The 144,179-nt window shown below is 42.3% G+C and overlaps 1 protein-coding gene across 2 annotated transcripts; it reads left to right on the top strand.

The window, feature by feature from the left end:
- Nucleotides 1-52,214: 52,214 nt before the first annotated feature.
- On the top strand, nt 52,215-120,995 carry NPR3 (natriuretic peptide receptor 3). 2 transcript variants are annotated; one of them, XM_072824986.1, is made up of 8 exons: nt 52,215-53,543; nt 63,088-63,210; nt 73,882-74,048; nt 105,562-105,697; nt 111,035-111,129; nt 112,756-112,891; nt 114,351-114,435; nt 115,475-120,995. In XM_072824986.1, exons 1-8 carry the CDS (start codon nt 52,781-52,783, stop codon nt 115,584-115,586), a joined length of 1,617 nt encoding a protein of 538 aa, XP_072681087.1. In that variant the 5' UTR covers nt 52,215-52,780; the 3' UTR covers nt 115,587-120,995. The 2 variants fall into 2 exon arrangements, with proteins under 2 accessions (XP_072681087.1, XP_072681086.1); XM_072824985.1 differs by having other exon boundaries at nt 114,348-114,435.
- The last annotated feature ends 23,184 nt before the right edge of the window (nt 120,996-144,179 follow it).

Here is a 144,179-nt window from a genome sequence, read left to right as displayed (position 1 = left end):
ATGAAACAAAATTGTGGAAACTCATTCTAGTCAAAGATCGTAAGATGTTCATTATTTTGCCAGAAGGTGGTAGCAAAGTTACAATCAGAACGTGAGTAAAAAATTTCAACACTCAATGAAAAGCAAACAGAACCAAATAAAAACAAAACAAAACAAAAAAACAGGAACTAGGAAAATTGTAAAATGGCACCTGCTTATTTAATACGTAATTTTTACCTTATAATCCAGTTATTAGAACTCAGTATTATTAGAAGAAAATACTCTACAAAATAAAGATAATTCTTACCTCTTAAGTCTGATGAAATGAATGTGACGAAAAAATTCTTGACGAGTCCAAAGTCTTTATCAGACTAAACTTCTATCCTCTCAACAGCATTTGCTACTGAATTAAGAGATTGGAAACGAAAGTGGTAAAGTAATAAAGTTCACAACATGCTACAAACTTTCACAGTGGTATCCCATTTGGTGTCCATTTACATTATTCAACACATTGTCCAACAGGACAATGTTGGGAAAGAAGCTAAAATCTAATAACTAACATGGTCTCTGTTGAGACGATCATGATTAATTTATGAAAATTTAAGTAAAGAAATGAGAAGAACCTAAACAGACACTTCTCTTGCTTCTTTTTTCTCTCCTGTTCAGGATACTTTCAATGCTCCTTCATTTCCTTTCCCACCTAATGAACTTCCAGTTCATTCATTCATTTGTTCATTCATTCCTTCATTCCTTATTCTTCACTGAGTCTACCATATGCCAGGCACTGTTCTAGAGGCTACAGAAATCATGGTGACCAAGACAAATAAGGACTCTGGCTATAGTCATGCTGGTATATTACTAGTTTTTAATAGACTGAAATAGCAAATGTTGTCTTTAAGATTTTCAGAGGCTAAGCCTGTTACCTAACACATTATATGACATGAACTTTGAAAAAATTTTACAAAACCTAGTCTCTTTTTGCTGTCAATCAACAAACAAGTTCCTGTTGAAGGTCTGATTGGACCTCTCTGTGCTCTAGCCATGAACACAAGACCGGCTCCACGTGGGGATCTTTCTTTCCTTCTATTTGTTAACGTTTTTCTTCAGAGCTGGCCAATTCGTCATGGGGTTTGGCGGGCAGAGTAGGGATGAGAAATGCTTTTTATCTGGGCAGAGAGAAACACAGAAGGGGAGTTGTTAAGAAAAAGTGCCCCGAAGTTTTAGAACAACCTATCTCAAAGGATGGCTTCCTGAAGTGCACTTTCCCTGCTCTGTTTCTCTAAACCATACAGGCCAACCAGTGAATACACACACCGGATCCAAGAGCCCCCTTTCTCACCTGCCTGACGGATCTGCTTTGTCTTTGAACGTTTGAAGCAAGAGTTGGTCACTGTGACTTCCTGAGGCCAACAATTCCATTTGTAGAAGTCAGGAAGTCTTCAAGGGTCTCTCCATCTATCGAGCTGTAGTTTGTTGCTCTGTAAGGTCACCCCAATTTGATACTTTGAGAGCTAAAAAAAGGAAAGATCTGCTTTTCCTTTCACAGGAGGAAATTCATATGTTGGGAAACCCATGGACACACTGGGTGAAATCCACTTGATGTTCTCCAGGGCGCTGGAGTCTCTCCGGGGCAGAAGCTGCTTCCCTGGGGGTACATTTCTCTGAGACCCCCTTACTAATGACAGCCATCATCACCTTGGCCTTAGGAGGGCCTTGACCCCAACCTATGGGTCAAGACCAAGAGCAATTACCTCCCATCGTCCCCACAATTTTTTTGGTACACAGTGATTTCCAACAATGTCTTTTGCTTGCTCTCTGGAAGTCTCCTGCCCATCAGATCCTCCCAGGAGGCCAAGGAAAGACGCATGCTCAAAGATTTGACCCCTAACGCCTTTCTCTTTGAAATTCTGTCTTGCTCTTACCTTCCTTGCAGCTTCTGGGCAAGGGCCCTGCAGTGTGAGCAATGGATCCAAAGGCAAGGGCAGTTGCTGTTGCTCCAGACCATCGTTTCCCCCTCAGGCTCGGAGGTAGCTCTCTGGGGTTCCGAGGAGATGGGAGCCAGAAGCATGAGAGGCAGCCAGGCAGCCGGGCTGGGTCCCCACCAGCCTCCCGCCCACCCACATTCTTAGTCACATCATAGGTACTTTTGCACTCACTCCTTTTCTTGATTTGGCAAGGGCAAGGTGAGGTCTACTTAGGAAACCTGTTATGGCCTAGTTACTCTTTCCGAAAGGAAAATAAATAGTACAATGAGAAGATGAAGAAGAGAATCGAGCAAAGAAAACGTTTGGGGGGTGAGAGATACGGGATGGGAAGGAGCAGCATGTTCGCAGGTGCGCGTCTATCAGAGGAGCTTGGTCTGGCCCAGCCCCTGGCAAGCATGGACTTGGGAGGTTTCCTTTAGCCTTGAGATTCTGTGATTCTATTTTCACCGAGCAAAATCCACAGACTCCTCTGGCAACTTCCAACATCTCACAAACCTTAGAGTCAGGAAATTTCATGGAAATCCTCAGGAGAGAAGTTATAATCCGTGGCACGCTTCTGAGCCTTGCACACAGCAAGGTGTCCTTAGCGTGTAGGGGTGTGGGCCGAGGCGAGACCCAGGAATTAAAGGACACTTCTCTGCATCGATGAACTTCTTCCGTGTGAATTCTCGGCCTGGAAGTGGGAATGTTTTAAGGGAAGGGAAGAACACCTCTGCCCCTGAACCTCAAGTCACTGCACGCGCTTTGCTTCACGGTGGCGGGACCTCCCTGCCGTGTGCAGAGGGGAGCCTCGATCTGCAGGGACTTAGGGCGGAGGATGGGCGCTCCCTGGGTGGCGCAGAGGCCCCGTGTGGACCTTGGTGCCTCGCACCAGCCCTGCCTTTCAAAACACTAGCATGCTCAGGACTCCGATAATCCATCCAGTAGCTTCCGTGGTGCTCACTCTCAGAAAGGGCTCCGTGGCGCACGAGAGGACGGCCGGCCTGCTTGTACAGGGCTGTCTTCCTAACGACGGCCTCACCGGCCGCGAGCTCGGCGTTTGGAGTCAGGAGACTTGGATTTCAGTCTTAGATCCTGGTTAGCAGGGGGGCCTTTATCAGGTCGCCTAACTTTGCAGAGCCACGATTTTCTCATCTGCAAAAGGGGATGGTACTAGCAATAGTGTTTGCTGTTGGAATGAAATGAATATTTCATCATCTATGATATGTCACAAATGTATCGTAGATACTGTATAAGGGACTCTTCAATGACCAGTTGGACACAGCAAGACAAGCCCGTTATGTGGTGCACCAGCCACACTCCTGGCGGTCAATGCTCGTCCTCTTAGTTCGCGGGGGTTGGAGTGTGTCTTGTAACCGCCCGGAAGGGTTGGAGAGGACAGCCTGGGTCCTATTTTAGGAGCAGAAGGAGGCGGTAGAAAAGAGCTCTGGTTCTAAGTATTTTGATGGAAGCGCAGGTGCCACCAACTTCAGGAGACCACAGCTGCTGGCTCAGGCAGAGGGTCAAGTGGTCTTGCCTTTGGTCATTCCTCCTCACTAAGCGCCCTGCCCCGGCGTCTGTCCCCTCTCCCTGAGGCTCCCTGTCTTCCACGGCGTCCAAATCAGGCCTGGACTCTCTCAGGAAAGGCTCCCAGATCACACTGTGCCCCTCGGAGGAATGCTCTTTGTTCCTTTCTTTCAAAGGTTTGCTGTGCTTTCCAAGCTGGTGAGGTGGGGCCACTGCGGCGTCTCCCAGTTCCCTTCCATGCCGTGCGACAGATGTCCTCCCTAGTCGGGGTGCCTGGGAGGCAAGAGGGCCGGCAGGCAGAGGGGGAGGCTCTGGAGACGGGGAGCCAGCCCAGGAAGGGGGCGCTGCGGACTCCTGTGTGCTGCTCAGTGGGGGCCGGAGGGACAAGCCGGGGGACTGGGCGTCGTTGGGCCTGCTTGGCTTCTCTGTTCCGAAGAGGGGAGCACTTGTGGCAGCAGCAGCGGTGAGGCAGGAGCACCCAGAATGAAGACGCTGGCTCTGGGGCACGTGGGTGGCTCAGCGGTTGAGCGTCTGCCTTCAGCCCAGAGCGTGATCCTGGGGTCCTGGGATCGAGTCCTGCATCGGGCTCCCTTCAGGGAGCCTGCTTCTCCCTCTGCTTGTGTCTCTGCCTCTCTCTCTGTGTCTCCCATGAATAAATAAATAAAATCTTTAAAAAAAAAAAAAAAAAGAAGCCTGCTCTGATCCCATGGAATGTCATAGACTGACATTTGCCAGTGGAGGACAGATTCTTTCATTCTTATTATCTCTCTTGGTCTAGACCAGCACTATCCAGTAGAACTTTATGCTGTTATTTTAAACAACTATGAAAAATTAAATAAAAAAAATTTAAAGTCTATTTTGTGGTCACATGAACCACATTTCCAGCACTCAGTACGTACGTGTAGCTACTGGCTACCATTTTGGAAGCCCAGGTCCAGACCAGCCACCCTGTGGATGTGGGATGGACATTACTGTGCTCCTTGGATCTGCTGGTCCATGTCCAGATTGAGAGAAGAGAGCATGGACTCGAAGGCCCTCAGGAGCCAGGCGGGTGAAGAAAGGGAGTGTGGTGGGTGGGTGAGCTGTGGGAGTGGGGGGCCCTGGGCCAGACAGACCCCAGAGTATGCGCCTTGTCCTAAGAGCAGCTGTTACTTGGCTTTGGCTAATTGCTGCCATTTGGAACTGTAGGTCGTGCTGGGCGGGGTTGGCGGGGGGGTGGAGCAGATCTTTCTTTTCTGACATTGATAGATGAATTTTAAAAAATTCAACACTATATAGGTTAGAGACAACAAAAACTGAAAAGCCAAAAAAAAAAAAAAAAAAAAAAAAGAAAAACCACATTGGAGCCCTGACATAGTCCAGGAGCCCCCAATTTCACATTCTGCAGATGGACTACACCACTGTACCCGAAACAGCCTCGTGGAGGGAGGACTGCGGGAATGTGGGCTGTAGGAGGCCGGAGCTTGGATGTGAGCTTCTAGAAATGGGCAGACTGAATGAAGGAGATTGTGGTAGGACTAAAAGGAACGAAGAAACAAAACACTTTTTTTTTTTTCTTTTAAAGGCCAAAAGTCGGAGAAACCTCCAATATGTACACAGGCTGATGGAGAAGAGGGCTAGGGATTGGCCTCCAGCTACAAAGAGTCTCTCATTAGGGGCAGAGGGTTTCCCTGGTGATCCCGGTTTCCCCCATGTCAGCATTTTGTAAGTGCTGTGGGCTCGTCCACGGACAAGGAGGGGAAACGTGTTTCCTTGCCCCAGGACACACAGCTGTCAGGTTTGGGCCCCCAAATCTCCCCTGTGGGGGTCCAAAGCCATAGCACAGCTCAGCATCTCAAAATGACAATACTAACGTTTCAGTGAAAGGAATGGATGGTGGGGTGGGAGTGGGGTGGGGCGAGATTTAGTTTAGAGACCCCAGTTATCTTTTTTTTTTAATTTTTTTTATTTTTTATTTTTTATTTTTTTGAGACCCCAGTTATCTTAATGGATAATTGTCTTGCTGTTCCTTGGTGAACGTTAACCATATTCAATTCATTTTTTAAAAGATTTTATTTATTTATTCATGAAAGACAGACAGAGAGAGAGAGAGAGAGAGAGGCAGAGAGAGGAGCAGAGGGAGAAGCAGAGGGAGAAGCAGGCTCCATGCAGGGAGCCCCATGTGGGACTGGGGGATCACACCCTGAGCTCAACTGCTGAGCCACCCAGGTGTCCCAACTATATTCAATCCAATCAATTCTTCTGACATATAAGGGTTAGAGACAGCTTTCAAATGATCAAAAAATAAAGTGCATCATGCTGAATGTATCTGTTCTACAAATTCAAGACTGCAAAAAAACGGCCTTTTTAAAAAAAGATGTATTTGTTTATTTCAGAGAGAAAGAGCATGAGCAGGGGGAGGAGCAGAGGGAGAGAATCTCAAGTAGGCTCCCCACTGAGCACGGAGCCTCCCTGGGGCTTGGTCTCAGGACCCTGAGATCATGACCTGAGCCAAAATCAAGAGTTGGACGCTTAATGGCCTGAGCCATCCAGGCCCCCCCACCCCGCAAAATGCTGTGTTTTAAAAGTTCCAGTCTCTTTGACCATCTGTATTGCTAGATTGCATTCACTATGTGTTTTGGTTCAGATGCTTCAAGAAAAATGATTTATCTGTGATTCAAAGTCCTGGGTTATGTTTTAGTTATGATCAGATGTTCTGCTGATTGTATTCACACTGCGGTCTTTTTTTTTTTTTTTTAAAGATTTTATTCATTTATTCATGAGAGACACAGAGGAGGGGGGGCAGAGACACAGGCAGAGGGAGAAGCAGGCTCCATGCTGGGAGCCTGACATGGGACTTGATCCTGGGGCTTCAGGACCATGACCTGAGCCAAAGGCAGATGCTCAACTGCTGAGCCACCCAGGCGTCCCTCACACTGCAGTCTTACAATGCTTTTCCCACATGATGCCAGGAGTGTTGCAAAAAGCATCTTGAGAGACGTGAGGCAAACAGAGGCAGACATGAGCAAGCGTCATCCAAATGGAACTAGGGTTGGCAGTTTTCAACCAGGTGTTTACAGTGGCTGAATTTTTATTCTGCTAAAGTTCACCGAAGGCAACGTTTATGGAGTGAATATTGTAATCTCTCCTAGGTGCCCTGGGATTGGGATATCAGGAAAAATCCAACACTTTCCTTCTTGTCCTCAGCAAGTGTGAAACCCAGGAATGCAGTCTTGGTGATTTCCTCCTGACGTTCACTGGACGAGGACAAAGGCGGGGGCGCTCTGGTGGCATGGGAAGCATTTGAAAGTCGCCAGAGGACACAGACGGGAACTTACTGGGTGATATTGTAAAATGCCACCAAGGTGTTTGCAGATCCGAGAAGTAAATTCTTCTCAGAATGTGAATGTTTTCTGGAGAAGAAAATGCTGTGCAGTGACAAAGAAGTTCTTGCCTGGGGATCGCGGAGCCCCTTTGCTGGTGGAGCCTTGGAGCTCGTACTTTACTTTATTCAAACCATCAGCAAGTTTTCCCCTTTCCCCGAGGAAACGTCCTCAGAGGACTTGAGTCCGGGAACACAATGTCTTAACAGGCGCCTCAGCAAAGGGCAAGACTCCTCGGGGAGCGAGGGGCCTGGGCCTCCGTGTTGGTGGCATGAGCTGCCAGGACGAGAGCCACAGACCCAGTGGCCTCAGCAGCAGAAAGGGATTTTTTTTTTCACAGTTTTGAAGCCTAGAAGTCCAAGGTCAAGGTGCTGTCAGGGTTGGTTTCTGGTGAGTCCTCACTCCCTGGCTTGTAGACCGCTACCTCTCTGTGGCTCACTGGAGAGAGATCTCTGGTTTCTTCCTCTTCCTTTTTTTTTTTTTTTAATGAAGATAGATAGATAGATAGATAGATAATAGATTTATTTATTTATTTATTTATTTATTTATTTATTTATTTATTTATTTTAGAGAAAGAAAGCCTGGGGGACGGCAGAGGGAGAGAGAGAAGGACAGAAGCAGACCCCTCACCGAGCATGGAGCCTGACACAGGGCTCGATCTCATGACTCTGAGATCATGACCTGAGTTGAAATCACAAGTCAGACACTTAACCCAGTCACCTCTCTTCCTCTTTTTCATCTTCTTCTTTTTTTAAAGATTTTATTTATTTATTTGAGAGAGTGCGAGAGACCAGTAGTGATGAGAGGGGCAGAGGGAGAGGGAGAAGCAGGCTCCCCGCTGACCTTGAGACTGGATCCCGGGACCCCGGGGTCATGACTGGAGTCGAAGGCAGATGTCCAACCGACTGAGCTACTCCAGCGTTCCCCTCTTCCTCCTCCTCCTCTCTCTGTCTCTCTCTCTCTCTTTTTTTTTTGTTAAAAGATTTTATTTATTTATTCATGAGAGACACACAGAGAGAGGGAGAGACACAGGCAGAGGGAGAAGCAGGCTCCCTGTAGGGAGCCCCATGTGAGACTCCGTCCCAGGACCCCGGGGTCAGGCCCTGAGCCGAAGGCACTCAACTGCTGAGCCACCCAGGCATTCCTCTTCTTCCTCTTCTTATAAGGACACCAGTCCTATAGCAGTAGGGCCCCATCTGTATGACCTCATTTGACTACGATTATCTTTTTAAAGTTCTCTCTCCAAATACAGTCAAAATGAGGATTAGGGTTTTAACACAAATTTTAGGGGGAACAAAATTCAGTCCATAAAAACTTCTTTCATTTTAGGTATCAGATCATTTCTTTTAGGAGCCAGTGGTGCCTGGCAGTCATTGCCCACCACCCCTAGTTTTATAAAAAAGACTCAAACAAACCAGGTCCTTCAAGGTTCACCCTGGAAAGAAAATCTCCTGGAGAAGAGGAACGGCTGGATCCTATAGCCCCTTTGTTTGTACCCCAAGTTCCACCATCCGGTGGGGGATCTCTTATATGCACCCCTGCTACCAACTCCATGATGACTGGGGGTAGTGGTGAGAGTGGCAACGATTGTTTCCCTTTTAACAAAACTGGCCTAAACAGGGAAGTGTGACCTTTCCACGCATGCCTACAGCACAGCGGAGCCAAGGTCACGTCAGAGAGGCCTTCCTGAGAGCTAAGAAGGGACAAAAGGCAGAGAATTACTGACTGCTACAGGAAGCCAATAGGCCCTTGGCCAAGTCTTCTCTGCTTAGGGTCCCCTGGAGCGAGCTGCCTCGCTTCCTAGTTCCTGGGCTACTAAAGATAACCTAACCTTCCAAATTCTATCCCAAGAGAGAATTCCTAAACAACTTTTTTCTATTTCCGGTGCCCCCCCTTGCTGGTTACCCCAGCAGTGACCAGCCCTCTGCAGGGGAAGTCATGGAGGCACAACCCTAACGAGACAACATCCCAGCCCTTTGCTGGGAGTTTCCCCTCTTTGTCTCCATGAATGTGGCTAAATGGCGAGTCCCCATTATCTTCCTAGTTGTTCTAGATTAAGTACCCATGTGTGCTAGGCACCCTTGGCAAGCTAAGTTGCTCACATGCCATCTTTCTGTCGGGTGCTAGATGATCTCTACTTCATTCCAACTGTTTACTCTTGCATCTTTCTTCCTTCCGGATGATACATCCAATGTTCCCCAAAGAGAAGTCAACGGGCTGAGATTCAATAATCCTACCAGACCTTGCTTGCAGAGTTTGTCATTATTACGCAACAACCTCAAATAACATGAAAACCCACCCTGAAATCCCTATAGGCTCCCCAAGCAGTTGCACAGCAATAACGAATGGACTAAAACAACATATTTACATCCACACATTCTGAGCATCTAGTCTTTGTGACAACATTTAGAAAATACTGTTTCCCATACATGCATTTTATCTTTTTTTTTTTAAAGACTTTTTTTTTTTAAAGATTTTATTCATTTATTCATGAGAGACACAGAGAGAGAGGCAGAGACTGAAGCAGGCTCCATGCAGGAAGCCCGATGTGGGACTTGATCCTGGGAACCCAGGATCATACCCCGGGCTGAAGGCAGACGTTTAACTACTAAGCCACCCAGGCGTCCCACATGCATTTTATCTACCAAATAAAAATTGATGGAGAGAGCCTTCATGAAGAAAAGGAGAATGTTAGCAGTAAAAGCCAAGGTTATTATCCTTTTTTTTTTCAAGGTTATTATCCTAAATCAATTGCGACTCTGATTCCCAGCCTTCTGCTGTCACTCTTCAAATCAGGCCCCCAGTCTAAGGTCTGGGAGGCCATACCAGTTCCTGATTCAGCTCCTGACAGTGCACAGGATTCCTCTTTGAGCATTCCTCTGGAGAACTGAAATCCACTTCCTTAAAGAGAAAATTATGGAAATTTAAGGCACTGTGTTGTGATCTTAGTGCAGACAAATGTTAAAAAGGAGTTCCTTTTTTATTTTATTTTATTTTCTAAGGATCTTATTTATTTGAGGGAGAGAGAGCATGAGTGTGTGTGTGTGTGTGTGTGTGTGTGTGTGTGTGTATGGGTGGGGGCGGGTCAGAGAGAGAGGGAGAAGCAGACTCTGTTGAGCCAGGAGCCCAACACGGAGCTCGATCCCAGGACCCTGGGATCAAGACCTGAGCCGAAGGTAGACGCTTAACTGAGCCACTCAGACCCCTGCAAGAGTTCCTTCTTTAAAAATTTATTTTAATTTTTAAAAAATAGACAACGATAGAAAAGACCAGGAAGCCAGACTCAATTTTTCCTTGAAAATATTTAATTTCCGTGTTTCCAATTTTGACTCTTTGGGCCTGACGGTAGCTAAGAGCAGAACCTTTTCAATCTACGGCTGTTCTTGAATTAAAACAGGCCTTTCCATCGTTGATTCATACAGTAAGCATTTATTAAAGGCCACCAGGTAGGTCTGAGGGATGCAGAGGTGGGAAGTGACGCTCTCCTTGCTTTCCAGGGTGTACGTTAGGACCTACAGTGGGGTGAGCAGTCCCCCGAAGCAGCCCACTCAGTAGCACGGGCAGCCTGGTGGCCTTTGCAGGAACCCCGGCGCCTGGGAGGTTTAGGGCGGCTTGGAATGAAGTGGGTCATGTGACTTTCTGTGTATAAAGTAGGACGTGAGGGGAGACTGTGGCTGCATGGCTCCCTGGGATCAGCAGATGTCAGAAAAAAGTTGTTCCCATGACTCAAAAAAAAAAAAAAGAAAAAGATAGTAACCCCAGCTTTTGATCGAATATAGCTTGTTTGCCAGGGGATGGGGCAGGGAGAGGACAAAATATGGAGAAAAGCACACAATGCTGAAGAGTCTAACAGGCAAATGCAATGGAGTGTCCAGGGGAAACCTCCAGGCACATGATGCCAGGGGCATGAGCTGAGGGACACAGAAAGGCTCTAGCGCCTAGCGCCTTTACGGCAGCTCTCCTAGAAAGGACTCAAAGGGCTTAGCCCTTTTCCTTAGTAGGAAATTAGTTTTTATTGTCTGTAACACCCTATGATACTTTTTAATATCTATGCTCTCCCTTCTCTATTAATCTCTCTCCGGACCATCCATGGGAACTCCCCCCGCCTGCATTTTGCAGTCTTCAAAGCTTAGCTGGCTCTTATTTTATCCATAAGGTGGCAGTGTCTGACACAGTCAGTAGAGTCACTGTCAAATAGTTGAAGGCGTCTACCCAACCAAGCCCTTAGGTCAGAAGCTTCAGGTTCCCTTGGATGGATTTACTCCCTACTTGGTTGGCTCCGTAGGGTCCAAAATCTGTGTAGAGTATTTACTTAAGACACTGGTGTGGCCACCTCTCCATTTCAGATGTGACGTTTGAGGCTTGGTTTGCCCGGGGTCTGTGATCACAGGCTGTCACCGGCCTCCAGCTGCAGAGCATTGCCTCATGCAGTAGGAAGCCACAGTTGCCCTTCAAGGCTGATTCAATGGCATTTAATGGTATCTAACCCTGGCCCATTGCCCTCTGGACCTAGATCTTTAAGTTGTGGCCAAAATCTTAGCTCTGAAGATGGAGACAGGATCAGATACCACATGGTCTCGCGCGTAGGAGCCAGTCTGAGGGTGTCCTGTCACTTGATAGCAGACAGACACTCTTCATCAGCTACTCAGGACTCCAGGCGCCAGGAAGTAAGTTGAGGTCAGGGAGTTTGTTTTATCTACTGATTTGGAAAAATATTTAGCCTCCCTGGAGCAGGGATGTGCATTCCGTGTGCCTGAAGCCATGAAATTTGGCAAGTTCCATATCAGATGCCTAAAACTGTTATACAACTCTGTCTAATTTAGATTGTAAGGCTGCCAGAGGCAACCGGGTCTCTCCTTTGGTCCAAAAGTCCCCTCTGACCATTCTTAGGGCCCAACAATCAAAACCAACCCACAACAATAATAATGATAATAACAATAGTATCCATTGCTTAGGTCCGATGACACAGCTCTGGATAATCAGAAGCTAGAGTTTGGTCCAGAGGGACATGTGAGAACTTGTGCAATAATTTGGCCCTCTTGCAAATGAAGACAAAGGTATCTGACGGTGTAGGTTAGAAGGAAAACATCTCCCAAGCTAGTGTTTCTTCTAAAATTGGCTCTGGCGATCCAAAAAAAGAAAAGGCATCTTTCTTATAATTTTTCAAAGAAGAGGCTGTTGCATGTCCCAGATCGTTTTTATTGAGAATTTTCTTAAGAAGGTCTAATTCTACTTGATTTTGCATGGCATAAGTGAATCTGCAAGAACAAGCGCTCAGAACTTTGTTCTCTGGCAAAGTTACACTCAAAACAGAAAAGCAAACTCAAAACCTGTATGTCTAACACTTACCTTCCGGATGGTTAGTGATACTTCTGTTGTGTTTGTGTGTATGTGTACAACTATAGAAAGGGCGTATATTTTAGATTCAAAGAGATGTGGGTTCAACCTGTCCCTCAGCATATTCTTCAGCCTTCTTGTCTTTATGCTCTGTTTATCACACCAGCGTGTATCCTGTGGAACACTCATTTTGTAGAATAGAAAACAAGGATCTCGGGAAAGAAGAAAAGAAACCGAATTAAAAATTAAGTTTGGAAAGTGCTAGGTTGAATAAAGCTCAACCGGCTTTTCGGTTGTAGGGTCACTCAGAGCCTTTACTATATTCACATCTAATGAGACTATCAAAGAGGGGAGGGATATAAATTAAAATACACAAGGAATATCTAAGAGTTGCTCAAACTTATGTATGGAAACTCTTTCTCCTAGAGCATCACATGGAATCCAGGAATTTAGAAAAATCATGACTACATCCCTCAGGATGCTTCAGGTTGCAAATAATAGAGACCCAACAGTAACTCTTTTCTTTTTTTTTTTGACCCAACACTAACTTAGACATTTGCTCGGATGACCAAACCAAAGGCAGGACATAGTGGAGCAGGTTATAATAGTTAATATTTATTGTGAGATGATCGTGTGCCAAGCACTGTTCAACATGCTTCATCTGTGTTAATTCATTCAATCCTCACAATAGCCCCACGACTGAAGTACTATTATTATCTTTTTACAAAGGTGAAACTCAGGTTCGGAGATCTTTCCCAGCGTTCCCCAGGCAGTCTGACTCCGAGCCCACTCTTGGAAGCACCGTGCATTGCACATCCCTAGGGACTTCAATCCCGTCAAAGTTTATTTTCTCAGTGTGACTCTTGTGTCCTTGGATCTGTTTCATCCTCTTCAAACAGCTTTCCCTGTGAGATTAGAGACCTCTTAGCTTGCCCTTCCCCTCTTTCCCAGGAGAGGGATCCTTCCTTAAAATGCTCTGCTGGAAACATTTTGGAGCAGGGCTACTATCAGCCGCACTGGAGGTCACCTGCCCCGTCTTGGTGGGCAGGAGGGTGAGGAGCTCTCATGAGCTCAGCTCACATACCCCTACGGTGGCTTGCAGAGCGGAGGACGTCGTTGACCACATCCACTACAGCTACATGGTCTTCGTGGTGGGGTGGTGGGGAGCGGGTCTCTGAAAGAAGGAAGGTGTGTTTTTCTAGAAGAAGGCTGGGGCCTTGGTATTCCGATATCTGACACACCCTGGGATCTTTTAGGACCCAACGGGCTGAGTATATAAAGCTGCCAGCACCGTTCCTGGCTGTGAAATAGGCCATCCGTTTGTTGTGGCTACTCTTTTTAAATTTATTTTTTATTTTTTATTTTTTTGTTGTGGCTACTCTTCCATTCAGGTTGCAGAAGAGATAGACCTTCCATTTAATGAGGATACCTAACTGAGTAGTGGCTGGGAAGTGCGCTTAGTGTAAGAGTCTCAGTCAGTCATGCCCAGCTCTAGGCCTCGGAGGTCAGACCAACCCGCAGGACAAGCAGAACCAGGTGGCAAGTCCAGGGAATGGGGCAGCAAGATCCACATTTGTCATAGAGCAGGGACATGCGGAGATGGAACAGAAGGGGTCTGTGTGCAGAGGTTTCCGTCTAAGCGAGAGGCCCAGGCAGGAGCCCCCCAGGCCAAGGTCAGGCTCAGAGCCAGGGTCCCAGTGCAGGATCCCAGGTGGGTGTCCCCAGGGGGCAGCCCCCAGACCTAGAACAGGGGGACAATGCCTCAGGTTCCAAACTCAGGGGTTGACGAGGGAGCAAGGGATGCCAGAGAGCTTCCTCCAATCCTTAGATGCGGACGATCGCACAAACAACACCCTGATTTCCCGCCACCCCCACACTCACAAATTCTAAAGGTCTTTGACTACTTGCAGGAATGGGTCGCCAAGTCCCCAATGGGGCTGGGGAGCCCTGGTGGCTGGGGCTCTGAAGGGACACTGCGAGTCCTGGGACCCACGAGGTGGGTCCTCCTCCATCCTCGCTGTTGTTCCTTCCAGGTCACTGTCATAAATCACCATAAACTCAGTGACTTAAACAGCACAGATCCACCACCCTGCAGTTCTGGAGTCCAGAAGGAAACACTGGGCCAGATCATGGGGCTAAGATCAAGATGTTGGGAAGACCGTGTTCCTTCTGGAGGCTCCGGGGGAGGATCCCTTTCCTTGCCCTTTCCAGCTTCTAGAAGCTGCCACATGCCTCCATCAGTGGACCCTCCTCTGTCTCCAAAGGCATCCTGCAGCGTCTAGCCCTGACCCCCCTGCCTTCCTCCCTAGGGACTCCTGGGATTACGCTGGGCCAGGCCCCGTCCAGGTACCGCAGGATGATCGCTTCTTCCCAAGGCCCTTTAACTTAATCGCACCTGCGCGGTCCCTTCACAGGTTTCAGGGCTTGGATGGGGAAATCTTTGGCAGGGGAGGGGCATTAATCTGCCTGTCCCAGCTGTCCTGTTCACTGGGAAACCTCCGGACGGCTTTGGCTGTTTGTCACATGCACACATCATTCCACGGTGCTGGCAGCCGTCTGTTGCAGGCTTTAGGGGCAGCGGGCGGGCACCCGCAGGGCGGAGAGCTGCAGGCCCTGGATCCCCCGTGGAGGAGGTGCGCTGGACGGTCCCTGCTGCTCCTCCAGGGAGCTGGGCTTCTGCAGGGGTCATTGCATGGTAGGGGCCCAGGTCACCCAGAGAGCCCTCCCCGACCGTGAGGTTTTCCTCCACGAAGGGAAGAAATTTCTTGGCAACCTGTCGCTAGCTGCAGCCATATAAATCTGCTACATTTAAGCAACCTTTATGGAAAAGCAAACGCGATGGATAGGTCTCTGGAACAACTCTCATGCCTGTGCTCCAAGAAAAATGCACCAGACCATCCATCACGGTCTTGTTTGTAATGATGTAAAAGTGCAAACAACCGAAATTTCCTTCAGGAACAGAATGGATATAAACGATTGATACACCCCATGGTAATCAGCACAAGTGACTTGGAAGTCTGTATAGTAATATGGAAAAAAACCAAAACTACAATATGAAGTGAAAAAAATCCCCAAGTTATAGAATTATACTGTTTATGTACTTAGGAAGTAAAAGTTTAAAAATATGCTTGGGATGGAAATACTTCAGCTTTAGGATAGTGAGCTGCTCTGGGCTGGGGGCAGGAAATGACCCTGGGAAAGGCCACGGAGGAGACAGCGGCTGCAGTGCTAAGTTTCACTTAACAACAGAAAAACCTGAAGGAAATATGGATGGCAAAGTGAAGATATTTATTATAGCCAAATGGTGTACTATACTCTATTTTGTGTATTTTGAAATAGTTAATAATAAAGTAATAATTAATAAAAAATTTACGCATAAGCCATAACAGATTTAGATTTTTTCTTTGAAGCAAACTTTTTAAATCTATAATATAATGTTAAAAGGAAATTTGAGGGCAGCCCGGGTGGCTCAGCGGTTTAGCGCCGCCTTCGGCCCAGGGCCTGATCCTGGAGACCTGGGATCGAGTCCCATGTCAGGCTTCCTGCATGGAGGCTGCTTCTCTCTCTGCCTGTGTCTCTGCCTCTTTCTCTGTGTGTTTCTCGTAAATAAATAAATAAATAAAATCTTAAAAAAAAAAAAAAGGAACTTTGAACTAGTCCCATTAGGGAATCAAACTGCATACTGAGCCAGTGAATGATTTGTAGATTTTCTTTTTATTTATTTATTTATTTATTTATTTATTTATTTATTTATTTATTTATTTTTTAACCTTTTTTTTTTTAAAAAAGATTTTATTTATTCATGAGAGACACAGGAAGAGGGAGAAGCAGGCTCCATGCAGGGAGACTGATGCGAGACTTAGTCCCAGGACCCCGGGATCACGCCCTGAGCCAAAGGCAGGTGCTCAACCACTGAGCCCCGATTTGTACATTTTCAATTCTACACCCTGACTTAGCGCTCAAGTCTCAGGCCTGTAATTATAACACTACAGCTAGTAATCTGCCTACTTGTCTGGCTATATAGCATGGCCAGTGAGAATGTATTCTCTTGTACAAAATCCCACTTGAAAAGGGAATGAGATTTTTTTTCTTCTTTGTTTTTACCAACACTAATTTTGCTAAAAACCTGTCTAGTATGATAGCATGATAATTCCATCATGAACTTGCTTTAGCAGGGTAAAGTCCATGTTCCAGATTTTTTCCTCCCAGGGACTTATGCAAGAGACATGAGTTTTCTCTGTGGAACTCAATGGAAACATGTGCTAGGTAAAATTTTTTTATAATAAATATAGAAAAATCCCTACAACCATTATGATCATATTGAATTTTGAATAGGACATCATCCAAATAATGATGTAAGAATGCAACTTCCCCAGTGCTACATTTCTGCTTATACAAGATGTTACAGGCAAGTTTAAAAGTGACCGCTACTTCGAAATTTGATATAGTCGTCCTGTGTCTATTCTTTTCCAGCCACCTAGTGCTTTGTACTTTTTTGTGCTCTGCAAGTACCATGTTGTGCTATTTCTCCAGTCTTACCAGATTGCAAGGAGTGGTTCTTGACACCGTATGGAAGGAGAATTTATAGTTGAAAAACGAGATTTTAAGGAGTTGAGGTAGTGGAGTGAGAAGTGAACATATATTTATACAATTTCTCCTTTTAGGGACGCCTGGGTGGCTCAACGGTTGAGTGCCTGCCTTTGGCTCAGGGCGTGATCCTGGGGTCCTGTGTTTCATGAATAAATAAAATCTTAAAAAAACCCAATTTCTCCTTTTAAAATTTAAATCCAGTTTGCCAACATATTATTAGTTTCAGATGCATATTTTAATAATTCATCTGTCACGTATAACACCCATGCTCATCACATCACGTGCCCTCCTTAAAGCCCAGCACCCAGTCACCCCATCCCCCCACCCACCTCCCCTCTAATAACCCTCAGTTTGTTTCCTAGAGTTAGAGTCTCTCATGGTTTTTCTCCCTCTCTGATGACTTCCCACTCAGTTTTCCCTCCCTTCCTCCCACCCTCTGTGCTGTTTCTTATATTCCACATATAAGTGAACCCGTGTAATTGTCTTTCTCTGATATACAATTTCTTGTTGTTGCTCACTGAGTCAGAGTGGTAAAGATAATACATCCATGGCTGCTGCTAGGCCATACAGACTCTCCATGCAAAACTTATAATGCCCCATGTTCTCTGGGTGGACACAGCCTCAATCAGCCAGGTGCCCTTGTGCAGGGCACAACCCACCTAACCATCCATGGCAGCTCTGAGAGGGATTATCCATAGCATCTTACACATCTTTAAACAGTAATATGGTTATGCTACAAATAATTTAAATGTGCTCGATGGAAACTTTTTAGGGTCTTTCTTCTGCACTTGAAACAATGTGCATGCAAATATCTTTGCTGAGATAGCATGTGCAGTGAGAGACATGTTGCTTTCTCCTTGTCCATGTGTCCATCCGAATAGCCAGCCAGTGGGGACTGCAGGGTCACTTCCACGCTCACTGTGGCTCCATGGGGGCCGCCTGGGGAGGGTGGGGGGAGCAGTAGTCCCCAGGGGCTGATGCGGCCCCAGTTGGCAGTAGGGCAACGATAAATTGGGCCAGACAGATGGCACCTACCAGTAGAAATAAAGTAACTTGAGCGCCAAGCTGTGTCTCCTGACTGTGCTGCGCACACACACAGTCGTCCAGTCACTTGAATGTGAGCTGTCCCAGGCAACTGGGGTCCGCAACCCAAGGAAAGCATGGCACAGGGAGCTTGGTGCGGATGGAATGGATGAGGGATGACAGATTTCTTTTATTATTTAATAGACCTCCCAATAATTGGCTAGAATTAGAAAATCCCAACAGGAAACAACCACCAGAAAAGTTGGAAATGTTCTGTTTGAATTTTTTCAAGCCACTGACTATGTTTTGGTCAGAGTCAAATGAACATTTCTCATGCATTTTAAAAAATATTTTATTTATTTATTTGAGAGAGAGAGAGAAAGAGAGAGAGAAGCAGACTTCCCACTGAGCAGAGAGAGCCCAGTGTGGGGCTTGATCCCAGGATCTTGAGATTATGACCTGAGGCAGGACACTTAACCAACAGCGTTGGGACCCAATGCTGGGCCACCCAGGCGTCCCTCTCATGCACTTTTAAAAGATAGAATCTTGGAGCAATCATGTAGGAAAGCTGCAAGTACAACACAGAACATTATTACCTCCGAAACTTCTCTTTTCCTCTCTGGAAATTAGTAAGTAGATTAGTAACTACTTTTGTGGAGAGCTGTATATATCCTGTACCTCGTTAAACGAGGAATGACAATTCATTGATTGTGTTTTTCCAATATGAATATGGGTTCACGTGTTTGGGTAAGAATCTATGATTACCGTAGCTTATCTTGATAAACTGTCCCCATTTTGGCCCCCATTCAGGCTGGCTTCTGTTCCTTTTTGGCATGTCCCCTCATCCCCTGAGCACTGTTTGCTCTCTGGTGTCAGAGGCTCATCTTCTACTTTTCCTGCCCAGCCTGGGGCGGGCTGGCCATTCCTCAGGGAGCCCTGGTTCCCTTCAGTGCCCAGTGGTGGTTAGGATTGGGTACTGGGTGTGCTCACTGTTACTGGGGTATTGTTACTCCTGGGCCCTTTTGGTAGGTAGATTCTCTCACTGTCTCTCTTGATATAGGTATGTGCAGAAACACACTCTTAAATTTATATTAATTTCTGTATCTGCTATTTGTTGAAACTCATGACCGCCCACCAATGCCTCCAATCCGAATCCATCACCGTAAAAGTTCATTCCTTCCTTCCTGTATTTGTACCTCTCCTCTGCATGAGAAGCCTGGCTCCATTTGCTTTATAGTTGTTCCCCCTCATTGGGGGTTTCTGTTTCTTGGGGTTCAGTTAGTCGTGGTCAGCCGTGGTCCGGAAGTAGATGATCCTCCTTCTGACCTATTGTCTAGGGTCACTAGATGCCTAATGCTATGGCACCACGTCTCCGCCATCGCCTCACCTCATCTCATCAGGCAGGCGGTGTATCATCTCACGTCATCACAAGAAATAGAAAGGTGTGTTGGCAAATCAAATTCCAAATTCCAATAAAAAAATACAAAAAAAAAGGAAAAGAGTAGTTTATCAGATTTCAAAAAAAAATAGGAAAGAGTACAGTAAGATATTTTGAGAGACCACATTCATACAGCTACTCCTCTCCCCCCACTTGTGTGCTCTCTCTCTCTCAAATGAATAAAATCTTTATTTATTTATTTATTTATTTATTTATTTATTTATTTATTTATTTATTTATTTTTAAAGAGCAGTGGGGAGGGTCCAAAGAGGGAGAAGCAGGCTCTCTGCTCAGCAGGGGCTGGATCCCAGGACCCTGGGATCACGACCTGAGCTGAAGGCTGATGCCCAACTAACTGAGCCACCCAAGTGTCCCATAAATAAAATCTTACAAAAAAAAAAAAAAAAAAGGAAAGAAAGGAAGAATAAAAGGACCCTAACCTTAATCTCACTAAATAAAAATGTTGAACCATTTTAAAAAATAGTGCTGATTTGGAGACAGGCCAAGTTGTTGGCCTTCCTGGGGCGCCTGGTGTCTACTCAGCCCTGGCTGTCAAGCCCTCTTATATATGTCTTAGTTCCTTCCTTCTGTACAATCCCAGAGCACAATCCTGAGGAAGTAGGCTTCTCTCCACTTCCTTTACCTTCCTGAGTTTTCATTGAAGACATGCTCTGGGTCTACCTTCATTTTCTATTTTCAGCAGTCCAGCTTCCACGTGCATTCTTCCTTTTCTAAATATGCCTGTCAGGAATGACTTGGGCTTACTGGCATCCAAATTCTCAGGCTTGCCAAAGAGATGTATGGCGGTAGGTTTGTTACTTGAATTTGTTTCTCAGGAACTTGTGACTGAATTTCTATACATGTTTATTCCTCCCATCCAAGTACTAACCAGGCCCGACCCTGCTTAGCTTCCGAGATCAGACGAGATCGGGCGCGTTCAGGGTGGTATGGCCGTAGACTACATGTTTATTCCTGAATCTAAAGATCTAGAGAGCTGTGTTCCTTTTCTTTCTTTCTTTCTTTCTTTCTTTCTTTCTTTCTTTCTTTCTTTCTTTCTTTCTTTCTTTCTTCTTTCTTTTTTTTCTTTCTTCTTTCTTTCTTTCTTTCTTTCTTTCTTTCTTTCTTTCTTTCTTTCTTTCTTTCTTTCTTTCTTTCTTTCTTTCTTTCTTTCTTTCTTTCTTTCTTTCTTTCTTTCTTTCTTTCTTTCTTTCTTTTCTTTCTTCTCTTTCTTTCTTCTTTCTTTCTGACTTGGCATTGTAGCTGACACATAAGAGGCAATCAGTGTATGTTTGGGTTGTAACGAGTGATGTTGACTGATGCTGTACCCCACAGTGTTTGAACACCTGATGAGCTGAAACTGGGAAAACTTCTGACTTTTAATTTGTTTGGTCAGCTGTCCCTTTGTTCTGGGGGAACTAGTTGAGACAGGCCTTTAGTACTGAAAGGTGAAGCAAAGACCTTTTGGAACTGACAGGTGTTTGCTAAATGACTAGTCTGTGTACACGGGGGGTGGGGGGCGATATGGTGGGCAGAGCCGCCTCGTTGCCCATTATCTTTGCATCAGTGGGGTTCTTCCAAGTACAGATCCAGGCCATGGAGTTTTGTACGTCAGTGCTCCAAACACTGGAGCAACGTGTATCTATTCTTGCTCCAGTATCAGGAGCAGAGACTTTGAAGAGTGTGGGAACACACACAGGCCCCAATCTTCTCTTGCCTTATGCTGGAGGAGAGACTGTGCCAAAGAGCTTTGCTTGGAGCAAAGCGACCTGGGTGGGACTTGGCTGACCCCAAATGGTGTTATTAAAGATTGAATACCCCATTTGGCAAATGTACCAATACAGAAATGCGTTCTGATGTCTTTGGGGGCTAAAGAACAATACTACAGCCCTGGGAGTGGAGGCTGGAGTTTCCTGTGAAAGGAACGGACAGTCTCACCACCAATCAGTCATCCTGGAAAGAGGTCAGCCTTGAGGAAGGAGGTGGGAGCATAAGGGGTGGGTCTTAGCAGAGGCAGAGGAGGAGTGTCTTTTTCCTAAGCCCTCAGGTCAGTTAGCCTGGAGCACTTTAGGAACTATTTTCTGGAAAGCATCTATTTCACACACTCTTAGACTTACTTTGAGCACTCCATTCCAACTGCCTTTCCCCTCCAAAAAGCCAATTCTTTGCCCCACGATTCTTTATTTTGGTAAACACGTTCGTGTGTGTCCTGGTGGCTCACAGCACTTAATTACTGGTTTATCCAAGATGATTGTAAAGAAACAATGACATAAAATAAAATGCTGAAATATCAAAGTGAAAACATCAGTGATGATCTATGTTAGTTTCACAGCAGGGCTATGTTGATTTTCTGATGGAACAATTCTTTGTCGTATGGGACTGGCCTCCCCATTATAGGACATTTAGCATTCTTGATTCCCTTAATTTTTATGACAACCAAAACCTACCCCACACAAATCCAAATGCTCCTGGGTGTAGGAAAGTACCATTCCTGTTGAGAACCATCAAAGCCTTCATTGCCTAGAAGTTATGACGTCTGAAGTAGTTGTGAGATTGCCAAAATTCCAGAGTGAATTAGAGAGCCAGAAAAGAAACCAAGTCCTCTCACTCCTATAAGTGAATCTTATTATCCTCTTCACCTGAAATTAAGAAACTAAAGTTCAGTCCTTAATTGGTTAATTAAGGACATGTATGGTCACAGAATTCATAAATGGCGAAGCCTGTAGTCAGCCCCAGGCCTGGGTGCTTTCAAAGCTCATCCATTACACTTGATCACGTGATGCTCATAAATTAGCTCATATCCAGTTAGAAATGAAGACCCTGACATGCTTGGCACTTTCTACAGGATATCTTCCCCCAGATTACAGCTAAAAAAGTGATGATCCATAGATTTTTCTTTATATATATATATATATATATATATATATATATATATATATATATATATTACCGATTTATTTATTTAATTGAGAGAGAGTGAGAGAGCGCATGAGCAAGCAGGGGGAGGGACAGAGGCAGAGAGAGATAATCCCAAGCAGACTCCCCACTGAGATCAGGGCCCAAAACAGGGCTCAATGCCGAGATAAGACCCTGAGATCATGACCGGAGCTGAAATCAAGAGTTGGACGCTCAACTGACTGAGCCACTAGGTACCCCCATAGGATTTTTCTGGTATTTCTAAAATGTTCTAATTTTTCTCATGTAAGGTACAGTAAAAGTTGACATCTTTAAGTGACAGATGGTGCAGAAATCTCTTATATTTTTTTAGTTATTACTCAACTATTAACTCATTTGGAATTGTGCAAGTAATTAAACTTGCCCAACCTTGCATTCTTTCAGTATGACCAACTGCATCATGGGAGTTTTCATACAGATACAAAATGTTGACAAACATGTTATTATTATTTTTTAAAAGATTTTATTTATTTATTTGAGAGAGAGTGAGAGTGAGAGAACGTGAGGTGGGAAAGAGGAGAAGCAGACTCCCCGCTGAACAGGGTGCAGGGCTCGATCCCAGGACCCTGAGATCATGATCTGAGTGGAAGGCAGATGCTTAATATACTGAGTAACCTGGGCACCCCAAAACATGTTATTATTAATGTATTACTATTAAAAGCAAATTCTTTGAATTTCTAACTACGGAAATTAAGGGCTATATATAATATTATGTGTAAAATGAAACTAAATATCTTAAAAATATTTTATTTATTTGAGAGAGAAAGAGAGAGAGAGAGAGGGAGAGAGCGAGCGAGCATGCTCATGAGCTGGGGGAGGGGCAGAGGGAGAAGCAGACTCCCTGCTGAGCATGGAGCCAGGTGCATCACCAGGGCCTGAGATCATGACCTGAGTCGAAGTCAGACGTTTAATCAACTGAGCCACCCAGGCACCCCAAAATGAAATTGTATATTAAGAAGATATTTCTGTATTGCCTCTTTTCATAAACCTAGACCATTAACTACTTCTCTTGATCTATGTAATCAGGGTCATCCTGGGATTTGGAACTAGCACATGCAAGATTACATTTTTCTTATGTGGGTGATATGAGAGCTCTTCTTCACTGAAATATTCTAAGTGCTATTTGTTCATGTTTCTAAGACACTTGTAAACAAGGCATAATTATAGATTAAAGAGACTGATGCCATCAGTGATAATCAGAATCTTTCTGTTATAGATGATCACCCAGATAATCATAACATGCTGATATTAAACTTTCTGAGATTATTTTAGAAATATAAATGCACAATTCAAACATTCTTGAAGGACCCTATCTTACCTATGGAAGCATTGCTTTTCAGCCATCAGTGTTTTGTTCCTTATTTTTTTTAAAGATTTATTTATTTATGATAGAAAGAGAGAGAGAGAGAGAGAGAGAGAGAGGCAGAGATACACAGGCAGAGGGAGAAGCAGGCTCCATGCCGGGAGCCCGATGTGGGACTCGATCCCGGGACTCCAGGATCATGCCCTGGGCCAAAGGCAGGCCCCAAACCACTGAGCCACCCAGGGATCCCCTGTTTTGTACCTTATTAAGATGCTATAATTCTGATTCTAACTCAGCCATAGAATTTAGAATAATTTAAAAAAATGTATTTAGAAAGTCAATACTTGCAAAATCTGGTTGAGTTGATCTTTTTAAAAGGAGAAGAATGTCATTTAGTCTTACTGGGTCAGAAATATTTTAAAATCAAGTGCTGTGTTTCACAATCACTAGGAAGCCAAATTCTCCACATGTGCATTTACTCAGAATAGCTGGATAATTATTAGCCATTTCATAACTAGAGGAATGGTCAGAGTCCCAACCTCTACTAACTCAATTTACATGCTTTAAAACTACAATTTGACAAACATGTATTACCGTATTGGTAGAAATTGGAGCTTTCACCCACTCCATAGAGGTCATTACGAGGCTATAAGGTGTTTCTCTCTCTCTCTCTCTCTCTCTTTAAAGACAACTTGCAGAAGACCAAGGGCATAAGAACTACCAGATGCATATGGAAATTTATACACCATACATATCTAGGAATTCATAGCAGCAAATCATTGTGATACCCTTTCCAAGGGGTTCATCACACATTTATTCTAAGGATGATGCCATTGCTCGAAACACCTGTTCCTCAAACTGGGGCTCATGATCCCTGGGGTTCCAAGGATATAGTCTCAGATATCCATGCATTCTCCATAAGAAAGTTTAAAAGTTGCATTTAAATTTCTAAAATACTCTAAAAAATTTTAATATCAGCATGTTATGGAGCATCTGAGTGATCATCCCATATCTGACCATTGTCAAGAATTTTTAGGTCTCTGTTTGCCTTTGTGTTTCTGATTCATTAACATCAAATAGTGCTCCTCTAATTATTGTGGGTTAATAAGAAAAGAGCACAGATATGATGGTCAAGTAATGACCTGGCCCTGCTGCCCCAAGGTGGGACAATCCCTGTGGATTGAAGGGATAAGGGGTGGGAGAACTGAGTCATGGGCAAGCACGTCACAGCACAGCTCTGCTGGACTCTGAAATGCCTGCAGTGAGGCAGGCAGGACCAGATGCACGTTGGCAGTAGCAGCTCTGCCTCCAAAAAATATCAGCTGTCAAGTTCAATTTATGTAAGTAACTTGAATTTCACTGCTTTTGTCGTTTTGTTTGGATTGAATTTTAAAATTTGTTGTGGCTTCATGATCCTATAAGTGCTATAAATCCAAGGATTTCTACCCCCATTTTCATAGTCGTACACATCTAAGTAACGTTGTAGTAAAAAGTAATTTAAGACACTGGATGGTCCGTGAACTTTTTTAAGAAAAATATATATTTTAAAATTTTTATTTATTTATGATAGTCACAGAGAGAGAGAGAGAGGCAGAGACACAGGCAGAGGGAGAAGCAGGCTCCATGCACCGGGAGCCCGACGTGGGATTCGATCCCGGGTCTCCAGGATCGCGCCCTGGGCCAAAGGCAGGCGCCAAACCGCTGCGCCACCCAGGGATCCCAAGAAAAATATTTTATTTATTTTGTTAGAAGCGGTCCTTTTGAGAAACAGTACTGCAAACAATTTGGACCTTTTCTCTAGCATTTGCCTCTGGTGTGCCTTTCCTTGCCTGTTTTCAATACTCCAGATCTTTCTCCTCTGAGCGTGGATGTGCTGAGGTCACTGCAGCAGACATTTTGTTGCCTGTTCAGCACCCACGCAGCCTACCGATGGCTCCTGCCCCTCCGTTTTCCTTTCTGGAATGCAGTCTTGGTGGAACTGCCAATCCCGATGCCCCCTCGCACCTCCACCCCATTCCCCGGCCTGGGGCTGGACAGGGGATCCAATGATGTCAGACAGCCTGTCACTGGAATTTGAGGCTTGACGCAGAGTGACACCAGGACTGAAAAGGTGGAGGCCCAAGGCAGGCTCCTGCCTGTTAGCTCCTGCTTCTTTATTCCCTGGTTTTTCCTGGATTCCGTCCTTTCCAAAATTTGCCGGTCAGCCATTGCTTTAATTCTGTGGGCCGACGTTACTTTTCAACCAGTCACCTGTTCCTCCTCCTCCTCCTCTTCTTCTTCTTTCTTCTTCTTCTTCTTCTTCTTCTTCTTCTTCTTCTTCTTCTTCTTCTTCTTCTTCTTCTTCTTCCTCTTCTTCTTCTTCTTCTTTTTCTTTCTTCTTCTTCTTCTTCTTCTTCTTCTTCTTCTTCTTCTTCTTCTTCTTCTTTCTTCTTCTTTCTTCTTCTTCTTCTTCTTCTTCTTCTTCTTCTTCTTCTTCTTCTTCTTCTTCTTCTTCTTCTTCTTCTTCTTCTTCTTCTTCTTCTTCTTCTTCTCCTCCTCCTCCTCCTCCTCCTTCTTCTTCTTTCTTCTTCTTTCTTCTTCTTTCTTCTTCTTCTTCTTTCTTCTTCTTCTTCTTCTTCTTCTTCTTCTTCTTCTTTCTTCTTCTTCTTCTTTCTTGTTTCTGTTACACATAACCATTGATGGAATCACAAGGGCTAAGTCTGGTAAAAAGGGTCAATGAAAAAAAAGGGTCAATGATAATGGGAGGAAATTTTGTCTGGGTCAAAAAAAATAATGTCGGAATAAAGTCAAAAGCTATAAATAGCATTTATTGTGGCTCCTCATCTGGCTGTTCATTCCGTAAATACAACTGAAAAGAAGCTGTGGAGCCTGGTGGCGTTAGCGTCAAATGGTGCTGGTTCTCTCACTTACCAGCTGTGTGTGTAACCTTGAACATGTGCCTCAAACTCCCCAAGCCTGTTTCCTCATAGGTAAGTTGAGGATAATAATAGTAAATACCACATGGTATTGTTGTGAAGATTAAATGAGATAAGATACATAAAACTGATACTAAATACTTAAAATATAAAGTGTTGTTATTACAATTTTGATATGGCTTATGAGATGGTCATTGAGCTCCATGCTGGGGATGCAAAAGTAGTAAGAGAAAAGAAGTCCATTCACATTTTCTTGGAGAACACATTGACTTTGAAGAAGCACATTGGTAATCTGCCTCAGGTGGAAAGCAAGGAATTAAACACCTCCAAGGAAATGCTTAATTAAAAGTTGAGTGAGAATGGGAAGAGGAGAGAGATTAGTCCAAGAATGACAGATTGGGGATTTTAGAGTGAAAAGTGTAATATGATGCAGCCTATGTAAAGTTAGGGGACAGTTGTTATCTGTGTTTTATTCCTGTAGTTCTTTGTGGGGTTGTGGAATTAAGGAACAACTCCAGGTTTATAATTCATATTATCCTCAAAAAACAGACCCTTGCAACAGGATTTTGGGGTTGGGTTGTGTGTCTAGTCAAGAAGCCCAGAGATCACGTGCTTGGTAGGGGTGAGTGGAGAATGAGACATGGATAATTTGTGGCACCTAGCGGCACCATGACTACCCAAATGATCACTGCATGATGAAGAAGTGCAGATGGAGGGCAAGGCAAGGCAGATGGGGATCATGTGGCTGTGGGATTTAATCGCTATAGTGATAGTCGTGTTTGTAAAAATCATGGGGACACCTGGTTTCTTCTAGATAGTCCGAGGGAAATGAAAAGCTTTAAAGATAAACTTAAGAATACACATAGGGAACCAGAAGGCCTTTATGACAGCTTGGAGGGAATCCTTTTTTTTGTAACTGCAGGGTTGATATGGCTAAGGGGTAAAGGGTAAGGAAGGTAAAACCTGCTAGACTTCTTACCCTAAGGCAAGGGCACTGGTGAAGCTGGAGTGGGACATGAGGCCTGGCTGATTTGAAGACACTTAGGCAGACATGGACAAGGCTGAGAACTTTGAATCTGTAAGTTCTCCTTATCTCCCCTGCCCGCAGAGGAAACCGCACTCCTCTCTGAGAGAACAAGCCTTCCCCTCCTAATAGCCTTTTATACTTGGCAATTGCATCCCAAACCAGTGTCACCACTCGTTGCTTCCAGGCCCATAACAAGAGTTAAAACCAACAGAGCCCTGATGGAGAGGCTCAAGGGCTGGTCTGGGAAGACAGAGTTTATACACAGCTACAAGATGTCACCAATCTGAGTTGGCAAGAGTCTGGGGAGGAACTGTGACAGTGGATTCTAAAGGTGTTAGACCAAAAAGGACACTATGTGAGGCTCTTTTGGTCTGAATTATTAACATCGGAGCACGCTTCTGGGATTCTAGATGTAACGCGTTGGCTTCAGTGTGCTACATTGGCTAATCAAAATCTGGACTCAACAGCCATGGCGTGGCAGATTGTGTTTTCTGAAGTGTTTGGAATATATATCCCGTCCCATGTGCTTAGTCCTAGGGCTAAGTCAGTTCTCTTGCTCTCTATCACAGTAGAGTTTGGAGGAATATTGGTCATTTTGATATCCCATAGTGGATGGAATTATGCTAATGGCGAGGATATAGCAAACCACTTTGATGTCTTACCAAGAAAAAGGTATGCCTTAGGGTGAAAAATAAACCCTGAGAAAGTTTAGGGCTTTGGTATCTTGGTTAGTTTTTAGAGCCTAGTGATCTGGACATTTTGGGATATTCTTCTAAAGGGAGAGACATGTTATTGCACCTTGCCTTGCTCGCCAGTAAGAATGAGGTATGATGCTCAGTGAACCTTTCTGCATTTTGGAGGCATGTGCCCCATTTGGGCATGCTGCTTTGACTCACTTACTGGGTAACCCATAGGAACAGTTTTGAATAGGGTCTGGAATAAGAAAAGGTTGTGCAGCAGGTCTGGGCTGAGGTCCCAGCCACCCTGTCATATGAGCCTTATGATCCAGTAGAATCAGCAATAGGAGAAAATTTCTTTGGGAGAAGAAACTCCAATATAAGAAAAATAAATAAGATTTTTATTTTCTAATTTTTATAAAATAATACATGCTTATTGTGGAAATTTAAAATATACAAGGGAAAAGAAGAAAATAAATCAACTATAACCCTACAACTCATATAACTGTGGATCCTATTTTGGTGCATATCCTCCTGGTGTTTTGTTTCATTTTGTTTTGTTTTTTTCCTAATGGATGTTAGTACTTGTCTCTTTCTACAGAAGAGCAGATTGTATAGAACATAGAATTCTATAACTTACATTTTTCACTAAGTATGTTAAAAGCACTTCCTTATTCTTCAGCAACATTATTTCAAAAATGTGTTTCATGGTTCCTTGTATGGATATCTCATGATTTACTTAATTTCTTAGCTGTGGATAGTTAGAATGTTTTTGATTTTTAGCTATAATGACAGGTTTTGCTGACCAACATATTTTAATTTTTATTCTATTAAAACTAACCCCACAACCTGTAAAAGAAAGAAAACTATTACTTGAAAAGTAATATATATTTAAATTTTTAAAAATGTGAAAAAAAATACAGATAGATTTTAAACGGGAGAGGAGGAAGGTAAAGTGTGCCTCTATCCTTACGATAATGTGAAGCTTTCTGAATGTAATACTTTTGTGATTTAGGTGATGGGCTCAGTTTCATATCCCACCAGCTTTGAGCAAAGTCTGGGACAGAATTATATGTCAAACCCCCAGATTGTATAGATTTCCTCTTGTGTTTCTCCATCAGAGTTGATGAATGTCAAATAGCAGTTCTACATGACATTTTGGTTTGAGTTAATTCTGCCAAAAAACCGACTTGCCTGAGAGAGGCCTTCTGTATTAATCATGATTTCTAGTTTCTGTATTTTACGACATTTGACATCTTGGGAGGCCTTGCTGGCTGGGGAGAGACTGCCCCTTCCCGGGCTAGCTGGTTTCTAGAGAGCACCAACGACTCCCCGGTGAGCGGCTTTCTCATCGCATCCAAAGTCTGACTCCCCAGCCACTTCCTTTCCTTAACTCACACACCAAACCACTGCTTCCCGTGCCCTAAATCAGGTCCTGGACAGCTGGAGACCACCCCTAGAGCTTAGAGCCCCGTGAAATTATATTCAAACTATTCATCTTCAACTTGTTCAAACCTGTCAATCCTGCCTTACTCATTCCTTCCCCAAGAATTAAGGGCCTGGCTCATTCTTTCTTTGCTCCTTCTGCGTCTTGGTGCTTTCCTACACCCTGTGTGGTGTGGTGGGCCCCCCTCTCCTTAATGGTAAACATTTTAAAGCTGCCTAGGGTCCCAATTCTATGCCCTTCCTGAGCCTTTCCCAGTTTATAGCAACATCCACGCAGGGCTGGTGTGCATCTAGCATTTTATAATTATTTATTTATTTATTTATTTATTTATTTATTTATTTATTTATGATAGTCACAGAGAGAGAGAGAGAGAGAGAGAGAGGGAGAGAGAGGCAGAGACATAGGCAGAGGGAGAAGCAGGCTCCATGCACCGGGAGCCCGACATGGGATTCGATCCCGGGTCTCCAGGATCCCGCCCTGGGCCAAAGGCAGGCGCTAAACCACTGCGCCACCCAGGGATCCCACATCTAGCATTTTAGGATTGCCTGAGACCCGAAGTTCTGTGAACAGAGATTTCCCCCCTAATACAGAACGCCTTTTGGCTATTACAATTTGTTTTTTATTTCTCTTGTTTTATTATTATTATTATTATTATTATTATTACTATTATTATTATTTAACTGGATCTTCATGGTTTTTCCTTATTCAAAAGAAGAAAACAATCCATTATTTTGCTTCATAGTCTTTGAATAGCTGCATAAAACCAGAGGACCCCTGGATTTTATATGACGAACATATGTCTATAGAAAATGTAAATTTTATCCACTGTGAATCTTCCCCCAAAGCCCAGTAATTGGGCATATAAAAGATGTCAACCAAAGCCTCTGTTTGATCTCCATAGCTCTGGCAGTTTAAAAATGACTCCTGCTGAGAAGGAGAAAAGTGTCTGCTTACAATGAGACTAGGAAGCACAGGGACTTCTAAGATGAGTGATTCCCTAAGAAAGCATAAATCAAACAGAAGTAGAACCTGAGGGCTTATGTATGTATTAAAAATATTTTTTACCCTGCAAAACAAACTTGGTGGATTTTTTTTAAATGGCTTACTTGATAAAATGCTGAATTTAGAAAATTAAAAAAATTCGGTCAAACATTAAATGCTCACTGAGTAGCATGTCTACACACTGCAGGCTCAGAACAAGAATTGCAAAAGTTCTTAATAACATAACGTATGATAACACAATTAAGATATACTGAGGAATGATGGAGTCCCTAAGCCTTCGTGCTTGGCTTCCCCTAGTGGCAGTGGGTATTTTTAATCCCTTCACTTTCCAGGCCCTCCTTCACCCATGAGATGAAAGAATTGGACTGGTTCCTTTCAGTACTAAAATTCTGACATATCAATAATTTACTTGGGATTCTTTCTATGACTATTCCAAGCCCATCTTTAAATCTTTAGATTAGAAAACTCTCCGGTAGAGACCTTTCCTCTTAATAGATTAGCAGTCCCAAACACGTCTGATATATGTCAAAATGTAGATGCATGCATTTACATTTTATATGAAGAAATGAAAAAAAGGAGGCCCCCTGGGTGGCTCAGTCCGTTAAGCATCTGCCTCTTGATCTTAGCTCAGGTGATGATGTTGGGGTTGTGAGCTTAGGCCTCGAACTGGGCTCCGTGATGGGCGTGGAGCCTCCTTAAAAAAAAAAAAAAAAGAAATGGGAAAAAAAAAGATTAATGGCTAAAATGGAAAACCCTTTGACGATTTCTCAACGCAAAAAAGGGTAGATGGCGTTCAGCAGGGTTGTGGAGTTGGGGAGCCCACCTTGTTGGGAGGCTCTGAGTTGCTCTCCACTATAATAGTGACACTTGACACTGGCAAGTTCAATCCCAGTTCTGGTTGAATCCAAACCCCTTGTTTTGCCCATGGAGTACTCCTTTAGGAATGTGGGCTTTTGAGTTAAATAACTGGGTTCAGATTCTGGCCCTCTCACATGCTTCCAGTGCTACTGCAGGCAAATTATTCCATTTTTTGGAGGCTCAAGTTTCATCATCTCTGTAAGGAAGCTGATACTAATGCCTACTTCAGAGAGTTACTGTGAGATGTCAACGAGCTAATGCCTGCAGGGCACTCAACAGTGCCTCGTTCTCACTGAGCAAGTGCTCAAAAGGTGGCTCCTCTTATTATGCTTTATTGCCTTCTTGGATCTCAATTCCATGTCCTTATGCTCTTGTGGGATTAGGAAAAGTACAGAAAAAATGAGATATGATTTATAAATAATATAAAGGAAGTTGAGAGGGTGGAAGTACGGCATCTGGTATAAGAGAAAGATGAGCTATTTCATGAAGGTAGAAACTAAATCCTAATAGAGTTTACAAAGGCAGAGAAATTAACTTATGAAATGACAGATAAAAAAAAAAGTCAGTCTCAGATTGGGAAGGAACAAGGTATTGTGACTCTCATAAAGCTTTCGTATCACAGACATTTTGATGAGCAGATGGCTTAGGGTGTGATTGTTATTTGGGTGGTAACAGCAGGGTGTTTCTGGGTAATCATCCCTTCTTCATAATCCTGGAGAATAAAATGGAATAGATTCAAGGCCATTGGGCTTTTTCCTGCTTGGAGTTATAATTTGTCTTTTTCTCTCCTCTTTTAAGAGTTCAACCCTTTGTAAAAGCACTTGGCTCATGTTCTAAGTCTTGATGGGAGAAGACACCACCTTCCCTCATCAGAAGCCAAAAGGAACATTTTCTCTTCTTCCAACCCTCGCACACGGCCAGAGGCAGCCCTCGACCTGAGCTCTGCAACGTGGACACACTCTCAAACTCTGGCTCCTTTAGGAGGGATACAGTGAGGATACAGTGACGGGTGGACTGGGCTCTTCTTGCCAGGACTACCCTTCCTGAGTTCTGAGGATTATCTATTTCCCTGTGGCGAGCTCCCCCTCCCCTCAATTCTTGGCACCTCGGGTCACCTCTCATTGAAATCCCTTTCTGCAGAAGAGAACCTGTGCGTTTTGGTTCCCTCCAGGAGCAGCCTGGGAAAGAGCTTGAAAGCAAGAAATTTCTTTGGCTTTTTTACTGGTTAGGAGAGTGGAGAAGTGAGATGGGAAGAGAGGCAGCTGCTAGAAGGTGCATAATCACAGCCAGCACAGTGGGCCCCTGGAAGGTGCCCTCCGCGGAACTCTGTGAGCCTGTGGGAACAGGGATCTTTGAGTCATCTTGCTCTCGGGGGGGCAGGCCCTGGGGGAGTGGGCCCTAGCCTCAGGGCCCTCCTGGCTGCCCTTGGCGCAGGCGGCCTCCTGCTTCGGGGAGAGCCTCCAGTCGGAGCTGCAGCCGCTGGCAGTGGAGCCCGGGCTGCAGTTCACGGGGGATCCAGGTGGGCTGCCGAGAGCACCTGCTGCAGAGCCAGCCGGGCCCAGTTGCCTGAGAATCAGAACCGGGACGTGCGCCTGCTAGAAGCAGGCCGGTAGCGCCAGCATCTCTGGCTCCCGGACATGTGCACGTCCTCCTGACAGCCTCAGCCACCGGGGTGCCCCTCCTTCCAGATGCCTGGACCTCGGCAAAAACAGGCCCGATGGTGGTGCGCTGGCTGCCAGGGAGTGGGGACAGGAAAGGCTCCCTCTGACCCTGTTCCCACGGTAGGAGGCAGAACACTGAATGCTGCCTACTTTGTCCTGAAGTTGGGGGGTTGAGGGCCGGGGAGGCCTTGGGGGGAGAGCCCCGACAGATCCTCATTGCAGCCGCCACTTGGCATCTCCGTTTTCACGTTCACTAGCATCCCCAAACCCCACAGCCAACCCGGGCAATCACCTGCCTAACATGATGGGTTATTCTTCATGTGACTAAAAATGCCCTCACTTTTCCTCCTAAGGAAGACCAACCTGAATCACATGGGTTATGACAAACAGCTCTGGCTCAGGACTTCTCAGTGGGGTCTGTCCTTTCTCTAGTTCTGCGCTGATCCCATCTCAGTATTTCTGCAGCTGGAGAGCAGAACAAAGGGTGAAGCCCTAGGGTGTGATGAGAAGAGTGATAGTGCTCCGGAGGTGGCTGAGTTCCCAAAGTAGACAGCCTGTGACACCAACGTCAGGGCCACGACTGGGCAAGAGTGGTGCCCTACGACTTGGGATGGGGAAAATCTTGAAGTCCCAGACTCGTCTGGGCATCCTGAGCCTGAGGAAAGGGTGTACTATTCCCATGAAAAGCCACCCTCCCTGATTGCTGGAAGACAGCACATGGTGTCTGCCAAGCAGCCCACCACACAGCCCTCAGGATTCATACCCATCTCCTCTTCGGGCCGCGGCTCAGAAAAGAGCATGGGAGTGGACAGAGACTCTAAGGCCAGAAATCCCACCTGCTGGTTACGTGCTGGGGAAGGTCCCAAAGGACAGTCCATTGAGCAACATGTTAAAGAATGCTCTGTTGAGAGGGCACCAGATTTGCTGAGAGTCTCTTTGGTTGTTGTCCCTGTAGGTGAGGCTGATGACAGAACTGAGCTTCCTGATAACGGAGGGATAAAAGGACTCCAAAATAATAAAGAACAGCAGGTCTTTAATCATCAGGAGCAATGAGGCTACAGGATTGGAGGGTCATGGGGGTGGGCAGGGCTGATGTCCAAGAAGGCTACAGAGTTAATAGATGCGCTCCCCGGGAGGGAGGCAGAAGGGCAGGCAGTAAGGGTATTGCTTAATTTAAGCCATGGAGAGAAATCAAGGATGGAAACTAAAAGGGCTGAATGCAGCCAGACCTAAAAGTCATGATCCTTTGGTCAGTTTTCATACCTGAGCTGTTTTAAGGCAGATGCCCTGAATTAAGGACAGGCCATGTCTCCAGAAGGAAGGATACCCAACACCGTAGCAAGTAGACATGGTGATGATTCCTCTAATCCCTTTCCAGAGAGACCCATAACCATTTGCTCAGATAACCAATCACTGGGAAAAAGGGGATAACCAAACATTTCCAAACCTGTCGGACATAGGGTACAAGGTGACATTGCTGTCTGAGAACCCAAAGCAGTTTTGTGGACAACTGTTCTAGTGGGGGCACACGGGAGGCCAGGAAAGAGAGTCTTGACCCAGGTCTACTTCACGGTGGGTTGGCTAGGTCTATACCAGTTAAGCTGGTTCCTAGCCTGCTATATGGCAGAGACTCTACATTGGCCTGAAAGATGAGAGCACCACAGTGAGGATTCCCTGAAACTCCTCACCCTGCCTCCTGCCACAGCCCAAACAACACTGCATCCTCATGGGAAATGGCACAGGCTGATGTTACCCTAAGGTGTGCAGGGGATAGCAGTCCTCCTGCATCCCTATTTAGTTCGCAGATTCGGCCCCTACAAAATCTAGACTAATCCCGGAGGATTACAGAAGGTTACTCACACCCAGCCAGGTAATATCTTGGACTGCAGCTGCTGTGCCAGATGTGGGCCTCTAAACAAAACCTCAGGCGCATAGATAGTGGATGAATGATGGATGAATGCTGATATGAATGGACACTGAAGAACAGTGAGGAATGTGTCCTTTTCCATTCCTGTTAGGAGATTAGAACAGTTCATACCCCGCTAGGGGTGGACAGTGGTGTACATTTGTGGTCTGTAAGTGTTCTTACCTTGGGTCACTTCTTTTTCCACATGACGTGGATGACTAAGTGTGCGGCCCTACACTCTGCTTGTGTCACTACTTTCCTTCACTGCTGTGTTTGGGGCTGTCCCTATGGCACAGTGGAGGCCCATTTTCAGTCCTGTATACCGTCATCAGCTGGTCATCAGGGACTCTCCTCCATACTCCTTGGGGTGGGAGCTGAAAGAGGGGAACCTGTGAACCCACCTAGAATGCATTCTTCTGCATTATATATCTGTCACCTCAACTTTGTTGGACATTGGTCACCATAGTTTAATACTGGAAACTCAAGCTGCTTGTGGTGACACACTAAATCCAGAATCTTAGGTGAAGTTACCTGTATTAGTCCAGATGTAACCAAAGAAACAGAACCAATAGGAGATATGCATTAAAAAGTTTATTCTAGGGGATCCCTGGATGGCGCAGCGGTTTAGTGCCGGCCTTTGGCCCAGGGCATGGTCCTGGAGACCCGGGATCGAGTCCCACGTTGGGCTCCCTGTGGGGAGCCTGCTTCTCTCTCTGCCTATGTCTCTGCCTCTTTCTCTCTGTGTCTCTCATGAATAAATAAATAAAATCTTAAAAAAAAAAGTTTATTCCAGGTGCCTGGGTGGCTCAGTCAGTTAAGTGTCTGCCTTCAGCTCGGGTCATGATACCGGGGTCATGGGATGGAGCCCCACCTCTGGCTCCCTGCTCAGTGGGGAGCCTGCTTCTCCCTCTGCCTGCTGCTCCCCCTGCTTATGCTCTCTTTATCAAATAAATAAATAAAATCTTAAAAAACAAGAAGAAAAAATAGAGATTTACTCCATAGAATTGGCTGACATGTTGTGGGGCAGGGAAGGCAAGTCCAAAATGTATAAGGCAGGTTTTCAGGAATGGCAGGTTGGACTTCTTGAGTAAGAGCCTTATCTGCTATCCACAGGTGGAGTTCCTTCCTCATGAGAGCCTCAGGTATACTCTTTAAAGCCTTTTGACCAATTTAATCTGGCCCATTCAGGTTATTTATCATCTCCTTCACTTAAAGTCAATGGACTGTGGACTTTCATTACATTTACAAAACACCTTCACAGAAACACTTAGATTAGTGTTGGGTTAAGTAACTGCAAGACTATAGCTCAACCAAGTTGATGTATAAAATTGACCATCAGAGTATCTATAACATTAAATTTGATCCCATTTAAAAATCAGATCTTAAAAAAAAACCCACCAAATTTATAGATGCAGAGAACAGATTGGTAGTTGCCAGAGGAGGGGGTAAGGAGTGGCAGAAATGGTTGAGGAGAGTCAAAAGGTACAAACTTCCAGTTATAAGATAAATAAATTATGGGGATGTAACATACAGCACGGTGACCATAGTTAATATAACTTTATTGTGTATTTGAAAGTTGCTAACCGAGTAAATCTTAGAAGTTCTCATCACAAGAAAAAAAAATTCTGTAGCTACGTATGGTGACAGATGTTAACTAGACTTATGGTGGTGATCATTTCCCAACATATGCAAATATCCAATCATTGTTATACACCTGAAACTAATATGTTATATGTCAATCATACCTCAATAAAACAAAATATTAATGTTTTTAATTTCTTTTTAAAAAAGACTTCATTTTTTCCTTAATTTTTTATTTAAATTCCAGTTACTTAATGTACAGTATAATATTAGTTTCAGGTGTAGGACTTAGTGATTCAATACTTACATACTTCTTTGACATTGGCCATAGCTACTTCTTATTAGATATGTCTCTTATAAGGAAAAAAAAGCAAAAATAATCTATTGAAACTTCATCAAAATAAAAAGCTTCTGCACAGCAGAGGAAAACAACCAACAAAACTTTTAAGGCAGCCTGCAGAATGAGAGAAGATATTTGCAAGTGACATATCAGATGAAGGGATAGTATTCAAAATATACAAAGAACTTATAAAACTCAACACCCCAAAAACACATAATCCAGTTAAAAAATGGGCAGAAGACATGAATAAACATTTCTCCAAAGAAGACATCCAGATGGCCAACAGACACATGAAAAGATGCTCAACATCACTTGTCGTCAGGGAAATGCAAATCAAAACTACAATGAGATATCACCTCACACCAGTCAGAATGGCTAAAATTAACAACATAGGTAACAACAGGTGTTGGTAAGGATGTGGAGAGAGGGGAACCTTCTTATACCGTTGGTGAGAATGCAAACTGGTGCAGCCACTCAGGGAAACAGTATGGAAAACAGTTCCCCAAAAAGTTAAAAATAGAGCTATGCTACAATCCAGCGATTGCACCACTAGATATTTACCCAAAGGATACAAAAAAAGGAAAAAAAAAGACTTCATTTTTAAAGGGCAGTTTTAGATTCATAGCAAAATTAATAGGAAGGTAGAGAGATGTCTCATATACTCCTGCTCTTACACACGTATAGTCTCCCCCGAATGATCAGTGTCCCCCACCAGAATGGTACATGTGTTACAATCGATGAACCTATACTGACACATCATAATCACTGGAAGTTCATTGTTTACATTAGGATTCATTCTATGGGTTTGGACAAATATATAATGACATTTATCTACCGTTATGGTATCAGACAGGTTATTTTCACTGCCCTAAACATCCTCCATGTTCTGTGTATTCATCTCTGTCCTGTCCCCAAACTCTGGCAGCTAGTTATCTTTTTACTATCTCCATAATTTTGTCTTCCTAAACTGTCATATACTTGGAATCATACAGTATGCAGCCTTTTCAGATTGATTTATTTCCCTTAGTAATATGCACTTAAGCTTTTCCCATGCCTTTTCGTGGCTTGAGAGCTCATTTATTTTTAGGCAGAATAATATTCCATTATCTGATGTACCACAGTTGATTTATCCATTCACCTACTGAAGGACATTTTGGTTGCTTCCAAGTTTTAGCAATTATGAAAAAAGCTGCTATAAACATCTGTGTGCTGGTTTTGTGTGAGTATAAGTTTTCAATTCCTTTGGGTAAATACCACGGAGCATGATTGCTAGATCATATGGTAAGAGTATGTTTAGCATTGTAAGAAACAGCCAAACAACCTTCTGATGTGGTTGCACCATTTTTCATTCCCATCAGCAATGAATGAGAGTTCCTGTTGCTACACACCCTCACCAGCATTTGGTGTTGGTAGTGTTTGATCTTGGCCATCCTGTTAGGTGTGTTGTGGTTGAATCATTTTTTTGACCCGGAAATTTTTAGATCTTTCCATTACTTTTGAGTTATTTGAGAACTCTTTTGAATAAAGAGTTCACCAATACCACAACAAAAAAACCCAAGTGTTATTGGGTACCTGGTAGGACATTTGAGTTTTCACCTGTATTGTCTCATTAAATACCATGAGATCTATACTCTTGTTACCATCTTTCATTTTTGAGGAAAGTGAGATTTAGGGAAATTGCCTAAATTCACTCAGCTGGAGTTCAGTCTAGTTCTATTTGGCTTCAAAGTCTATGGCTTTTTATTTTGGAATAGTTTTAGGTTACAGAAAAATTGCAAATATAGCACAAAGGGTTCCTGCATTCCCAGTGCCATGGGCTGAATGTGTGTGTTCCAGAATTCATATGTTGAAGCTTAAACCCCAGTGTAATGATATTGGGAAGAGTGACTTGGTGAGGTGATTAGATCATGAGTGTGGGGCCCCAATCATGGGATTAGTGCCATTGTAAAAGAGATTCCAGAGAGCTCCCTCACCCCTTCCACAGTGTGAAAACATGGCAAGAGGATGGCCCTCTATGAACCAGGAAGTTCACTAGACCCTGAATCTGGTGGCACCTTGGTCTTGGACTTCCAAGCCTCCAGAACTGTGAAAAATAAATGTTTTTGTTTAAGCCATCCAACCTATGATATTTTTATTATAGCCACCTGAATGGACTGACACATTCTGTTTCCCCTAACGTTAACATCTTCTGTAACTGTGGCACATTTGCTGAAACTTTGAGCTTAACATTGGTACTTTACTATTAAGTAAGCTCTAGACTTTATTCAGATTTCACCAGTTTTTCCACGAATGTCCTTTTTCTATCTCAGGACCCAATCCAGGATACCAAATTGCATGTAGTGAACTTGTTGTTTTAACCATTTCACTTGGATTGCTCTGCAGAGATTTATCATCTACAAAAAGGTATAAAGTTCCATAATTGTTCTATCAGACTAATATTGGAACTGTTCAGGTCAAACATTTCTGGTTTTCTTAGAATATGCCAATCACTTTGATTTTCAGATATGCTTTGATTTTTGGCCTGACCTAAAACCTCAGAAACTTTTCTGAGCTTTCTGTAATAGCTTTCAGTTACACTTTTTGAGTTTCTTGGTTTTCCAGAGAAACAAACTCCCAAGTCACCATGTTAATGTTATTCGGAACTCTGCTGTCCTCTTGTCCCGATGACTTCCTTCGAAAAGGCTTTCAATGTCCTTTTTGTCTCAGTTCCTGTTGCTATCACATTGGTCCATCCAGGAAAAGATTATTTCACATCTGGGCTATTATATGAACCCTTAAAGACTCTCCTAACCTCTAGATTCCCTTCAGTTCCAAACCCATCTTTAATGTCAAGACCAGACTAATCTTTTAAAATCATTAGCTTCATCATATTATCCCCCTGCCTAAAAATCCTCAGGCTCTGCTCAATGATTTCAGGAGAAATTTTCAAGTTCTAATATGTTATTAACAGTTTTTCCTATTCTTTTTCCATTCCATCTTCCTATGACTTTCCCATATGAACTCTTCACCTCAATGAGTCCATCCTCTGAGTCTAGCCAGCACACCGTTAACTGACTCAAAGCTCGTGAGACTACTATAATTTGGAGTGTCCGTTGTCTTTTCTTTTCTTTCTTTACTTCCTTCCTTTTTTTAAAAAAATATTTTATTTATTTATTCATGAGACACACACACACAGAGGCAGAGACATAGGCAGAGGGAGAAGCAGGTTCCCCGTGAGGAGCCCGATGTGGGACTTGATCCCCAGGACCCCAGGATCATGACCTGAGCTAAAGGCAGATGCTTAACCACTGAGCCACTCAGGTGCCCCTGTTGTTATCTCTTTTCTATGTTCAAATATTTCCCATATTTTTTTTTTTTAAATTTCCCATCTTTTAAAGAATGGTTCAAGGTTTATCTGATGGCTCTCCAGGACATGTAAAGAGTAATTCTCTCCTCTTAGTCATTCAGAACTTCCAGCGTTTAAGTTTATCAATGTGCCTGAGTGATGATGGGAAGCTGATTTGTAATTCTAATTATGTACCCTCATGTGTCTTCTCATTTTATTATTACCACCACCCACGTATACACAGTCTCTGTCTAGGCAAGATTCTCTTGCCTTTTGCTCCCTGGATACAGCTGAAACAAGGACAGAGCTTTGAAAGACTTTCTGTAAAACAGGAAAAAAAAAAAAAGGAAAAAATAAATACTATGTTTCAAAAAGCCACAAGTAACCCAATGTACATAGTACCAATTACTCAATTTACCTTGATGTACTAGTTAGGATTAAGTTCAGATGTATTTGTTAAAAACTCAAACAAAAAGAGTGGCTAAAAAAAAAAAAAAAAAGAATGGCTAAAAAATATAGTTTGTTCACTCTTGTAAAAGAAACCTACCAGTCTACCACTGGGGACTCAGATACTGATTTTCCTTCTCCACCATCCTTGGCACAAAGTCTCCATCCCAAAGGTCATTTCACAATGTAATATGACTGCTGGAGCTCCAGCCATCATGTACGTATTCCAGGAAGGAAGAGTGAAAAGGCTGACAGATTCATCCATTAGTTGATGGACCCTTGGGCTGTTTCTACAGTTTGGCTCTTATAGATAATGCTGCTATAAGCAGGGGATGCATGTATCCCTTTGAAATAGGATTTTTATTCTTTGGGTAAATACCTAGAGGTGCAATTGTTGGACTATAGGATAGTTCTATTTTTAACTTTTTGAGGAAAATCCACTTTTTTCCAGAATTTGATTAGCTATATTTAGCTTCACATTGTCATACTTAGTTTCAAGGGAGGCTGATCAATAAAGAAGATTATTGCCTTGAATAAAATGGGGTTCTGTTAATAAGGACAAAGGGAAGAATGGATATTGGGCAGAAAACTAGCCCTCTCTGTCACAGATTGCTTCCATGGCTGAGAATTCCTGTTCAGTAGATGTCCTCCAGCTCCAAAGCTCGAAGTCTCATTGCCTATTTTGTTTGTACCTTGAATTTTTCTCCAGTCCTCATGTGGGGATGTTGTCTTAAAAACCATTATCTCAGTGTTCTCTCAATCTTCTGGGCCAGCTCAACCCAGAAGAGTTAAATATTTCTCTAGGTTTCAGTTTTTGGCCAGGGAGTCATACCTCTTTCTAGGTGACTCTCAGTAAATCAGTACTTTTAGTGTAGTATGCTGTGGAACTGTCCTCTAGAATAGTAGATTGTTATTTTAATGGCTCCCAATGAAGTATGCATCTGGCACTCACTCTCTTACATGGTACCCTCCCACGTGGATGTTGGGTTTGGCTATGTGACATGCTTTGGCCAATGAGACATCAGCAAATGTCAAGCCTGATGTCCCCAGGGCTGGAACTATCATTGCACTGACATAGTAAAGTCTGTAATATGAGAAGCCCACAGTCAATATCATACTCAATGGTGTAAAGTTAAGAGACCTTAGGATCAGGAAAGGAAAAGGATGTCCACTCTCACCATTTCCATTTAACATAATATTGGAAGCCCAAGCCAAAGAAATTAGGCAAGGAAAAGAAATGAAAAACATCTAAGTTGGAAAGAAAGAAGTAATATTATCTCTGCAGATGACATGATCCTATGTAAACAAAACCTAAAGATTCCACTAAAAAACTGTTAGAACTCAGTTACTACATGAATAAATTAATTCTGCTAAGTTGCATGATACACAGTTAACATATAAAACTCAGTTGTGTGTTTCTATACATTAACAATGAACTATCTGAAAGAAAAAAAGGAAACCCATTTATGGTGGCATAAAAAACAATAAAGTAGGAATAAATTTCACCAAGCAACTGAAAGTCCTGTGCACTGAAAACTATAAGACATTGATGGAAGAAATTGAAGACACAACAATTGGAAAATATACCAACCCAATGTACTTGGCTTAGAAGGATTAATATTGTTAAAATGTTCACAATACTGAGAGCAATTTACAGATGCAATGCTATTCTTATCAAATTCCAATGGCATTTTCCACAGAAATTAAAAATAAACTATCCTAAAATTTTTATGGAGCCTCAAAGGACCCCTAAACCAAAACAATACTGAAAAGAACAAAGTTACAGTATTGCACTTCCTGATTTCAAACTATATTATGAAACTATAATAATCAAAACAGTATAATTCTGGCATCAAAACAGGCACACAAACCAGTGTGTCAGAATTGAGAACCCAGAAGACCCATGCATATGCAGTCAACTAATCTTTGACAAGGGCATCAAGAACACACAATGGGGAAAGGATATCTCTTTAGGATGATATTGGGAAAACGATATCCACATGTGAAGGAATGGGATTGAACCCCTATCTTGCACCACTCACAAAAATTAACCTGAAATGAATTAAATACTTATATATCAGACCTGAAACCACAAAACTTATAGAAGAAGACAGGGAAACAGCTCTATGACTTGGTCTTGGTAATGATTTCTTGGATAAGATACCAAAAGCATAGGCAACAAAAACTAAAACAAACAAGTGGGACACATCAAACTAAAGAGCTTCTGTTCAGTTAAAGAAACCATCAATAAATTGAAAAGGCAACCTGTGGAAGGGAAGAAAATATTTGTGAATCATGTATTTGATAAGGGGTCAATATCCAAAATATATAGTGCCCATCCCAAATAGCGAAAAAGTAAACAATCCAATTTAAAAATGAACAAAGAACACGAAAAGACAGTATTTCCAAAGAAGATATATAAATTAATGGCCAGCAGATGTATGAAAAGATGCTCAGTATCGCTTATCATCAGGAAAATGCGAACCAAATCCACAATGAGATATCACCTCATATCTGTTAGGGTGGCTTTTATCAAAAAGAGGAGATATATGATGAAAATGTGCATAAAAGAGAAACTTTATACACTATTGTTGGGAGTGTACATTTGTGTAGCCATGATGAAAAGCAGTATGACAGTTTCTCAGAAAATTAAACATAGAACTACCATATGATCCAGCAATCTCACTTCTGGTAATCTTTCCAAAGGGACTAAAATCAGTGTCTTAAAGAGATATCTGCACTCCCATGTTTACTGCAGCACTATTCACAATAGCAAAGATATGAAAACAGCCTAAATGTCCTTCAATGGGTGAGTGGATTAAAAAATGCGAGATCTATTTGTATATACATATTTACATATATTTACATGAACGTATATAATGTAATATTACAATGAATATACGGTGGGATATTACTCATCCATAAAAAGGTCATAACGTAATTTGTTTTTTTCTTATTTTTTCTTATTTTTATTTTTTTTGCATAATGTACTTTGTAACAACATGGAGGAACCTGGAAGACATTATGGTAAGTGGAATAAGCCAGACAGAGAAAGACAAATACTGTATGCTATCACTTATATATAGAATAAAAAAGAAAGCTGATTCCATAGAAACAGAGAATGAAATAGTGGTTGCCAGGCGCTGGGGGGAGAGGGAAATAGGGAGATGTAGGTCAAAAGGAATAAAAACTTTCAGTTATAAGAGGAATTAGTTCAGAGGATCAAATGTACAGCATGGGGACTATAGTTAATGATACAGGACTGTATACTTGAAAGTTGCTAAGAGACTTTAAGCGTTCTCACCAAATACATAAAAAGAGTTAACTGTATGAGGTGATGCATATATGCATTAATTATCTTGAACTTGGTAACTAGTCTACAATGTATATGTACAGCACATCACCACATTGTACACTTTAAATATGTATAATTATACTTGTGAATTATTCCTCAATAAAGTTGGGAAAAAAGAGATTACCAGGTCTAAAAATTAAACCAAAGTAATGATACAAAATTTTCACCTAATAGTTAAGATCTATCTGTGTTACTCTATGTGAAAATAAGAAATAGCATAATACAATCTCTATATTAGAATGACACAGGCATGCACAAGAAATATTCTTTTTCAAGAATATAGACCTACCTAATGCATATATTAAACACATAAAGAGGATCCCATGCAGTAAAAGGAATGTGAAGAGACCAATGAAGGAGAGAAAGTAAGACAAGAATCTTGCAGATTAAAAAAAAAAAAAGAATCTTGCAGATTGATAGGTGCCAGATTGAATGTGACAAGAATTGATGATACAGTTAACTAAAAAAAATTTGTGCCTGAGGTGAAAAAAACCTCATAGTGATCCACTATGACATGAATGATTTGCAATTTGAGACAATTTTGTACACTTACATACACTGGAATATGAGAAATTGCCCAGGTAGAAAGTCATTTCCATGTCATACCTCGAAACTTCGAAGAGTCTGCAATGTAATGGATTCAGGTTAAAATAATCTTTACTATTTTCCCCAGATAGTTAGTAAAGGGAGAAAGAGACGAAGTCCTGAAAAGAGGACATTTTCTGTAGGATGGATGAAGAGGAAAAGAATATTTAATGCCAAAAGAGTTACCAACAATTGAAAAGTAACAATGTCAGCTTGAAGAAGCAATTTTCTCTGTTAGTGTTAGGGCGAAATTTGATGTCACAACATGATCACCGCAAATATGAGAGGGCAAATGTCAAGAATTTTCCTGATGTTTTCCTCATGGCATTCTATTCTATTTTAGTCTCATGTATCAGCTATCCAAGATTTAATACCTAGTGGAATGTACTTGCTGGAAAGATATTAAAAATTATATTTCACAACGTTGCACATAGTGTAAAAAAATTTATCCTCATCACCTTAAATTCCTCTTCCTGACAAAAGATAATGTACTGATTTTTTTTTAGGATACTGTATTTTTCCCACGAACAAGGAAATAATCAAGAATGGAGTGTGAGTGATGAGATGTTGGTGAATCAGTGTGTTAAAGACGTCCTAAAATTGGCATTTAGGATTTTTGGCGACTTATATTGTTTGTGTATTCAGAAATCCAACATGGTCATATATGAATGTCTTGAAAATTATGGGCAGCCCGGGTGGCTCAGCGGTTTAGCACTGCCTTCTTCCCAAGGCCTTATCCTGGAGACCCGGGATCGAGTCCCATGTTGGGCTGCCAGCAGGGAGCCTGTTTCTCCCTCTGCCTGTGTCTCTGCCTCTCTCTCTCAATCTGTGTCTCTCATGAATAAATAAAATCTTTAAAAAAAAAAGAAAATTATGAATTTAGAAGTTTATATATATGAGTTTGTGTCTACGAGTGAATTTCTCTTTGAATTATCTCTTTTTTCCCTTTCTTATTTTGTTATTTCTCTTCTAAATTATGTTTTATGGAAAATTTATATTCTTTGGATTTATCATTGGTGAGAAAAATTTTAAGTGCCTCCTGTGCCTTTCTTGAAGGAGGGAATGCAGGATTAAAGAAAAAACTGCAGCTGTCATGAAGCTTATATTCTAATAAATTAATGCTCATTAATTCAGAGTATAAACCATTGAACATTGTGATGTAATAACACCAGGAAAATTATTTTTATGTTTTTGAGATTTGATAGAATTTTGTCCTGATATTGTTTCTCCTGAACATAGCACAGTTGACTATTATAACGTGATTTTCTATCGCATAGAAGTAAGTATAACTTGGGTCAGATCACAGCCCCAAACAAAACAAATGAATGTCTGATACAGTAGGTTTAATTAAGCCATAGAACACGATAGTCCTTGGCTCACTGTAGGTATCTTAAAAGGTTTGCTGAATTGCACAAGAGCGTTAAACCCTGGGCCTGACATTTTTATTACCTGGGTACTTAGCACATTAGGATATGTTTTATTCTTTTCTCATTATTTGTGATAAATGCCCATGATCTATAAATTAAATACATTCCTTCCAGCACAATCCTCTGTGCTTCCATACAACCTGCTTATTGCTTCCCCATCCCCAAAGTCCTGCCCCTCTGTGCAAGCTGCTTAATTTTTTCCCAAAAAGGGAAATCACTCTCTGATGTATCTCTGGCTCCCCTGGCTCCCTTTAGCTCTCTCAGGCTGGAGGCCGCCTGACTTTCTGGAGGAGCCTGTTAGATGGGAAGGGCAGCCGTGGGGGGCAAACATCGGCTCCTGCTCTCTTTGCTCTCCTGTGCAGAGGGAAGGACATTGAACATGCTCTTGTCTCAAGCTTACCAGGAAATATCTGAGGTTGGGAATCACAGTGATTGCCCAAAAGGTTCCCCCAGGGAAGCCACTGTCACCAAACATTATTAAGTAAGGCCTGGTGATCAGGCGATAGATAATTCCAAGCAAGTTACACGGAAGGCTTACTGTTTGGGGTTTTGAATTAATTCCTTCATTCCATAAACATTTATTGAACGCTTACTTGGTGCAGTACTCTCTACCAGGCATCGAAGGGAATTTAATAACGAGAACTGCCATTTATTAATTTCCTACCGTATACAAAGCACTCTGCATCCATTTTTTTCTTTCATTTCTTTAAAACCATTTTATTTATTTATTTGAAAGAGAGAGAGAGCGAGAGCATGAGGGAGGCTGGAGCAGGGGCAGAGGGAGAGCCAGACTTCCCACTGAGCAAGAGCTGGATTCGGGACTTGATCCCAGGACACTGGTAGCATGACCCGAGCAGAAGGCAGATGACTAACCGACTGAGCCACCCAGGCATCCCCTCTGCATCTCTTTTTTCTGATCCTTACTTTTACAATACTAGGACAATATTACTATCTCCAGTGTAAAGAAATGCAAGAAAATCGAGCTCAATGAAGACACCGAAGGTCACACAGGGAGGGGATAACCTGCCCATGCGCTGGAAGGGTCATCTGTGGGTGCTCTTTCCCACGAACGAATCCATTTCCCAAGGATACCACTTGGAAGCCCAGACCCCAGCCCAGACGTACCTCCCTGTACAGGGAAATAACATAGAGTGTGGTCATGACCCCGAGGAACACTGTGGAAGCCCAGAGGGGAGAGATGAGTGTGGCTGAGGTTTGGGACTATTAGCAAAGGTGTATGGGGGAAATAGCATCGTCTAAGAGAGTAGGACCCAAAGGCCGTGGACTTTGCCCTAAGGAGATTTTCCCAAAATTCCACTCTATGTATTTTTACTTGTGCCTTCACAAATCCTTTCTGGAAAAGCGCAATGCAATGTACAACTAAAGACACCAGCTGAATACAACAGTAACGGTATGCATGCAGGTGAGGCACGCACACTGCTTTTCGTCACTGTGCTACTCTACACATTAAATAACTTCCCTCTAAATCAATGATAGGAAAATTCTTCGTGTGGCTTGCAAATCCGAGGGAACATAGGCCAGTACTCGGGCTAAAGCAGAGCAGCTCCACATTTTTCAGAAGTCTTTCTCATGTCATTTTGTCTCAGGACATCTTCAAAGAAGTGAAAAGAGATCCTGGTTAATGGGAACCTAAGAGGACAGGCCTAAGAGGACAGGACACAGAAACTAATCTGGCCTCAAGGAAGCAAGTCCGTTAGAGCTGTTTTCAAAAGAATTCCCCGGGGCCATCTGGAACTGCAGTTTCTGGTGAAATTGAATCACAAATTCAAATAGAAAAAAATATGCAATTGCTATTATTTATAGCGCTGGAAAAAAAATCAGAGATTCGTAAAATAGAAGAAAAGGGGTCAATGAATAGAGTCGCTGCTAAGGAAAGCTGAAACCCAGAGGCAACGTCGTCGATTTAATTTTTTGGCATTCACGGATTTCTCTCCCAGATCTTGAATGGTCTCCCTCTAAAACATCAACTATATGTTAAAACTAAAACCTCAATGCTCATTAAATTACAGAAATGTTCTGAACTGTGTGTAATATTCTTTCATCTTTTCTGCCTCTAGGGGGAAGTGTGTTTTCACCAATTCTGTCCCCGGAAGATATTTTCTCTGTGGGCCGCAGGCTTCACAGGGGTATCCTTCGAGGTGACCTCAGGGCTGGCTTCAGGAGGGAGAAGATGTTCTCCTAGAAAAATCTTGAAGCCGCCCCCCTCCCCGCCTTTTTTCCCTTTTTTGGAAGGCCCTTTACTTTAGAAGTTGCCCCTGGGGTTGTGGGGGGGAGGTTATACAGAGTATTAAAATTGGTGGAAAAAACTTCCTTATGATAGCTTCTAGCACATTTCACAGGATGGCATGTCGAGGTTCTCTGGACAACGCTGTCTTTCCTGGTGGCAGAGTTAACACGTAGACACTGGACACGTCAAAGAGTTGGCAAACGAACACTGCATATAGAAAAGTGGCCACCTTATTTTAGTAGCTTAACCTTAAAAAATACAGTTTGTGGACATGGATGAAAACGTTTCTAAATCCTATAAAAAAAGTCTACTAGCTTTTGTAATAATCATGTTAGAGCTAACATTGCCTTTCATGTGGTTAATTTTATTTTGCAGAATTTCCCTGCAACTTTCTTTTGTTTTTCTTCAGCAATTGTAGCCAGAAACAATGTACTAAATGAAAAGGTTAGCGATCTTTTTTTTTTTCCATTTTACTGTTTTATAGAGTTGAAAGGAACATGTTTAAAAATTGACTCTAAGGGATGAATTATTGCTATTTTCTTTTTTCCTTCTTTCTTGGCTTAATCCGTCTTTATGTTTATAGTGCTGCAAAAATTCTATTATACTCTATTAATAGTTATCTTAGTGTACTGTATATCCTCAAAACTTAGCTGCATATGAAATAAAATTTTATTTTATTTTTTAAAAGATTTTATTTATTTATTCATGAGAGACACAGGGAGAGAGAGAGGCAGAGACACAGGGAGAGGGAGAAGCAGGCCCCATGCAGGGAGCCTGATGTGGGACTTGATCCCGGGGTCTCCAGGATCAGGCCCTGGGCTGAAGGTGGAGCTAAACCGCTGAGCCACCCAGGCTGCCCGAAGTAAAATTTTAATACAAAGAATGTTATTACTTGATGAAAGTTAGCTTTGTTTCCAAATCTCTTCTACACGGCATAATAGGTGGTACATGCTTATTTCTAATTCAATCCCATTTTAAAATATTCTCAGGGATGAAGATGTATTTAAATACCTCATTTTTAGTCTTTGGCCTTAATTTACCATCTAGTGAGGAAGGGATGTCAGCTTGAGTGATTTCTAACATCTTTTCCAGTTCTGAGATTAGAGAACTTCATGGTATTCAAGAAATTTATACAGACTTTCCAGCCGCTTAGAAAAAAAAAATCTAATTTGATGGAAAGCAAACAAACTCATAACATTAAAATTCATATACTTATATTACTTCCATTAATGTGCATATTTTCAATTAAAATTTTTTTCTTTAAAAATCCTAATTTCTCATTGAACAAGTCCTGGGGAGGTAATGTATAGCACGTTGACTATAGTTAAGATTGGGTTGCATATTTGAAATTTGCAAAGAGATCTTAGAAGTTCTCATCACAAGAAGAGAATTTTTGTACCTACGCATGGTGATGAAAGTTAACTAGACTTATTGTGGTGACCATTTCCCAACATGTACAAATATGGAATCATTATGTAGTGCACTTGAGACTAATGCAATGTTACATATCAATTATACCTGAATTAAAAAAATCCTAATTTCTGCTCACAGGAAAATTTTAAGGGGCGCTTTGAGCACCAGCAAGAGCAGTAACACTGGCCTCTCGGGTTCTGCTGTTTAGTTTGGGGGCCCTTCCTTTCCACAGCTTGTCGGTGCCCTTGGGTGACATGCTGGAAGTTGAGAACTCTGATCCAAAGGCCACGGAGAGGCTATGATACCTCAACGTAAATGCACTGCCCTGGGCGTGACCCTTGGTGTGGCTGGGGCAGAGGCGTTCACGCCGGGTGCCACTGAAACCCCAGACTCTCCTAATAAGCCCACACCACTCAGTGTGCAGAATCATATCGCCATTGGCCGGTGTTCCCCAGACACAGGGCACAGAAAGCAGTAATAGGAAACCTCGGTCCCTTCACGTCTCCTGGCAACCAGTTTTGAAATCCATTAAGACCCTTGGAATTTGTGATTTAGTTGTGTCCTCCCTCTCTCCCTCCCTCCTTTCCTTCCTTCCTTCTTTCCTTCCTTCCTTCCTTCCTTCCTTCCTTCCTTCCTTCCTTCCTTCCTTCCTTCCTTCCTTCCCTCCCTCTCCTCCTTCCCTTTTCCTTCCCTCCCTCCCTCTCTTCTCAGGAGTCCAGGAAGGGTTTAATCGCTGTGAAGTGCTAAATCTCCATTCCCAGCGTGTGCCAATGACTCTCTCTGTGGGATTAAAATTTTATACAGATGCCTCTTTTGCTACTGATTAGCAGCTCTAATTAAATACACGAGACTTCTTGCAGGAGTAGGAAGGTCCTACTCGAAGATCCAGGGATCATAGTGCATAAAACCTGAAATCTAAGTGACCCAGAGGGTGAAACGTTATCCATAATTACACTTTCGGTGCCAGAAAGAACGTCAAGGAGGTGCTGTTGCTTGAAGTTGCCACGTCTCCTGAAACCCCACTTGCCTTTTCACCATGACAAATGAGAGCGATTGTTCTTTGGGGCCTCCGCGTTGAAAGAAAAAAAGGAAAAAAAAAAGGAAGAGCGAGGAAAAGAAAAGAGAAAAAGAAGAGAAGAGAAGAGAAGAGAAGAGAAGAGAAAAGAAAAGAAAAGAAAAGAAAAGAGAAAAGAAAAGAAAAGAAAAAAGAAAAGAAGAGAAGAACAGAACCACCGCTACCAAACCCACCGAAGGTAGCGCCTGGGGCGGGGGCCTCGGCGCTGGGTCGGCTGCAAGTTTCTGCCGAAAGAGGGCGTCGGCCTAAGACTAGTAGGAAGTCGCGGACACAGTCTAATGAGAGACCATTTGAAAACATTTTCAATTTATTTTAATCTGCGGCACTTCGGCATCAGCATTCCCCAGTCCCAGGCAGCACGTTCGCCCCGCAGGTGACCTCGGTGTGGCCGGGCTGCACGCGCGCGGCAGGGCTCCCGCGGCCCCCGCCCCCGCCCCCGCCCCCGGGCGCCGACCCCGCCGCGTTTGCAGCCTGGTCTCCGCCGCCCGCGACCCGGGCCCTTCCTGGGCGGTGCGGAGCCGCGAGCGCGGGGTCTGCGGCGGCCCCGAGGAGAAGCGGTGGGGACGGGGGGAGGCGGTGCTCCTGCCCGGAGGGGACCCCCGGGTGACGACTTGGGGCGGTGTCCTCCGTTACCTGGCTCGGCCGACAAAACCCCGAGGACGCTCGGAGATGCTCGTCAGACTCCCCGCCACCTCCAGAGGCCGAGCGCCGCGCTCGCCTTTGGGAGCCACAAGTTTCGCTTTTCCGCGCGCAGCTCGCGGGCCTCGGGGCTGTGCGGTCCCCGCGGTCCTGGGGACGCGGCGGCGGCGGCGGCGGGGCGGGGCGGGGGCGGGGGCGCAGGTCGCGCCCGGGCTGGCTGCGAGTTCCCGGCGCCCGGTCCCGCCGTCGGCCCTGGGCCCCTGGTCCCCGTCCCCTGACCTTGCGCCAGGGGCCCGGGAGGGGCTGGGGCCCGGGAGGGGCTGGGGCCCGCCCCGAGCCGGCGCGTCACGAGGGAATCTGGCCCGAGTGAGAAAGAGGTGAGAGGGAGCGCGGGATTTACGCAGTTTTGCAACGAAACTACGCGTTTGGAGGACCACCCCCTTCCTCCAGTCCTGTTGTGTTTCTGCCCCGCGCGCGCGCGCGTGCGTGTGTGTGTGTGTGTGTGTGTGTGCGCCCGCGCTCGTTTCTTCCCTTTCAAGCACGTTTCCCCCTTTTCAAGCCTGGAGCTGGGGAGAGCGCGGGGGCGCGCGGGCCCGGGGTAAGGCGGGGGGACCCCAGCGGCGGCGCGGACGTGGGCGCCTGCGGCCTTAAGGACCCGGCGGGGCGGGCTGGGAGCTGTCGGGGTTAGGGACCCGGGAGCGCTGGGAAGGTGCGCGTGCGGGGAGGAGCCCTGATGTCAGAATGTTAATGAGAGGCTCCCCCGGCCCAGCCCCCACCGGCCCCCACCCCCGCCCCCCCCACCCGCTGGAACTACAAGCCCAGCCTCGGAGCGCCCTGTGTGGTAACACGCTCCGCGGCCGCTGCCACGCTATTTAAACGCGGGCTATGGATCCAGGAACCGGCGCGAATCAATGAGATCAAACGCGGGGGAGATGCACCGTCAATTACAAGCACTGGGACAAGTCTAACTTTTTTTTTTTTCTCTTTCTCTTTTACAAATACGCTTTCAAAAGCCATCTTAGCAACGCCCAAATAAGAAGCCACCTCTAAGCAAAATAGCATATATAAAGGGAGGGCGAATATATATATATATATTTATACGTATATATAGAAATATATTACAGGCGTACAGGTTTACGCGCGGTGAACTTTTTCTTCCTTTTCTTTCTTTCTCTCTCTCTCTTTTTTTTTTTTTAAACGGTTGACACGGCCAGGAAGGACTCCTCCTCTGTCTTTGGGCGACGGGGGTATTTACTCTGTTTTCTTAGAGCGCCCAAGGGGGCGCAGGGACCTCGGAGAGAAGAGTGAGGCGGCGAGAGCCGGGGTGGTGGGGGGCGGAGGGCGAGCCGGCGGCGAGGCAGGCCTTCCTGCGGCGCGATGCCGTCCCCGCTGGTGCTCACCGGCCCCGCGTGCGTCTTGCTGGTCTGGGCGTTGCTGGTCGGCAGCAGCGGCGGCGGCGGCGGCGGCGGCGGGGGCGCCAGCCTCGGCGGAGGGCGCCGGGAGAGAGAGGCGCTGCAGCCGCAGAAGATCGAGGTGCTGGTGCTGCTGCCCCAGGACGACTCGTACCTGTTCTCCCTGGCCCGGGTGCGGCCGGCCATCGAGTACGCGCTGCGCAGCGTGGAGGGCAACGGGACCGAGCGACGGCTGCTGCCGCCCGGCACCCGCTTCCAGGTGGCCTACGAGGACTCGGACTGCGGCAACCGCGCTCTCTTCAGCCTGGTGGACCGCGTGGCGGCGGCGCGCGGCGCCAAGCCCGACCTCATCCTGGGGCCGGTGTGCGAGTACGCGGCGGCGCCCGTGGCCCGGCTGGCGTCGCACTGGGACCTGCCGATGCTGTCGGCAGGGGCTCTGGCCGCTGGCTTCCAGCACAAGGACACGGAGTACTCGCACCTCACGCGCGTGGCTCCCGCATACGCCAAGATGGGTGAGATGATGCTCGCCCTGTTCCGCCACCACCAGTGGAGCCGCGCCGCGCTGGTCTACAGCGATGACAAGCTGGAGCGGAACTGCTACTTCACCCTCGAAGGGGTCCACGAGGTCTTCCAGGAGGAGGGCTTGCACACGTCCGCCTACAATTTCGATGAGACCAAAGACTTGGACCTGGACGACATCGTGCGCTACATCCAGGCCAGCGAGCGAGGTGAGCAGGAGCGCGCCCCGGGCCCCCGGCCCTAACCCCGCCGCCCCGGCGGCTCTCCCTACACACCCGTGCGCTCCTCTGCGGACCCCGCTGCCCCCCTCCCGCCCCCCGCCGCACCGAGGACCCGGGGCGGACGCGCACTCGGGGATGCCGCCGGGCGTGCGCTGCTTGGCTGCGACAGCCTTTGACCGTCGCCCTCCGCGGTCGCGAGGTGAATGCAGAGGTCCTGGGGAGGCGGTGGACCCGGGGGAGGGGCGCCTGAGCCGCAGCTGCGAGTGCCCAGGTCCGACAGGTGCTGTCAAGTCGCTTGGGTTTTCCTTCTTCTCTGTCCCATCGCCAGCGCCGGGCTGGTGACTGGGGGCGCACTCCCGGCTCCCTGCGGCAACCAGGGTCTGCAAGCGTCCCGACGCCGGACAACTTGTTCCCCAGCCCTTTACCAGCGCGCGCCCCCTTCCAGTGCGCTAGCCTAGGCGTTGGCTCCACGGCCGGCCGGCGCTGCCTTCGCCGGGTTTCCCTGGCTGCTCCTTGCGCAGATCCCAGCTTTCTTTTAAAGGGTCATTGTTTCGCCCTTCTCATTCCTTCCGTGGCGCTTATAAACGAGCTTCTGTGGTTTCCACCAAAAATGCATCGCTGTGTCTGGACCCAGGCGACACTCCGTCCGCCCCCCGCCCCCGCCGCCCCCAGCCCCGAGCCCCGCGCCACCGCACCTTCCGCACCAAGGTCTCTAAAGCGCCCCGAGCTAGGCTGTGCGGGAGCGCGCGCTGGGCAAGTGGGCGCTTACAGCCTTTGCACGTGCGCCCCAAGTTTTCTCCTCCCGTCTGTGGGAGTTTGCATAACCAGCAAAACCGGACAAAGCTCGTGGCTGAGGATGGCGGCCGCGGCTACCGGGAGCGGGAGGGGAAATGGGTGGGGGGGGCGCGGATGCCTAATCTCAGAAGCCCCCAGTGCGGCCCATTTCACTGCAGTGTAGGGTGCGTGGAGGTGGGCTGAGGTGCCAGCATAGGAGAGTTGCCTCCTTCCTGGTGTCAGGTTTGGGGTGCACCGTGCTAGAGGAATCCCCCCTCGGCTCCCCCCTCGGCGTGCACGCCCCTGGATTGCCGGTGGGGCAGTCCCGGCACAGCTCCCCACGACCCCGCGCGGGGAGGCCAGAGGCGAGAAGGGCTGCGCCCCACGCAGGGCTAGTCCACGATCTGGCACGGGCAGCGCCGCCGGAAGCCAGGGGCCCCGGCGCAGGTGAGGGGGGCAGGGGCCCCCCGGGGGGCGCGCCCAGGCCGCCCCCGAGCCCGGCTTGGCCGCTCGCACGCGGGAGCGCACGCGCTCCTCGGAGAAGCGGCGGGAGCTGTTGACGGTGGGTGCGTGACCTGCAGGCTGTGGGCGCCCAGTCCCTGCCCGACAGGCAGGCGGGCGCGGGGTTTGCTGAGGAGGATGAAGGGCCCTTGCGTCCCAGCGCCGCGGACTCGCCACGCCCGGCGGACAAACCCACGTGTGCTTCCTCCCGCCCGGTCCCGGGGTCCTGCGCAGCCCGGTAGACCCGGGGTTGCCCCGTTCCCCGAACCTGACTCTTCCCCGCTGGGCTCTAGGGGGCCTGGCACGTCCGGGGCCGGCTTTGGGGCCGGAGGCGCGCGGGGTGGTGGTGGTGGGGGTTGACCTGCGGGCGGGAGCCCCGGCTGCCAGGGCGCCTGTGCGGCCGCAGCCCTGCGGGTCGGGACGCCGGCGGCCTCCCCTGCGCGCGCGGCCTGAGAGTCATGGCCTAGGGGCGCCCGATGGGGGCGGATCGCGCCCCCGGACCCCTGTCTCCCGAGGCTGAGGCTGAGGCCGGGGGCAGGGAGGCGCCGGGGCCCTGGTGGGCCTGGGGGCTTCGGAGAGCTTGGGCTGCAGCTGGGTGCCGCGGAGTATCTCTGATGACCGAAGCCTCATAGCTGTTCCCAGGTCTTTTTGCTGCAGCAGCAGCAGTAGCAGCTGCTTTTATTTTGTCCAAGATCGAGTTTAGCGGTGAAAGTTCGCGGGGCTGCACTGTGTATGTTTTACAGGTGATGAGGCTACCATTCTTACTCTGAAATATATTTCCGACAGTGACTTGGCAGAAAGAGAAACATTCATAAATAATAAAACAAAAGCAGTTTCGCTCCTAAGTCTGTTAAACACCCCGATTCCCACCCTAGGTGCTCGGTAACAAAGCTCTCTCCAGCGATCTTTGACTAATCACCCTTACTTTGCCCTAAGCGGTTAAAGTGTTTCATAGGGCTTCGGTACAGGGGTTCGGTGGAGTTTGACTTCCAGAGCACCTGCCCCGGCTCAGGCGTTACTGGCATAAGAGGTTGACCTGCTACTACATCTCACACCTCAGGCTCCTCAGGTAAAGGGGAAGTTGTTGGGGTGGCCTGTCTTGGGGATGCCGAGAGGGTTAAATGAGCTGACCCACAGCATGTGCTGAAACAGTGCCAGACACATACCTAGGGCTCAGTAAACGTCAGGTTTGATTGTGGCTCTTATGATTTTATGTATATGATAATAATCACCCTCACCGAGGTGAGGCCACGTCATGGAGAAAGAGCCCTGGCAGGAGAAGGAGGTGCTCTGGCTTTGGCATCTCCACTCGGCTGCTGCTGCTGCGTGGCCTCTGCAAAGCATTTACCTTCTCAGAAGGAGAATTTCCTCCTCCTAAAACAGTGAGGTCAGATGAGAATCAGGCTTCTTCACACTGATCTGTGGTTTGGATTTGTGCTCATTCAAATATTAAAAACATAACTGACCACATTTTTGTTCTTGAAAGCTCCGTATTAAAGATCATAGAACCAGAAAGTAGCCTCCCCCCTCCAGCCCCCGTTTTTTGGAGATAACATTTTTAGCACTTTTTCTGAACTTACTCTCATCTTTAAAATCATATCACAAATGTTTGAATTTCTTAATGGGTAAAAACTGATGTGCCACCATCTCAAATAGTAATGACTAGAATTTCACTTGTCTGTGTGCTGTAAAAGGAAGAGCTGAGGAGCATTAATTATCCCTTTCAGGGATTTACCGTTGAAGCAAATAATTACATTTTTCCCCCTCTTTTGTTTTTAACCAACATGCATCATCACCAAAATACACATACCTGAGTCTGTATTAGTAAAAAAGTGATGATCTTTACTTAAAACTTATTCAATTCTACAGTCCACTACTGCCCTCAGTATTCTAGAGTCAGCAATAAATTTATTTTTAAAAAGACAAGTTTAAAAATATATTTTTTTCAAGCAACAGAAGCTAGCAATTGTCTTGTCTATACACCTTAGGAGGTGCAGAACTAGAGGTAGTATGTACACACATTTTTGTATAATGAACTGCAGTTTTATCCTTTTAGTCATTAATGTTGATGTGGGCCTGCTAACAACTATAGAGATAACAGTATTTAATCAGTACAAGAGTCATTTATTTTTAGAATTAGGCTGGAGTAAATGACCAAGTGGTTGATAAGCAGAATTTTTAAGCAAAGAATGTATGATAAGTGTAAAATAACTAACAGCAGGGGGAAAAAAGAAGCATTGTAAGCTGCAGGGTAGAAGCTCTGAAAGCCTTTGGAGTGGATGGACCTTTGTGAACAACAAAAATAAAAGTGCAATCTCTATTTTGCAAACGAAACCCAATATATAGTGTAGAAATGGCCAGAAAGAAGTCCTTTTTTCAAAAATAATATTAATTTTATGGGGGTTGGTTATATAGCTATATAGTTTAAAAAGTCAGAAGATTACAGGAGCCTAATTAGGAACAAAAGTTTCCTGTCTCCTGCTTCCCATGCCTCACTTCCCCAAGGAAAGCATTTGCAACCCTTGCAGCGACTTCTGTAGGTATTTGACTTTGTACTTCTAAATGACATGTTACATTGATTATTTCAGTTGGAGGTTTTCTCTCCTGCCATCCCAGGGGCAGATGATAATTTAGTTCTCTTCCCCTGCACGGGTAATCACATGCTCAAGCTCTCCTTGCAAACATCCTTTCAGAATGGTTGTATAAAAATTTTTTGGTTAGCTCAGCTTTCAATGTCTATATCATTATTGCCTTCTAAATGCTATTTGTAGTTGGACCAAATGGGCTATTATGACAATATTTTCTTTATTGTTCTGGTTTTCTTCGGGTTGAAAAAAAAAAAAGCCTGTTTTTGGTTGTTTGCTTAGTTTCCTATGGACTTGAAACTAAATCATCCATCAACTCTATTTTAAGCCCTGAGATGTTCCAGTTTGATTCTTTTTTTCTTTCCCTTTTTAAAAAAGATTTTATTTCTTTATCTGAGAGTGAGAGAGAGAGAGAGAGAGAGCACAAGCAAGGGGAGGGCCAGGGGAGAGGGAGACATAGGCTTTCTGCTGAGCAGGGAGCCCAATGTGGGGCTCAATCTCAGAACTCTGGATTATGATCTGAGCTGAAGGCAGATATTTAACTAACTGAGCCATCCAGGTGCCCCCAGTTTGGTTATTTTCTAAGAAGGCTGCACAGTTGTCACTCTGGAGTCTTTCTTTAATACCCCCTACAACTTCCACGGCCTCCCTTTCTCTCTCTCTGATTAGATCCCTATGTGTTCCTCTTTCTTGGTTTATGCTCTTGTTTGGTGAAGCACATCCTCCGGGAGCTTTCTCTGAAAGGAAGGATGAGAGCTAAAACTGGATACCTTTCATGACCAAAAATGTCTTCATTCTACGCTTATACATTATTATGGACATCTAGGTTGGAAGTCATTTTCCCTCAAGATTTGAAGGATTGTCTTATATGTAAATTCCAATGTTGCTACTAGGAAGCTTGAATTGATTTGGGTTCTTGACCTATTGTTTGTTATCTGTTATTATTTTTTTTTTCCTGAAAAATTTCAGAATTTTCTCTTTGCTCTCAAAGTTTTAACATTTTGTTATGATGTATTTTCATGCCAGTATCTTGCCTTATGCACTTCAGAGTATTGGGGGATACACCTCTTCAGTTCAGAAACTCATGTCTTTCAGTTCTAAAAAAATTTCTTAAATTATTTCTTTTATCCCCTTAATTTTCTCTGTTCTGTCTGGAAAGAGAGAACAGAGATGTTATTTGTGTTATTTGGATGTTAGACTTCTTGAATTGAAACTCTATCTTATCTCTTTTTTCCTACTTCCTACCTGTTTTTTAAAAAGAAATTCCTCTTATTTAGATATTTCCTTGACTATTCCCCAAATTTCTATTAAGTTTTGGTTTCTAATTTCTGCTATCATGTTTTCAATTTGCAGTACATTGCATATCTTGGTTTGCTTCCATGAAATAACATCTCTCTTCTTTTTTTGAGCTTAGAATCAAATGGAAGATGGGTGCAAGAGTCAGCTGGAGAATATGAAAGTGTTTCTTTTTTAAAGATTTTATTTATTTATTTGAGAGAGAGAGAACGAGCAAGCACATGACTGGGGGGAGAAGCAGAGAGAGAGAGAGAGAGAGAGAGAGAGAGAGAGAAGCAGACTCCCCCTGAGCAAGGAGCCTGATGCAGGACTCCATTCCAGGACCCTGAGATCATGACCTGAGTAGAAGGTAGATGCTATATTGACTGAGCCACCCAGGTACCCTGAAAATGAAAATATGTTTTTATTATTGATAAAACCTATTGGAAAACAAGGATTTAGATTTGTTGCCAAAAGGGCCTACTTACTGTTACTTCTCCCTTAATATGTGCCCTCTGCAAGCAGACACATACCTGAAAGAGGAAGGGAGAAAGGACTGGCATGCCATTTTTGTTTTTAGATTCACCAATCCAATAATTTACTCCTTTTCCTCCGGTGGGAGAGAGGATGAATGAAGGCACTTGCGGGATGAGGAGGGTCACCCTCTTAGAGTTTGCTCCAGATGAAAACATGAGACTGGGGAAAAGATACCCCCCTAACTCAGATATGGTACCTGGACTGTTTCTGGTTCTCTGAGTTGGCTTCTTGTGGCCACCCCCTGGCACTTCTCTCTGCCATTCTTAGGGTGATCGCAAAGTCACTTACAGAGGACACTGGGAGTCAGATGGTGGAAGGTGCCATGGGACATCACAAGTTCTCTGGCAAAGAGAGAGAAATAGAGCAGAATGCTGAACAGTCCATCCAGAAACTTAGAATCACACCATCATCCCACCTTCTACAAGTTCAACAATTTGACCAAAAAAATTGACTATGTATATATTTAACTGTGCTTAAATACAGCATAAATTGTCTTAATTGACCTTCATTTAAGCAGCCTGCAGCATTAACTGCAGCTCTCTTTTTCTCCATACACTTTATTGACTGTTGGTGAATGCTGGTCATTGTATACTTCTCCTGATTATGCCCACACGCTTCTCACACTTGTCCACGTTCTTTCCAAGAGTTGTCACCAAATCCGTTTATACCAGTTGTACTTATTATAATAAGTGTGTAATTTAATTAGTTATTATATAAACTGAAGAAACATGAGTCGGAAGAGAAAGCTATTTCAGTGAAAACTATTTTAAACCTTCTGACAGATTGTATAAAGGCAAGTTGCTAAAAATAGTTGCTGTTGAATTAGGCATGAATGAAACGGCCCTAAGAGATTCGGGAACATCCTAGAAATCTAAAAGGATTCTGCGTTCCCTCCGCTTTGCCAGTGTCTGTAAAGTGCTTGTTCCAACTTAAACTGGATGATAATGTGCATTACGGACTTCTTTTATGCAAGAAAAAACAATATCCTGCCCATGAACTTCGAAACTAGAGAGTTTTGAGAGTTGAACTGCATGGTCCACACAAAATGGATGAGATCTAAAATAATCAAAGTCTGCTCGGAGAGCCTCAGTGCTGTCCTGTGTCACTCCTGCTCAGTCCCAGCAGGTACTGACATTTAAAGAAGGAATTTGTCTGTCAGAAGCCTATCTTGGTGGTCATGGAAATAGGGAGAAGGAGATGGGCCAGAGCTGTAAAAATAGACAAAGAAGTGATGGGGGGCAAGTGTTGGGCAAGGGCCCAGCCAGGACTTAGGGAAGCCTGTGTTCCATCATGAGGGCACAGCGGTTAGGTCCTGGGGTGGTAAAGCACTTACAAGGATGCTTAGGGTTACCAAGGCTTGATGCCTTTGGATGCCTGAATCCTCCAACAGACCTCCCTGATTAGGATTTCATCCTCACTAACATACTGCTGCGTACAATTTGGCTTCTCATTTGGCATGCCCAGGTACATGTTGACACAAATGTGTTTGTGACAATTCTGGCCCTCATTAAAATGAAGGAATATGCATTTGAGAGTATCTAAAAACATCTGAGTTAGGTTATTGGGATTCTGACTCCAAACAAGGACTCTACTCTTTATGCACTGACAGGTTCTCTATCTGGGGGTTTAGGGCCAGACTCCAGACTATGATCAGCTGATCACAAGATGACGAGGGCTGCTGGTGGACAGTCAGCTAGAGCCTCCGGGGGCCTTCTGTAGATGCCCACTCTTGGAATCTGCACTCTTCAAACTTGTCCAGCCTCCGCCTTTTCCTTATTGGCTGCTCTGTTGCGGGCACTGTGGCTCTTTCATCATTTCTGGGACTAGAATTTGAATCCGAGCTAAAATAAGGGTCTAGGTCATAATGAGTGATGAAAAGTTTCTTTCAAAGCTTCCTTACTGAGGCATCTTGGTATTTGACTCTTTATCCCAAATATATAACAATATTTCGAGGCACAAACAACACCTACTCCCACAGTTAGAGACCTTTTGGAATTTTGTATTGTTAAAACTTGTTCTCTAGACCTTTAGCCTGCACAGCAAGCCCTTCTGTAGTAAGAAATGTCAGAGTCATGATCTAACACTCTGAATTAACATGTGTAATAAATGAAATATCAACAGGCGCCTAACCCTTCATGGAGGTTGCCAAGGTAGCTTTGGCACAGCCTGAAGTTTGCTTTATGTCTTTCAGCACCCATGCTTTTACAAAGAACAGACACATCTCGGAGGGCTGGCGTGCATGGTGATAACATGGGGACAGCCCCCAGGGTTCTCCGGGTCACCTCTCTCCGTGTGTGCAGCCAAACTCAGTGGTCTGCATGGTGGGGACCAGGCCGTGGACAGCGATCCAGTTAACTGGAGAACGGCCGGGCACCCACTTCACCCTAGCCTGTTGGAGCTCTTGGGGGGCGGACAACCATGTTTTGGAGCCACTTAAAGCTGCTCAGGTTTGGCAGTGTGGGTAGAAACTGAGCGAACGTGAGGAGGGACCTGCAGTCTTGTTAACTATTTCCTATATATGGTGAGACAGCTTGAGAAAAATGTTTCGGAATTCAGGCAGAAAGCTTATACTGCTCACCGCCTCCTCTGATTTGCCAAACGACAGTTCCCCCTAAAACCACTCAGTTTGCTTTTTTGGGAAAATGTACTTACTATGCTATTCAGTACAAAAAGCAGGTGATACTCTTCACTGGCTTACGCTGGGCAAATCTGATGACAGCTTTGAAGTATTTTTTAAAAACTTTATTTCGAAATAATTTTATACTTTTGGAAAAGATGTAAGAAAGTATAAAGAACTTTCCCCAGCCTTGACCCAGACTGTCACCAATAGTTAACATTTCGCCCTATATGCTTTCACTCCAAATCTCTCCCCAACTCCTTCCCTTCCTACCCCCTTTCAACACACACACACACACACACACACACACACACACACTTTTTATGAACCATTTGAGAGGTAAGTAGGGCCATCATGCTCCCTTACTCCTAAATACTTAAGTGTGTGATTACAAGAGCGAGGGCATTCACTTACATAACTACAGTGTAAGTATGAGAAGCAAAAACTTTTTTTTTTAAAGATTTTATTTATTTATTCATGATAGAGAGAGAGAGAGAGGCAGAGACACAGGCAGAGGGAGAAGCAGGCTCCATGCAGGGAGCCCGATGTGGGGCTCCATCCTGGGTCTCCAGGATCCTGCCCTGGGCCTAAGGGAGGGCTCAACTGCTGAGCCACCCAGGGATCCCGGAGATGCAAAACCTTTAACACAGATGCAATACTGCTAATTTACAGCCCCATCTCTCCAGTTGTCTCAATGATGGCCTTTCTAGCAAAACATATATTTTTAAGATTTTATTTATTTATTCATGATAGACATAGAGAGAGAGGCAGAGACACAGGCAGAGGGAGAAGCAGGCCCCACGCAGGGAGCCCAACTCGGGACCCGATCCCGGGTCTCCAGGATCACGCCTTGGGCCAAAGGCAGGCGCTAAACCGCTGAGCCACCCAGGGATCCCCTCCAACATTTTTTTTTTTTATTATTACCTTTCTTTTAAGGATGCAAGATCACACATTTCGTTTTCTGCTCCTCGGAGTCTTTTAGGCGTAGAGCATTCCCAAAGCTGGGTGTTGGGGGCCCCCGCCCAGCTCCCCGGTGCGCAGTGGACCCCGAGGTGCGGGGGGCAGGCGGGTGGGCGGCCGCGGCCTCGTGGTCCCCGGTTGCGCGGGCGTCGGCTGGCGGCCTCCCGGTACAGCCGCCGGTCTGTCCCTCCGCCGTTGGGAAGGAACGAGTGGGGGGATGGCTGGGGGCGAGGTGAGCACCCCCGCCGGGCCGGGTCTGACGCGGTGTGCTCCTCCCCCGCAGTGGTGATCATGTGCGCGAGCGGCGACACGATCCGCGGCATCATGCTGGCGGCGCACCGGCGCGGGATGACGGGCGGCGACTACGCCTTCTTCAACATCGAGCTCTTCAACAGTTCTTCGTACGGTAACTGTGCTTCCAGCCCCCCAACCCCCAACCCCCAACCCCCATCAGGTGTCAGAACAGGTCCCCAGGGCGGCCCGGGTGGCCCAGCGCTGTGGCGCCGCCTGCGGCCCAGGGCGCGACCCTGGAGACCCGGGATCGAGGCCCGCGTCGGGCTCCCTGCGTGGGGCCTGCTGCTCCCTCGGCCTGGGTCTCTGCCTTTCTCTCTCTCTCTCTGTCTCTCATGAATAACAACAACAACAAAATATTAAAAACAAAAAAGAAAAAAAAAGGAACAGGTCCCCAGGAAGCCAGCAATGTGAATTCCCTCCATAGATTCGGTTCCATTAAAAGGATTTTTAGAAATTTGTGATACTCTCCTAAGTCCTCAAGCTCTTCTTCTCTGGGAACCCCGAGCAAGAGGGTGCCTCATACTGGGGGGTGCCAGGGGACTTGTCCGGGTGGGAGCATAGCTCTGGGAGCTCCAGATGGTCACAAATCCAGCCCCAAAGACCCCCCCCCCCCCTTCCAGGGTGTTTCCAGCTGCAGGTTACCACCATGAGGGGCTTTGGGAATATTTTAATGAGATGTGGGCATGATTTTTAATAGAATAGACTAGAATATGTCAAGGTAATAGGACATGTCAAAATGTGTCGCACATTGCATGCATATTATTACTTCATAAAACTTATTAATATAATTGTATGTGTGTATCTATTTAAGCACGTTACACATATGTTTGTAATGGGCTGCAGTGTGAAAGCAAAATACTCCTTATGGGCGAATTGGGGTAAAGCATTTTGAAAGCTACTGCTCCCAGCCCCTTCCTTCCAGATGACCACAGGTTAAGCCTCCCCTCTTTAGAAGTTTGAGATCCACCAATGCCTCTGATTGAAAGCATAGGATTCTTTAAAACAGATCTGGGGAACTTCTGGGTGTTTCTGTGCTGGAGGGTGGTTGAGAAGGCCAGGGAAATCACAGGTTCAAAACACATCCTCCACACGTGGTTAGGGCTCTCTCCAAGGGGACAGCATGCGACAATGGAACATTTTCTCAATATTTCTCAAATACTGCACATTGGCTGCTCAGAACGGAGCAGTGATAGGGAATCATTAGTGTACTTGTAACAAATGGCTTGTTTATGCTGAACTCTTCTTGCTGTCGAGAGACAGACAGGATCTAAACCTTAAAGGATACACCTCAGTTTCCTGCTCTGATTCCCTGGCTTAGTCAAACAACTCAAGCAATAGAACATTGTGCATAAACAGATAATAAAACAGAGTTCTCACAGGGCTAAAGAAAAGTTGACGAAACAAAAGTAGCTCCTGCTTCCTGTAGTGGATAAGGTTGAAGAGTTGAGGCTTGCAGGATGAACACCCATTTTTTCCTCCTTGCTGTCATGGTTCTCTTTCCCCTTCTTTGGCATAAGCCAAATGGTGGTCTCATTTTTTGACCCCAGATCAGAATGTAATTATATTATTGGCTATAATATTGAGTTCACAGAGATAGTGACAGAGACTGGTGAGAATTATTAAACATTTATTCTGAGTTTTGCACATTGGTGATGCAAACATAGTATTTATTTGGAGAAAATGCATGTGAATGCACATTATAAATGGGCCAGTGCAGTGCAAATATTAGGTATTGGAATTCCTCGCATCCACAGATAAAGTTTGTAGTACTTTGCTAATCACCATACGTGAGTATTACAGAACATTTGAGAAACAGAAAATCACAGGGAAGAAAATAAGCTACCGCCCGGAAAATTCTGCCGCCCAGCTAAAGTTTAATCATAATATTTAGAAGCATGTGCATCTTGCTTATTTTATAAAAAATATATTTATAAAAATATTTTTCAATAAAATGGTTATACTATTTGAAATGTGGCTACACAGGGTTTTATAATGCTGATAGGCCATCTTTACCTGACCAGTCTCTCATTTTTCAATATTTATGTTGTTCTCAGCTTTTTACTATTAAGAATAATGCTATATTGAGTAGTCTTGTGTGTGCGTCACATATGTGTATATATATATAAATGCTTTTGCAACAGACTATGAGTTTGTATGTTTTCCTGCATCCTTACATCATCTAACTTTTAAGTTATTTATTCAAATTTCTTTTTATGCAAAGTTTTGCAGTTTCTTCATTTATATTCTGTACCATTCTTGTTGAATTCATTTTTAGATATTATGTTCTCGGATATTATTAATGATCATGTTCTTTTCCCATTACATTTTATAACTGTAGTTGCTTTATAGAAAAGCTAAGAGATTCTGTTTTATTTATCTTGCAAGGGTTCCATATATTAAATCCCCTATTCCAATAGCTTTTATATCATTTTTATATAGCAACAAGAGTTCTTCCCCATTTTGTCAGTTGAACATTTTCTTTTTCTTTTTTTATCGCATTGGCAAGAACCTCCAGGATAATATTATATAACTATGATGATACTTTAATTTCTGACTTCTTGAATTGAAGTAGATGTTAATGTATCCTTTTATTTCTAGTTTGTTAAGTGTGGTTTTAAAAATTGGAAATGAGTGGTGAATTTTATCACGTACATTTGACCTATTCTTTTAATACATTTCCTAAGACTGAACCAATGTAGTGTTCTTGGAATTAAGTATACTTTGTCATGATGACTTTTTTAGGTGTACTGCTGATTTTAACTTTTTAGTATCTTATTTAGGATTTTTGAGTCTATATTCATGCGTGAGGTTGGACAGAGTTTTCTTGCCTTGAGGTGGTATTGCCAGATTTTAATATCAGGTTTATATTAGCTTTATAAAATTAATTGGGACACTTTCCATTGTTTTTGTGCTCTAGAACAGTTTATATACCATAAGAATATTCCTTGAAAGATGGAAACAATTCAACTCTGTATCTGGACCTAACTTCTTTTTAGAGGTAATTTTTGAAAAACTTAAAAAAATTTATTTTGAAATAATTTAGACTTACAGAAAACTTGCAAAAATAATAGAGTTCATATATACCTTTTATCCAGATTCCTCTAATGTTAATAATTTAAATAGCCATACTATAATTATCAAAATAAGAATATTAACATTGATACAATACTACTAACTAAACTACAAGCCTTATTTGAAATTGACTGCTTTTCCTCCTCATGATCTTTTTCTGTTCCAGGATCCAATCCATTTAGTTGTATCTTCTTAATCTTCACCAATCTGTGTTATTTCCTCAGTCTTTCTTTGTCATTCATGACCTGACACTTTTGATGAGTCTGTTATTTTGTAAATTGTCTCCCAATTTGGATTTACCTGTTGTTTTCACATGGTAAGATTGAGTTTATACTTATTTGTCAAGAATACTACAAAAATGACATCGTGTCCTTCTCATTGCATGGTATCACGGCATAAGAAGTCATAGCCATGTGACTTACTCTTGGTGATTTGGGGACAACTTTTTAAAATGCATTTTTCCTTGTGTTCAGTTTTTCTGCTTCTTGAAACTTAAACTGCGTAGAGTTTATACATTGTGCTCCATACAACTTTCAGAGTATCCTTGGAGTTTCTGATTAGACCTCTTTTCATTTTTATCTTTTATGTAATGGTTGCTTAGGCTTTGGGCTCTGGTATCAGTCTGGCAAATTGAGGTAACCCTGCCTTCCCCTGCCGGCCTCAGTTTCTTTTAACGGTAATAATAGTACTTACCTCATGGCATCAAGCTGAGTAATAGATGAGGTAATGTATGTGAGATACATAGCAAACACCTTGAAACATAATGAGTGTTTAATAAATGTTAGTTATATTAGTAGTCTCAGTTTACTTTGATGATTATATATAGTTCTTAAAAAATGGTAAGTTTATACATTTTTCTTGGTGTAGTTTATTTTTAAAAATATTTATTTATTTGAGAGAGTGAGAGACAGAGAAAGTGAGTGAGGAGGAGGGGCAGGGGGAGAGGGAGAGGGAGACTCCCACCTGAGCAGGGAGCCCCAGGTGGGGCTTGATCCCAGGACCCTGAGATTATGACCTGAGCCAAAGGCAGACACTTAACCAACCCAAGCACCCCTCTTGGTATAGTTTTATAGATAAGTTTAGGCCATATAGTCTGTTAACAGATTGGCCAACTTTTATCTAATACGGTTTAAAAATGGATGTGGTAGAAGGGGAGGAGGGCGGGGGGTGGAAGTGAATGGGTGACGGGCACTGGGTATTCTGTATGTTAGTAAATTGAACACCAATAAAAAAAAAAATAGGAAAAAAAAAAATGGATGTAGGTGCATTAGGAACTACATTTGCATACAAATAACGAAGACTTCGGCCTATAGTGATTTAAACAAATGTAGAGGTTTATCCTCTCACCTGTAAGAAGTCCAGAAGTGGGCAGCCCGGTGTAGAGGTGGTGGTTCCATGTCATCAGGGATCCAAGCTTCTTCTGTATTTTGGCTCCCTTAATCTTAGTGAACAGTGTCCATCCTCAAAATCATAAGACGGTGGCTAGGACTCCAGGGATGGTGTATTCATTCTAGGCAAGACGAAGAGGGAAAGATGACAGGCAAGCAGAGACCATCTCACCATCTCAGTTGACTCAGTTCTGTTTGAAGGTCTCTCTGGAAGCCCCTCTCACTAACTTCTACTTACTTTGCTTCTCCTAGTTGTGAGAGATGCCAGGAAATGTGTATTTTCAGCTAGACTCAGTGTCACCCCAAAGCAATTTAGGAATCTGTTACTAAGGAAGAAGCAAGAATGGGTATAGGGAGGCAAATGTCTATGCTTGCCACAAACCCTGAAGCCCTCCCTGTTCCTCCCTAGGGCAGAAGCAGTAAACAGAATCTTCTGGCAGGCAGAGAGACCTAGATCAAGGTTCTGGTGTCTATCATCAGTAAGGGATCTTCTCTGAGATTTTTTTTAAAAAGATTTATTTATTTATTTGAGACAGAGAGTGTGTGAGCCCAGGTGCACACATGTGCAAGAGTGGGGGGAGGGGCAGAGGGAGAGAATCTTCAAGCAGACTCCCTGCTGAGCGTGGAGCCCCACACGGTGCTTCATTCCACGACCCATGAGATCATGACTTGAGCCAAGACCAAGAATTGTAACCTTAACCGACTGAGCCACCTAGGCTCCCCATTGTGCCCTAAGAATCAGATACATGTTCATGAAAAGTTCTTCAACATCCTTTTCTACCTGTGCTTCCTCACACCAAACTCTACACCAGTTCTAGAAAAAGGCTGTATTTTAATTAATACTTACTTGCTATTAGATCTTAAAAGAACCCCATATTGATAGTGTCCATATTTACTAATTACTGGATTGTTTGTTCTTGGTGAGAACTCAAAAAAATTCTCAGATCTGCTCAAATTATGGTTATAGGAATTCAGAATATATTATGGAGGATTTCAAATGATGGAGAATAAGACTGACAGGATAGGTTTAAAAAAATCTAGAGAAGTGGTGTCTGGGTGCCTCCCTCAGTTGGTTAAACATCTGATGCTTGATTTCAGCTCAGGTCATGATCTCAGGGTTCAGGGATTAAGTTTTCTGTCAGGCTCTGTGCTCAGCATGGGGTCTTCTTGAGATTCTCTCTCTGCCCCTTCCCCCTGCTCACACACATGCTCTCTCTTGTAAATCAATAAATCAGTATATCTTTTTTAAAAATCTAGAGAGAAGATGATATTATATTGCCCTGTAGAGTTCTAAATAGCACCTATCAGCATTCTTATTCACTGGCATTATCGTCTTTGGATGTAAGTTAGGTGGCAAGTTATTTGGGCGATCCTGTCCAGGGCTGTTAAGATTATTGTAGAGCTTTCTTGACTTCCTGATAACTCAGAGGGCACTAATTAAGGTGAACATGGAGGTATAGTAGAGTTAGAGGATGCACATCAATTATTTGACTTGCTAGATTTATTATGTTTTACTATAAAAGTAATACATATGCACATTAAAGTCAGTTTGGGATGATGTGAAAAGAAAAAGAATTCTCACACAATCTTTGAACTGTAACGGGTTTTTTTTTAAAGATTTTATTTATTCATGAGAGACAGAGGCAGAGACACAGGCAGAGGGAGAAGCAGGCTTCATGCAGGGAGCCCGACGTGGGACTTGATCCCGAGTCTCCGCAATCACGCCCTGGGCTGAAGGCAGGCGCTAAACCGCTGAGCCACCCAGGGATCCCTGTAACAGTTGTTAAATCACATTTAGACACTTCCTCTTCTGATCTTACTTTCTGTGTTACTTTTGTTTTTTTAACATTTTGTCATCCCATCGTATGTTCATTTTTAAAGCTTGGGACACCTCAAAGTCTGATGAGATGAATATGGAGCAGGGATGGCATGGCAGCAGTGTTTGGAGTCTGGCTTGCATTTGAATCCTGCTTTTGTTTATTAGCTAAGGGACTTGGGGCACATCAATCTCCTTGAGCCTCAGTTTCCTCATCTGTATGGTGGCAGTTATACTTACATCTTCCTCATGAAGTTTTTAAGAGGATTAAAGAATGAAATGCTACAGCCAATGCCATTCACAATGGCATCACCCACTAAGTGGTGCTGTTATTACTGTTGGGAGCAACTGGACCAGCCTAGTTCGTGGCAAGCATGTAACACCTGGATGTTTGGAGAGGGTGGGGTGAGCCGAGGTCAAGAGCCATAATGCTACACAGCCAGCCCAGGTGAGCTTCAGGCATTCATTTCTTGGACATCTTCTGTGTAGTCTCGGCTAGTTATCCCGGTGTGGGTGCCCCTTGCCAGCGCCAGCTCCGTGGCCACGAGATTGCTGAGTACAGGGCTTGGTGACGAGCAGGTTATCTCTTTCACAAATATTCTGTGCTCTTACTCTACACACAAGTTTGGGGCTCCATGATGTTTAATACAAAACAAAGCAAATTCACTTTCCTTGTTTCTGAAACAACTGCGAAGAGTCACCTTCCTTACTTTTCACTCAGTAGACTTCTTTTTCCTCTTCTTAATCTCGTGCTCAGGACCACTGGAAGAATATGACGTTAGTGCTCGCCACTCTGCAAGTGTTATCATCAAGGTCACCGACGGCCTTCTCCGTGCCTCTAAAGCAGTGCTGTCCAATGGGCCTTTCTGTGATGCTGACTGTGTTCTGTGCTGCCTAGGGTGGTGGCTACCAGCCCCATGTGGCTACCGAGCACCCAACGTGTGGCACGCGAGACTGGGAAACCGAATTCTAAATTGTACTTAACTTTAGTTAATTTAAATCTAAATAGTCACACATGTGGCTGGTGGCTGCTCTCTTAGGCAGCACAGCTCTAGAGCATTCCATATTGTTTCCACCAGTTTCTTTCTGGAGACCCAGGTTTTCTTAGTGTTGGTCGGCCCAGCATTCTTTGGTTCCGTGTCAGCTCCTCTCTGTCTCCTCATACTCCTCCTGCCCACTAGGAACACCATCCCCAAAGTGTCTGTGCCCGGCCCTTCCCCCTTCGCTTTCTTATCCAGTGCAGTCAGGCCCTGGTCTAACTCGAGGCCATCTGGAAATGACATCCAGCTCTCTCTCTAGCACTCACTCCTCTTTCTGGCTTCACACCACTATTTCCAGCTCCAGCCCGGTGTTGTCACTTGGGCATTCTGGAGTTGGTCACCTTGGATTGACCGTGACCCTAACTGAAATCATTACCATTTCCACATCACTTCCCTCCTCCTCCATCTGGCTCTGCTCTTTCCTCTAATTACAACCCCTTTTGCTTTCCTCTCTGGCGTCACCAGCGATGTGCCTCCCTTCCTGGTGTCCCTCACTCCCTCACTGTGGTAGAGTCTTGAGATTCCTTCACACTGTCCTCTCCTTTCATTCTCAAGGGCTCTCCCTCTTCTTATGATTCTAAAAGCAGTAAATATTGAAAATTCACTAGATTCACACACCCACATATGCAAAAAAAAAAAAAAAAAAAGAAAGAAAGAAAGAAAGAAAGAGCAAAAGAACACTTGCTCGTGATTCTAACTATGCAGAAAAGCACGTTTGGCTTTTTGGAGTGTGACTTCCTCGCATAGCCTCCCGTAACCTCTTGCCGGGACGGCTGTGGCTGTGAACCCTCCATGTCTCCCCATGCGAATCCATTGCTGCTATTTCCCAAGGCGTGATTCTGATCATGTCATTCTTCTGTTACACTCATAAATCTCCAGAGGCACCCAGTTGTCTACTGAATTAAATTTGTCCCTACTGATGGGGCATCATGCCAAGCCAACTCTGCTTTTCCAGTGTTCAACAGCCTGGGTGTGGGCAGTGTTACTGACACGTTAAAATAAGGGGCACCCACAAACTCAGGCAGTCACGGGATTGATTATGGTGGTGACCAGATAAGTATTTAATTTGGATTAGATTTATTAAGCATTACTGTTTTCCTTTTTTTTTCCTAGGAGACAAAACTCCAAAGTTATTACCCTTTAGATTGCGGTAGACAGATGTATTGTATCGTATTTTTTTTCTTTCAGAAAAAAAGTGTTTTCCTATTTCAGTAAGTGAGATACTTGCTGTTTCCAGTTCTGTATGTGTTTTCTAATTCTGCCCCTGTAGGGTTAAGTATTTTCTTTCTTAGGCACCCGGAGAGTACTCTTTCCCAGAGCTAAGAAACTCTGACCCTCTTGGCCTGCAGAGCTCACTCCTGTTGTCTTGATATCTCAAATCAATGATAAAGAATCAATAAATTTTGATTGCATGCTTAAAAGAAACGGGTTCCTCCTTGGGATGAAGATGTTCTGGACATTCTTAGAATTGGGGGGGAGGTCTTCCTAGTGAATGGATTTGGCTCCTCAACAAAGGCCACGTCCGTGTCTCGAGCACCCAGCTGGCTGTCCCCTGGCTCAGGGCAGGACCTGCAGTGAGGTCACTACAGGCACCGCTGCCTGCCCTGCATGCGGTCGCCTCCTTGGTGTTTGGGAGGTTTCATACGGAGGAGGACTTTGTCAAGTTTGGTTTAGTGGCCTGAAATTTAGAATGGATCTAGTCTTTAATGAATTCTGTCCTCAGCTCTGTCTTATTTATCTTTTAACAGCTCCCTGGCACATAGAAACAATTAGTAAATGGTTGCTATTATGAGGATTATCGTTAGACAACACCACACACAAGCTTTTGCCTCTGCCCCTTCTCAAGCTGTGGACTGGGGCTCCCAGCTGCCTACTGGGTGTCGTATACATTTGCACCTTTGCCTGTGCCATGGCTCTGCCAAGCACCCCTTTACGTCTTTCTGTCCTTCTATTAAAATCCTGTTCACACATTTAGGACCCGGGATGCTGCCTCCTCCTTCCTTCCCTTGCCTCTTCCTACACCCTCTGCTTGCTTCTTTGTACTCTTCGGCGCCTCCTGCCCAGAGTGACCTAGCTGTTACCCTGTCATAACTTCAGCTATTTACATGGTGGCTCTGAATCCCTTTTTTGAGGCTGGCGGAGGCTGTTCCAGACATTCGTAATGCCTACCGTGGTGCCCATCACAGAACCTTGCGGGGCATACGTAGTTCACTGATATTTGTCTGATTTAAGCACTGATAGGAGTGCTTCACCAAGCTCTGTCTGGAAGAGGAGAGGGATGCCCTGGAGCCCAAGCATCCTCACTACTCGGCCGCTGGGCTCCAGGTGTCCGGCCGTGGACTAGGGCTCGGTGCGCACAAATGACTCTGATGTTGGACTCCAGCAGGTTGAATTCTTAGAGGTGATTCCAGAGATCTGTAGGGATCATAATGATGATTGATAGAAACAACAGTTCATTGCCAAACATTTCGTTTTGGGGTCCTGCAGGCCACGTGTGCCCTCAAAAATGAAATCATAAAGAGAAGAGTAATATATCTTATGCACATCATTTGCCTTTGCTTTTGTGAACGGGAGCACTGTGAGGCAAGGGGCACTCAGTTTCTCAATGCCTCTATTTCCCCATCTGTGAAAGGGGATGATGTACCTGAACCACAGAGTCTTGTGAAGAGTTTTTAAAAAAATATATAAAAAAATATTTTATTTAAATTCAATTTGCCAACATAGACTCTTGTGAAGATTAAATGAGTTTATACATATGCAGTGTTCAATAAATAGAGCTTTGTTATTATAATAGTGCTCAATGAATGTTAGCAATTTTTATTTTATCACCATCGATGCACTGATGGATATGGCCCAATAAATAATTTTTATATGACGTTGCCAGCACTGGAGAGAGAGAGATAAGTCCTCATGTTCACCTAAGTTACTTTCATTCTGAAGAGATTCCAGAAATATTTCAAAAAATATCAATAATCTCAAACTTTTTTCTATGACTAGCGCCAACTTTATCATACTTGTGCATATCCGTTGTCATACGTGGCATTCCTGTCATTCCACATCCACATAACATCAGGTTTATTGTACCAGCGTAACAACTCGGTTGACCTCCACAGTTGATTGTAGGTATTTAAAAAAAAATGTGAATGGAAAGGAGTAAAAACTTTCTAATTATTTCTGCAGTGCTGCAGTTCTCAGAGGCTGAAAATGACAGTTACGTGGTTATTATAAGGCAGTTAACTCTAGCGTGCTTTTCTTTCTCTCTCACATTTCAAAAGAACACGTGTTCACAAGGCCTTCTCCTTTGAGGATCTTGGCATTGTCAGGTTATATCCAAGTGCAAAACGATGACAATACCACTTGCCCCAGCTGCCAAAAGTACCATGCAGTGACACACTGCAGTCGAAGAGGGAGAATGGTTCCTTTATGGTGACTGCCTTGGAATTATAAATGTTTTTATTTCTCTGTAGGAGATGGCTCGTGGAAGAGAGGAGACAAACATGACTTTGAAGCTAAGCAAGCATACTCGTCCCTCCAAACAATCACTCTACTGAGGACAGTGAAGCCTGAGTTTGAGAAGTTTTCCATGGAGGTGAAAAGTTCTGTTGAGAAACAAGGACTCAATGAGGAGGATTATGTAAGTGCTTGATTATGGGCCTGGACCTTCAGCATCCTGAAAACAGTCTTCTAATTAAATCAGAGGTGACAGTGTCCCACTCTGAACCATTCAAGACTTCCTAGGTTCGTGTCTGAATGTCACTGAGCTTTCTGTGTGTTTTTTTTTTCTGGCCTGTTCCCGCACCCCCAGCCACCCCCACCCCACTTTTTCAACTGCTGCAGGAGGGAAAATTGCTCTTTGTGGGTACTTGTGGTAATGCTGAGCAGATGTCCGTAGACTTCCATCGCCTATTTGGCTGTGAGCGTGTTGGGGGACAAGATGGATGATGGAGTGCCAAAGTTTTGCATGCTTAATTTTTCCAAAGCTTGATGGCAGAGATGTTTTGAATTTCAGAAGTCCCTTCTGGCAATCTTTTTGGCGAGTCTGCTTTTCTCTCTTATGGCAGTGTAATGTTTCTCAGGTATTCCAGATCTTCCCACTCCATGAGTGCTGTTGTTACGGATACATTCTTTGGACACACTATGGACCAAGCAAAGGAACTCATCTAAGAGGTGGCCCCAAAGACAGCTGACCATACCAGGGTTGACACCATTGTTTTGAGGCCTCTGGCACACTTTGCTATGTGGCTTCTCAAAACTCTGCATTACTCCTATAGATTTTTTCTCAGAGAAGGATGAGCAGTGGACTCCTCAGACTGGTTGGGTTGGTGTGCTGATTTTCAAAACTGTTAACTCCTCAGTGTCTAAAGCAGAAAAGGAACACCTTCTCAGCAATAGGTAGATCACTTTGGATAGTTCTTGCCCGAAGTGGATAATGGCCATTTTCGTATGACCAGTTTCACTTGGGCACTTCCAAACAGGACCTCTCTCAATTTCTTTATTTGAAGTATTACTGGCTACAGACATTGGCCTCAGACAGACCTACATTCAGAGCCTGAATCTAACACTTAGCTGTGTGATCTAGGGCAAATTACACAATCTCCCTGGTCCAAACTACTCCTCCCTGTAGGGAGGATTACTGATAATTCTATCTGAAGCATTGTGTTAGCTCCATCAAAAAGTTGGAGCTCAATAAAAATGCCTCTTTTATACTATTGTTATATTACACCTGTCTTTATAAGAATTTGCTATCAAAAGATATATAAAGGGTCTTAAAAGCCTATTTATTCATGTCTTAAATGTTACATGTAATACACATATCATTTAAAATACCTTTTGTAGATCCCTGGGTGGCGCAGTGGTTCAGCGCCTGCCTTTGGCCCAGGGCGCGATCCTGGAGACCCGGGATCGAGTCCCGCGTCGGGCTCCCGGTACATGGAGCCTGCTTCTCCCTCTGCCTGTGTCTCTGCCTCTCTCTCTCTCTCTCTCTCTATCATAAATAAATAAAAAAATTAAAAAAAAATACCTTTTGACTTTCTAAATCAGTACTGCCCAGTGTGTGTGTGTCTGTATGTATATATGTTATATATATATTTGTTATATATATATGTATATATATATATATATATATATATGCCACAGATGTAATTTAAAATTTCTAGTAGTTACATTTTTAAAAAGTTAAAATAACCAGGTGAAGTTAATTAATTTGAATAACACATTTTATTTAAATATAAATTTAAATATATAATGTTCTTTCAACATTTAATCAACGTAAAAACTATGGAGGAGATTATAAATTCTTTTTATTATGTAAAGTCTTTGAAATCCAGTGTGTATTTTAGCCTTACAACATATCTAATTCTGTTCAAATGCTCAGTAGCCATATATGACTAGTGGCTACCATATTGGACAGTGGGTTCTGAATCATGAAAGAAGTAGAGCTTCTGCAATAGAGCCCAAGTTTGAGGAAACCTGTGACAGTATTGTCATCATCCAAGTCCTTTGCCTCAGGAATAGCAAAGAACATAAAAGCACTGAACATTTTTGTTTGGCCTCCTACCTGAGGCTGTTGAAGTTCAAGTATTAAAATAGAGGCTGTTCCACATAATCATGTTTCTTGGACAAAAGAAGTATGTTCCTCTGTACCTACTGGAAAGATCCATAATATTTTCCAAGCCAAGTGCTTTAGAGATTAGGTGTAGTTGATTACAATATTGTTTCTCTCTGATGATAGGATCATTAAAAATGACTTTATAAGTAAATAAGAATTATAATTTTAGGTAGAAATTAGAGCTTATAAGAATTTATGCCAATTTTGAACATGTGTCTACTCTTCATATTTTATGTGTTTTTTAAAGATTTATTTATTTTTAGAGAGAGCGCTTGAGAGCAAGCAGGGGTCGGGAGAGACGGAGGAGGAGGGAGAGAGAGAGACTCTAAAGCAGACTCCCTGCTCAGCACAGAGGCCTGGCAAGGGGCTGGATCTCATAATCCTGAGATCATGACCTGAGCTGAAATCAAGAGTCAGATGCTTAACTGACTGAACCACCCAGGTGCCCCAGCATATGTTATGTGTGTTCTGGTTGGGCTCTTTTGAGCGCCAGTTGCAGATGTTCATTGGGTTAGTTTATTTATTTATTTATTTTTTTCTTTTTTTTTCATTGGGTTAGTTTAGACAGGAGGTTGTGGTGAGTATTGTGGAAGAGGGAGATAGGGGAGTCAAAGACCCGGGAGCTGCTGTAGCTGGGAATCATAGGTGCTAGACCTTGATCTAACGCAGCAGGAGATGCTTAACACAGCTAGCAAGGCTTGGTGGTCTTCATTCTAGGACTCAGCTCTTTTGTAAAGGTCTTTTCTTCTCTTCTTTGTACTAACGGGTTTTCTTATCTACTTATTTAGAACTTCAGTTCATGACACTCATCATGGGCTTTTCAGCCTCTGGTACTGATTTCAAATCCAGCAACTTTGGTGGACTCCCTTATGAGTTCTAAAGTTTACCACTCATTTTCTAAACAATCACATGACTTGTGATTAGTGGCAGTTTTGTTTCTTTTCAATTCTTTTCCTAGGTATGCCTAATTAAAAGTATACTTCATTAAATTAAGTATAACTAATTAAATTAAAACTTTTAATGGCACTGGCTAGGATCCCAGTACAGTATTAAATATAAGCAGTGATAGTGGGCAACCTTGCCTTGTTTTTAACTTTAGTATGAAGAACACATAACATCTCATATCTATTCATATCATCATTTTAGCATAATGTTTTAGTGTGGAATTTTGGGGAGAGTCCTTGTTAGATTATGGAAGTTCCCTTCTATTCTTTGTTGGTGAAGTTTTGTTTTGTTTTGGCACAATTGCATCTTTTATTAGAATAACTGAAACAAAAATAGCACAAGTATTGAAGTTTATATAGTGTAATTTAGGGAAAGACTTTGGACACAGGTTTTTATCATAGGCACTGTGAATTGTAATATATCCCTGACACTATGTCATATGTGTTGTACTGCACTCATCATATTTAGCATGTTGGTAGCAGCCTTGAAAAGGTTCTGATTGTCTCAAAATGCAAAAATTTGAAACTTTAAACTTTTGTCAGTCTATACTGAAACATTGAGAAGTTGAGTGGCTCTGATTTTTTAAATGAAATTACTATAGTAATTTTGATTTCAAATTTTGATTTCAAAATTTTGAATTCAAAGATTTTGATTTCAAATTTTGATGGATTAATGCAATTTTGTTTCCATAAAATTGATTTTCTTTTCCTTTACCCCACCCTTTTTCCCCCCATCTCTACCTCTTGGCCTCTCTTTTTAAAACTGAATTTTTAAAATTGAGATACTTGCAGTTTTAAGATGCAGTACAAAGAGATTGGTTGTATATATTGCCCAATTTTCCCCATCGGTAACATTTTGGAAAATTATGTATATGATCACAATACAGATATTGATACTGATACAATGCATTGACCTGTGTGTGTGTGTGTGTGTGTGTGTGTGCGCATAGAGTGTGCATATTAAGTTCTACGCAATTTTATCATCTATGTAGATTGGGGTGTTTGAAATTCATTAAATGCCTTTTCTGTATCTAATGAGATAATCAGATGATTTTTTTCTTAATTCTGTTATAATGTGCTAAGTCGCACTACTAGATTTTTCTCTCTTCCAATTTTATAGAGATAAAATTGACATGTATCATATAAATTAATATTTTATATATGTATATATGGCACAGTGCTTACCACAGTAAGTTTAGTTAACCTCCATCACCTTGCATAGTTACAAAACATTTTTTTCTTGTGATGAGAAGTTTTATAATCTACTATCTTGGCACCTTTCAAATATACAATATAGTATTAACTATAGCTATCATACTGTACATTAGATTTCCAGAAGTTATTTATCATATAACTGGAAGTTTGTATCTTTTAAACATCATTTTCATTACTAGATTTTTCTATGTTAACAATGTCTGCACTCCAGGCATAACTCTGGTCTCTGTATACTTCAAGACTTTGAGCTTCTTTATTTCCCAAGTCAAATTGTGGGGAGTAAGATTATGGTTGAACCTATGCATGTTTGCCTGGGTACAGCTTCTTCAGCTGCATCATCTCAGAGGCTATTTATTGGAAACCTCTACATTAGCATCTCTGGGTCAAATATCTACTCCTGTTTTCCTCATCTGTGGTGGGTAGTTTGGTGGGTGCATGTGTGTGGCGTGATAGAAAATCAGACTGCTTAGGGCAGGGCTATCATTGGAGCTGTATCTGTTGCATGGACTGTAATGGTCTAGTTCTTAGTACATGTCTTTAGGATGATGTTTTCACCATTCTTACAGGTAACATAAAAATATAAAATATATATATTAAAATATTTATTTATTTATTTTGGAAAGAGAAAGAACACGTGCAGGAGGGGGGAGGGGCAGAGGGAGAAGAGGAGGGAGAGAATATCAAGCATATTCCCCGCTGAGCACAGAGCCCCATGACTTGGGGCTCAATCTCAGCACCCTGAGATCATGATCTAGGCCAAAATCAAGTCAGCCACTTAACTGACAAATATTTTTAAAGTACATTTGTCCTTTTACTAGTGAAGCTAATGGAGACCTATTCCATTCTGATACATCATGTTTTAGTAGAGCCCAGGGGCCATTACTGGAGACAGTGCAGCTTGATGGTTAAAATATGTGGCCTTGGGGTTTTGTAGACCTGCCTCTGCCTCTTACTGTTCTTAGCGTGGGCACATTTCTGAAACTCTGTGCCTTAGTTTACTGACTATAAAATGAGGATAATAATTTTTAACTGACAAGGCTGTTGAGAGAACTAAAGAATTGTATATAAATAATATTTAACACAATTCCAGGCGCTTAGTAAATATTCAATGGACAATAGCTATTATTTCTCTTACTTTCGTTTCTTATACTCCATACCAGTGTATATGATGCTTCTGCATGTCTGTGGTCCCTATTACTCCTATTTACCCTTTAGATCTCAACTCAGATACCACCTTCTCAGGACATGTCTTTCCTGACACTCCACACTATCTTAAGGCACTCTGATCCTTTCCATCATAGCCTCTAGCTATGTGTGGGCTTTTCTAATTAAATCTGGCCTCTTCTACCAGACTGTAACCCCTGTGAGAGGAGGAACTATTTCTGTTCATTCTTGCCTCCCTTTGTTGTGTGCTTGGTACAAAGGAAGCAGCCAATAAATGTAAACTTTTATTGTCATGCTTATGATTTTAGTTATCATTAAACCAGAGAACATCAAATCCGACCTACTCTCATCACAGTGATGGAAAGGTAGACACTGAGGCCCAGGCAGGTGAGGTGACCTTTCCAGACGTAACTAGTACGCTTCACTCAATATAACAATGTTGGGTGGTGATGGAACCCTGTACCTAGACCTTGTTCAGTCCACAAAATGAGGAGTCAGTTTCACTTACGCTGTAGGAGATGGTATTGGGGGATAGTAATGGGTTTTCATAATGGGGATTCTGAAGATTCTCTGAGAATCATCAGAAACCTAAAGTTAGAAGTAAGACTCCACTGGAGAGGCCCCCAAGTATCAGAGGGGCTCCCACCTTGGCTCAGACAAGTGTTTGGAAAGTGCCTGCTTGGCCTTTTCTGGTGGAGCCGCATGGGCAGTGGATCTCACTCAAGGGTATCTTAATGGGTGTTTGGCCTTTGCCATGTGAGTGGTTGCAATTCTAGAGCCCTGGCATTTGGTTTTAGAATGCACTGTGTGGTAGCCAAGCCAAGATTAGTTGCATCCCCTGACTCCTGCTTCAATGACTTTCTTTTTCCACTACATCAGTCTGACCCCTTTATTAACAACGTGCCCAACATGGAGGTGAACCCATGACCTGAAGATTAAGTGTCTCAGGCCCTACAAGTGAGCCTGGCAGGCAACACAGGCTGAAGTACTTCCTTCCTTTTCCTGCACCCTGCCTGCCCAAATACGCTCTTTTAAGATATCAATTTCTCTTTACTCTTTTACACGCTTGACAAAATCTGGCTAGTAGTCTGTCTCTTCATCTGCAGCAACCTGTTTTCCTTGTTTTCTTCTGCAGTGTAAATCATTATTTTCTAGATCATGAGATGCTGTTTACTGAGTTCTCCAGATATCATGGTTGTGAGCTTGATCTGTGACCCTGCAGTGGTCCTACCTGGGGTGAGGTCCTCTTTCCCTAAAAATACTGAAGCAGGTATATCCATGGCCATGAGCTCTGGAAGCCCACCAGAGCTGCATCTCTATGCTAACATGGTTATAAAACATTATGCACCACAACGTAAAGCATTCTGGTACACTGACAGTACTCACAGAGGTGTGGACAGTTTATCTTGTAGCAGACCCTGTGTGGTGTATATGTGAAAATATCCATGGTCCTAGTATTTTTAGGTGATGATCTAGGGAATAGCGTGCAGGGTGCAGGAAAAGGAAGGAAGTACTAGGGAGTAGGTGTATGTTTCTAGAGAGAGGGGCCAGGACCCTTCACCTGATTCTTAATGGGGTGAAGAATGTCACAAAAAAGTGTCACAAGAAAGTAAGAGTCATTGAACTAGACGATGGCTAGTCAGCATTCCATTTGCCCAGTTATTGTCAGAAGCCCTGTGTATTCTCATGGGTAGGGCATAACATTGTGCATGTGCAACTGCATTGAAAAATCACTCCCCTGGAAGAAAATGAAGAAACACCTAAATGTTTGAGTATTTCCTAATTTTAATTTCTAAAACCATTAGTTTATTGCTGAGATGAAAGAGATACTAGGTCATTCCTTCCTTCCTTCATTTTGGACTAGAGAGTCAGTCTAGTCTTTCTAGTTCCTAGTGTTTTCATATTATGACTTTAAGAGGTAGACTTAAATTTGTCCTTGCTACTATTTCTCAATTTAGACTGAGCCAGGGCTGGAGACATCTTTTCCCCTCTGGCAGCCTGTCTGACTTTTCAGTCGTGTAAATCCCACTCTTGGCCTTGCCCCATTCTCCCTATTGTGTTTGGCACTTCTGCGGCCCATTCACTGGCTGGCCTCATGAACAGTTGGCTCTGCCTTTGGGTGAAGCTCACCTTCTTCCCCTGATGTTGTTGTTGTTGAAACCAAAGTAATACAGGGCTTTCTAGATTGAATACAACAAATGAAAAAAGAACCCGACTGAATTAAAAATAAATTCATGGTACTGTAAGAGTTATGGACAAACAGCAGTGTCCTGTTCTTCTCTACTCCTGACTCCCATCCCTTAGAGGCAATAATCCTTAATGTTTTTATTGGCTTCTTCTGCTGTTTCCCTCTATATTTTTAAAATAGCTTATTTATACTGCTGTCTTTGATATGAAAAATTTGATATCTCATTATTTTCTAAAATGGAAAGAAATTTACACACTTTTTCTACAAATACTACTTTTCCTTCCATCCTTCCATTCTTCCAGTATTTTATAACATAGTTTTTAGTTAAAGGTACATTCTTAAAAAAAAATTGAAGAAAAGCTACCCCCCCATATTCGGAGTTATTATTATGACTGTATAATATTGAACCAGGTAGCAGAAACATGTGGTATTTTATGATTACATTTCCTTTCCTGTATAGCCCTTTTCCTCTGAAGTTAATAATTTTCTTGTTTTTTTATTTGCTTCCATGTAGTTCTCACTATTTCATTCTCATTACCTATAAGGATGGTATTGATTTTTCTTTTTCAGTTCCTTGTTTTTCTGCTCCAGTTTAGAGTAATTGCTTCCTTTACTATCAAACTGGAAATGTCCTTCAGTTTTTTCCTGTATTTGTTCTCCTTTTTCTTGGATGTCAAATCTTCTTAGTTGAATTTTATTCTAGTTTTGAGGGAGAAGGTGGTATGAGTGGAAATCTTTTGAGACTTTGAATATCAGAAAACATTTTGTTTTATTGTTTTATATAATCGATTATTTAGCTGGGTATAAAATTTTGGTTTGAAGATTAATTTTCCCTCAAATTTTGATATCATTGCTCTATTGTTTTGCAGCTTTTGGTGTTACCATTCTGATTATTTATCCTTTTCATGTCACTTTTTCCTCCCTCTACCTCTAGAAGCCTTTAGTTGTTGTCGATTGTTTAATCAGGGTCTGGTCAAGAAAAACTAGGTAATTCAACAGAAGGAGTTTAATAGGAGAAGCTAAATTTAAGGTGTAGGAAAAGCTGAAATGCCAAGTGGAATAGTAAGGCAAACCAGAAACTGCAACAGCAAGAGCTATTACTACTTCCAGAGCTAGCAAGACCAGGAGAGAAATAGTTATACCAAAGAGGGGCCAAAGAGTTAGGGCTGGTCACAGGAGCTAGAAGCATGGAAGAAATACATCCTTTGCCAGAGATGGTTGCTACCTAAGGCGAGATGGGAGAGAGGAAGAAATATCCTGGCTTTTCCCTTCTTCCTGACTTTTCCACCAGTGCTTCCTGTTGGCTGAACCAACCAGAAGTCAGCTGACAGGGCTATGCAGCCTGGAAGAATTATCCTCCTATGATACAGAGCAGAGCAAAGCAGATGTAGGGAGGGGAAATGAATTGGAGGCCACAGGCAGACAATTGGCTCACTGGTGCTCTGCTGTTTCACAATGATGTGTCTTGGTGTGGGTCTTATAAAATCTTTGTGCTCGTCACTTTGCTCTTTCCAGAATTTTAAAGTTGGATGTCAGCTCTTTTCAGTTGATTCTCCAATTTTTTCTGTCATTTTCAACTCTGCCTTTTTCTTTTCCTTTCTGAGAGATTGCCTCAACTTTATTTTCCAAACTTCCCATTGAATTTTTAAATTTTGCTATCATAGTTATAATTTCCAAGAGCTCTCTCTTATTATCTGAGTACCTCTCTTTCTAAAAAATAGTACTCTTCTATTGTTTCCTGGATTTAATATCTTATCTTTCTGTATATACCCTTTCATCAGTTCTAGAGTACATTTATTTCACATTTTAACTTATCTGAAGTTTCACATTTTAACTTATCCATTTATAATTGGTAGACTGTCATCATTTAGTAAGTAGAATATTTTCTAAGGGAACATAAAACAGGTGATTTTTGTAATTCTGGTATCTTTTGTTGAAACAAGTTGTTTTTTGTAAGTTTTCTTTTACTTTCTTCATTACTTATTTCAAATTCCTTTAAAAATATTACTTTTGATTTCTTTCTCTTTCATATTACAAGGTTTTCTTAAACTATTGGTAATCCTTAGCTATTTACATTTAAGGGTGATCCATGAAAGAGGCTATCTAGAAGCTCTGTGTGCATGAGAACTTGTTTAGAGGTAGATATTATTGTAAGGTGATAAGATATTGAGCTAGCTTTTTCAAAGGGTTATCCCAAATATGATTAGCTGGAGGTTGTTTCTCTTAGGCTTATCGAGTTAGCTAAAGAATTCTCCTCCAAATCCCTTCCTGAGAGTCATAAGGCTTCTGTACATTCTGGGAGACCATGGTGGGGAAGCCTCACCTCTAGGATTGTAGAATTTTCACTTAAACCTCACTTTCAGTTTTATGGTCACTGGGACTCCAGCTGTGTCTGATATCTTCCTGTTCAGATATTTTTTGTGTATCAACACTTTCAGCCGATAAACCTGTTTTCTGCCTGGATAGAAAGGGATAATTTCTTCTCTGGGTAAGGTTTGGCGGTGGCTGGGGGAGGGATGGGTTCATCTGACTTGAGGTGATCTGTACAGACTTTCACCTAATCCTGCCATTTTCAGCTGTATGGCATCCCTGCCTCCAGAGATAACTAGTGTCTCCAATTCTAGAATCTCTTTACAAGAATTCTTTGTTTTCTAGTGGAGCTCCCTGCTCTGTTCCTGTGCACACTCTAGCTTTAGTTTTTTGGGTCTGTTGTGTTAGTCACCCCTTTCTAGCTTTCAAAATTTTGTTGATGTTTCTCATCTACTCTTTCCTTCCTGCACTCTTTCCACTTAGAAGTTTGCACCTTAAAAAATTCTTGTAATGTTTTTTTTTTTTTTTTGGTAGGGATTTTGGAGGGACTTTGTGTTTTTCCAGAAGTCTCCTTGGATTGTTGAATCTCAGGACTACGCAAATGTTCAAAGATGGCAATGCCATCCTGTTTTGTGTGTTTGTTTGTTTGTTTTTGGTAGTGACAGGTGTGGGTGAGTAATCTTGCTATATTTAAAGCAAGGAAGAGAGTTGTGTGTGTTTGAGAGAGGGATCTATCATGTTTCTTTTGGTCCCCAATGCTGTAGCTCCTTTAGAAATTCCTGTTTGGTTCTAGTTTCCCTTCTAGTGGCTACTTTTTCTTGACTTAATAGCTTAGTGCTCACTTTCTCACCCTCACAGACATGCTTGCCTTCTATGATTCTTTAAAAACAACTATACACAAACAACACACATCAACAGTAATACTAAGGAAAGGGTTGTTCTTTTACAGGTTTATTATACTGGTGTATGAATTTTTTTTTTTTTTTTTTTACTTTATGTCTAGGGCTAAACTCCTCTAATATAACTTATATACCAGCTTCACTTGAAAATGATTCTTTTGTACATATACAGGAACATCAACTAGGGATCCTTTGGCCAGTCAGAGTAGACGTTTAGGTTTTAAAGTAGATGTTTTAAAAGCCAAGTGGACTTTTAAGGTTAAAAGATGGGATATTTAAATGACAATAACGGGGGCTGTTTGCATCCTGGTAGGTTATTTGTAATTTATTACAATGCAGTGGCAAGGGTTTAAAACCCTTTCTTTCTAGAATCTGTTAGGACTCTCTTATTGTAAAACAAAATACTCTGAAAAACAAGTTAAAAAGCATTTAAAGACATTAAACATGTTAAGATGTCCCCATTGTGGGGCTCAGTTACCTTCCAAAGCAGGGACTGTCTCCTCTGAATGTGATCCAACCCCTGGTAATCTCCAGTATTGCAGACAGCATTATTCTAGAGCCAAATGCAATCCAGCTGGGAAAGAGCTGTAGGAGAGAAGGCAGATTTCCTGACCATGGACTAGGGCAGTGGCCTTGGGCAGAGACAGCCGTTGGCCAGGTCCCTTTACCTCTTGAGGCTTCCTCTATTGTAAAACCAGAGATTCGGGCTACCGCGTCAAGGAGCTTTCCCATCCCCGGGTTTCTGTTAATATGTATTGAAAGTGTTTTTCTGACTTTAGTCTTAATTTAGAGGCTGCCTTTCATTGTCTGTATCTGGGTTGGAAGGTACCTATCCCTTACTGAAAAATCACAGTGTAACAATCATCACACACACACCCCTTCCAAACAATCCCCTTTTAGGAGACTTTTATTACAATGCACTATGCTGCTGCTTGCGACAATACCTCAGAAAAGTCTCTTGGAAATTTTTATTACTGTAGTTTTTAAAAACAAGAGACCAACTTTTCTTTAGGTTTGAAGTGGTTGCCATTCTATGGCACGTGTTTGTATTCACAGAACTCCTCTCTGCATACGTAAGTAATTGCAGTGTTTTGTGTTCAATTTGCACTAGCAAAGATACAGCTGCAAGTGTACTTTTGCAAGCGCAAAATTAGAGCCTAGTTTTTAAGAATGGACCAGAACTGTTTTTTAGTATTTCTCCAGTTAACCTCAGAAATGGCTTTTTGTTTTTAAGAAAGGGTGTTCTAGTTATAAAGGATGTATAGAGTCCATTTTTTAATGAAATAATGCTGCATCCTTAGTGCTTTGGCTTTCAAATTCAGTTTCAAGCTTCTTAATGCCACCTCTGTTCTTGACTTGGGGTAGAATTTGGTAAATGCTGTTTTCATTTCTAACCAGGTATTCTGAGCAGGGGGTGATTTTATAACCTTGAATATTTGCTCGTTTGAGGTTAGCGGGCCACCCATAGCTTGTTTTTTCTCCTTATTTAAAAGTTGAAAATTTAACTAATTAAACAAATATTCCGGCAGTGTTTGATGCACAGCAGTATTGTTAGGGAGGTGGGATGTGTATCTGGGCACTGACTCTCTCCCACGTTTCCCTCTGACACTCAAAAATGAAATGGGAGCCTGGGGAGCAGCCGATTTATCTAGCCAAGGTATTTGAACAGAGACAGGTTTAATAAATCATTGTTTAGATAGGCCACACATTACATTTTGGAAAGTCCAAAATGTTGAAAAACAACACTCTCATTTCCTTCAATGAGGGGATGGCCTAGCAGTAAAGCTGTCTAAACCAGCTTGTATTTTGACACTGGTTTTGCACAGGAACAGAGTGGGAGGTGACATCAGTTGAAAAGTTATCAGGTCATCAATAAAATCTTGGCCAGGCACTTCACTCCCTCTTGTCTTAACATAATATCATTTAATGGACTCTGTATACTTTTACCGAGATTTTTAAAAGTTCGCCCTTCAGTAAAAGAAAAAAATGCAGCTGATGGATGCAAGCCGTGTTTGCCCCACTTCTGGTGGGATTGTGCACAGGCGAGCTTTTGTGTCTGCCAAGGATGCATCAGAATAGAGGAGACCCTCCCCCTTTTGCCCGGCCATCTCCCCTTTTTGTCCTCACCCCCTTTCTTTAAAGCCAGCCAGGGAATAATTTGTCCAAATGAAAGGGCCCTTTCAGGCACTGGAGAGCTTTGCTAATTGTATTTGAAAGAGTAAAAGCGAACCACAAGTTGGCTTTTAACAACAGAAAAATAATGAGTTCACATGCCAACATATTAATAAGATTAGTTTTATTAGGAAAACGTAATCAGGCAGACAGTGGCACTGCAAAAGGAAGGGCTTATTAAAAGCCATTCTTTTTGCTAGCTAAAGAAATACCAGTTGGCTTTCAAAACACATTTAAATAAAGATGCCCTGAAATCTAAAAAATAGTTTCCTTTTCTTGAAATAGGAAAATTGTTCTGAAATTTTTTATTCCTATGGTTTTTAAATAGCTTTAGTTGTGCTAAATTAGAATATTTTAAAAACTTGGGAATCTCCTATTTCAAGTGCTTTCTGTTTGCTTGTAAGTAATTATCCATATGCTTGTGATTTTTCACATTTTGGCAGGTGTGGATTTATTAATTGCAAAAATACTATTGAACAGGTGCGATCTGAAAATGTTTAAGGAAGACCACAGTACCTGTGAAAAAGGATTTTTTCCAAACAGTAGGTTTCATTTTGACCTTTTGAAAGACAATCTTTGTTTTTTAATTTCCATTATGTACAGTGATGTAATTTCAGTTAGAAAGATATTTTGCAATAGCCGCGACAATATACTCAAATACGCATGACTAAAATAGCAATGCAGTGGGGAAATATGTTTCACAATTGGAAGCCTAACCTGTTTTACTTTTTTTTTTTTATTTGTATTGTCACTGCATAGAGTAGAGGATATTTTAGCACATTTGTCCAAATTCTTTACAACGAAAATACAATTTAAGTTCTTTTCAGAATAGTCAGATCACTTAAAATATGGACTGTGGCTACGTTACCAGTTCAGCTTGCAAAAAGAACATGCATCAGCTCTAACAATTATATCCGTTAGTGCAAGTGAAGGAACAGACAACAAAATTGGAGAGGATGAAATGTCTGATTTTTTGTTTTTCCTCCCCTGATGCTCCTGGGGGCTCAGAGTCTCAGCATCCCTCTTTTCCCATATGGTGAGGAATTCATTTACACAAAGATTTTGGGGTTCAGTAGATTAACATTACCAGGATGTCGCACTTACAGGAAGAACCTAGAAAAGGAAGACTTACAGTAAATGAACCTAAAGGTGATATTTTGCTGTCAGGAGGAGGAGGTGAAAGAGTCACCTGTAAGCCAGGATTCATTCTTTCAATGAGAGCTCTGCTCAGGAAATGTTGCTTTGGTCACATCACCCCCCACCACCCTCCAGCTGGAGCAGCATGGCACTTTCAGAACTTCAACTCCCTTACATGAAGCCTTGCATTTCACGGATAGAACAGCAGCAAAAGGCCTCTGCAGTTGACATAATGTGACAGGAGCCAGAAGAGAATGCCTGTGTGTTCAGCCTTCGAGCTTGGGAGAAGGGAGGAGGGCGGCGCCCAGGCCCCGGGCAGCTTCATGGGCCGCTGCACTAGCCCCGGATTCTGGTGTTTGATGCTGACAGCAGCCACAGGTTTTTGAAGTCCGAGGGCAGAGTGTGGTTCATAAGGCCTGGCCATTGATGCTGCTTATCCGGGTGGGTGGATGTGGTGGAGGAGCCCAAGGTAGTGGTTCAATAAATATTAATTAATGGGCATTAAAACAATTGATGACCTCGGAGCATGCCACCTTGTGTGCCAGAGACTTTAATCTGCGAAATGGAGAAAACCACACTGAGTTGCTCTTGGAAGTTATGAAAAATGATTGTAAAGGGGTTTTATAAGCTTAAGCGCCTTGAGTGATAGTGTCCAAAGAAAATAGCCCGGCAGCTGAGAGCAGAACATCCCATAGCCCTGTGAGCAGTGTGCAGTAGCAGTTTTAAATGACATCCTTTCTGGGGTCCAGCCAATTGTTAAAAGAGAGGAACTAGGATAATGTATTGCTGGGGACTCAATCCTCTTCCCAGTTGTGAAATCTGAAAGTAACTCAAGCTGTAGGAAATTATTTTGGATTAGTATTTGTCTTCTGATTTTTTTCTCCCCCTGGAGTGAACTTGCTTCATTTATAAAGTTCTAAAAATCTTGCTCCCACAGGCTGTGATCAGAGGTAGGGAGGAGGTGAACGGAGGAATTTTTTTCCATATAATAATTTGATAATTGGTCTGAATTTGGGGATCTTTATTAATTACTTCCTTTATTCTTTCCCTTTCCTGTTATCTCTAGGTAAGATAATCACTAATTCACTGAACTCAGATAGCTGTGTTTCTATCCTAGACTAAAGATCTTGAAGATTTAATTTTTCTATTAGCAAATGGCCTCATGTCAGATTGGTGCCCCAGTTTGCCCAGTGTTGGCATACAAATGCATTTCAATTTAAGGACACTTTTCCTTTTCTATACACAGCAGTGACACATATTATGTTAAACCTCCATCCAAGAATTTCTTGGGGAGAACAGATTTCAGATATAGTCTATGCACTCTCTCGGTGCACATGTATTCTTGCGGCGCACTTGAACCAGAGTATCACCGTGCATATAGTTGAGCCTGAAGATGGTTATTGTGTGAATCTGTATGCATACCATCCAGCCTTTACCATGTCCTTCCTTTGGTCAAGGCATTGTGCCAGGTCCTGTGAGGATGATTCAGCATCTGTGTGGATGGCTATGGAAGTACAGGGAAGAAGAGATAGGTACAGATGAGCCTCGTAAGTGAGGCTAAGTGAATCCAGGCTTAGAAGTAGGAATGCCATTAGACACATTTAGGGAATAGTGAGCAAAATAACCTGGCTTGACCGGACGGATTTCACAGAGGAGTAGTTTGGAAAGGTCTCTTTCTGTGGTGAAATTTGCCCTTCCCTTGGCTGCCAAGATGCCGCCATCTCCAAGTTCTCTGCCTACGCAGCAGTCCTTCCTAGTGTCCTTTCATGAATCCTCTTTCCCACTTGCTCCACAAATATTGGTGTTTCCCAGGGTTCTTCCCTTGGCCCTTTTCTCTCTAAACACAATTTCTGGGCAGCACATCCACTTGTCTGGGCAGGATGTTCATCTCTATGTGGATAGCACCTAAATTTATATCACCAATTGCAACCTCTCTCTTGAGTGACAGGCCCCTGCTTCCAATTTCCCACCAGTACCTCTGCCTGAATAACATGGTGTCTTCCCGCCTCGTCCTTTTATTGGGAACTGCTCAATTTCGGTGCTTGGCTGGACAAAGCATAGAGGGGAGTCAAGGAGGATGGAAGTTTAAATTCAAGGAACTTGTTCTATGTGCAGAAGGAAGTAGGAAGTAGGAGACTAGTCAAAAAAAGATTGTCAAGGATTTTGAAAGTAGAGCAGCTCCAGGTGATAACAAGGTCTAGGGTCTTGCTACTCAAAGTGTAGTCTCTGGAGCAGTGGCATTGGGATCAACTGGGAGACTGTAGAAATGAGGCATCTTAGTGCCTCATTCCTTGGATCTACTGAGTCAGAACCTGCATTTGGATGAGGTTCCTAGGTGACCTGTATGCACATTAAAGTCCGAGAAGCATTGGTTTAGGGTGTGTGCATGAAAGTGAGTTGAAACTGAGTGGAGATGAAATTTGTCAAATAATGGCAATCAGGGAACCAAGAGGCTATAGTGTTAAATGAATGAATAATGCACAGGGACGTTGAAATGGCCCAGTATGAATGCAATAATGTGGGTGGAGAGGAAGAATGTGAGCTGACTGCCAACCTCCTTAATGCATTCATTATGCCCTGGGAATGAGGGAGGGTCCTTGAATCAGATGACAGTGAGATTTGAGAGAGGATTTTTGACATTTCAGTTCTTTGAGAATAGAGTCTCTAATTAGGACTTTTCCTCTTTAAGTTCCATGTCTCAGCTCTTAAAATAACATAGCAGGTTCTTAAATGATGATGGATGGGCTTTCTGAGCAGTGGACCTAACAAGGCTAAGCCCTTTTTTCTGGCTTTATGTCAATTTATAATTTTTCTTTTCTTCTTCCTTTTTTTTTTTATAGCAGCAAGAGCTGGCTTTAATAATCTGATATCCGATATTCTCCCTTTGATCCTATTTTCCTGACGATTAAAAATGTGTTTGCTAGGATAAACTTTCACATTCTGTTTTTTCTTCCTCCCGATATGCAGATAACATCTTGGGAATCTTATGTTAGAGAAGTTATATTAGTCTTTGAAAGAAGAGGCCAATATCTGTGGTGCTCTATCTCTGGTGCCTTGCTTGATAACACTGATGATGGAGGTGCTGGTTTAGAGTCAGGAGACTTGAGTTCTGGTTATAGTTCTGTCCTGGTATCTGTGTGACTTTGAATGAATCAGGCCACTGCTGCACGCTTCAGTTTCTCATGTGTACAATATGTTGGTTGGACTGTATGAGCTCTAAATTCCCTTCAATTTGTGGAATTTTTAAATTCTCTGATTATTTTGGGCTGTACCCAGGAGCTTCTTCTATTGTGGCCAATAATATTTATTGAGCTCAGGGTTATTGTGCCTTGCAAAATATTCGGGCTACCACCATGATTCAAAATCATGACACATGTGCATCCAGAGTATTTTACTCTGACCATTTTGGTGACTTTCTTAGAAGTATTGAGTCTCCTCACATTAGCCGAGAATGTTAGCTCTACATGTTTTAAAAAAGAAATGCAGTATCTTTTAATTGTTTAAGGGAATGAAACAATTTTCTTAATGAGATAGGCTTAAAAAGATCAATCTCTTCAAAATGTATAATAAGATGCAGCATGATCCATCCTTGTGAAGACTATGGGGCATTTCTTGAAATTTGAAGACTTAACTGAATTCTCAAACTGTAGACCTGAAGGCGTACTTTCGGGATAATTACAAGGGATGACTATTTTTCCTGGTAGTTAGTAAGCATATGAAACTCATTATTTGCATAGTTTCCAACGGCTGTCCTAAAATGCGTTCCAGAATGATTTAGATAAGTTCATTATGATGGATTCCAAATGGCATTGAGAGCATGTTGATCATTTGGTGTGTTGCTGTGTTGCTCTATTCTTTTAGGTTGATATCTAAGATCTACGAATATCTTTTTAAAAAGTATTGATTTAAAAATTTTTGATTGATGATAGAAAACAGAACTAGATAAAGCATGCATGTTGACCTGATTGTTATGTATTTTCATAAGTTCTAATAGCACCAACTCTGAAAATTTCTACTACTTTTCAGGCTTGAGTTGTTCATCTAGGGAATTGATTAATAAAGAACACTTTTTATTGTGGGAAATTTCAAATATATACAAAAAGTAAAAGTGTGATATAGTCAAGCTCCATGTCCCTGTCACTGAGCTTCAACAATTACCAACTCAGTCTAATTTCATCTATAAACTTGCCTGCCTTCACTCCCAACACCTGATAATTTTGAAGCAAATCAAAGGCATCCTCATGTCATCTGTAAATATTTTAGTTTGTATCTAAAAGATAACACTCTTTATTATTTTTACAAGTATACAATACAGTGTTGTTAAGTATAATTACCATGCTATATATTAGATCCCTAGAACTTACTCATCTTACAACTGAAAGTTTGTACGCTTTGACTAGCATCTCCCCATTTCTCCCATCCCCAGCCCCTGGCAATCAGGCAATCATCATTCCACTTTCTATGAATGTGACTTTCTTAGATTCCACTTACAGGTGAGATCCTCGAGTATTTGTCTTTTTCTGTCTGGCTTATTTTGCTTAGCATAATGCCCTCCTGATTCATCTTGTCATATTGTCACAGATGTTAGGATTTCCTTCTTCTTTTTTTTTTTTTGATTTCCTTCTTTTTTATGGTTGAATAATATTCTATTGAATATCTACCAGTTACTTTATCTATTAATCCATTGATGGATACTTACGTATTTTTTGTGTCTTGGCTATTGTGAATCATGCTGCAGTGAACATGGGGTTGCAGATATCTCTTCAAGATATTGATTTCATTTCCTTCAGATACATACCCAGAAGTAGTGGTAGTTCTATTTTTAATTTTTTGCGGAATCTCCATACTGTTTTCCATAATGACTGTAACAATTTACATTCCTACCTATGGTGCACAAGTGTTCCTTTTTTTTCCATATTCTCACCAACACTTGTTATCTCTTGATTTTTGTTTTGTTTTTAAATTTTTTTAAAGATTTATTTATTTATCTGAGAGAGAGAGATGGAGAGAGAGACACACACAGAGAGAGAGAAAATGAGTGCTGGGAGAGAGGCAGAGTGAGAGAGAATCCACAAGCAGATTCCCTGCTGAGCATGGAGCCTGATGCCAGGCTTGATCCCAGGACCCTGAGATCACAACCTGAGCCAAAATCTACAGTTGGACCCTTAACCAGCTGAGCCACTCAGTCACCCCTGTTTCCTTTTCTTAAATAATAACCATCCTAAGAAGTCTGAAGTGATATATCATTGTGGTTTGATTTACATTCCCCTGATGATTACTGATGTTGAGCACCTTTTCGTGTTGACTCTCTGTATGAACCTTTTGGGGAAAATGTCTGTTTAGGTCCTTTGCTCATTTCTAAACTAGATTACTACTATTATTTGCTGTTGAGTTGTATGAGTTCCTTATATATTTTGGATATTAACCCCTTAACAAATAAATGGTTTGCAAGTATTTTCTCCTATTCCATATGGTGCATTTTAATTTGGCTGATGTTTCCTTTGGTGTGCAGAAGCTTTTTAGTGTGACATAGTCTCACTTGTTTATTTTTGCCTTTGCTGCTTATACTTTTGATGTCATACCCCCAAAAAATCATTGCCAAGACCAATGTCCAGAAGCTTTTTCCCTGTGTTTTCTCCTGGTAGTTTTCTGGTTTCAGCCTCACATTTAAGACTTTAATCCATTTTGAGTTAATTTCAGTGCACAGATCTTGATTAAATTTATTCCTAAGTAGTTTGTTGTTTTTGATGCAAAACACTCTTCTTGCTTTTATTAGCATGAATTTGTTTTGCCCACTCTTAAATTCACATGGCACATACTGTGTGAATGGAATCATACAGTATATACTCTTTGTCTGGCTTCTTTCTTTCATATGCTATTTTTGAGATTTTGCATGATATTTTACTTATTAGTCTTTCTTTTTAAAATTGCTGAGTAATATTTTATTGTGTACCATAATTTCACAATTTATTCGCCTGTTGATGGACTTTTTTCCCAAGTTGGGACTATTATGACTAAGGCTGCAATGAGCATTCTTGTATTAGTCTCTTTGGGGACCGAGGCTTTCATTTTTATTGGGTAATATCTAGGAATGAAATTGCTGGGTCAGAGCATAGGTATATGTTTAATTTTATAAGAAACTGCCAAAGTAATACAGTTTTAAATTTCCACCCACAATGTATGAGAGTTACAGTTGTTTCTACAATCTCATCTACATTTGGTGTTGTCAGCTTTTTACTTTTAGTTATTCTGATGAAGGTAGAATGGTACCTCATTGTATTTTTATTTATTTATTTATTTATTTTTATTTATTTTTTTCTCTCATTGTGTTTTTAAATTGCATTCTCCTGGTGACTAGTGATTTTGAACCTCTTTTCATGTGCTGTGTTGGCTTACTTCATTTTTGTGATGTTTGCTGTGTTGGCTTACTTCATTTTTGTGATGTTTGCTGAACTATTTGCCCAAATTTAAACTGAGTTACTTATCTCTCATTATTGACTTTAAAAGTTCTTTTTAGGGGATCCCTGGGTGGCTCAGTGGTTTAGCACCTGCCATTGGCCCAGGGTGTGATCCTGGAATTCTAGGATCAAGTCCCGCATCAGGCTCCCTGCATGGAGCCTGCTTCTTCCTCTGCCTGTGTCTCTGCCTCTCTCTCCCTGTGTCTCTCATGAATAAATAAATGAATAAATGAATAAATGAATAAATAAATAAATAAATAAAATCTTTAAAAAATAAGTTATTTTTAAATAGTCTGAATATAAGTCAGATTTATTTATAATGAATATTTTCTTTCAGTTTTTCACTTTTTAACATCTTTAATGACAACTTTTGGTGGCATAATTATTTTATAATATTCCACTTTCTTTCAAAGCTTTATAGTTTTAGCTCTTATATTGAGATCTGTGATCCATCTCAAATGAATTTTGCTGAGAGATAGAAATCAAGTTTAAGTTTTTTCCTATATTCTGTTTTTTTTCCATTGTGACTTGCTTAAGTGACTTGGCCAAAACTCAGATAATGATGTAAGTGTGAATTCTGAACTCTTTATTCTGTTCCATTACTCTATTTGTCTGTATTTATACCAATTCTATACTGTCTTGAATACTATGGCTTTATAGTCAATTTTGAAATCTGATAATACAAGTCCTCTAATTTGCCTTTCTCTTTAAAGGAAGTTTTTCATCTTCTAAGTTCTTTACTTGTTTTTTGTTTTTTAAGATTTTATTTATTCATGAAAGACAGAGAGAGAGAGAGAGAGAGAGGCAGAAACACAAGCAGAGGGAGAAGCAGGCTCCATACAGGGAGCCCAATGTGGGACTCAATCTCAGGACTCCAGGATCATGCCCTGGGATAAAAGCAGGTGCTAAACCACTGAGCTACCCAGGCATCCCTACTTTTTCTATATAAATTTTAGAAGCAGCTCGTCAATTGCTACAAAAAAAGATCCTGGGACTTTTTTTTATTTGGGTTGTATTGATCTGTAGACTTATTTGGGGAAAAATTGACATCTTAAAAGTAGTGAATCTTTCAATCCATGAACATGGTCTATCTCTCCATTTATTTGAGTTGTCTTTAATTTTTCCTCAGTAATGTTTGTAGTTTTCTGTGTGGAGGTTCTACATCTTTGATTAAATTTATTGCTGATACTTTTATGTGTTCTAGAACTGCTGTAAGCAGAATAAACAATTCATTTTCAATTTTTTGTTGGTAGAATATAGAAATACAGTTGGTTTATGTATATTGATTTTGTATTGTTTCTGTTCTTTAAATTGAGATGTTTACTATTCATATATATCTTTTAAATAGTGGATTCAATCTGTTTTTAAACTTAACCAGTGGGTATTTATTTTTTCAGTATTGTACTTTTCAGTTCTAGAATATCCACTTGCTCTTTTTTAAAGATTTTATTTTTTTAAAGATTTCATTTCTCTGCTGGTTCCATATTTGGTCATTCTTTGTGGTCATCTTTTTCTTTAAGCCTTTGTAAGTATTTGTAATAACTGCTTTAAAGTTCTTATCTGCTAATTTCAACATTTAGATAATTTCAGGGTCACTTTTTATTCTTGACTATAGATCATTTCTCTTGCCCCTGAATGTCTAATATTTTTGAGTTTGTAGTGGATGTTGTGAATATGTTATAAAAACTGTATTCAGTTATGTTACTCTGAAGAGTAATTTTTGTTCCAGCAGGCAGTTAAATTACTGATTACTTTGAGCTTTTGGAGGCTTGGTTTTATTTTTTATTAAGGTGACTCTCTTTTGGTTTGCTTTTAGCTTTAGGACAAATCCTTAGTCTCTTGGTACAGAGAGGTGTGGCCCAATAGGGTTTTACTAGAAAGCCTGGGTTATTTCCCAAGTTACAAACTCCAAATGCTCTTCTGTGCAGAAGGCAGCAATTTAGATGTTCCTTAGCTTCTTCAACTTTCCAGCTGTTGCTTTCTACAGGATTCCTTGGTGCCTTTCCTGTGTGTGTGCAGTTTAGGAATCAACTAAGGACGGCAGAATTTATGAACAGATTTGAGTGCTCCCTTCTCTCTGGCTCTCTTTTTCCCAGGATTTACTCCCTCATTTATGTCCTCAGTATCAACTCTGAACTACATCATCTGTAAAATGCAGATGTGCATTGGGAGCAAAGAAGGCTGTGACTTTCTGCTTGAGTCCTAGCTACCGCATGTCTTCTGGACAAGGAGTACCCTTAGAGGATATTCATATACATTTAGTTCTCATAAAATATGGTCCTTCTTTTCAAGGATCAAATCTCCTACATTTTCTGTCTCTTTTCTTCAATTAATTCTTTAAAAAAAATTTTGTTCAGAGAGTATAATTGTTTTTGAAATGTTAATCTGATACAAACAACTCTGCTTTTTAAAGAGTTAAAAATAACTCTCTTTTTAAAACAGAACTATGATGCTATTATCACACCTGAAATTTTACAATAATTCCTTAATTTCATCAATAAAGTGTTCAAAATGTTCAGGGAATTAAGTTTCTTGTAAGGTAGATAATCTGTGTGTGTGTGTGTGTGTGTGTGTAGCAAATTTGATGGAAAAAGTTTCTTTAAAAAGTTAATTCATTCACTGGCTGAGAATTATATTGTTAGTTTCAGCATAAGCATCATGTATCAGTTTTAAAATCTGGAGGTCTTTCTCTTAGTAGCAGCTGCAGGATCAATTTAATGGCAATCTCAACTATATTAGATCCAGTCAAAAGCAAAGAAGTATGTGAAAAAGGCCTTTAAGCAGCTAAAATCAACATATATTCATTTTATCATAGGAGAATCTCTCAAATTCTTACTCAGAAACTGTTTACCCCATTTTAAGTGTAGTCATAATGTCATAATGAGCTATGTGATTTCTTCCTCAGTTTACAGAACATTAGTAGTAATAAGTCTGAGAGAAGGAGAAGGCATCAAGAGAGGCACAGTCAAAGTAGTAGGTTAATGACAGGTGACAGTGGAGTCAACTCAAGTGAGTTGTGTTAGATGCAGGGCTAGATCCAGGGAAACTAAGATACCTGCCATAGGGTTTGTGCAAGTAGCTTGTGGAATGTCAGAGCACACAAAAGTGCAAGATAGACTGGTGTGTGAGATGATATGAGTTAGCACTAAGTGCACTTGTGGAAGAAAGGAGGAATAGGGTGGTTCAGCAAAAGATCCAGCAAGAACAAGTTTGAGTGGCTCACAGAAGGTTGATGTGTCCATTAGGATCCTGGAAGGAAATAAAAGACACATTGAAAGGAAATGAAAGAGAACTCAGTGAAGGGATGGTCACAGAGTTATGTGTGGAGTTAAGGAAGATCAACGAAAGATGGCAAAGAACCCCATGACCTGTAAATGTGGGAAGTTGTTACAACCCCTAGACCAGAAGGGGCAACAGGAGGGAAAGGTTACTAGCACCCATGAGGCTTGTGGCAGTTTTGGAGAACCACCTGTGACATCTGATGGAGGAGTGCAGGTGACATCCTGATCTTTATCTCCTTCTACCCTCTCATCTGCTGAACGAACCAGAAGCTAGGGGACAAGGGAACCCAGTTGAGTTGTCCCTATAAGTCAGCCTCCCAGAGCACAGAGCTGGTTGAAGAAGGGTGGAAAGTGGATCTGGAGGGAGTAACCCAAGAATATCCAGTAAAGTTGAGTAGGAGTTTGCTTTGGATGAGACAAGGCCCATGGGGAGGGCATTCCAAGCCCAGGGGCTAATGTGTAAAGGTACCTCATGGCATGCTCTGAGAATCCAAGATATTTTGTAAAGAGTAGGGCATAGAGTTCATTTGAGTCTTAGTCTTCTTTTTTATAGACTCTTACTGCTCTTTCGAGTCTATATACTCAAGATACTTTTAGAGCTATCAAGCCAATTAAAAACACAGACTAGAGCACAAAGCTGTTTTCCAGTATTAGTTGGCTGAACACATGTGTCAATAGGATAAATGTCATAACTAGGCAGTCCTGGTTTGGACTCCTACTAAGAACTTGTTCATCCAACATTTTCTGGGATTCTGACCCCATCCATTGACTCAGATATCTCCATTCTGTAAGAGTATTAGAGTCTGTCTCAGGGATAATACAGTGCCTATCTATGAAAGTTTTGTAAGGACTAAGTACAATAGAACTTAACTGTTTACGTAGCCCCTAACATGTAGGAGATGTTCAAGAAAAGTTAGATGTTCTAATAATTACCTGGCACTAAAGAGAACTGCTTGACGTTGTTCAATCTAGCATTCTGTAAACTTGTTAACCACAATCCTGCTATTTATAGAGTCATCCATTAACATTTTAAGGAATGCTGCTGCTGCTCTGTGAAATATATCTTGGGAAACTCTGAATTAAGAATTTAATAAAATTAACCTTTTGACTATTCATAGTGATTGAATAAATCAAGAATGCTTGAACTAGGAGTAGGGGTTCTGGATCTTAGCTCAGTTCTAACTACATCTTGAAATTGCTTAAAGAAAAAGGAGGAGGGAGGAGTTTCATAAACATAAAAAAATTAAGTTAAATAAATAAAAAAAAGATACAGGACATAAATGAAAAGTCCACCCAAGAAAAAAATCCCCAAAGCCTGGATTTTTGCCCATCTTTTACTTACCATCACATCTCCAGATGACTCAGGGGATGTAGTCTGAAGTTATCAGGATGTTTAAAAGGATCTCATCAAGTTGGAGAAATTAGAATTTACCTGTCCCTTCTGATTTTGACCTTTTAGAAATAATGAAGCCAGAATTGTCTTTCTGTGTTTCCCTGTCTCCATCTCCCTTTGGCTTTGTTCATCAGCCTTCCTCTTGTTTTGGGTCTGCCTCACCACCTGGCATGAACACTGCAGGCCACACAGGGTCCTGCTGTCTGGCCCAGCCCTTCTCCCATTGGATTTTGGTTTACGCATTTATCCACTTCAACATTGTGCTTGATAGGACCACAGATCCCTGGGAAGACAGGCCAATGAGTATCCAGAGCAGTCTGTGGGGGTTGGGTCACCAAGCCTTGCAGAGGCACATCTATCTGGTTGGGCACTGGTGGGATATCAAGGCCAAGACCATACATCACTCATTTGATCATCTGAAAGCCAGGGACAATTAGGTCATTATGTATGTGCATTTCTCAACTAAGCCTTCAAGGGTAATGGGTGATGAGAAGTATCCGGATATGACGTGTGTGTGACATATTCAGAGGGCAAACATATCAGATGACTGAATTCTCTGCATGAGCAAGGGGAGAGTTTCTGAGTCATTCTCATTTGCTTGTGCTCCACAGCCACCAATTTGAAGAATCCAATTCCATAGAGTCTTCCTCTACTTTGTTGCTCCCTACCAGGCGGCCCCATGTGGCTTGGGTTGCTGAGGTATGCTCGTGTAAATGGATGCCATATACCAGTGTTGTGGTGCCTGTGTTTAGCTTCCACGGCTGCTGCAATCATTAAAAGGGCAGCCAGTTGCTATAGTAGGGGACGGGTCATAACTTAAAGATCTTCCCAGGACTGCTTTTGTTTAATGATCCATTCTGTTTTAGAGAGAGACAGAGGAAAAAAAATCTGCCTCTGTCTGAGGGCAGCCACATTCTAGGCTGTAAGATCTGAGTTAATCCTGGGGCAGGCATGGCTACAGGGGTGGATCTGAGCCCAGGACAGAGACAGTCATTTGGGAAACTTAGGGCAAACTCCCACCCCATGTAAGTCATAACTTCAGTATAGGGAGGAAGAAATCTGCCAGACATGATGGCAGTGCTTCGGCCAGCACACAGCTGGGCCCTGGCTCTCTCCCTGATGTGCTGCCTAACTGTTGTTAGTAAGCCTCTTGACCTTTGCATTTCCTCAGAGTTCAACTAGGATAAGGATTTAGATTTTCAACTTAACTTTCCTCAAGGCTAAAATAAGCAAGTGACCAAGTGTGAATTCCATGAAGGCAGGCCCAGTAGAGAAGAGGCAGGCATTGGAGTGTCTGCCAGTAAGAATGAGAACTCCCTCTTTTTGGTGTTGAAGAGGTTGTGATGTCACTTGGTTTATGGAAATTCTTGCTGTTACTCTAAATTATAGATTATTTAACTTTATGATTGAACAGAAAGTTGAATTAAAACAAAATCTCTGTTTTTATTGCGTGGAGATCACTTATAAAGTGTTCGTCAAATGTATAATATTCTTTAACCTTTGTTCTATCCATGTAGCATGCCCAGGCCATTTCTTTCCCCCATTCACCACCACAGGGACCCAGTAGGTCAGGATAAGTTTCATTTATGAATTAGACAAGCTGTCATTGTTCCTGCTATGAAGGGGAAGGGGCACGTCCTAGACCCAGTTCTTTTCTCACCTTTTCACCACCAAAATTTCCATTTCTTGGGGCACCTGGGTGGTACAGTTGGCTGAGTGTCTAACTCTCGGTTTCAGCTCAGGTCATGATCTCAGAGTTGTGAGATCAAGCACCATGTCAGGCTCTGAGCTCAGTGTGGAGACTGCTTGAGATTCTCTCTCCCTCTCCCTCTACCCCTCTTGCTGTCTCCAAAATAGATAAATAAATCTTTAAAAAATTTCCATTTCTCTCATCTCCCCTTCAACTAAGTGAGAGGTTAAAGGTCATGTCTTTTTCAAAAGACTCTTGAGAAATGTTGCCCAATATCCTTTGCTTTCTTCTTTTGCATTGGGAACCACTGGTTTGTGGTAAGGAAGATAAAATCACTGTGTGATATGCTTGAGTTATGTGAATACCACAAGCAAAATCCCAGGACAGCCGAGCCTTGCATTTAACTTTGGTAGCTCTCTCCCAGTGGCCTCTGTCTGAGAGCTTTACAGGCTTTCTCAGATATCCAGACGACCTGGGGAGCTAGATTACTGCTGTGTTATTCACTCTCACTTTACAGAACAGCTGAGGCATGCAGCATACTCTGCTTACTTGTTTGGAACTCAGGCACTGAGGAATTCATCTATGAATTTGCCCCTCCAAAGAGAAATGAGAAAGACTCCACTCACTGTCACAGATAGGAGTCCTGTCATGAAGGGCAACTCTTTATGATCAGTTAAAATATAACAAGATTTCAATTCAGCTTTCTCCATGATAGAGGATTAAAAAAATAACACAACACTAATAGACATGTCTGACAGGTGCTCTCAGAGAGGAAGGCCAGCGACAAAATGGCGCTCTTTCATTTGGAAGACCTGCTGCTGGCCAACTACAGAGGACAAAATCAAGAGAATGGAGATAAAATGATGAGACCTCTGTTAGTGCCAGCATGCTATCTTGTTCTGGCAAACTTCCCAGAATGAGTGGAAGATGATGAGTGACTTCCATCTTGTTTAAAGGACAGGCATTTTACTTGATACATAGCATAAGTACTTATTACCTTGAAGCTTGCCCTTCATCATGGTCTACTTCATAACTTTGTTGTGTAAAGTCCATCTGTGTGTTTTTGTGGAGCTGTGGTACTGTTTGGTTGGGATTGTAAACTCCCAGGGCTCATGAACTATACTGTTCAGCATCTAGCAGGGGAAAGGCTGTGTTAAGGAATTTAATTAAGACTATGCCTAATGACAGTAAGGAAGAGCTTTTTGGCTAGAAATGATGCTAAATATTAGAATACTCAGGTGGGGGAATCCTATTTTCTTCGATTAGTAACAATAGCATGATCTGTCAGTCAGGACTTTGAGGTTCAAATTTTGTTATGACCAGAAGCAGGGGGACATACCAGATGACTTTGTTCCTTTTAGCCTGGAGGTTGAGTGAAAAATGTTTCAAGGCAACTGAGTACTCTGGATCATTTTCTCCTTCATTAAAAAAAAAATTACACTTGCGATTTTCAGTGCCTATAATGTGCTAACGGGCTTTCCTCCCATTAAAAAACACGTGTGGATGTGAGAATGTTCTCCTTGAGAAAAGATGGTCTCTAGGGTTTTGCTTCTGGCTTGAAGTTCTATGAGGTAGGTGTTATGAAACCTCCCCCGCAGCAGGCTGGGGTGCCAGTGAACCTCAGTGTGGGTCAACAGCTCTCCTGCTAATTTTGGCAGGAGAGGGAAACACTCAGCTACTTTGGGAGGAAAGAAGGTAAATTTTGCGATCCATTTGCAAATCAAGATAGAATGAGTTTTCAGACCTGGACACGTGTCCAGAGCTATCTGTTCTCTTCTCCCGTCAAACCTGTTAGAAAAAGAGTAATTTGGATGCCTGGGTGGCTCAGGGTCTGCCTGCAGCCCAGGGCGTGATCCTGGAGTCCCAGGATTGAGTCCCACATCGGGCTCCCTGCAGGGAGCCTGCTTCTCCCTCTCCCTGTGTCTCTCATGAATAAATAAATAAAATCTTTAAAAAGAAGAAAAGGGTAATCCAAGTTCGTGTTTCTCAGCCAGATAATTGGGGAGTGTACAGGGGGCAATTGAGAGGGCCTATCAAGGAAAGAGGATGGGCCAGAAGGAGGTTGGTACTGGGGCACATGTCCTGTGCTTTGGGTCACCAATGGCAGCATGATGGCCCTAGGTTAGGATTTTGAGAAGGAATCAAGAGGAGGAGGAGGGAGAGAAGTGGACAGCTGATACCCAGTAGCCGGTACTTTACAGTGTAAGCAGGGGCCATACTAGCTCCCCAGGAACAAGGACTAGAGAGGGAACAACCCTCAGTGAGCGAGTGTAGGAAGACTGATAGGGAGTGATGCTCTTTTGGTTCCAAGACTAAGGAGATTAGACCAGAGCTTTTTTAAGGTGTCTTCCATCTCCCATATGCCAAGGTTCTGTGACTTCCTTTTGTAGCAGGTTGAGTTTTATACAATTAACAAAGGGAAGATAGATCTTTTGAAAAAAAAATTTTTATCATGGTCAGAGAAACTGTCCACTTACTAAGATGACATGGTCAGAGAAACAGCTAAAGTCCACTTACTAAGATGCATTAACTCATCAGCACACACACTTTCTCAAGCCATGGTGACTTCACGGCTTAAGTGAAAATTTCATATTTCTTTGGAAAATTGAATTAGCGTATCTAAATCAGCATATCTGAATTAGCATATCTAGAAAATTATCTTTGACTAGTAGATGTTATTTCTACTCCATTCTTCTTTGCCTAAGAAAATAATGACTGAAACTTAAGTTTGAAGACTCAGAGTAAAAGCCAGTGTCTACCATTTGTTTTTGTGGCCCCAGAAACTGTTTTATATGCACTAATTCATTTAATTCCCAGAAGAGCTCTGTGGGATGAATAGGTGCTAAAGTCCCATTTAGCCAATGAGGAAATTGAAGATTAGAGAGATTAAGTAATGTGTCAGGGCTAGGATTAGACTTTGGGTCCAGCAGCTAACTTTGAGCTTTTCTGTGAATCAGCACTCTTCCCTTCCTCCTTTTCTCCTAGATAGTCAGTGGAATTGACCAGTGTGGGGTGCACACTTCATGCTCTGGCAGAATTAGGGGTGTGACCACTCTGGAAGTAAGAGAACTGCTTGGCATGTTAAAGCATGAACAAGGAGCCTTAGTTTCCATGAAATGTAAAATGGGTCCACAAAATATGTTATACCATAAGTGGATTGCTTATTTTCTGAATACTGCTATTAGGAATTAAAGGCTAAGCAGGATCCCTCGGTTTATAATTCTCTATAGGTACACAATAACAACAACAAAACCTAACTGTGAGCACTGACTCTGTCAGGCACTGTTGGAGATCTTTCACATCTAGTAATTCATTTAAACCTAAGAGCAACCTCATGAGACAAGTATTATTATTTTCCTCATTTTCCAGATAGGGAAAACAGGCTCAGAGTTGCGGAGAAACACATCTAGGAAGTGGCAAAGCTGAGTAGTGAGCCCAGGTTCTAGCCATTATTCTAAACGGCCTCTCAGCACTGGGCTTTGGCAAATCCAAAATATTTGCTTCTGTGATGAAAACTCATCATCCTTAAGGGCCGGATGAGGCCACCTAGTACTGGACATTGGGCTGTGTCTGCTGTGAATGCTTGTATTTGAATGAGGTGATGCAGGTCAGTGTGTCTCTCTTCCTATGGGATCTCTTTCTAGGGGTGAGCATAGAATGCCTCCTCCCCAAGACTCACAGTGGTCGTCTGTGGGATGCTGAATTCATTCTGCTCCATGGCATTCCATTCTTGTCACTTTCTCCTGAAATAAGACTTGTTTTTAGTTTTATTTTTTGTACTTTATACAGAATTTGTAAGCTACTCGGTTTCAAGATTGTATTTGCTCATTTCGTGTTCAATGAATGTTCAGTGGGTTTAAATATAATATCAGAACTTTCAAATGGTACTTACGGAATGAAACAAGGCTCAAAGAAATTAAGTGACTTCCCCCAAAGTACTTGCAACTTAAGTTTCTTGAGGACAAGGGGTATCTTATTTGACCTAGAACTCTGCTGGGATAAACCGGTCGGGTCCAGGCCTATTTCCATTCCTGTTGTTAGAGCTTAGTAGGGTAGGGGTGGGTCCAGAGTTGGGAGGGAGGGGTCAGATGCTCAGGAACCACTATGAACACAAGCTGGAAAGAGAAACTGAGATGGAAGAGAGGACACAGATGCTGGGCAGGTTAAAATGGCAGTGCCTACTCTTTTTTGAATCCTTTTGAATCCTAGAGTAGGTGTTCAATGGTGTCTGAAAATGAATGAATGGACCTGCACTGTTCTTTCAGTCAGTGTCACATTCAGAGCATGGAGAGATCGTGGGGACTGTTGAAGATGGTGAAGACCTCAAGGGAGAGGTTGGGCTTCAGTTGGCTTGAGGCAGAGAACAGATGTGAGGAAGGAGGAGGGCACCTGTGTAGAGGCCAAAGGCAGATGCACCTGGAATACTTAGCCTCACCAACAGGTACAATTTCCTCGACTTCTGTAATATCTTGTCTGCTTTCCAAAGTCCCCCAGCTGAGGTATGGTTTTCCTTCTAAGCCAGGGCCAGGAAAACCATAGCGTGATTCTTGTTAGCTACTCTTCTGCTCATCTCTGCCACTGCTTGTGGACCTCAAGTCTAACTTGTTAGCTGTTTTGATTTGCCTACATGACTCATGAATGTTGAGACGTTGGTGTTTGGGCTCACCCAACTGGGGTTTCCTTTCCAGGTTAACATGTTTGTTGAAGGATTCCACGATGCCATCCTCCTCTATGTTCTGGCTTTACATGAAGTACTCAGAGCTGGTTACAGCAAGAAGGATGGAGGGAAAATTATCCAGCAGACTTGGAACAGAACCTTTGAAGGTGAGGATTCAGTCTGTAAGGTGACAACACTGCAGGCGATCCAGCTGCTTCTTCCCTGGTTCTGCTTTTCTCTCTTGCACCTGTGGTACTTTGTCAGTTTCTTGTTTTTCTCAGCTTTGAAGTAAGGAGAGTAGGTCAAGATCAACCCACCTCACAGGCTTGTTGTGAAAATTAAATGAGAGAAAGCTTGTGAAAGCACTTTGGTAGAGTCCCACTGAAACAGGAAGTGCCTTGTCTCCTTCTGATTTTTAGATAACAACTCTGCTTCTTCAAATTAAATTTATCGCAAGCCTCATTCACAACAAATAATCAGTTTGTGAAGAGTTCTGTGATGTTTTAAAAGAAATTATACCAGGTAATATATTTATCTGTTCAATCCTGGGTGGTCTGAGATGGTAAGCAAGTCCAGTCAAGTCCTGTGCTTTTATTTTACTTTTAAAATGGTAAATATCAGCTGTGGGCTTTCTTAAGGACAAAGAAGTGTAAGAACCTTGGAAAAAAAAAAAAGGCCTATAATCTCATCACTCAAGCAACCTCTGTTGACACTTAAAAATTGTACGAGAATGAGACTGTTCTTGGCTGGAAAATTTAAACAGTACAAAAACGTACAAAATGAAAAGCGAAAGTTTTCCTTCCCACCCTAGTCTCCTTTCCCTAACGTAACCACTATTAACAATTTCCTATGATTCGGTCTAAAAATATTTTGTGCCTTCTGCCAGCACATATGCATTTGTATATCTTATAAAAAATTGTACAAAAGGAATATATAATGAATGCCACTCTTCGTCTCAGCTTTTTAAAATTGTATATCAAGTAAAAAAAAATTGCCATACGAGCACTCAAAGATTCAGCACATTTTTAAATGATAGTTCCATGGATTTTGGCCATATGGCAGCACAAAGATCCCTTTAATCAGTCTCCTATTGATGGATAACTTCAGTTTTTTACAGTTTTTGCTGTTATGCAAAATGCTATCACAGGCATCTTATACGTCTTGATGAATATTTGCGAGTACATCTGACAGGGAACATTTCTAGTCATGAGATATCTGGGTCCAAATGTATGTTGGTGTCTTTTTTTAGTGCCTTTGAAAGTGCATTAAATATTGTCAAATATGTTCCATCAAGGTCTACTAGTCTAAATTCTTGCTAACAGCATACAGAGTGCTTGTTTCCTCTCACTTCACTGACACACTCAAAGAAAATTGACATGAGAGTCAATGAGAATGATCCAGCTGCTGGAGCTTTGGAGCTATCAACTTCATATTCATTCAGTCATCAAATATTCTTAAGCACCTACTGTGTGCCAGGCATTGTTCAAAGTGCTGAGGATTCAGCAGTGCACTAAAGAACCTCCCTGAAATCAACTGAACTTTCAGGGTAGTTGGGGAGGAATTGATGACAAACAAATAAATACACTATTTCTGGGGCTATATCAGAAAGCAGGGTAGGGAGACAGAACGTGACAGGAGGGGGTGGTAGGAGGACTGTTACTTTAAGGAACAGGGGCCAGGGAAGGTCTCTAATAATGTTGCAGTTGTGTAGAGACCTGAGGGAAGTGAAAGAAATTATGTAGATATTTAGGAGAGAACATTCTAGACAGAGCAGCAAACACAAAGACCTTGCATTGCCTGTTGAGAGAGAGAGTGCTGAGTTCCCCTGGAAGAACGAAGAGGCCTGTGTGGCTCAAGCACAGCGTGTGAGGGGCAGTGTGTTAGTAGCCACCCTCAGAGAAGCAGCGGGTGGGTAGAGGGCAGATCCTGTGCACCTGGAAGCTGTGCTGAGGACTTTGGGTTCCACCCTAAGTGAGATACAGAGCCAACTAGAAGGTTTTGAGGGACATGGTCTTTCTGGAGTTTTTAACCTTATGGGGATCATGTGGATGGGTGTCATTTAAAACGCCTTGATACAGAGTATAGATTGCTGGACCAGGGTTCAGGACCTGCATCTTAGTCCCTGACACAGTGTTTTGGGCTTCTCTTTCATTACCTGTACAAAGGGGTCAGACTAGCCAATGACTGATGATGCATCATGCTAACTCTTTCCTTGAGCCCTTTCATACACCGGGGCTATGTCTACATTTATTTGCAATTCAACTGATAAAATTTTTCAGTGATGCAAACAAGTAGTGCCAGGTCTGGATTTGGGGCACATATATATGGTTTCTCATTTGGGACTTCAGTGTATTCAACTGCCTCATCCTGTCCTTGTCAGGTTCTAGCTGCCTGGGCAGCAGCTATGGTGATAATTGGATGTGGATGTAACTTCTCCTTGGTGGATTTAGTGAATGCCACATCTTACTTGAAACTAGAGTGACATCTACTTTAACTTTAGATAGATTGTAGGACATGAACAAGTAAGTCTCTAGGATTGTCTTGCTCAGCTTCTGACTGCTTCAGTTGAGGATCTGGAATCAAATAGGATAATTCAGGGGGCATGTTAGGACAGAGTCAAATTTCCCAGAAGTTGTGCCCAATACACTGAGAAACTGGCGTGTGTGGACATAACCTTGGTAGGCCACATCCCGTTCTTAGCTATTCCTCGCTACATGGTGTGGTCATTTGTTCTTGGTCTTCTAAAGGAGGTTGTTAAGGGAAGGGCAGGTGCCCACAAGGGCTGGAATTCAGTTTTGTATAGAGGGCATGAACTAAATTTTCCCATAGACTATCTTGGTGCTTCCATTCTAGGGCCAGGTCTACACAGGCAATATGAAATGAGTCCAAAAACAATTGACTATATAGTTCAGTCTAAACTTAGAATCTTATCTGTCCGAATGTAAAGATAATTGAAGCCAATGTAAGTTTTGAGCTTGAAGTGTTTGGAAAGCCCATTTTATTTGCTAAACACTGATCAATCTGAGGGTAGCCCCCAAAAGAACTCTGAGAAATAGTCGCTCTGTAAGTGACCATTAAATTGTCAAAGGAAAAATACTCTGGATGTTATTTGACAAATTTGGATTTTATTACCATGAAACCTATGACCATCATTCAAGGCTCTCAATAAATGGCTTGGGAAGAAGCTGAATTTCCTCTCTGTGTGAGAGGTCAGGGTGACAAGGTAAATAGGACTGTGGCTCAAACCTTGAGGTCCACTACAGGCCAATAGAAATGAGGGTGGAAAGTCTCATTACTTAGGTACAGGAAAATTCTGCTGTCAGCCTGACAATCTCACCTTATACACAATACTCTCAGGTGAAGTCTCACTTGCTAATTGGCCACCTGAGGGTTCTCACCCCATTTCTTGGCAGAATTGTAATAGCTTAAAGTGTAATGAGGTCTTGGATTACTAGGGCCACTTTGTCTCACACACTCTGCAAAAGCCTTAGCAGAACACACCTTTATAAACACCTCTGAACGGAATGACAGATGGTTTGGGGTAGGAAATATGTTTGGAGACAAATACGCTTTTTAAAAAAAAGATGTTTCTTATTTAAAAGTTGTAGAGGCTGTTGAAGATAAACACGTTCAATATAGGTGTATCCTTTGTAACTAGTCTATATTAAAAAGACAAATCAAGATGAATGGTAGCTCCATTCTGTTTGTGGCAAAGTAGACCAAGGTCTGGAAAAATCAGTGGGCCTTCAAACCACAACCCAAAGGACAGTAAACCCAAATACTTGCCCTCTCCAAACCACACCAGAGGATGGAACTTTCCCTTGGGATCCCTTTTCCCAGACATTCACTTTACTTCCGGAGAGAATCAAATCAATAGAAACACTAAGAATTACACTGAACTCTATTACAGTTTAAAATGAAAGAAAACAAATAGCCTTAGTTAATTAGGATGTGGCTGACATATGCATTCTCTTACTTTAGTTAATGAAAATTACAATGTAGACATATTTAGTATCAAGTAATGATACACACTTGCTTTTACTGATGAGCTAAGCCACTGTTGCTAGCCAGGGCAAAGTCAGATCCTTCGTGTGGGCACTCTGGCCACCCTATGCCAGTCTTACTACCCCTTACTGCTTCCTTCGACACACCTTCGGCTACCTCCCCCAGAGCCTCATGGTCCCTCTGCTTCCTTTCAGCTTTCATCCCCTTAAATACTCACAAGGCTAGCCTTTCTGCTGAGAGAGCTACTCCCTGATGGCTGCTTGTCTAAATCATGGACTTTTACTAACATTCTTATAAAGACCTGCTCTTTTACTGGGTCTTCCTTGAGTCTCCAACTAGATGCCCGTTCCTTCTCTGAGTAGTGTGGGCACGGTCGGATGTCCTCTCTCAGATTGCAGGCACAGCAGTAGTAGCCACAGCAGAAGAAGACAACTAATGTCTTTCACACCTGTGGCAGAAGTGCTCAGCCTGTTGTCGCTCACTTAATCTTCTCAACAGCCTCTTGGCTGGGAGGTGCTAGTGTGCCTCTTTCACAGTCCTGAAGACTGAGGCCCAGAGGGCTACATCCTTGCCCACAGTCACAGAGCTCATCGATGTGAAAGCTAGGTTTCAGATGCACGTAGTCAGAAATGCTTAGTCCAGGCTGCCCCTGTCTTGAGTGGGGAACGTGTCCGGTTCATCTCTGCCTCAGTGGCAGCATTAAATTCAGCACCTAGTCATGGCCCAGAACTCATCTGGATAAACAACGAATGATTTAATTATCTCTATGAGGTGGTGGGTGTCAATTACACTTATCGTGGTCATCATTTCACAATATACAGAAGTCAGACCTTTACGCCATATCCTTGGAACTCATACAGTGATGTGCTGATTATATCCCAGTAAAAGCGGGGAAACAAAACCCCCAAAACAAAATATAACAAAAAGGAATGAACACAAGTGGGGTAAAGACTAGCTCTTCTTCAGCGCTTGGCTCCCATGACCTGTGAAGCAGGCCCTTTGCTCTTCTGTGCGTCACTGGAGCCCATAATGAAGTGCATTTGCTGAATCCTGGGCCTGGAATGAGTTTTCTTTTATAATGTTTGGCCAGTGATAACACAAACTCATGACAAGTCTAGGAGCTCACGGCACCTCCAACCTTTCTCTCCTTGAAGTTGTTTTTTTTTTTTAAATTAATACAAAACTCTGGGATAAGCATGCTACTTTCAGGATTAGCCTTAATCTTTTTTTTTTTTTTTTTTGAACATATTCCCCAAAGAAGGTCATTTATTTCTTTTTCTTTTCATTTTTAAATGGAGAAATGTTAAGAATTTAGGAATGCAGACACAGATGAAATTACAATGTCTTTCCAAATGCCAACAAAAATGCTCAGAGTCTGATGAGATTCCCTGTGGCATGAGTTTGTTTAAAAAATCCTGTCAATTCATTTTCTTGTTTTTGTTGGCGGACGGAGGTCTTTTAAGTCACTAACTTGGAGTTCTTCACATCTCATCCTCTAGGTATTGCCGGGCAGGTGTCCATAGATGCCAATGGAGACCGGTACGGGGATTTCTCTGTGATCGCTATGACAGACCCAGAAGCAGGCACCCAGGAGGTGAGCAAACGAGACTGTGCCTCAGCTGCTCCTTCTGCTTGTTGAGATTCCAAGGAATGCATGTGTCCTGGTGTCCAAATAGCTGTCCCCAAAGCAGCCTTCAAATAAAAAATGAGCTGAAAATCTTGGGAGTTTCCAAGTAGGGAAGGCTCACTTCTGGTCGAGGGTATTTTGGAAGATTTCAAGAAATGGTTCCATGTTGACCCGAAGTGGGGAAATCCCATGTTTCCAGTGGTCAAATGTCCTTGTTGGTTGGCTCCCACCCAGAGTTGATGTCCTTGTAGCGCTTGATGTGACCTGGCATAAGGGACTTGCTGCTTTTCTCTTAGTATACATGTTTGGCCTTTGTGGGAGGAGCAGAGCCAGCAGGCACTTGCTACATTTCCTGAATGGTTTTCTAACGCTTGGAGTGGTCTGGGTCTCATGTACATTCTAGTCTCTCCCTCTGTAAAAGGCAGATAGTAACAGTCCATTATGGGGTCGCTGTCAGCACTCAGGAGTGAATGTGTGTAAAGTACTCAGTAAGTTCTCAGCACATGCCAGCGATTGTTATATTTTGGTGATTGTCTAGTCTTCTTTTTACTATGACATGAAATGGCCTGTGGACGCTGGCTGGGCCTCCTTCTGGAGAGAGAGGGATGTCACAGGCCACTCAGGAGCGGTGTGCTGGTGCCCAGAAGAAAGAGAAACAGATCCCGAGAACCTGGGTGGGAAGGTACTTCTAGATCAGGGCTCCGGTAGCTGGTGAAACCTCAGTTGGAACTAGAAACTGTGGACAGACCTTGAATTGAGTCTCCAGGAATACCGAGCCAGTTGAAAAAGAGAGTTCAGTCTGGAAATGGGGGTGCAAATAGGTAAATTCATCAGAGAGGAGAATGTAACTCCCAAAGTCATGGACTAATCTTCCAGCCAGAGAAGGGTGAAACAGGATGTTCCTAAAAGAGACTTCTTGACTTTTTTAAAAAAATATTTTATTTGTTTATTAGAGAGAGAGGAGAGAGAGAGAGAGAGAGAGGACAAGCAGGGGGATGGGCAGAGGCAGAGGGAGAAGCAGGGTCCCCACTGAGCAGGGGGCCTGGTGAGGCCTGATCCCATGACCCCGGGATTCATGACCTGAGCCAAAGGCAGCCGCCTAACCAGCTGCCCCACCCAGGTGCCCCCTTCTTGACTCTTTATAGGGTGGTCTGAGGCTGGGTACTTCTAATGGCTTAATCTGGCTCCGAGGTGGACCCCGACTCTCTCCCACATCCCTGAAAGTAACTTGGGCTCTACTACAGCTGACCGCGTGAGAGCTGTGTGCCAGATGGCAGAGGAGTGGAGCAGTGCCTCCTCCCGTGAGCAAGAGAAAAGCCATAAATTCCGAGGTTATCGTTTTCTATGTAACCACTTTCCTGCCATGGGAGCCACAGTGCTCCCTAAATTCAGCTTACCTTAAAAGCATCACCAGTGACCGCAAATCTTGACTGACGAAGTCCTCAAGAATGCAGCATCATCGTCTGCGTGATAGGGGAGCCCACCCTGTGCCTCCTCTGGAAACAGAGAACTTTGAGCTTTCAGTTTGTGTGTGTGTGTGTGTATATATATATATATATATATATATATAATTATTTTTTTGCCTTTACATAGGTTATTGGTGATTACTTTGGAAAAGAAGGTCGTTTTGAAATGCGGCCGAATGTCAAATATCCTTGGGGACCTTTAAAACTGAGAATAGATGAAACCAGAATTGTGGAGCACACCAACAGCTCTCCTTGCAAATCATGTAAGTTTAGAGACTTAATTGCTCTGTGTTTCACCATCTACGGTATTAACCATAATGCAACTTTAAAAGACAGATGTTATCTAGGAGCTCATGTTCCGAAAAGTCCAGCTTGCTTTTGGTAAAACCCATGGGACGAATTCACAAACTGGCAGCCCACTTGCCTCAGAGGTTTCTAGGTCTTTCTTATTTTTTCATAGTGGTAGAAGGCTTCTCCCCATTATTACATGTATTGCCATAATATAGTCCCTTAACATTTGAGACTTCCACTTAGAGAAAATAAAAAGATCAAATTAAATGTGTAGCAAGTCTCCTTCTGATTTTGAGTTTGTACGTGTCCTCCTACCCCCTCAGAACCGAACAGATAATGTCCCTTAAACGCGACCAAATTTACAAATTGGCAAATATGTGTAAAATATGCTATTTATGAGCAGCCTTGCCATACATATAGAAGCAAGTGGACATTCTCAGAAGGAGCTTACAAAGAGGAAAGTGTTGGAAATCGTTGCTTCAGAGAGACCCTTTGATAAGCTGGTGAGGGAGAACCAAGTGAGTATCGGTATTTCAGCCCAGTTCGTCACTGCAGGCTAACATGTGTGTGCTTCCTACTTTGGGACCAGCCTTCAAACCATGTTATTTGTGTGTATGTGATAGTTATGGGAAGGAGAAAGGCAGAAATGTGTTAAGAACAGTCTGTGGAGTTACCGGGCGTGGATTTGAAATCCCACCCTTGTCATTTACTGGTTTTGTGACTGTAGGAATGTTCCCTTACGTCTTTAAACCTCAATTTTCTCATATGTAAAATGAAAAAAGCATACCCAATCCTTTGGGCTGAGGATTAAATGGGATAATGCATTATTTATCATGTTTATGTAATAAGTGGGACACTACTGAACTCGATTGTTTCAGATTGTTCACATTTTCACAAAGCTATATAGGACATTTTGACATGAAACTCTGGCTTTGGTGAGAGAACATCTAAAAACAGAACACTAGCCCAATGCATTTTTCACCAAATCTTCTACCACTTCGAAGTGTCATCATCTGTCTGAGAAAATAAGATGTGCTGGGTCAGTGCCATGGTCTGTCCAGTTGTCTTCTCTGACTAGGAGCTCAAGTGTGGATGGACGGACCTGAAAACCTCCATTTCCAGTGTTGCTCGGATCCTCCTTGAACCTGCTTCATTCCCATAGCTCTCACTCTTTTAGCACTGTGTTCATTCATCTGGTCCTTCCTTAAATGCTTATTAAGCTTTGTACTTGGTAAAGAAAGGAAAGTGCAGGATCCCTTAGAAAAGCTTTCTTAAAAAACAAAACGAAACAAAAACAAAAACAAAAACAAAAAAAAGGAAAATGTGCCATAAGTGGGAAATTGAGATAAACCCTCCAGGGACTGAAACTTGAGACATTTCCAATTGTTTCTCCAAATGAACTCTGATTATCTATGTTTCTTTTTTAAGCAGGTGGTCTAGAAGAATCGGCAGTGACAGGAATTGTGGTGGGGGCCTTACTAGGAGCTGGCTTGTTAATGGCCTTCTACTTTTTCAGGTTAGGACTGCTTTATCAAGTTTTAAAATTCACTTTCTTTTATTGCCTTAATCACTCACCTTTGCACGGTCCTTCTTATCACTTGTCTGTATCTTGCTTTTCCCCCAAAAGCATGGTAATTAAAAAATGGAGCCATTCATTCGTGATGGTATTCGTGACCCAGCTGGTTTGGTGGTTGATGGGTTAGCATCCTGGGCAGTGGCACAGGATTCTATTGCATCCCTCTATGGGCCACAGAGCCACGGCTATCATTTGATCACAAATATCCTGATGCAAATTCCTATCACCCACCAAATTCGTAAGTGGAGAGGGAATTTGGACAAAGGAAAAACAACTTAACCTATTCTTAAGCTTCCTCCAATTCAGAAATAGGTGTCTGGGTTTGCCTTCCAAAGAGGAGGAGGTGGGTCTGAGCAGTCCACATTCTTGGGCTGGTCTGTGCTCAGTATTTGGAGAATCCACACATTTAATTGCCACTGTGGTTAAGCCCCAAAGCTCATAAAATTGTAATATTTATGTGTGTTCAAGATACTGATAGTCCCAAATCATGAGGGCGGTCCATTCCTTTGTAATCTTTGGTGATTGAGTTTGTGGCTTAGTCCCAAGTCATTAGACCAAGATTTCTTCATTTCTGTATGGAAATGTAACCCTGAGTGTATGTGACTCTTTGTGGGAACAATTGTATTCCTGTTCCTTTGGTCACAGTCCACTTAATCTGATCTTTATCTTGGACATATCCTGGGAGTTAGGGAGAGCTTCTGTGGCAGAAAGACAAGACTTAACCCACAAGGCACCCAGGGAAAAAAGGGGAGGGCTTGTTCTTTGGCATTTCAGAAAGCATGCCAATTTTCCTTGTTGAGTAAGGGCATAACGCCTTGGGGCACACTGCTTTAATCTCTGACCAGGGTTTCATATTCTATCACTTCTCATTTATCAGCCCAAACCCAGATGTCCCTTGAGGGCATTCTTTGTAAGAGAAACCATAGTATTTTGTAGCCAAGGAAGGTTTTATTACTACATTCACTTTCCCTTTACCCAGGAAGAAATACAGAATAACCATTGAGAGGCGAAGCCAGCAAGAAGAAAGTAACGTTGGAAAACATCGAGAGTTACGGGAAGATTCCATCAGATCCCATTTTTCAGTGGCTTAAAAGAAAGCCTTTTCTTTTGGCCCGAGATTCTTTAAGGAGATAGATGGGATGAAAGACATCAATGGAACAGAAGGAGCGCTCTTGAAGAACTCATTCTTTTAAGCAGTTAGTCATTTTGTTGTAAAATTTCGTAAGAAGCTCAGGAACTGTTATTAATCACCATAAGCCTCCTGGCCTTTCACCTCATGACAAACTAATATGAGAATATAGCCTCACTCTGTTAAATGTTCATACTGTTTCAAGGGCATATGATTAGATTTATGTTTGAAAATCTGATGTCTCCATATCTTGATGGTTTTGGGGGGCATGTCACATAAGGCTACAAAAATGTGGTTTTCTTAAATGAAATGTTTTATAGCTAGAATAAAGTTTTTAAAAGTAGAATATTCTTGGAAAAATTTAACATCCAAAAAGAGGAAAATGTAATGAAAAATCTCAAGGTTGGAAATACAGTGTTCCTTTTTCTAGTGCTGATGGACAGATTTGAAGTTGAGGACTGCTCTGTCCAATGTATATATTTAGGTCCTGACTTCGTATCTTGAAAAAGGATTTCCTGCCTGTCTCCTTCAGTGTCTCATAAAAGCTATTCTGGAAAGTTGTAACTATTAATAAGATAAGAGGATTTATATAAGAAAAGCAAGTCTAAAATGTTTCACTTTTTAATGTAAAAAAAAAAGCCCTATTTCACACTAACACTTTATTTTTAGGTATTTTAATCTTATATTTTGCTATTAGAAAATGTGTCTATTTTTTCATTTTGAAGATTAAATTCCACTTATATTTTAAAAGCAAAATATAAGTGTACAACAAACCAGCAATGAAAGATGCTTCACTTTTTCCCCTTGTTTCCCTCTCCCCCTTGGCCATAGCCAAATGCCAATTGCTGCTTTAATTACGGAGATCTAGAAATGTATTCAGATCGCAGACTTTACAGGAGTACATCAATTTATCTGTTTTATTTTTTTCAAAAATTTTTCATTTGTTTTCATTGAAGTTCAATTTGCCAACATATAGTATAATACCCAGTGCTCATCCCATCAAGTGCCCTCCTCAGTGCCCATCACCCAGTTACCCCACCCCACCCCATTTTTCTGTTTTAAATGAAAAGTTATTTTAGGGATAGACCTCTTCCAGTTCTGGTCAAATGATAAGTTTCAACATAAAGGGGTGGAATTTATTAGAATTAACTAGGGTTTAAGGCAGCCCTTTTTCCTCAAGGACAACTTTATACGGTGTTATAGTCATCCACTAATAACCCATGCAATAGCGGGTTAGGTGTAGATATAAGGGATTTGGACAAAGTTAAATAAGTATTGAATATCTGAATATCTCCTTTGTACCCAGTACTCTATACATAGGTTTAAACTCAGGTTGCCATTTTTGCTGATAATTTTTAGAGAAAATGGTAAGAGAATAGGGAGTTGCCAAATTAGTGTACCATCTTGTAATTATGTCACTCGGGGCTTTCCTCAGTAACATTTTGAACATCTGGAAAATAGTTTCTAAAATTACCTTAGTGACTATAAAAGACCATGTATAGGGAGGAGAATAGGGGAGTTCAAGCAATTCCCTGGTAGTGATGAAGGTGGTAATCCACACAGGTAGTAGTGGAGGCAGGCAGGGTGAAAGCTGAATATCTTGGAAGCTGGCTGAGCATGCTTCCCTGAAGGAGTCTGCCTCTGTCACTATTATTTCAGCCAGCCAAGTGGCTTATTTCAGTGAATCGATGATTTCTGTGTGAAGCATAGTTCCCCTCTACATTTAAAAAACGGGATTCGGGCAGCTGGAGAGCATGATAACAGAATGAGTTATGATCAACAGAAATGACTATGTTGTAGTTCTCCAGGAGGATGCAAAGGAAAAAGTGCTGACTTCAAAAAAAAGATGGAAAAAGAAGGCAAGAAAGGCAAGCTCCAGAAATTCCAATGTAGGCGGAGAGTTTGGGAAGTGAAATATAGGAGAGAAAACATTTAACAGCTCAGAAATCTTCAGAGTGAAAACAGAATGGAAGGTTTGCATCCATATTTTTTTGTGTGAATTGAGAGCTTATTTCTCTCTCATTTTTATTTTTCAATGATGTTTTCAATGTGTTTTAGAGATATTCATTTTATACTATCTTGTGTTTGTGAAAAAAATGTAAATTTCAAGCCTATGTACAGGGAGAAAATCACTCTACCTGGTTGCAGTCTTTGGATATAAACATTTCGAACCCTTCTGGAATTTATATAGGGGCCTGATAACTGTAACATTTTTAAAGCAAATATCTTTTATTTCTACTTCAGGTAGAGGAATAGTTCTTTTTTTTTTTTTTTTTTTTTGAGGAATAGTTCTAAACTTAATATTATATCCCCAGATAAAATGGTAGAAATAAGGCATTAGTTTTTTAAAGATGGCAGGACAAATCATGAGGTTTCATAGATACATGCCATTCTGTTCCAAAGTTAAAGCAGTTCTGGGGTTCTTAAGATTGATTGCTTATTTACATGTCTATTTCCACTTCTTTCCTCCTGAAAATCATCATATGAGTCACCAAAACTCCATTAAGTTGGAAAACTTCGCTTGTAAAGAGCATGTAGATCTCACAAGTGTAGGTGTTTGTCCCAAGCGTACCTTGGGTTAAGATCGCTGGAGATTATAATCTGGGACTTAAATTCCTAACTGCTAAGCAGCATCTTTGACAACTAATCATTCGTATTTCACCAGAAGCCAGATATCATATAGCAAAGTGAATAGGGCTTTAGTTCTTAAATCAGCCTATAAATTTTTACCCTGAAGTCTAGGGTGTTCAGATTTTAAAAGGGAAGCTTTATCAGTATTTTCTCATCTGGCCAAACAAGATGATATTTATATAGGTCAAAATGAGTATTTACTTTCTGTATATACGGCGTATATATGGCGTATATACAGAAAGTATATACTCATTGTGTTGGAAATAAGTATAGGTTTTACGGTTATCATTGTCAACTTTGTAGATTTTTTTTTTCTGGGCTCAAAAATAAAAGTTTTCTCCAGATAATGACTTTTATCCAGAAATAATTTTCTGTATCAATCGCGTATCTGCCCGCAGATGACTATAGTTTCCATGAGGAAGCCCCTACAACATTACACTTCCCAGAACTGTCAGCTTATCCTTTCCTGAACCACAGACATAGTTCCATAGGCTCTGAAATAGTTTTTGTTTTTGTTTTACATTTCAGAAGCTATATTTAACAGAGGGAGAAGAGAAATGTATGGAAAGAGAATGTCTCCTTTTCTCCTCTTCCTTAAAATTCAGACTTTTGCTTTAGAATATCCCATCAGTTCTCCCTGTTTACAGGTTCTAGGGTCCTTAACTTATTCAAGGAAACTGTGCCCCTTTTGTCCCAGTTTTACCACTTTCTTTCTGATTATTCCTGATTTTGGAAGTGTAAGTTATGCCATTGGCAGTAAAATTGAAGCTATTGTATAGACCTCAACAGACAGTGACAATTCAGAAATGAGCTTCCCGTGGCATCACCACCTTCTTGTGAGTGAGTATACAGGACTATTTGTGGAAGTCTCTTTAGGAGGCCAAATAAAATATTATACCACCAGTATTAAGGGAGTATTTATAAACTGAAAAGAATGCATACTTATGTTTCTTGGGACACAAAGAGCCCAGATCCTGAGTGGATACAGTATAAAACCAAACGCCAACCAAAATTAGGCCCCTCGATCTATATTTCATGGGTTCTGTTTAGTTATGCCCTGGTGGTTAGCGCTTTATGGGGAAGCTGAAAACGGGCTAAATTTCTTCTTCAGTGGAAAAAACTGAAACTGAAAACATGGAATATGTTTTTGGGGCAGTGTGGAAGCATAGAGAATGAGAAGGTGCTGTTCAGAGGGATCTGTTTCTTTTTCAGTTGGTCTTTAGAACTACAGAATACCCAATAATTTAGCCCATCTTCAACAGCCAGACTCAGCAAGAAGCTTGGGACACACCCAGCCAGAAGAATCAGGAGCTTGATCCTCTGAAAGAAACAGAAGAGGGTGGCATCGCAAGCTGCCACTGTCCTTCCCACCCTTCCTCCCTCACTCCCCCCTCCACCATCCATCGTGGCTCCAAGATGCATCGGCATCTTGCCCAAGCAGGTAGCAACTTGTGAGTAGGACCTCTGTGCTTCCTCAGAGGGAAAGAAGACAAAACAGTGCTGCCTATAAGAATGTAGCTGGCTTTGGATCAGAACCCTTATGCTAACTTGACCACACACGCAGGACAAGCCTGTGATGTGCATATATTCCAACAAGCCTTGCTTTGGTTTTCAGCATGTAGATTTCACAAATGTCTCTTACAAGCATACCCCACAGCTAGACTCTAGGATTAAAATGACTTTCAAAAGGTGCTGGATTGGAGTTTGTTCAAATTTTTCATTAACCACTAATGTTAATTCAGACCAAAGGTAAAGCAATTCTAAACCAGCTGATGCAGTTAATGTTCATGTTTTAAGCTACTTCAAACATGGTGAAAGGGTTTCAATGGAAGCTGAATCTCAGAAGTAAAAATCCATATGTTATAATAGCTCTTTGATGTATCAGGTGTGGATTGATTCTTAAGGGAGAGATTTGAACAAGCAAAACTAAGAGTTAGCAAAAATGCTGTTGCTTTGATTCACGTGTTTAAAGACCTACATTTTATGCACAGGAATAAAGGCCCTTCCAACAAAAGGTGTAAGTCGTAACATGGACTACCAAATTGTTTATTTGCTAGGGGACCAAAGCTGTGATAGCACACAATCACTGGGCAGAAAATGTCGAGAAAGAGGAAAATTTGGATTTCAAAACAGGATACCCTATTTAGTATTCAATGCCAACATCTGAAGAAGTCCAGTGTGGTGTGTCTTACTTACAAGACAGCAATGGGGTGCCCTCAACAACCTGGAGATGCTGTGAGTTTGCAGACTTTTTGTTGGGTCCTGGGAGTCTGAGCTTTGTTCCCTGTTTGTTCACGGTGAATAGTTGAAACCAAGAGGACATGGAATAGATACTGTGGAGGATTACTTCTGCAGCCCTTGTCTTCTGGGCCATATTACTCATTGTTATTTTAAATATGGGACTACCAAACAATACAGATCTACCAGAAGTATGGTAGAAAAATAAAATGAAAGCCGCACAAGCTACAGTTTATTATTCTAATGTAAGTAGAACTATCTGCATATAATGTGATTTAATTTATTGTTTTGTGTAGAAAATGAAGATTAATGACTGTGGATATAACCCCTGTTTTGTATAATATATTTTATTTCTGGTGCAAACTGGTCATTTAAAGTATCTACTTCATTTGGTGTTTGGATATAAATGTGTATGTGTTCTTGTAAATGTTTCTCTTAAGCAAGAATGCCACATGCTCGCAGTATAACAATGTGTTCTCATTAAAAATACATCCCACAGAAACCTTTTCCTGTTTATGATTCAACCAACATACACTGCACATATCCATATTCTCTGAGGACTTTCTGTTTTCCTAGGGCAAGTTTAAGTAAAGATCAATTAGTGGTTGTGATGAATCGTACTGCTTGAATGGTACCCATGAGAGAACTCAAGAATTTCTGCCCAGCAAAGGGGAAGTTTATAGGAATTAGAAAATAATATATTATAATGAATGATAAACCTTGATGTGGCAGGTAAGGAAAGAACTCTCAAGGAATACTATTATCATGCATCTCTACAGCTCTACACAGTTACACAGTTGGCCTCAGTGACTCATATTGTTAGGTCGCTTGCCCAGTTTGAAGAGATTCTAGGTCAGTTTTGCCACTCCAAAGAACTCCTTAGGTTCTGGCATTCTAAGCAAACTGACTAGCTTCAAGCATCTCTAGTTGCCTCAGGATTGTAAAAAGCTGCTTCATTATCTGGGAAGTTACTTACAGTTTGTTTTAAGCTGGAGAAACAGTGATTCTCATGGTCCAAGTGATGTTTCCCTGGTCCTGCTGTGGCTACCACTGCCAGTGAAGTTCCTGGATAGCACCACAAATGCCATTCACACTGGGTGCCCCGGTTTGCGAAGACTGAGTAGGATGTGATTCCCAGCTGGAGGTGGGAGTGGGGGTTGGGAGAGGGGTCAGGGAGGGCCTGCCAGGAATGAAGGGTGGGGTCAGGAAACCTTCAGGAAACACAGGCTGTCTCAGCCCATCTGGGCGGCCATACCCGAATGCCACAGACTGGGGGTCTTAACCAACAGAAATTAATTTCTCACAGTTTTGGAAAGTTTTCTCACAGGCTAGAAGTCCAAGATCAATATGCCTGCCAGTTTGGCTCCTAGTGAGAGCTTTCCTCTTGGCTTATAGAAGGCTGCCTTCTTGCTATACCCTCACTTGTCCTTTCCTGGGTGCATGCTTGTGCAGAGAGAGACAGAGACAGAGATAGAGGTATGTGTTGGAAAGATGGGGCTAGTGTACTGAATTAACAACAGGCAGAGTACGATCTTATGAATGAGAAACACAAGGCACCCACACATGTTGGCAGGTAGCTCCCTTGGCATTGGAGTTGCCACTGTGGGGAAGTAAAAACCCTGGGGTTCTTTGGATTGAAGGCACAATTTCAATATACTTACACAAAGGAAGTCAAGTCACAAGATATATTACTTACAAGTCCCAGAAACAGGTGTGTATGTGTGGGGCAGGAAATGCAATGAAGGTGTAGGGTGGGAGGAAGGCAATCCTCTGACCCAGGTCATGAGTCAGCATGAGATAGACGTCAAGATAGCAAGCACCTGTTATTTATAAGGCAGTAGGGTCAGAAGTCACTAACTTTTCACAGGCTTAACTCCCAAGTGGTTATTTTATAGAGTGCCCTGTGAAAAACAAAGCAGGAACTTATGGCAGGATTCCTAAAGTCCTTGTCTAAATGTCTGTGGATGTAAGGTTACCATACTGTAAAATGCCTAGGCAACAACAGAAAACAAAAGTTATTTTTCTCATCACAAGATAGAGATAGACAAGTAGAGGAGGAGGGGCTCTTGTGTCTCTTCTTATGAGGACACTAATCCTATTAGATCAGGGCCCCGCCCTTGTGACCTCATTTAACTTAATTACTTCCTTAGTGGCCCCATTTCCACATAGAACCACACTGGAGGGTTTGGACTTCAACATATGGATTTGAGTTTAAGTAAAGATCAATTAGTGGGACACAAACATTCAGTCCATAATGTACAGGGTATTCCTACTACTTTCTCATATCACCTTAGGGACCACAGCCTCCTTGATTCTTTCCATCCCACATCTTACCTCCTCATCTCTCTCTGAACTTCCTCATTCATATGCAACATTCACAACAGGCCAAAGATGCCTCATCACTGTGGCTAGTGGGAACTATGTTCCCTGGAGGAGCCCTAGAGAGCTCCACTGATTCGGGCCCTTCCCTAACTCTAAATCATGGGCTTCTGGAGTTGACATATTGACAACTATTAGGAGAGGTATCAAGGACTGTGTAAAAAAATAGTCATTTAATAAACCATCTATTGGCACCAAACTAGAACTAAGAAAAATAATTTTTCAGGTTTTGTGCATCCCTCTCTATCATTAGCTGTTGAAGCTCTACCATTGCCATTTCAGAGATGAGGACATCCTTGGAGCTGGGTCATAAACCTGTGCGGAAGTGGAGGTTACTGTAGTCCTAAGCTCACTAGGCTGATGTGAGGACTTCAGACTTAGAATCCTGCCTGGCACATAGTGAAGCATTCACTAGGTTGATTATTATACTCTCCTGTTTCCTTGGATAAGGAGACAAAGCCCAGTTGATCATTTTTGATGACCTTCAAGATAATTTGACTTGATGACAAGTAGCCCTGCCCTCTTGTAGGATGAGATGAGAGGCAACGAGGAGGAAGAGGTCCCTTTTCTGTACATTGGCCCCTCCTGAAGGGTCCAGACAAGGGCCAAGAGTGGGACAGTGATGACCACATCGCCTCTGAAGCCCTCAGGGGGTCTGAGCAGTTTCATTCAGATCTGTTTTCTCCTTGGGTGGAGGTCCCACTGCAGGCCTGGTCAGCACTGCTGCGTACCTGCTTTCTTGTCCTGGCCGACACGGCCCTAAGAACCACTCCCTGACCTCATTACTGCGGGGCAACCAGGCTAGCAGTAGTGATTGGTCAGAGCAATGCCTCCTCCCCTCCCAACATAAAGGACCTTCATAGGTCCTAAAGAACATCTTTCTTACCAGTGGCTGTGCTCAATCCAGGTGTCTCCCAGGAATGCTGGGATTTTGTCCTAAATGTAACAGTGGCACCTCATAAGGCTATTAGTGGGTGGGTGGGGGGTTGCTTAGTGCAGACAAAAGGGGTTCTTATTCCACTGCTACTCCAATGAGTCAAGGGAGACCAGGCATCAGACAGGCCGGTGGGAGATGATGGCATCAAAGTCCTGAAGTTCAGTGTATACAGGGGCACCTCTCAGGCCCCGGGACACCAGAGACCAGGAGAGAGACAACACTGTTCTTTCAAGAGGGCCTCTGATAGTTCAGAATGAGAGTCAGGTAAGGCAGGTCTGGGAGGCCACATTCCAGGCTGTGTCACCCCCTCTTCACCTCTTAGTGTGGTGGCCAGTGCTGGCTACCGTCCACCGAGTGCTTGAAAAGAACCAGCCATGCATGAAAGATCTGTGCTCCTCCAGCAGGAGCGTCTTGGGTGGTGCCAAAGGTATTTTATGCTTTCAGGCAAAAACCCAACCAAAGATTGTATCTAAATGGAACTTGTCACCTGGTGTCTTAATTGTATACCCCTCATGACCATTCTCAGCACTGTATTCAGAAGGGAAGTGAAGAGTGAGCAAGAGTGTGTGCTGGCTATTGAGAGCTCACCGCACTCCAGACTTCTGAAGCATTATATGGTTATCCATATGCCAAGCTGAATAGGGCCATGGTCACCTTGAAAGTGTATAAACAGAGGCATGGAGGTTAAGCAACTTGCCCAAGGCCTCCCACCTACCAAGTGGCAGAGCTGGGGTTTGAAGTCCGGCTGCTTTTCCAGACAATGACTAGGCCAAACCACTTAGTCCAGTAGAATAGTCATTTTCAGTCCAAGTAGAGCTCGCTTCCTTTGCATCACCTTCCCTGTCCAGTCATGTTCCCATCCATCTCTCCTCATCCATCTTCCCTGCCACCGAACAAGTCCTTTATTACCTGAGCCCCAGCGCAGTGGGGAGCAGCCGCCTACCTCGGGCTCCCCTCTTCTCCTCATTCTTCTCACTACTGCTGTGTCAGTCTTCTTAAGACATTGCTTTGATGGCATCACTCTCTTGCTCAGTAACCTCTAGTGACTCCCGTTCCTCCAGGTCGGATTCCATACCCTGTGCCTGGTGTTCACAGCCCTGTGCCCCGAGTCTTGCTTTACTGCCTCATTAGTCCCTAGTCCTTGGTTCAATCACGTTGTGCTGAATGGGACTTACTTAAACTGGTTTGCTTGTCACGTGCTAAATATTCCCCACACTTTCCTGATTGCAACTTTCTATTCCCTCTGGTCCTCCTGCTTGGAAAACCCTTTGCTTTCTAGTCGGGTCCATCCTTTATCTGCAGTTCACATCCCGGTTCCTCCATAGACCTCCCTGTCCACCCTGGCTTCGGATGAGCTCTCCCTTATTTTGTGGCATTTATTGTCTCAGGGGCTATGAATGCATGGTCTGCAGATGCGTTCTGTTGGGCCAGCTAGTGTTTAGAGAAAGAAAAAAGGAATTTTAATGCCTCCAGTGGGGCCAATACTCTCCAATTCCCCAGAAGCCCTATACTCCTTGATGTTTTTTTTTTTTTTAATTTTTATTTATTTATGATAGTCACAGAGAGAGGGGCAGAGACATAGGCAGAGGGAGAAGCAGGCTCCATGCAGGGAGCCCGACGTGGGATTCGATCCCGGGTCTCCAGGATCGCGCCCTGGGCCAAAGGCAGGCGCCAAACCGCTGCGCCACCCAGGGATCCCCTCCTTGATGTTTTTATGTCCAATTTTCTCCACCAATTCACAATAGGTTCTGGGGCTTGCAAACCCTGTCTGTTTTGAACAATCATGTGGAGCTTTGTACTCTCTCTTCTGCGGCCACTTTACTTATCCTCTTAACGTCATAAGGTCCATGCTGTTGGCCTTCAAAGAATATACTCACATTTTTCTCTCCTTTTAGCTTCTTGGTCAAGTACTAAGTATTCTAAAAGAAAATATTTCCTGCATTAGGGGAATTATTACCCAAATAGTTTTTTTTTAAGATTGTTTATTTGAGAGAGAAGGGAGAGAGAGAGAGAGAGAGAGAGAGAGAGAGAGATGCTTTCTCCCCTCTGAGCAGGGATCTGGACCTGAGGCTCCATTCCAGGACCCAAAGATCATGACCTGAGCCACTCAGGTGCCCCATCCATATAGTTTTTGTAACACTGATACTCTATAGTGTGTCTGCTTTGTGAAATTTTTTAAAAACTGAGATATTCTTAAATGGCCTGTTTAAATCTTTTTTTTTGTTTTGTTTTTTTTTTTAAGGTGTGGGGTCTCAGCAAACCACAGGCCTTTGTTAACCTCAGTTTCATCCTTCATACAAGCAGGAGGATTAAAACTACTTTGAAGGGTTCAAGTGGTTCCTGAAATGCAGTAGCAGCTCAACAAATGGGGGTTATTACTCTTTTCACAAGGTAGCCTTAGCGCCTTAGGTTCTCAGGCTTCTGGGGTGAAGACTGGCCCATAAATATGGTCCTGGGGTCTTTGTCGTACGTGACCTTGTGTTAGACTCTCTCTAACAGGACCCTCCAGGGCTGAACTCCCTCACGCAGTCCCTGCCGCAGGCCTGTGCAGCTGGCACCGCCACCACCACCTCCGAGACAGAGTGCTTCGACACTTTGCCCTGGTCCCCCAGCCAGGAAATGACAGAGCCAGGCCTGAGAGGTGGTAGCGGCCGCTGCAGCAATGCCGGGAGCCTCTCCTGCCTTTAATTCCGTTGCTCACCGCCCTGTCAGATACCAGCCGGGGCGATAAGGAAAAGGTGGTGCCCTTCCAGAATTTAAGACCTCGGCTCAGACGTTCCCACGTACTATTTGCAGGCCGGTTGCCAACCCGGGGAATGTTACCAGTTCGTGCTTTAGTAAGGAGAATAAGGACAACAATAGGGAAGTGTTCATAAACACGAATTGATTTAATATGTAATGGTTTGGCTTTTTTTTTTTTTTTTCCTGAGATTACAGCTGTGATTTTGTGTCCGAGCTGTGAGAATACTTTTTCTGTCATTAAATGGTAATGATAATAGTGTATTTGTTTTTATTTTTGTTTTTGTTTTCCTTTTAGGTCTTTACTTGACAGAATTAAACTTTGGTGATAGTTGAAATTCATGAAATCCATCAGTCTAGAGACATTATTAGTCTGTTGTGGCGATAGGATTACATAATGTCTGCTTGTTTATTCACGGTGACATGAGAAGAGATCCTGTCTTCTGGGCCAGCCTTCCCCCTTGTTGTCTCTCGGTGGCTTAGAGATACCCATCTGTTCAGTAAATCCTTGTTGGCTGATTCTTTTAAAGGCCACATGAGACCTCTGCCCAGCCCAGATTCCTAATAGTTTATCCTTGTTCTCCTTGAGAGATCTCTCACATTCTCCCTAGTTGAGTGATTCATGGATCATCTTAAAACCAAAACTGTTGGCAAAACAAACATCTCAGACCCCTGCTCTTTCCTTCAAAGATTTTCCTGTTTCTTAGAACCAGCCTCCAGGGTTGAACATTTAGTTACATTTACAAGCAGCTCCTGTGGTGAAACAGAGCACCACTTAATCAGATTATAACCACAATAGTGATAACAATGTGACAACACACTCACAAACGATTACATTAAAACATTTTTTTCTTACTTGATTAAGCCTTTTCTAGCTGCTTAAATTTTTTTCCTTAAAAAATTTGAGTACAGTTGACATACAATGTTCCATTAGTTTTAGGCGTACAGCAGAGCGATCCCACATCTCTGTCCCTTTTGCTATGCCCAGCCTAAGTATAGTCACTGTGTCACAACCCTATCACGGTGTCACTGACTAGATTCCCTATGCTGTGCCTTTTATTCCTTACTTACTCCTTCTAGTAGCTGGAAGCTTGTCTCCCCCCATCCCCTTCACTCATTTTGTCCACCCTGCACCCCACCACCGTGGCAACCATCAGTTTGTTCTCTGTATTTACAGGTCTGATAATGTTTTTTGTTTATTCATTTATTTTGTTTTTTAGATTCCACATGAGTGAAATCACATGGCATTCGTCTTCCTTACTTGTTGTATACTTGCAGATAATGACACTGAAACATTTTTTTCTTACTTTAAGCTTTTTATAGCTGCTTTGACTTAAGAGAAAAAAACAAAAGCTACTGATGCCAAAATCCTGCATATCAGTGTGGATGCTTTTTTGCATTTTATTCTTAATTTCTACCCATCCAAGATCCTATATCTTCTCATTGAAGTAATAAGCATTGTCCCAAAGGCTTTCTCAGATTTTATTTAAGAATTAATTATCTATTATTCTCTGGTTCGTTTGTCATATTAAAAAAAAAAATCAACCCACTAGTGGTATGTTAGAGTTCTTTGTACTGGATTGTGAGAACAATTTTTTAAAATTTCAGAAACTTTCTGAGCTGATTAACAACATTCTTAAAAGCTAAGTTATATAAGCTTATAATTAAATACATTTTATTTTATTATTATTAATTTTTTTTTTTAGATTTCATTTATTTATTTGAGAGAGAGCCTAGTAGAAGGAGCCAGGAGGAGTAGAGAGGGAGGGTGAGGGAGAGAAAGAATCTCTCAAGTAGCCTCTGAGCTGAGCACAGAGCCCGATGCAAGGCTCAATCTCACAACCCTGAGATCATGACCTGACCCGAAACCAAGAGTCAGACACTCAGCCAACTGAGCCACTCAGGTACCCCTAAATAAATTTTATTAAAAACAAAGGTAGGGGATCCCTGGGTGGCGCAGCGGTTTGGCGCCTGCCTTTGGCCCAGGGCGCGATCCTGGAGACCCGGGATCGAATCCCACGTCGGGCTCCCGGTTCATGGAGCCTGCTTCTCCCTCTGCCTATGTCTCTGCCTCTTTCTCTCTGTGTGTGTGTGTGTGACTATCATAAATAAATAAAAATTAAAAATAAATAAAAATAAATAAAAACAAAGGTAATAAATACTCAAAACATTACTTTCAAGTTATTTCACTACATTTTACTATTATCCATGCATTTGAGGTTATTTTCATCTACTTTATCTGTAAGATACCTATAAGGAAATGCAAAATAATCATGCACTACTGTATATCTCTTCTTAGTTCCACATCCAGTGAAATCAAGTTGGTAGCTTGACATTGGCCATGTTATGAGTATTTACACCATGGACATCAACAAATGCTACAAATCATGGCACTTTCTCTCCAGAGACCTATGCCTCCCAACATACCAACTGTCTACCATTCTCTTCTTCTCACTAGGTGAACCCAGAACACAACCCATCAGTGACGTTTCTCTTTCTCAGAAAAATAAATTGATATTCTGAGAAGTTAAATGATCTGTTCAAAGTCTCAGTTGATAAACAGTAAACCCAGCACTAAAGCCCAGGGCTTCAAAAGCCTACCTAGTGTTCTTTTTACACTAGAGAATGAAGGACACCTCAGACTCTAAAAAGAACCTTGAGTATTACGATAAACTTCCCAGCTTAATAATGGCTCCAGAGAAAGTTTTGCCCTGAAGGCATCCCAAGAGATCAAAGATTTGATTCTGGTGACAGGATTTCTGTCAAAAACAAAAAATGCTATTGGCCATAGCTAATAGTCCCAAATTGTTTTATAAGAAATCCTTGGTATTTTAGTAAGGTTTGTATAAGCAGTGGAAGTTGGAGAATGGGAAGGGGAGGTGCTGGAAGGAAGAGCCCTTTAGGAATCTGATAATTGGAAGCTTTTCTTTTGCTGAATCTTTTAGAACATCCATCTCCTCCAACATTTACAGCTCTCACCCCCACATACCACATATCCATACATGGCACACATGGTAAAGTTAGAAACATGATTAAAAATATAGAAAATAGTAGGTCTTCCAAGTAAGACATCAGTCCATGCATTTGCATAATACCATGTCTTGTGGCATTTTCAATACTACATTTATAATATAGAACCAATCTAAGCATGCTCATAGTACAGCAGAGAAATATTACAGGCTTCCTCAAGAGTAATGAATATAATTTCAGCCTCCTAAATACAAACTCTCAGACCCACTGCTATTTTTTAAATCACTTATAGAACAGTGTTTTTAATATACTTAGTTTTTTTTCCATAAAATTGATAAAATGAATGTAATAACAGTTAATAAATTAATGCTTGCCTCATTGTTTCAGGATGTTATTTGCATGGCCCAGCTACTGCACTCTAAGGATCAGTGTTTTCTTTTTCTACTCTCACTGGCCAAGCATGTTCAGTTGCTCTGTAAGCACCATATCTATATTTCTGTGATGGTATTTCTCCCATTCAAGGACTAATCAGGCCCGACCCTGCTTAGCTTCCGAGATTAGACGAGATTGGGCACATTCAGGGTGATATGGCTGTAGACTGTGATGGTATTTCTGACTCAATATTTGACTTTAAATTTCATACCCAACCTCCCACCCCTCAAATTTTATTTTATTTTCTGTCATAGGAAGTCAGACACATTATAAATATTTCCCTTGACAACCACAATATATACTGTTAATTAAGTATTTGTTTAGATGCAATGTTATTCTAAGTAAAAATGGGCAGGGAATATTCTCCATGTCAAACCTTAGACCTAGGTATTCAAATTACAATGATCCCTTGAAAATTTTAAGTATGAGTGATGCTTTCTGATATATAATGAAGGACTGTGAATAAGCAGGAAATAGATACTGAGTACATCTACTGGCCTTCTGGAAAGTTGGGAATCATTTAGATGTTCACGTGATTCTCCTCTTCACTATTGTTGCATTCAAGCAGAATACTGAGAGGTGGAGGAAGCTTATGCTGTTTAGCTTAACACAGAACTTTGTTTTAAAAAAGATTTTATTTATTTATTTGACAGAGAGAGAGAGAAGAGAGAGAGAGCACAAACAAGGGGAGTAGCAGGGAGAGGGAGAGGGAGAAGCAGGCTCCCGGATGCAGGGTTCGATCCCAGGACCCTGGGACCATGACCTTAGCTGAAGGCAGATGATTAACTGACTAAGCCACCCAGGAACCCCTAACACAGAACCCTCAATGACAAAGGGAGATCTGGGTAACCTTGACAGATTTTATATTGCCTTGTTCATATGTCATGTAGAAGATACAAAGTCCAGGCATGCTGTACCTCAATTAAAGTCAGTCTCTAATTGCTTCACTGCATTTGGCGAAGAAGACTCCTGATGCAATCCGGACTTCTCACCCTTTGCTTGGGAAGCCCATGGTAACTCAACGGTACTGATAGGTCCCCAAGAGCTTCATTCCTTAAATCCCTTTCAAACATGTACAGGAGACATTCCTGCAGCCTACTTAGGAAACTATTTCTTGAGGTATGGTCATCACATTTCTGAAAAATTATGGTGGCAGCTGATCCAAAATCTTGGCCTTGAACTCCAGCCAATGTTTTCTTGACTCCAAAGTGTCCTGCCAAAACAAAGTAATTGCACAGCTGACAGGACCTCTCTTGTTACCTCTTAGGAATGACCATAATTTATAGCCAGCAATGCCAATGGGGGTCTCCCAGTGAGCATACAGCCATCTGGGTACATTTCAGTGTCATCTCAGGGCTAACGATCTTCTCATACTTACCTTCTCAGGAAAGCACAAAATTCCTTGTCTGAGGAGAATGAACATCCCTGATAAGGAGTTCTGTTTCTACTGTAACTGTGCGCTCCTTTTTTCTCTCTTGATGTCTACTGGTTTCCTGACCTGACAGTTTGGTACCACTTCCTGAGACCTCCAATTCTTCACCTAGGTGCTGGTTTCAGGCTTGAGGTGGCCATGACCAAAGCTGTCACTGGCGAAACTTGTTAAAGGAAAGACATCTTATTTGGCTTTAAAAACAGGTAGGCAGGTGAGGTGGTTGTCAGAGGGGAGATGGTTAGAGGGCTGGACAGAACAGATGAAGAATATCAAGAGGTACAAACTTCCAGTTATAAAATAAATAAGTCATAGAGATGAAAAGCATAGCATAGGGAATGTAGTCAGTAATATTTTAATAATGTTATAGGGTGACAGATGGTGACTACAGTTATCATGGTGAGCACTGAGTAGTGTCTAGAATTATCACAGCACCAGTAAAGTATAGAATTGTTGAAGCACTATGTTGAGTAATGTATAGAATTGAAGTAGTAGTTTCAGTGCCCCTGAAACAAATATAACCTTGTAAGTTAATTATACTTCAATAGATTAAAAAAAACTAAGCTCATACAAAATTCAACTTAGCTATTTGACTTGAAGTTTGCAAAGCAGGAGGAAGCCAGAACGAGGAGAAAAAAGAAAGTGAGAAAGGCTATGAAGCAGAGAAAGGCTGGGAGACTGGTCAATAGGGGAGGAAAAAGCCATCCCCTGAGTGTGGGATTTCCCTTGCTGTGCAGGGGAAGACATCACCCAGTCTGTTAATGTTCTAAGTAACAACGGAGATCGCAATCCACAAAAGACTCCCTTCTATGCTGAAAGACTGATTACGTGATGTATAAAGGGCTGCGATATTTCATTGGTCATTCAATAAAATTTTTTTAATAGAGAATGTGTGTGTGCTCGTGAATGTGAGGGGTGGAATAAGAAGGGAGGGAGTGGGCGGGGGTGGGGGGTGGGGGGAAGAGCCGGAAAGAGAGGGAGAGAGGATCTCAAGCACGTTCTGTGCTCAGTGTGAGGCCCAACATGGGGCTTGATCCCGACCCTGAGATCATAATCTGAGCCAAAATCAAGAGTCAGATATTTAATCGACTGAGCCACCCAGGCGCCCCTTTTCAATAAACGTTTTGCTAGCTGTTGGGGACTTAATGATGAAAAAAAAAAAGGAAACTTAACTAAACAAAAAACATGGAAGCTTCCTTCTTCTAGAAGGAATAATTGTTGAATTTTTCTGAAAGAACATTCTAGGCTTAACTGTAGGGTCTGGGCTCAGGATCCTCTGGGCTATAGATTCTAAAATCTAGGAGCCTTGTAATGGGGCAGGAAGGAAGATGTATCCCTAAACCTTGTGAACCAGGGTGAGAAGATGAGAAACTAAAAGCCCATGGATGCCTAAATGGTGCCCAAGCTAGAAGACTCTGAGGGTCTCCAGGGTTTGTTATTGTACTTAAGAAGCTTCAATGTCCTCTGCTTTCTGATAGAGATAAGTACATACAGAAGAAGCACTGAAGAAAGTTCATTATGTTCATCTTCAGGACCAGTCAATGGGAAGAAAGATTTGGGGACTGGTTCTGACAAGAAGGCTTGTATTCCACCACAGGTCACCAAAGAGAGACACCTAGTCATGGCACATTTCTCCAAAACATTCATTCTCTATCCCAGCATGGCTATTAAAACCCAAGTCCTCGGTTCTGTAAAATGACCTCCCCTTCATGCCAAGGACAGTGGCACTTAGGCTCATGCCCTTACTGCTCTGAAGTTCATTCAGTTCCTTCTGCATTGGGGGCCCTGGAACTTTCCCTTGATTTTTTTTTTTTTTTTTAGAGGAGTGTTTGATTCTCTCTTTCTCTCTCTCTCTTTCACTGTTTCCACTATTCTGTAGTGGGCTGTTTCCCAGGTAATCATATCTTCCATACTGGTAGAAATAAAGTCTTTGCAATCCGATGAAAGGTAATGGAAAACTAGAAACAGTGGGTGCCTTTTCTTACTCTTAGTTGGGAGGGTCAAGCATTGGTGAAGTCCTCAATCAAGGTCTTTGAGGTGAGATGAGTTTGTGTGGAATGGTTTGCATTTCTCCTGAGAAGAGCTTTCTGACAGGGCATCAGTTACATTTGCTGCAGGATTCCTGGGTGTGCTGCCTGGACCACCTGACTGAGTCCCTAAACCTCCGTTAGTTATACTTAACCACCTGGGGAATGGAGGCTCCTATTCATGCCTATGGTCTGGACTGCTGGTCTCTGCTTCTTAGGCTCTGACCCACTGGCTAGCCTTGTGTTTAGTTCTTTGTTACCCTGTGATTTCTCATTGCCTGAATGTTTTGAATCAATGCCTTGCTCCAAACTAAATAACTATGCATGTATATCCACCCTTAGCTCACTCACCCGATTCCCAGTCCACTGTTTTAGCTCCCAGGATATAAATACTTTCTTTTAGCCTATTCCCAGGATGGATGGGGCAAATCATATGAAGATACTGCCTTGACAGTTCAGGTAGTACAGGTTCTAAGGAGGAGACAGAAATTGGGTGTGTGGCCTCAAACGATATGGATCTATCAAGACATCTAGAATTGGGGAGACCTGAAGTTAGCAGAAAGGAGGTCTTGCATAAACCTCTTGAATCCCTTTTGTATTCTGAGATTATTATCTCAGCTCTATCTTCATTTACACTCAATACTTCCCAAGTTACTGGGAAGGACAAACAAGTCCAGACCCCTTAAAACTTTGTATCCTTTCTCCCATCCATCTTCCTGTTGTCTGTGAAGAAGTCTCTCACCAGAACTTTACTGAAGTTCATTGCCAACAAGAGAATTTGTGGTCCCTTATTGTGGTAAAAAGTACATAACATAAAATTTACCATCTTAGCCATTTTTTTTAAAAGATTTTATTTATTTATTCATGAGAGGAACAGAGGGAGGCGGGCAGAGATGAGGGAGAAGGGGAGGGAGAAGCAGGCTCCATACAGGGAGCCTGACATGGGACTCCATCCGGGGTCTCCAGGATCACGCTCTGGGCTGAAGGCGGTGCTAAACCACTGAGCCACCCGGGCTGCCCCATCTTAGCCATTTTTAAGCCCAGTAACGTTAGGTATATTCACAGTGTTGTGAAACAGATCTTCAGAACTTTTCTATCCTGCAAATCTAAAACTCTATACCCATTAAACAACAACTCCTCCTTTCCCTGGTAACCCCAATTCTTCTATTTCTGTGAATCTGATGACTAGATACCTCGTATAAGTGGAATTATATAATATTTGTCTTTTTGTGACTCGCTTATTTCACTTAGCATAGTGACCTCAAGGTTCATCCATGTTGTACCATGTGGCAAGACTTCCTTCCTTTTTAAGGCCTAATAATAATCTGTGTATGTATTCACATTTTGTTTTTATATTCATCTGTCAGTGGACATTTGGGTTGCTTCCATGTCTTGGCTATTGTTAATAGTGCTGCTATAAACATGGGTATGCAAATATCTCTTTGAGACCCTAATTTAAATTCTTCTGGGTATTTACCCAGAAGTCAGATTTCTGGATCATGTGGTAGTCCTATTTTTAATTTTTTGAGGAACCTCCATACTGTTTTCCATAGCAGCTGCATTTTACATTCCTGCCAACAGTTCACAACGGTCCAGTTTCTCCACATCCTTGCTAATACTTATTATTTTCTGTTTTTTTTTTTTTGATAGTAGCTATTTTTGATAGAGTGAGGTTGGCAATGTCTTTCTTATACTTCTTCATAAAATCACTGGAATTATGTATGTTTTGAAAATATCTGATAAGCTAACTTCTGGTAGCTCAGTTAAACTTTCAGTAGCAGATGAGGATTCAAATGATCTTCAAAATTCAAAGAAACTGCAACAAATTAAGTTTTCTGATCAAGAGTGGAAAACATCCAGAACATTCATGTTTGTTTTCCATCCAAAATTATCACTCAATTAATGTTCACCACCAAATTCCACCTGGTTTTGTTACATAAACTTTACAGTGCTCTCCTTACAAGACTTCTGTGTGTTTTCCTAATGATGGAAAGACCACTTCATCTTGGCTTCTGCTTTTCTCCTGTGAGCTCATGCTAAGGTCATTGTGTCATGTCTTTTATACGTTTGAACTAGGCTAGAACTCCAATCCCTTTTAATTCTAAGTCTTGGTCTCTCTTCAAACTGGGGCAGTTGGCTTCTACTGGAGGTCACAAAGGTCACCTTGGCTACTTCTAAGTAATGACCACAAGCAACATATTTTCATTGTAAATGACTTTCTTGTTCATCACATTTTATTTGAAGTTGATATTGGATCAAAACCTGGTATACTCAGCTTGGCAGCCTGCACTCCTAAGAGCATCAAGCCATTCCCAAGGAGGGATCTCATGGTATCTTTCTGCCTGGTGTGCCTCTCCTCTAAAGCATGGCTCTAAAATAAAAAATCATACCTATTATATTACCTTTCATTTCCTTATTATCTCTTGAGGTACAGCCCTCCCCACATTCAGCACAGCAAAGTACATGGCAAGGAGAGAATTTATGACTCACAATTGAATATTTCATCTCACTGGGAGGTAGACTGAGGGCAACACAGTGTGCCAAACTGTGCTTGACCAAATACCATTAAACATTTCAGTCCAATACAACTGAATGCTTCTGCCCTTGAAACTCATTGGCTATTGGTGCTTATTACAAATAAGTTGGTATGGAACCATGATATTTTTGGTCATGTGACCAAGGTGGTGGTTCTAAAACCAGGCACACTGTTGAGGCAACAGATCCTATGAACCCTATTTACTCATACTTGAAAATACCTTGCAAAATTACCCTCATCATAATTAAAGGACACAGTAAAGTGTGTAAGGGACTGGTAAGGAAAGGAAATTTTTTTCATGATCAAGACTATGGTGAGCATAAACCAGAAATCTTAAAAAAAAATTCAGTGGCAGAGAAGAAAGATTGGAAAGAAACCGGGTCTCTGATGATGTTGATGATCCACCTGGAGCCACTATTTTAAGACTTACTGTTAAGTGACATAATTATTATTTAAGATAGGTGAGTGAGGGCTCTCTGTTATTTGCAACCCAAAGCATCCAAAACTATGAAGCCATGTGTAGGGTTTTAACAAATGAACAATGGGAAGTTGCTAAAAGGTTTTAGCAAAAATATAACATAGTCAGGTATTAATTGCAAAAAGATGGTCCAGTTTTAGTGTTGAATGTGGTGTCATATGGGTTTAAGGATCATTGCATGGGGTAAGTACAGAAGAGGACCAGATTTGAGGGGGAAGATCATGAGATATATCTCAGACGTGCTGACTGTAATCTGCCTTTAAGTTTTCCTAGTGAAGATGCCAAGTAGATAGTGAAATATATGGAACTTAGAAATGAAATCCTGTTTGGAGGGATAAATTTAGGAGTCATTAATATATATAGCTATTGAAGTCCTACATATGGATGGATGGGCTTGGGATGAATCCTTGAGGCACTTCAATATTTAATGCCAGGATAGAAGAGGATAAGTCTCCAAAGAAGACAGAGAAGGATATGCAAGGTCTGAATATCTTAGTCTATGAATTTCTACCTAAGAACCCATGGGGCTAAGGCCGGACTTGATTATTTCTCAGAATTCTCCTACTTCTGAGATCTTTGATTCTAGGATAATTATGATTGCTCTATATTGTGGCATCAATGATAAATATTGTTGAATCTTTCTTTGAATCCTGCCAATCTCAAATAATCCTGCCTTTGGACTCATATTACATATTATCTGTATTCCTGTTAGGGCACATCCTACATTGTATTGTGGTTGTCTGTGACTATGTCTCATTTCTTTCCTTAAAGGCCAGAAATTGCATCTTATTTATGTTTTTATCTTTCTTCCCAAGTTGCTCAACCTAATTGGCAAGGTGTTGCGAATATAATAGGACCCCAATACATTCTTTGGTGAAATGAGTATTTAGTAGGTAATTTTTTATATGTAAATTTATTAGAGTTCGATTTGCCAACATATAGTATAAGACCCAGTGTTCATTCCGTCAAGTGTCCCCCTCAGTGCCCGTCACCCAGTCACCCCATCCCCCTGCCCACCTCCCTTTCCACTACCTCTTGTTCATTTCCCAGAGTTAGGAGTCTCTCATGTTTTGTCACCCTCTCTGATTTTTCCCACTAATTTTCTCTCCTTTCCCCTTTAATCACCTTCACTATTTTTTTATATTCCCTGAATGAATGAAACCATATAATGACTGTTCTTCTCCGATTGACTTACTTCACTCACCATAATACCCTCCAGTTCTATCCACGTTGGAGCAAATGGTGGGTATTTGTCGTTTCTAATGGCTGAGGAATATTCCATTGTATACATAGACCACATCTTCTTTATCCATTCATCTTTTGATGGACACCAAGGCTCCTTCCAGTTTGGCTATTGTGGACATTGCTGCTAGAAACATTGGGATGCAGGTGTCTCGGCTTTTCACTGCATTTGTATCTTTGGGGTAAATCCCCAGCAGTGCAATTGCTGGGTGGTAGGGTAGCTCTATTTTTAACTCTTTGAGGAAACTCCACACAGTTTTCCAGAGTGGCTGTACCAGTTCACATTCCCACCAACAGTGCAAGAGGGTTCCCCTTTCTCCACATCCTCTCCAACATTTGTGGTTTCCTGTCTTGTTAATGTTCCCCATTCTCACTGGTGTGAGGTGGGATCTCATTGTGGTTTTGACTTGTATTTCCCTGATGGCAAGTGATGTGGAGCATTTTCTCATGTGCTTGTTGGCCACGTCTATGTCTTCTTTGGTGAAATTTCTGTTCATGTCTTTTGCCCATTTCATGATTGGATTGTGTGTCTCATTGCTGTTGAGTTTAATAAGTTCTTTATCGATCTTCAATACTAGCCCTTTATCTGATATGTCACTTGCAAATATCTTCTCCCATTCTGTAGGTTGTCTTTGAGTTTTGTTGACTGTTTCCTTTGCTGTGCAGAAGCTTTTCATCTTGATTAAGTCCCAATAATTCTTTTTGCTTTGTTTCCCTTGCCTTCATAGATGTATCTTGCAAGAAGTTACTGTGGCCAAGTTCAAAAAGGGTGTTGCCTGTGTTCTCCTCTAGGATTTGGATGGATTCTTGTCTCAAATTTAGATCTTTCATCCATTTTGAGTTTATCTTTGTGTATGGTGTAAGAGAATGGTCCGGTAGGTAATTAAAAATACTGAGTGAATTGTTAATTTTTTATACTGAATGCTTGAATGTGAACTAGAAATTCTGATTGAACACAAAAGTAAATAAAAATCACATCCTGGAGAGATCTAAGGGTTATGGGACATTTTCCTGAAGCCTTTTACCCAGTAAGCATCCAGCTGTCTGTTTAAGGTGGTAAGATCATTACTAATCACCAACTTCCAGATTTCTGATTCAATCTAATGATCAAAACAGAGCATAAAATAATCCTTACTTTAACCATCACTCTTATGTCCCCAAAGTTGATCATTTTCCTATTTCCTGTAGTGTTACCAAGTTGGATCCTTCCTCAGTTGAGGAAGAAAGGAATGTTACATTTGGCCAAAGCAGACTTCAAAAATGAATTCAGCATCAGAGACTGGTATAATCTTCAAGATAGTCAATATTATTAGCTCAGTCTTACTATAGTACAGTTTCATGACTGTTTTTAACTACTGTCTACTCAAAACAACACACTTAACATTCAGCTGAGTTCATTACAAAATTTAAGAGTTGGCACAAAATTGGTCTATTATTATAGGGAAATTGGATAAAGCATAGAATGAAAGATTAAATGAGACCTAAATTTATTGATAGCTTCTGTTTGCTAGGCTCTTTACATTGTTATTTCATTTGACAAGAAAAAGAAAAGTGTACTTGCACTTGTTTTCAGGTCTTACCTATATATTCTTAAGTAATTAAGAATTTGAAGTATTATTACACCATTCATAATGATCAATTTAAGATAAATTAATTAAATGACTTCCATGTCCCAGGTTTTAAAGAAATCTGGATAGGCCCTTCTGCTTTCACATATCGTATAGTCCCTCAAAAATTCCCTCTTTTTAAAGCCAGCAACCATTAAGTTACTCTTAAACCCACACTAAGTACTATTTAACACAGGGGACAGAAAGCCAGATAGGTCTGGTTTCTGGTATCAGTAGTGTCTTTGTTGTGGAGAGATGTCAGTTTCCAAATTCTTACTACACTGTACAGACCTGTGTACCTCAGGCAACTTTATAGCCCAAACCCCACTCCCTGGGGACTTATAGCAACTTGTAAATCCGTGAGGAATTTTTCAGCAAAGTTCTATTTCTTAGTTTATTCATGGATTAGACTTATAAGAGTAGATTCATTCTAAGACTCTAATGAGCAGGGTTTTTTTTTTCTTCATACTGAAAAGAACACTTGCTTCTCTTTTTCCAACATTCAGCTTATGATGGTTTTAGAATTTATGTTCTCAGTTATATCCCCCATTGACTTTGAAATCTTAGAAAATACTCACCGTGGTTCTTCCCAGAATCCAGCACTATTCAAAGCCTTTCTTTATGTAGTATTAGAAAATGGAGACCCACAAAACTATTTCACATGAGTTTGTTACTCTGGTTTACTTCTAAGAACATTGGCTCTGCTCTTCCGACTAACCAGAAGTCATGACAGCGGTCTAATAACTGAGCAATGTCTGTTATTAGGGGTGGAGAACATGAAGAGGATTTCCATATTAAGTTTCTCAGAGCTGGGCTGAGGGTAAGTTCTCTTTTCTTTCACTGGAAAAGATCTGAGCTAGAATTTTTTTTTTAAACAATATAAGTCTCCAGAATGAAGTCCATAAAACCAATCTGAGAAGTACTAACAGCCCCATTGCTCACTTGGTTAGATGTGCTAACATCACATCTGTGACTGGTCTGGGTTATTTCATTTCATTGACTCCTATGAGGCTATCAGTACATGGGCTTTAAAAAATTTTTTATTCAGAGCTGAATTTCCTTTTAGTTTTCAATAGTTGCTCATTTCTGTTCCAATATTTCCAAATTTCATTCCTTTCTGTTTCACCTCACTTCAAATGCATTTCAAGGCTATCTTTTTCTTTTTGGATGATAGGACATAACATTTTTGAGTTTAAAGGTCCCTTAAAGTTCACTCATTATGATGCTCTTATTTTACGGATGAGAAAAATGAGGCACAGAGAAGGGAAGGGAATTGCTTGCCATGCTTTAGTGGGATTTGTCTTAGATCTTAGTTCTTCTGAGTACTGATTTAGCCACCTGCTTAAAGAGGCAATATAATCTGAAGCAAGGATCAGAACCAAAGCACATATCTGAACAGTTTTTTCCCTCATGATATGACTCTATATTAGTTTTCTATGCTATGTGACAAGTTGCCACAAACAATTTCTTAAAACAATACACATCTATTATCTATTATACCATAACTATGTGTCCTTAGCTCCTAGAGGCTATCTTACCCTCTTGACATGGCGCCCTACCAACATGCCCATTTCCTTCTTCAAAGCCAGCAAGAGAGAAAATCTCTAACAAGATTGTGTCTTATATAACTTAACATAATCAAGGAGAGACATTGCATCACCATTGTCATATTCTATTGGTTAGAAGTAACTGACAAGTAGTGCCCAGATTCAAGGCAAAGAGATGATAGAAAAACATGAATACCAGAAGATGAGGATCTCTGAGGATCACTTTAGGGTCTGCACACTACAACCTTAAACAAATGATTTACTTGGCCTAACATCAGAATGAATTCAAAGCAAGCAGTATTTTCACTGTGGATCATGGTCAATTTGCAAATATATTTCTAGAGGTGTGTCTCCAAGATCCTCTACCTTGTTTAATAATTGTATCCTTTTTACCAATGACGAAGATACAGAAGATGAATTTTCCAAATTTATGGGTGAATGACATCAGTAGTAACAAATAAGTTGGATGACACAATTAGGTTCCATTTTTATTTCCATGCTAATGTAATGGGGATAATATTTTTTATTTATACAAAATGATCTTCATATTTAATTTCCTTGTGTGTGACCTTCTAGACAGCCAGGGGCACCAATTTACCTTGTAAAAATTAAGATTTTTGCAGCAAGAATGAAAGGACAAAGATAATGCTGAACTTTAAATTCCAAAATGGAAGCTTTGCATTCACAGACTGACAATATTTTGAAAGACAGGCTTTGGTAGGGGAGAATAGATTTTTCTAAACTTCTTTAGCTCTGAGTAACAGTTTTGATCATTGAGGACAGAGGGGACTTAGGTATGATGTCACAGAAGCCACTAAGGACAGAAGGAAAAGTCACCCCTTGCAATCTCAGAGAGCTGTGGGAAGGAGAAAGGAGACAGAGTAGGATATGGAGGTCTAATGCTAGGGCCCTTAGGGTCCTTTTTCAAGGCCTCCAAAATTCAAGGGTGCAGAAGTATCCAGATATGTTTATGGAAACCCAGTAATATTGGAATAATTGGTCAGTTTCCATAGGTATAGCCTGTGGTAACCTGTAAACTTCTGGACTTGGTCTCACAATGGGCTGGGCATCCATAGCTTTCAGTACGGTGTATCACTGACAGACAGATGGACCTAAGGCACCACTTCCAGATTCCTGTGATCCATTTGTGTCACTCGCAGAGCCCAGAAATTCTCACATGCCCTGGCGAGGGCACATGGAAATGCTTGAGAGGACTTGGAGTGGAAACCAAGGTTCATAATGACAATGTTGGGCTCTTACCTGAGCTCTTACCTGAGCTCTGTTATCCTGGGGGAAAAAACCCTCATCCTTTTGTGATCTAGGAAAGGGTTCACTCCAAAGAACCATCACCCTCCGCCCCCCACCATGTGACCTAGATAAGATTCTCCCACAGTGCCTGGTTTATTTACAACAAGGCCATACACACACCCTCCAAATTCCCATTTTGGCTCATAAATGATTAGATGAACTGCTTGTGTCTATTGACTAACCAGAAAAAAAAAAAAAACTTTTTAATTGAACTTCATTTATTCATTTTCTTTTTTTAAGTTGGCTTTTTTTTTTTTTAATTTAAGTAGGCTCCATGCCCAGTTCAGAGCCTTGAACTCATGACTCTGAGATCAAGACCTAGCTGAGATCAAGAGTTAGACACTTAACTGACTGAACCATCCAGGTGTCCTCTAACTGAACTTTAGTTAGTTAGGACTCTCTTTATCCTTTGGTCCACCTTCAGCTCTCCTACGAATAGGCTGGCCTCAGGATGAAATATTCTCTCGTCTACTATTCCATCATACCACCCTATCATCCCACTTGCTCACAACCAGTTTTTAGCCTTGTTTACTCTTCTCTATAAAAGAAAATCTCTATTTGCTGAATTCTTTAGATGTTTCCAGGCAGACATTATACTCAAGACGTCCTTCCTATAATGATAGTCCCTACTCCTATTGCTCTTTTCCCTTTTGCAACAATCCTTCTGAATAAAATATTTCCTTAGTAAGTCTGGATTTAGTTTCTATTTGATAACAGCATACTAAGTTTGTGACAAGAGTGAAATGATCAGGGCCACCACTTAGTTGCGGATGCCAGTATGAGGACCCAAATGCTTAGGTGAGGTCATCAACATCTCTGGGATGAGACCAGACAAATTGTTCCACTGTACAGACCAGGGAGAAGGACCAGAGGAAGACACTCGGATTTGAGGTCCCATTTCCATCATCGTGAAATCTCATGATTCTTTCCTCTAGCCAGTCAACATCTTGGAGAAGAGGGGCTGAAGTGTTCCAAAGGACTGAAAATTTACTCAAAAGAATCAAGTCAATTTCTTCAGGCTTAAGAGTCTTTTTTGAGACACTGTTACCGGAAAATTTATTTTTTTCTTGCCACTCAGCAGGGTCTTATGAGGGTGACTAGCTCTGTTACCCAAAGTTTACAAAAGCCACTTTTTCTTAGCACAACTGACAGTAGTGTGTACAAATTTGTGACCAGCTACACTAGAATTATGAATCAAATAAAACAAGATGATGTTCCACAGCAGTAAATGTAAGATCCTGCCTTTGAGTTGAAAAACATGTGAGTACAGGATGCGAATATTTGGTTTAGGAACAGCACGGCAACACTCAGGAAGAAAAAATTAGGGGTTGTATTAGTCAGGAATTTTTTGGTTGCAACTTACAGAAACTCAACTGGAATTAGGCAAAGGGGCAAAAAAGAGAATTTATTGGCTCTCAGAATCCAAGAACAACCAGACGGAGGGAAGGAATATTGCTGCTGGGTTTTAGGGATAAATGGGGCAAGGGATACAAAAGCCCTGGTGCTCTCCATTCTAGTCTTGGCCTCTCTTTGGGTGGCATTCTCCTTTGGGTTTTATTCTCTCTCAGTACAGGCCATCTTTCCATGCTAGGCAGCATTATGACCCTTAAATGCTTGTGAATCTTACCTCTTCTGACTTTTGCTACTATACTTGAAAGAGGCTCAGAAAATTCTGTTGAAGAATTCTGATAGGACACCAGGAAAGGGCTCCTCTGTAGCCAGGGAACATAATCATGTAGGAAAGGGAAGCTTTCAAAATAGCCATTTAAATGTGCTTATGGGGAGGGGGAAAGAGGAGGGCCATTCCAAATTTTCAAGAAGTAAAGGGAGTTTCTGGATAAATAACCCCATACAGTCCAAGTGTAAGTGTGCAGCCAACATTAATATTAAGTCAGTGAGAGAATGTGTTTTTCAGAGAAGCTGATATAGCAGGAGGTTGGGTCTGTAGATGTGGAGTTTGGGGTGCAGCAATAGTTAGCACACCTGGAGGCTGGGGTTTTGTCATGGTGGTCATATTTATAGGAGATTACAGACCACATGGAAGGTGTTTCTAGG

The sequence above is a fragment of the Canis lupus genome, chromosome 4, assembly GCF_048164855.1.
Source record: "Canis lupus baileyi chromosome 4, mCanLup2.hap1, whole genome shotgun sequence".
Taxonomy (NCBI): domain Eukaryota; kingdom Metazoa; phylum Chordata; class Mammalia; order Carnivora; family Canidae; genus Canis; species Canis lupus.
Note: the sequence above shows the minus strand (reverse complement) of the source record. Positions and strands in the feature narration are given on the sequence as shown.

Excerpts from the sequence above, each read along its gene's own strand:
- NPR3 (XM_072824985.1), top strand. The coding sequence starts at position 52,781 with ATGCCGTCCCCGCTGGTGCTCACCGGCCCCGCGTGCGTCTTGCTGGTC. Across the intron at positions 63,211-73,881 it reads CTTCAACAGTTCTTCGTACG|GAGATGGCTCGTGGAAGAGA; the intron begins GTAACTGTGCTT and ends ATTTCTCTGTAG. Across the intron at positions 114,436-115,474 it reads ATGGCCTTCTACTTTTTCAG|GAAGAAATACAGAATAACCA; the intron begins GTTAGGACTGCT and ends CCCTTTACCCAG.